This window comes from Arachis hypogaea, chromosome 9, assembly GCF_003086295.3.
Source record: "Arachis hypogaea cultivar Tifrunner chromosome 9, arahy.Tifrunner.gnm2.J5K5, whole genome shotgun sequence".
Classification (NCBI taxonomy): Eukaryota; Viridiplantae; Streptophyta; class Magnoliopsida; order Fabales; family Fabaceae; genus Arachis; species Arachis hypogaea.
In genome coordinates, this window is record NC_092044.1 from 2,261,715 (window position 1) to 2,377,581 (window position 115,867).

Consider the following 115,867-nt stretch of genomic DNA (forward strand, 5'->3'; position numbering starts at 1 on the left):
GAAACTTGATGTTCTAAATCAAAATATCCTATGTTTTATTAATAACTCTGCTTTAATATTTTGCAGCTATGTCAACAACTATTCAAGTGAGCAAAGCGATGACGTGTCGTGAATTGTGGATTGAACAATCACATCCGTGCAAAAAAACAGTGTCAAGAGAACTGCACCAAGAAGTATGGCTCCACATCTTCTTCAGAGTGTAGTTATCCTCATTGTGTATGGAGCTATCCATGTGATCATTAATAATTAAAAATTAATTTTAATGTAATAATGATATAAAATATTTATATATTATATAATTAATTTTTATACTATTTAAAAAGTTACCGCAAAAAAAAAAATTCTATCGATATGATAATCTAATTCAGTGTCTATATATAAAATAAAATAAAATTTATTTATGTTATTAATATATTAGAATTAAGTCAATAATCTATAACTCAAATGATATAATATTTTTATGGTCATCTAGAAGTCGTGAGTTCGAATCTCTCTATCTTTAATAATATATATATATGGATTAAATTTATTAACTAATAAATAAATTACGTGCGATTAGATAACATTGAGTATATTAAAAATTTTTAGAACAAAATTAAAATATTTCAAACATTAGAAATGAAATAAAAATTTGACTCAATTATTGAAAATAATGAAAAAGATGCTCTCTCTGCCTATTTATATTCAATTCCTCTAAATTGTTCCATAGGATCGGAAAAGAGCTATTGAACTGAGTAACTTTTCCATTTTGCTCATCAGAAAGATGGCCATCAAGTTAACTTTAGGGAACATTTTCTCACTTTTCCTTTTGATTTCAGGTTCATCATTCTTCACCTACGCATTATTTCCCCTCCCACTAAAAGAAAAATTATTTTTAATGAGAAATTTTAATGGCAATTACATTATATATAATCATTCTTTTGGTTAGTTCATTCTTTTTTACTTACTATTATTTATTTGCCATTATTATATTTTATAATTACCAGTTATAAAACTTTTGTGATCATTAAAAATGCTTATATTGGTGATTGTTATAATTATCGCTAAAATTTGTTTAACAACAAAATATAAAATGATTATTATACTGTTTAAATATCAATAAATATATTAATAATTATTTTTATTGTTATTAAAAAAAATTTATCTCCCATTTTTATCTTGTGTTCTTACCATCCAACAAACTAATACACAAAAAATATACAAAATTTAATGTTGTGTTATGATATTATTTTTTTGAAAATTTAAACCGATAAGAATAAGCAAATGAACGGTTATATTTTTAACCTGCTCTCTTTTGGAAAGATGTTTATTATCCCTAGTACTCGGATGGTTATTCTAGATAATATGAGGGATGTTCATTTTGTAACTCATATAACCTATTGTACACATTGTATAAATAAGCTATTGTCTCCCTAACGGGACTCGAATGAAAATTTAAGATTTTAGATAAAATAAAGAAAAGAACTTTAGCTTTTATTTGTTTGATTATTTTGCAGGCATGTTGATCACAAATCAAGTGGCTAAAGTAATGGCTACGGCATGCAAAGAATCATGGAGGGATGTGGAAGGTTGCAAAGAAGTTGGTTATCTACCTTGTAAGAGGAATTGTGTTTGGAAGCATGGCTTTGATTCCTATGGTTTTTGCGAAAAATCAAGTTGTATTTGCTACTACACATGTTCTGGTAATTGATTAGTTATGTTGATGCTTAGAACTGCCTATGGGGCATTAAGAAAAAACATATGAAAGATTAGATATAATATATTTGAATAATTCTCTTTCAAAGCATATGTATCGTAGTGAAATTCTATCGGAAGAATAATAAAATCATTATTGTTGTAAATGAGATTTTAGTTATTCTCATTAGTGCCCATTTGACGTATTGAACATGAAATTGGCTTTCGAAATTGGAATTGTGCTCCTTATTAGTTAATTCCGATTTTTATAGATCATGAAATCATTTTTTTTAATTTAAATTAATGAAAAGAGACACATTAATATTATATTTTTAATATGTTCTTTCGAACAAGTTAAAAATTTCTTTTGGAATTGTTTAAATTTTTGCAAAAGACTTTTGTTTTTAATTTATCATATAGTAAATTTTTTTTTTGGAGATTCAACAATGATCGAATTCTAAACTTTTCGGTTATAAAAATTATGAAAACATATTATAAAACTATTTCTTTTAAAAATTTAAACTGATAAGAGAAAACACATAAATGATTATATTTTTAAGGAAGCCACTCTGATAAAAAGTGCCTAAAACATGTTTTTTTTTTAAAGATATTTTTAATAATTAAAATTCAATACATATAATAACTGATTAAATCATGTTATTTTTGTCAAAATTAGATCAGGCAAATTAATTTTGCTAAAAATTGATGAACTAAATCTTGAATCGATTTAAATTAATATATTTTAGTCATTTTCTATAATAGAGTATTTTAGTCATTTTTTATAATAGAGATATTATAGTCATTTTCTATAAAAAAAACATTAATTTAGATCAGCTTAAGATTTAGTTTATCAATTTTTGGCCAAATCAATTTGTCTGATCTAATTATAACAAAAATAACACGGTTTAATTAATTGTATATGTTAAATTTTAATTATTAAAAAATATTTAAAAAAAATATTTTAGGTGTTTTTATTTGAATAATTCTCTATTTCTAATATTATGTTTGGAGTAGTATATGAAATTAGAATTATAATTTTACATACTAATTTCATGGAATTGAAAAATAACTAAAAATATTTACTATTACTATAATCCAAATTATTTTTCTTTATGATATGAATTTAATGCTTTGATAATCTAATAGTAAAAAGACTATACTATATATTTTCAATCAAATTCACCACTGGCTTCTTCAAATGATACGTACCGTACGGAAAAAATTAAAACATGACTTTACATACATTTTAATTTTAATTTTAATTTCTATAAAGCAAATAAAATAATTTCATATATTTATTAATAAAATTATTTCACATACACACATGTATATATAGTATGCTAACCTTTATGTAGAAGTTATTAGCGTCATCCTATAACCTTCATGTATAGTGCTACTTTCAGAGTTTTTAACCAATCTCGTTTTTATTACAAAATTATTCTAATAATATGTAGTGGTATATGAAAATTCTACAAACTAATTATTAGAGGGACAATTGAAGGTGCATACACAAAGGGAATTATTATAGCAATCTCCATAGGCCTTGAAACCATGTTTGTCTATGCATTCCTGGTTGCATTCATAGTTATGAGAGTTGCTTTTGCACTCTACTTGCTTATCGGAAATTGCTTGACACTTGGCTCCAATTAACACTTCACTTGTCAACATAACTACACAACATTAAAACAAATCTAATAGTAATTAAGGAATGTACCTTTCACAGAAATTTGCATGCATAAATTAAAACCTATACTTACTACATATACTCAAAAGTAAACTAATATTATATTATGATGTTTTAAAAACCAATATAACAAAACACACCTCATCAATTGAAGTGTTTTTATATATAATGTCAATAAAAAATAAATAAGTATTTAAATTAATTTTTAAAGAATTTGAAATTGAATATTTTAATTTCAACAACTTTTTATTAGTCTAGAAATCTTCAAGAATTATTTTTACTATGACAAATTGGTCTCTTTATCATTTTTAATCAAATTTTTAAATTGGGTTTTTTTTTTTTTTAATGAAATCGTATCTAGGTTAAAAAGAAAATTCGAATGTTCTTGAGGTTACTATGTGAAGTTAGAATCAAAAGAAAATTCTACTAAATTTGACGAGTTCACTTCATCACATATGGGTAACCTATTCTTAAAAAGCTCATTGTTGTAGCTAATTAAATTATGTTTTTTTTTTTAAATGTTATTCAGCCTTCTATATTTGATCTAGCAAAACATTATATCTCACTGTAGAACATGTAGCATGAATAATGGTGAAAACTCAGTTGCAGTCAACTTCACGTGAAGTTGATAATTGAGAGTCGTTAAATGAATTGACTGATTTGACTAAATTTTCATCTTTTAGTTATTAATTTTACGTGAAGTTGACTGCACCTGAATTTCTACCATACACTCCAAAAAGGACGGTCCAAATTAAATGAGATGAGATATGAAGAAATGGAAAACCTGAAACCGAGATGACAAAGAAGAAAATGCATCCCGAAGTTATCTTAGCCATCTTTTTTAACAAGTTAATTCGATGCGATTGACTATTAATTGTGATAATGTCTCTGTTATTGTGTATGAAATTTCATGAAGTTAAAGGGTATATATAACTATATAAGTGGACATTCATTGTACAATGTCTAAACATTTTTAACTTCATTGATTTTTATTTATTTTATATATTAGCGATGGCCCATATACTATATCATACACACAAGCACGCAAAATTTTAATTTGTATCTTATGAGATTAAGAGGAACAAAGTTTAAATTAGTTCTATAATCATTTACTCTGTTTTTAGTATCAAACTCTTTTACTTGCAGGATTTTGTAAAGTAAATAACAAAAACAAAAAAGTGAAATTATTATTTTTAATATTTTCATATAAAATCCTAAAAAACAAAAAATACTAAAAATAATATTACAAAAAAATATATATTTTCTTAAATGAAATAAATCATGATCACTTAAAAGACTTGTACTACACTTCAGATGTTATAAGTATTTAAAAAATTTAAATTAACAAGAAGAGGTACGTGAGTTATTATATGATTATTATATTCTATTATGTCCTCTTATAAATATATAATATCTCTAATATGTTTATTAAGTGTAAAATTTGTTTTAGATGATAAATGTATTTATATTTTTTATTAGTATTTTAACAACTAAATAGACTAATCTATTTATGTGCATCTATATCTATATTTATGCGCACATTTGTGTTTGTATTTTTATTATTTTCAGATAATAAACAAACACAAATGATAGATATAAAATTCTAATACTATATCATAAAATCATTCATTCTAAATATTTAAACTAATAAAAAGAGATAATATTAATGATTATATCTTTAACAGTCTCAAATAAATATATCTAACTATGATTTTGTACATGGATTAAAAAAATAACTTAAAACATCTTGCTTTTGTTATGAAATTAATTTTTTTAAAATATTTAAGTTGATAAAAGCTCTTCATGCATGAATATATTTCTAACATACTCTTTATGTATGTAAGAGTATTTTCTGAATTTGCGAAAATTTTTTTATACCAACTTTCTTTTTTTTTTATGTTTCTTTTTTTGGGGAAATAATAATAATTAAACTCTAAATTTTCAGTTATACAAATTTTAATACCATAGTATAAAATTATTTTTTTCAAAAACTTAATTTAATAGAAAGAGACGCATAAATAGACAAATTAAATTAATTATACAATCTTATCTCTAATCATTTTCCTTAATATTTATTACTCTCTCACACGCCATTTACTAAGAATAAAATCCTTAAAATTGCCTTTTTTTCCCCTCAAATAAGTACTTTTTGGAATTAAATAAAATGTATGCATGAAACTGACATTCATATAACACTTGATATTTATGAAAGGTTACGAGAGTGTGTGCATGTATATCGTTATGACTTTAGTATTTATGAGAAGTTAACGAAGTTATGTTTAATTAAATTAATAAGAATTTAGCTAACTTATATTTTAAGGACACATGTTAAAATTATTATTAGTGAAAGTTTTAAATTTTTTAATAATTAAATATAAAATAAATGTATTAAAAACTTAAACGTTTTATATTAAATTTTTTTATTTTATAATATTATTAGCATGTATTTTTAGGATACAAATTAACTAAATTCATTTAATAATAACTATAAGTTTAATGAAACCTAGAGAAGTTTTGAAAGGTTATAAATGTATAATAAGGAATAAGATTGGAATAATTGCTTAGCATTTATATGAAAAGTTGATGACTTTAGGCATTGTTATTATTTTTTTTAGTAAATTATCATTTCTAATTATAAAATATATTTTTTTTGACCTTTTAGAACCTTTTGTCTTTATACCTCAGGAGAGGCATCACTATTATGGTTAGGAAAGCTTTATTTATTTCTTATTTATTATAAAATGTCTGTAAGTTATTTTCATTTAAACATTTTTATTAAAAATTATGTCACAAATTAGAGAATAAAACAAAAACTAAATGGTTATCAAAACTTGTATCTTAAAAATTATGTTGTATGATTGCATTCCACTAATTTCTTTTTCTTTCGTGTTTTTTCTCTTTACAGTTTTGTGATTTTGGTCTATCATGGATGAAGCAGTGCACCATACCTTTTATTTTGTCATCAAATTCTTGTGCAGGAACAGTAATGCTTCACAGATTCGAGATCTTATACTGCTGTTGTTAAACCTTAACAAAAATAATGATTATCATTAAATTTAAGCACATTTTCAATAAAATTGGATAGCATTAATTTTGTTGAATATACATTTATTTGTTGCTAGATTCTGACAATTTTATGGTGGGTATATACATTAGTTAAAATTTTAAAAAATAATAGCCATTCAAGGTGTAATTTTTCTTTCAGGATTTGGGAGTTTTCAATTTTACAATACTGTGCAAATATTCTTCTTTAATTTCAACGTCTTAAACAAAGAATTTCTTACAATTATTGGTCTTCATCTGCAACAGCAAACCTGTCCAGTGTCCACAGAGATAAAGCAGTAAATATCAAAGCTCAATGAATATGGTCAAGAAGTTTAAAGAGAGAGAGAATGCGGGACATACTCACATATAAAGTTTTACCAAATTACCAACGTTAAGATTACCCTTGGATTCAATCTTGGCAGAAAAAGTTTTGAGTTGGAGCTTGACTCTGGCATAAGAAACAACCCCAGAACCAGAGTTAGTAGATGGCTCTCCCTCGAAAACATTTCCAGGTTCCATGAACATATAAATCAAACTTTCATCGCTAGTGTTGTGGCAACAAAAAATACTCGTTACTTCTGCGGTCTTTTTCAAACCATGCACCCCCACCGTTTCCACAACCTTCATCTCAGATAAATCATAAATATGCCACATTGGAGCGAAGTCAACAATCAGAAGATAATGACTGCATCCCAAACGAACAAGTTTCCTTGGACATAATCTAGGAACTGGCGGAAAATTACAATCAAGGTATTCCCAATTGTTAGCCTTGACGTCATATGACATGAGCCCTTGATGTTTACCACGAGAAGAATACAATACAATGTGGGTCTTCTTGTGAGGCTTGGTGCTGTCCTCCCACAGAAAGTAAGAGTAAGGGTCCCTCCAATATGGCAAGAGAGCACTTTCGGGCACTTCCCTTGTTTCCCATAGACCTGATTTTAGGCTGTAAATATCAACCCAGCAATCTGCATCTTTAGTACCCCCAAAGATGTACAATTTGCCATCACAGGGGACTACTAAGGGTCTAAATCAGTCGCAGAACATGCTTCCACAAAACTTCCAACTCCAATTAGAACCCTCATACTTGAGGCAACACATCCTTGAGGGGTAATAATCATCCAAATCCAAACACAATTTTGGGTCAACAACACACAGGTTACCACCAGCAAAGAAGAAGCTGTGACCGACAGAACAAAATCCTTGACCATCTGGTAATGGATAATCGACCAATAGACCATCTCTAACAGGCCATTCGGCAGTTACATGACCTCCATCTTCAAGATCAACAGTGCCATTCTTAATAAAGTTGGCCTCAGTTATAGTTAACATCCTGCGCCTGATGGTTGTTATCCCAACATACTCTAAATCAAGATCTGTATTTTCCACAAACAGGTATAAGCTCTGCGTCATGGATAGCTTTGGATCAGAAGAACCAACATCCTGGAATTAGGGAAACAATCATATTATCTACGACAGAATCAAATCACCATAAGTTTACAGCAATTAACTATTAAATAGAAAGCTCTGCAGTGTGTTGATGATAAATTGAATCGTCATACTTATCCAGTTAAGTTTATAAGGATAAGAGGATGCAGAAACCGACCTCAGGATCAGATTCCCCGCACATGGCGTCAGCAGCACCTCCCGAAACAGCACCTTGCAAAACCCCAACAACACTTCCCCACCAGCTGTCAAAATCCGCGTTCAATTCAACAGTGTCCCCCAAATCCCTAATTTGATTGGCAGCCTTAGCCATCAAATTCGTGTCATCTTCAGAAGCCCCTTTGCCGGCGACAAACGCACTGAAACCGTTAGCATTCACAACTAACGATCCAACTTACAGCCCTTCGCGTACCTGTAGATCGAACGGGAGAACATCCGTGCTCCGCGAGAACGGTTGTCAGTTAAGATGAAATCTTGTCCGAGCAATTCGTTCCAAACTTCCGAAGTTGAAGCAACGAGGACGACAAGGTTCTCCTTGGGTAGGGCTTCGGGCACGTAATCCCTGGCATCTACGAGCTCCGTAACGACGTCGATCGACTTGAACAAATCGCAGAGGCACGAAGCTAGGGCTTTTGAGGTTCCGATTTTGGAAACAAATAGAATCTTGCCAGTCGAATTGTTTTTAGGTTGTTCATGATGGAGTCTTATGAGGTTATTTTCGTGGGAGTAGAGGCGCATGAGGCGAGACTTGCAGATTAAGAACAAGGTTGTGGCAGTGGCCGAGACGACGGCCACGGTGGACAAGAGCGAGGGTACAGAAATATCTGCTTCTAACGACGACGAAAACGAAAGTATTGCCATATTTCTTTCCCTCCTCTTTTTTTCCAGTTGCTGAAGAGAGTCGGTGTGTGTTCGTTGATGGCTAAACTACTTTTTTTTTTAATTACATATATATTTTTTATTTTTTAACATCTTTAATTTTATTTGTTTATTTTTTTTAAATATCAGACCATTTAACAATTTATGTTTAATCAAATCTTACGTTGTTAACAAATCAAGCTTAATATTTATTAAATAACCTATAATAAAATACAAACAGGACTAATATATGTATGTGTTTCACACACCGTTATATAGTACCAAAATAAAAAATCGGACTTATTGCATTCTATTTAGGAAAAAAAGTAGTAGTTCTAAGAAAAAAATATTAGCTAAAATTGATACTCTATCTCATGCAAAAATAGTTAATTTTTTATTTTTCTTCTAAAAAATAAAAGAAATTTTTTATATATTTCTAGAATACAAAATTGACCTTTTAGTAATTTTAATAGTGAATTTTAATTAATATATATTTTATATATTTTTTATAATTAAAATTAGGTAAATTTTTTGATGTAGAAGTGTGGATTATTTTTACACATATAAATGTTGGCCGTTGCTACTGTGATGAAACGATTTTTTTTCAGCAGGTGATGAGATGGCGTGGACCAGCTGGATGGGTGACGTGTGGTAGTAGTGTATTCAAATACGCAAACAACATCTGGAAGAGTCCTGATCTTTTCGCAGGAGTTGTCGCAGGTGTTGGAAGTTGTGAAAAAAATTAGATGAGAAATTATGTGTTAATGAAAGTAATTATGATTTTGGGCTTTTTGGTATGAAGGTTACATGGGAGTCACTTGTTTTTTTGGTTGGATAAAAGAGGAAAAAAATAAGGCGATTGTCGTTTTTTGTTAACGGAAGACTATTGTTTGTTAACGGGTCACAGTCAATTCACATAATTTAATTTGCATAGTAAAAAAAAAAAGAGTGGAATTTTGTAAAAATTATAGATGTGCATTTATAAATGGTCTTATGAGTGCTAAAGAATAGAAAAAGAGTTTGGGTTAACTTGAAATTATTTAATAAACCCTTTGAAATAAAGTTATCTTTGCATAAAAAATAGAAAGTCGTTTACTTATTACAATATTAGATTTGACATTTTAAAATATTAGGTTTTGGTATTAAAAATTTAATTTAAAGGATTGTATACAATGAATGTTAAAGTTTTAATATTTTAATTAAAATAGTGATATAAAATATTTTTATTAATATTTAACTGTGTATGATATTAACTAAGATTTAGTGTTAAAAAGTTAGTATTTATTGTTGATACATTAGAAAGTGTGATATATGATTTAGAAGTTATGAATCAGTATTTATGGTTAAGGATTATTTATTTAGTATTTTTTATTTACGTTTGTAATTTTGAGTTTATAGTATAAGATTTGAGTTAGGATATAAGAATTTGGGATTCGGAGTTAAGATTCAGAGTTTATTGTTGACTCTTTAGAGTTTAGGGTTTAGCAGGTAGGGTTCAGAGATTTTCGAACACATTTTTTTAAATAGTTCGTTAACTTTTATTGATTAACTTTACTTATTTTATTTTAGACTCTTATATATATGCTTTTGTGATTTATTTGTTAAGATTACGGCCAGTGCTACGGTGATTAAGAGAAGTTTTTTCTGCCGGTGCTGAAAATGTGTGGCAAGGAGAAGGAAAGGATGCGTGGCACTGATGTCTCCCAAGTGGCGACAATTTCTGCGTTAAAGTTGATAGTGACGTATGCTGAAAATTTGGTTACGAGAAAATAATGTTGTGTTAATGATGTCAAATATGTTATTGGGCCTTTTTTTGTGGATCCAATAAATATTTGATGTCATTGTTTTTGTTATGGTATGGAACAAAAATAAAATAAATATGATAGGTATCACAGTGACAGTTTTTGTTTGATGGTTTGGGCCTTGAAATATGTTTTTTGGACATGAACCCAAAATTGGATCATGAAAATACTATCGTAGTTATAACCAATAAAAATATAAAATCAAAGAAAATAAATAATAATAATAATAATGATAATAATAATAATGATAATAATAAAAGGGAGAAGATAGGTATGAAATTAAGAATTTAGGATACAGAGAGAGAAGATGTTTTTCATTGGTCTATGTGGTTGTAAAGTCGATGTTATTTAGTTCTGAAATTTTTTTCTTTGGAATAAAAAAATTTAATATGTTTATGTATTTGTAAAAAAGAACATTTGTTTAGATATTTATTTCTTTTAGTTTAATTATTTTTAATTTTGAGATTAAATGAATTAAAAAATTTAGTCGTAGTATTTTGAGTTTAAAAGCGTGGGCTTGTCAGCCAAGCTTGCTCCATAGGATAAATAATATACCAAGTTATTATTTTTTAGAAGTGCGTTGAAGTTCTTCCAACGCTGTCTTTTAATCTTTGCCAATCCTTTTTTTCTAAACGCATAAGTGATTTCCAAAAGAGTTTTCATATTTGTTTCATTATCGGTTTTTTTCAAGAGAATTATCATATTTGTTTCAAGTCATTTCAAAAATTTTAATATCTTTGAAATTTTAGTTTTTTTGTATATTTTAGTTGTTTAATTACTTTTGTTATTTTAATTATATTGTAATATGAATTATATTGTAATATGAGCTGTAGATGTTATTATTAAAAACTAATCATACATAACAATGGAATCATAAGTAATAATTAATAATAAATAAAAGAATACTAAGATTACTAATAAAATTATAGAGTATTTTTTTGTTTGCCATTGTAAAATTTATTATTATAAATTGTCTGCATTGTTTATTATTCTAATATGTTATAATATGTATTATTGTTCCCATTGAAAATGATAAATTAAATAAAGAATTAGTTATAACAAATTATAATGAAGACATAATTAGTAAAAAATTAGAATCTAAAATAGTAAAGAAAATAAAATTAGCAAGAGTACTCATCAAAAGCACTCACGACACGACATGGCAGCAGCTATAAGAAGCACATATAGGAAGTAAAGCAATTAGAAGAAGACAGCAAAATTTTAAGGTAGAAAACCCCGTCAATGCGAGATGTCAAAATCACGGGTCGTCCAGACCGATGAAATTGCTCCACTATAATGGAATGAGATACAAGAAAGTCTCAAACAAAGCACAAACATGTGCATATAAGCATCCAAAACATGAAAGCACCAAAGCTCAGGAAGAAGAAGCAAGAACATGAAATATACTCAAAAAAGAAAGATGATGGCGAAGCCAATTTCTCCCTCTACGGATCTCCAATTAAAATCTTCACTGTTCAGAATAAAGAACAAGACATCAAGAATCTAGATCTCAAATTCCACGTGGATCGAACGGTTAAAGAATGAGAAACTGCTGTTCCAAGGTTGTCACTCTGTCTAGAAAATGAGAAACCTAATTTTGATCTTGTGAGGGCAATTTCTGTCCATGAAATTCTCCAATGAACATCTCCACCGACCATAATGAAGACCAAGATGATAGCAACTTCATGTTTAACCTTCGACATGATCCAAGCGTGAGAATTTGAGAAATTGCCGTTTGAAATTTTCTGCTTTGCGCGGAAAGGTAAATTCGATTTCTTGCCTTCTCTGTATCTTTGTTGGCTACTATCTTTTTCTCAGATGTCTCCCAAAATTTGAGTTAGGGTTGTGGCAGAATGAGTGTAAGGAATAACCATCAAAATTATGGGACGTTATGCATATTGTTTAAAACATGGCTAAGAGATTGAAGCGGTAACTCATTTGAATGAGTGTCTATCTGCTAGCTAATCTCGTGCCCGACTTGCGGAAGACATATCTTAGCCCGCACCTACTTCTTGACACCAGGTCGGGGCGTAGAAAGGCTCAATCTTCTGAACTAGGCCTTTGTTTTGGACTTGGGCCTTTATTATTGGGTCAGTATATGAACATAAGTTTTTGTCAAAAATGTGTCATATTTTAACTGGTAATTATGTCAGCTACAGTTGAGTTATTTTGTAATTTATAATTTCGGATGGGTAATTGTATAAATTTTTAAAATGTTTAAATTCTACTACGTTAATTGAAGCACGTTCTGAAGCGATCTCTTTCATCAGTATTTAACGTCTCATCGAATTCGTATGACTTGTATTTTCGTCGTTCTTCGCAGACTAGACAGGGCCGAGTTCATTCCTATTTCTTGTCCTCTTAGTGAATCCCCTTTTTTGGTTATGACAGATGAATCACTCCATACAAACATGAACGTCGTTAGTAGTTAGTTGAGTTGTTAAATTCTTTATTTAAAAATGTGTTTTTATTTAATTACATGATGGAATATATAATCATATGTAAAATGTAATGTAACAAAATAAATGTATTGTAATTGATTAAAAATATATTTAAAACCATGAACATATAAATATAAAATTAAATTTTGTTCTCTAACCAAGTTAACATATTATCTATGATACCAAAATTTTTTTAAAGATACATATATCATTAAATTTAGTAATACCAATTTAAGATAACAACATGTCATGTTTATTACTGTATTTTTAATAATGTTATTATTTTTTAAATTTACAATTCATTACGCAGTTATTATTTAAGTAATAACAAAACAAATTATTTTTACGAAAAATTAAGTTTTGTATCATGTTAGGGAAGAGTCCAATATAATAATTTAAACAATAAGGTTAAAATAAAATTCTAAATAAAATTATTTAATATTAAAATTTTTACATACAAATATAATTTGTATAAATATTTAGAAGATAAATATAAATATATGCATAAAATACATAAAACAGATAAATTCGGAGTATTTATGAGAAATAAATAATAATTTTTGTCTTCTTTAATTTTTCTAAACATATATGTTATATTTGTACTTCAATATGTATACAGTTTATTGTTGTATTTAAAAATTTGAGTATTAAGTCTTTATTATTTAAGTTATCATTTTTATATTAATTTTTAAACTGATTTGTTGGTCTCTTCTTTAGGATTATACAAAAGATGAGTTCTCATGAAATAATTTTTTTTTTCATTAATTAAATAATAAAGTACTTATAAACTGTAAATTAAAAAAATAAAAATAACATAAGAAAAGGTTGAACAAAAGTTAAATTTTGTCATATTAACTTTTTGATAATAATTTAAACAAATTATTTCTCTTTTTTATTATTATTGTTATTATTATTATTGGTGAGACTAAGCCCAAACAGGAATACAGAATTTTTCTTCATCCAAAAATACAGCTTCAAAAAAACACTTTGGGCTTCAAATCAAATTGGCCCAAATACTTAACCATATTAATTAACATAATTTACTACCTTACTTACTAATCACTATCACAACTAAAAGCCTGTTGTCTCTCTGCTTCCGTTACATATGTCTTGTCTTGGGGAACATTAATACACGCGTCCAATAATCCTGCATTCCACCTTCTTTCAGCATGAGAAGAAAATTTCTCATATCATCACCGTAGCACTCCTCATAAATGTTTTGTTGTTCTGAGAGATTGACAGACAAGTATCCATAAAATAGTACGTGATAGAGTGTTATAGTTTCTATTGGAGGTTAACGAGTTAATGGTAATTAAAAATGTAATGATTACGGCCGTAAGGTTAGGCTGAATTTTAAAAAAAAAATAGAAAGTAAAACTAAAAAAAATTAAAAAGTACACATTTGAAGTAGAAAATTTAGATGAAAAAAATACAGAACTTGGACAATGAAAACAAAAAATTAACGATGCTGTTAGGATCATATAGATAAATTGTGTTAGATAATTTTGATAGAAAAATATAATAAAAAGAAGTAATATGATAATACCAGAAAAAAAAAGTAATATGAAAAGAAGAGTAGTTTAATTAGAGATGTGGATGAAAATAAAAGTGAATAAAAGCAAAATGAAAAGAAAAATTATTAAAAGTTACCATAAATAATTGAAAGAAAGAATGGAGCAGGTATGAAATGCCACATTTAGTAACGTTGTGATAGCATTTAAACGAAATAATTTTGATTATTTTAATTTAAACATAGTTATAAATGAAGTTAAGAAAAATGTTATAGTAAATTATAATTTGATATTAAAAATAAAACTGAATACAAATATGAAAATAATAATTAATTAAATATAAGTATAATTGATGATATTTTGATGTAGAAGTAGTAATAATTTTGTCAGAAATTTGTGTTTTAATTATATATAAGTATAATTGTATTTTAGTTTTATGTATGTATATATAATGTGGTGTATTTAAGTGAATTTGTATATAAAAGAGGGGAGTTATTTATTTAATTTTGTATTTTTTTAGTGTGCAGTCTTTCTAAAATTATAGGAGAACAAATTTGTTTAAATAAATTTCAATTGAAATCAGATTAAGAAAAAATCGAATAAAAGATGTGTAATTAGTTAGAAGGTTTTTTTTAGGAGTTTATGAATTTTTTTTTTAAAGTTGAATTTTGTGGTTAGTTAGAAATTTATTTCTATTTTAGTTATTTCTACTATTTTAGTGATTTAACTAGATTTGTAGGCATTGTGCTTATTTTTTCATGTGGACTAGAAAATTAGAAAAGACAAAATGCCTAATAAGCTTGATTTGTAAAGAACATTTCTTTCTCTCCTAAAAAAACGGTATGTCGAACAAGTTATTGAGAATAGAGAAAAGGGGGTACTCCTCAATTGGTGAAGCGGCAAAGTCATGTAAAGCGTTCGTGATAACCACCCGAACAAAGTTTTTGATTCATCCATATGGAACGATCTACCAACAAAAATAATAAAGCACATGTAATTGTTGCTATAAGGATGAAATGGATGACTACATTATCAAAGTCCTTACATTTAATGACAATAGAAAATAGTAGCCTCCTTGTATGTATAAATAGACAACCTTAATGCATGATATGGACACACCAATACAAACATTCTTCACTCTCTCTTTCTTATACTATTCTCCTTCTCTTATATTCTTTACTACAATATTAATATATTAATCATATTGTTATAGTAATTATGGTGAATAGTAATTCTAGAGTTATCTAATTATATTTTATATTTTATCTTTGTTACTTCTTCCTTATCTATTTAGTTATTTTATAACACGTTATCAGCAAGAAACTCTAACGAAATTTTGGGAAGACTTCAGGTAACAAATTTTTATTATGTCGAAACTCTTTCATCTTGAATATAATGCTTTTGATATATTTGAAAACAATTATTTATCATAGATACTATATACCAAAATCCATCTTGATTCAATGGATCTTGGAGATACTATTAAGACTAAAAATAATACATCCCAAAAGGATAAAGCCAAAGCTATGATTCATCATCTTGACGTATGATTGAAAAATGAATATCCCACATTAAAAGATCCTGCAGATCTGTGGAAAGATCTTGAAGAAAGGTACAATCATGTGATACTTCCTCAAGCCCGATATGTTAGAGAAAACTTTTTCGACCTTCCATGCCTCGAATGTGCTCCTGCAGTAGCAATCGAGAAAAATGATTTAAAATTTTTTTGAGCTAATTTCTTGCCTTCTTGTTGTTGAGCGCAACAATGAGTTACTCTTAAAAAAATCATAAAGCGCGCCCAGCTGGCGCCGCCCCATTTCCTGAAGCAAATGCGGCAAATCATAACCCCAGAAGAGGTAAATAGCAAGGCTTTGGTAGCAAGAAAATTTATGGAAGGAAAATGAATTATGTTCACAAGAGAGGATCTCACCAGAAGTGGGATAAAGAAAGAAATATTGGGTAAAATAAATCAACAGAGGATAAGTCTTTCCGTTGTGGTGGAAAGGGCAATTGGTCACATACCTGTCGTACCCCAAGGCACCTAGTTGATTTTTATCAAACATCCTTGAAAAAGGATGACAAAGGAAAGGAAACAAATTTTGTTTCAAATGATGAAAATTTCACCACTCATTATGATGTATTTAATTTCTTTAAGGATTCTGAAGGAAATATTGGCTATTTGATCAATGATGGAATAGTTTGATATGTGTATGTATTTGTTAAGTATTCATGTGAATAATTTTACTATGTATATACTTCTACTCATTTTATTATTATTATCATTTGTTTTGAAGAAAAATGGCAAGGACATATCTTGAAGATATTTGCCTTGCGAATAGTGCAAGTTCGCACACTATTCTTAAAAGTATTATATATTTACCCATCTTGTGCCAAAAGAAGAATATGTTAATACTATTATTGGCTCAGGCAATGTGATAGAAGGCTCCGGAAGAGCTATAATTTTGTTTCCCGAAGGAACAAAATTTGTAATAAATAATGCACTATTATCTACCAAGTCTCTGAGGAACTTGTTGAGTTTCAAAGATATTTGCCGAAATGGATATCATATTGAAACAACGAATGAGGGAAATCATGAGTATTTATGTATCACAACTCATGATTTAAATAAAAAGATTATATTAGAAAAGTTACCATTACTTTCATCTGGGTTATATTATACCAAGATTAGTGCAATTGAATCACATGTCATTGTAAACAAGAAGTTTACTAGCCCAAATGAATTCATAACTTGGCATGATAGATTAGGTCATCCGGGAACAACCATGATGAGGAGAATTATTGAAAACTCTCATGGACATTTACTAAAGAACCAGAAGATTCTTAAAACTAGTGAATTTTGTTGTGCTGCATGTTCTCAGGGAAAGTTAATTTTAAGGCCATCACCAGTAAATATTGGATTTTAGTCCCCTAAATTCCTAGAAAGGATTCAAGGTGATATATGTGGACCTATTCATCCACCATGTGGATCTTTTAGATATTTTATGGTCCTGATAGACGCATCTTTGAGATGGTCACATGTGTGCTTATTATCTTCTCGCAACCTGGCGTTTGCGAGATTACTGGCTTAAATTATCCGATTAAAAGCACAATTTCCAGAAAATCCAATCAAAGCAATTCGTCTTGATAATGCTGGTGAATTTAATTCCCAAGTATTTGATGCTTATTGTATGGCTAATGGAATAAGTGTTGAACATCCAGTAGCTTATGTTCACACACAAAATGGGTTAGCAGAATCACTTATCAAACGCCTCCAATTAATTGCTAGACCCTTACTTATGAGAACAAATCTCCCAACTTCAGTTTGGGGGCATGCTATTTTACATGCCGCAGCACTTATTCGTTTGAGGTCAACGAGTTACCATCAGTTCTCTCCTATGCAATTAGCTTTTGGCCAGCAGCCAAATGTTTCCCATTTAAGAATATTTGGGTGTACAATATATGTTCCCATTGCACCACCTAATCGAACTAAAATGGGACCCCAAAGAAAATTAGGGATATATGTTGGATAAGATTCTCCCTCTATAGTGAGGTATCTTGAGATACAAACTGGAAATGTATTTAAAGCCCGGTTTACGGATTGTCATTTTGATGAATCAAAATTTCCAACATTAGGGGGAGAGAATAAGTTTCCTTAAAAGGAACTTAATTGGAATGCATCATCGTTGATGCATTTAGATCCTCGATCAGGGTAATGTGAACTAGAAGTTCAAAAGATTATACATTTGCAAAGAATAGCAAATAAATTGCCTGATGCATTTTCCGATACAAAGAGGATAACCAAATCCTATATACCAGCGGAAAATGCCCCAATTCAAATTGATGTCCCAGTAGGACAAGTAGCCACTGAAGCAAATTCACGTCAGAAGCGTAGCAAGACAAAAAATGCCCCAATTCGAATTGATGTCCCAGTAGGACAAGTAGCCACCGAAGCAAATACACGCCAGAAGCGTGGCAGGCCTGTCGGTTCCAAAGATAGAAATCCTCGAAAGAGAAAAGAGGTAAATACTATTCCTGTTGAAAAAGACATTGTAATGACACCTGCAGTTGTCCAAAATTCTGATATAACGCCAGAAGACGTTCATGTACCTGAAAATTGTGAAAATGACGAGATCTCGATAAATTAGGTCTTTACAGGAGAGAAATAAGATAATTGTCAATGAAATATTTGCATATAATGTGGCATTAAATATCATGCATGAAAGTAAGGATCTTGAGTCAAGATCAGTCAAAGAATGTCGACAAAGGAATGATTGGCCAAAATGGAAAGAAGCCATGAAGGCTGAGTTAGACTCACTTGCAAAACGTGAAGTCTTTGAACCTGTAATCTGTACACCAGAAGATGTAAAATTTGTTGGATACAGATGGGTATTTGTGAGAAAACAAAATGAGAAAAATGAAGTTGTGCGCTACAAAGCCCGACTTGTAGCACAAGGATTTTCACAAAGGCTCGGTATAGATTATGAAGAAACGTATTCCCCTGTAGTGGATGCGATAACATTGCGTTATTTGGCCAGTTTATCTGCATATCATAAACTGCATATGCATTTAATGGATGTGGTAACAACCTATTTATACGGCTCATTAGATCGGGATATCTATATGAAAGTCCTTGAAGGACTAAAGATATGTAAACCATCCAATGAATATTCGCAAGGGTTATACTCAGTTAAATTGCAAAGATCTTTATATGGTTTGAAACAATCTGGACGAATGTGGTATAATTGTCTTACTGAGTATTTGGCCAAAAATAGATTCAAGAATGATGATATTTGCCCCTGTGTTTTCATAAAGAAAACTGCATCTGGATTCATTATTATTGCTGTGTACGTTGATAATTTAAATATCATTGGGACTCCTGAAGAGATTCCAACAATTATAAAAACTCTAAAAGAAGAGTTTGAGAAGAAAAGATCTTGAAAAGATTTTATATGGATAAGTCACATCCCTTGAGTACCCCAATGATTGTAAGATCTTTGGATGTGAAAAATGATCAATTCCGTTCTAAAGAAGAAAATGAATATATCTTTGGTTCAGAAGTACCATATCTTAGTGCCATTGGAGCACTAATGTATCTTGATAATAATACACGACCCGATATATCATTTGTTGTGAATTTACTAGCAAGATATAGTTCTTCTCCAACCAGAAGACATTGGAGTGGAATCAAACAAATCTTTCGATATCTTCATGGAACAGTTGATATGGGATTGTTTTATCCCTATGGATCCAAGTCACAACTAGTTGGCTATGCAGATGCCAGATACTTGTCTGATCCACATAAAGGGAGATCTCAAACAGGAAACCTGTTCACATATGGTGGTACAGCTATATCTTGAAGGTCCACGAAACAGACGATTGCTACAACATCTTCTAATCATGCCGAAATACTTGCGATTCATGAAGCAAGTCGTGAGTGTTTTTGGCTCAGGAGTTTGATCCAATATATTCTGTCATCATGTGGACTGATTGATCATAAGATAGCTTCAACTGTCCTATTTGAAGATAATACAGCATGCATTGCTTAATTTAAAGGCGGATCTCCCAAATTCTTTTTCACTCATGATCTTCAAAATCAAGGGACAATTGATGTCCAACAGATCCGTTCAAGTGACAATCTGGCAGATTTATTCACAAAGTCACTCCCAAAATCCTCTTTTGAAAGATTGGTACATGAGATTTGGATGCGCCAATTTCGAGACATCAACTGATGTCGACAAGAGGGGGAGACTGTACTCTTTTTTCCTTGGTCAAGTTTTTTTCCCATTGGGTTTTTCTTAACAAGGTTTTTAATGGGGCAGTCTCCATCACAAAGGATATTGTACTCTTTTTCCTTCACTAAAGTTTTTTTCCCATTGGGTTTTCTTTAGTAAGGTTTTAACGAGGCAATAATCCTTAATAGTCATCCAAGGGAGAGTGTTGCGATAAGGATGAAATGGATGACCATGAGCGGATCATCTTTTCCATGCTGAATGGCTACATTATCAAAGTTCTTACATTTAATGATACTGAAAAATAGTAGCCTCCTTGCATGTATAAATAGACAACCTCAGTGCATGATATGGACACGGCAATAAAAACATTCTTCACTCTCTCTTTCTTATACTATTCTCCCTCTCATATTCTTTACTACAATATTAATATATTAATCATATTGTTATAGTAATTATAGTAAATAGTAATCCTAGAGTTATCTAATTATATTTTATATATTATATTGTTACTTTTTTCTTATTTATTTAGTTATTTTATAACAGTAATAATGACCCCCTATTATTTTTTATTACGGATCCATAATTAATATTAATTTACGACACTAAATTACTTTTATTTTCACACCATGTGCATCAATAGTATTAATATTACTGTCGTCTCTGTACTTTTTTTTTCACGCTTCTCAATTTTTGTCTCTCGCTCTTGGATACATGGTACTATATCCATTTGAATACAGCATTTCTATATATATAGAAATAAGATCCACTTCTACACCAGAAACGCCACCTTAAAATTAATAATTAAAATTACTGAAATATTGATAATTTTAGAATACTTAAATTTTTTCTAAAATAAAAAAAAAACTCCATGTATGTGCAAACATTTCTTCTTTATGATGCTGTTGGTGAGTAAGCAACAATTCCTGCTACATTATTTAATTCTTTTCAATTGAAGTTCTATTATTTGCAATTTGTACTAATGTGTTTATTATGATTTGAGTATCTCCTTTTTTAAGAGTCAAATGTGTGTGATACCGCCATTCATTATTCTAAAAAAAATACTGTATACTACTATTTAGTGTATTTTTCTAACTTTTAAACTGATAAATCAACTTAAATATTTTAATTTTTTTAAGTCAAATATTTTAATTATTTTTTTAAAATATAAATCTTTTAAAGTGAAATCCAATATTAGACAACAAAATGGAAAATTATATATTTTACTGCTAGATTGATAAAATAAAAATGAATTTCACTTCTAATTTTTTTTTACCAAAAGATAAAAGTCTTTTGAAATCCTCAATTTTAAAGAATCGTTTTTCTTAATTTTTAACGTTATTAAAAATCTAAAAGGCTAAAAATTAAAACCCTATAAAAATATGCAAACAAATAACAAAAATACACATTATATAAAAAAATATCTTACTAAAACTTTGATTTGTTGACGACTGCTCTCAAAATTTTTTAATAAGTAAAAAATAAATTTTTTTTATTTAAATTAATAAAATATAATATTTATTGAATTGTGTAAACGTCAAATATTTGTCTATATATATTATGTGACACATTTTGGGTATTATGTCTCAAAAGCACTCTAAAATCATAAAACGTATTTTGAATATGTAGCCATCAAGATATAACATATGCATTACAATTAGTTATTACACTTAGGATACCTTACTAATGATATTGAGTCTTAGTATTTAAGATATTTCGTTTTAGTTGATATGTTAGAATATTTTGATTTAATTAGTTAAAAAATATATTAAAATAATGACATATTAGATTAACTTATTTTGATTAATCAGTTTTTTATGTTAGGATAATTGAATTTAAGTAGTTAGAGTATGCTGTTAAATCTAGGGTTGTATTGCTATTTTTTTTTATGGTTTTTGAGGTTGTGTTGGTGCATTTTCTAATAAGGGTTGAGTATCCACACCAATATCCGTGAATTTAAAAGAGTATATTTAGAACAAAGCTTTGAATATGAACTTCTGACTATAGAATTTAGGGTTTAAGTTTATTTCTTTTCGAATTTTTTGATATTTTTCTAAAATTTGTAGGCATTTGTTTTCTTTGAATTTGTATATATTTCATCTTTATATATATATATATATATATATATATATATATATATATATATATATATATATATATATATATATATAAAGCTAAAACAAAATGTGTGTATGTTGCGAACAAAAAAGTATTAAGTTCAATTTTGTTTTTGGGGGTTGAGGGTAATATTATGGTTTAATTACTCTGTAGGTCTTTATAATTTTACCGAATTTTCAATTAGGTCTTTATATTTTTTTTTTTCAATTGGGTCCCTATACATTATTTTTTGTTTCAATTTAGTCCCTGTTAACGTTAAACATAAAAAAAATGTTAGTAAATTATGAAATTACTTGTATATCCTTAGGGACTCAATTGAAAAGAAAAAAAAGTATAGGGACCTAATTGAAAATTTGGTGAAACTATAAATAATCATTGAAAGATATTTATATAATTTCTTTTATTTTGTCACTATTATTTTTTTTTGCTTATTTATATACCAATTGTATTAAAAATCCCTTTTATCTGTTTGCAGCTTCTTTTTATATCATACTGCAGTAGCAGCCAAAATCTTGATCTCACTATAGAACATAGCGGCATGGCCTTATTAGCCATATTAGGAATTTACAGGATCACTTCTCAAATTTCAACACAGTTCAATAACTACAACATTTAATCAATGGATCGGTTTTCACTCAGAATGGCTCAAATTTTTGTTAAACAAATAGATATAACATACTCAATCAACTAAAAAAGAAAAAATTATCACTATATATTTAAATGATGAGTAGAATCTACTACACTATAACAAATTTAAACAACAATGATTCAAAATGGCAGACATGATTTACTTATACAATTCGAACAATTTCAAAATAGAACACTTATACTGATTATTTAGGTAGAATATTTAAAATTGATACTTCATTGACCAAAGGATCCTTGTCAAAAGCATTTGATGTTGGCTCTTTGATCTTTCTTCCAACTGAAAATGCAGGATGATTAGGAATAGGGAAGTGTCATTGTCTCACTTGCTAGCATAACAACCACTGTGAACATTGTTAGCCGATCTATTGCATCTTCTTGTACACACAATAAACCAATATGTAACCTTAGATTTTCAAAGCCAACTAAGCTCTCAATCCACATCTATAATCTAATTATATTACAAACTCTACAAGAACATAAAATTTCCCTTCTTTTCTTCCTAAATCCATCTGAACTATGAAGCATTCATCTTTCATAAAATTTTCCTTCTTTTTCTCCTAAATCCATTGACTCCCAAGGACATCCTCATGCTTATAAGGCTTCTCCATCCCACCTACCAACCTCCCCGGGTTCCCAACCGCGGTAGTACGTGGTGGCAATCACTGCAGTCTCTCCAACCACCAAATTTGGACACAAGCAGAAAACTGGAATATAAATATATATACCAAATTTAAACAATTGGTGATAAAAATGAAAAACTCTGAAATTAAAGTAAAAATGAAGAACAAATTCACAATTTGAGAAATAAACAGAAGTTGCAAACAATTAAGCAAAACTGAAACTAAACTACAAATTCACACAACTTAAGAATTCACAGTTTGAGAGGCAAGAGCTGAAAACAACTAAAAAAAAACTGAAAAAAAAAACACAATACGAATAGAACACCCCTAAAATATTCAGCTTCCTTTTATTTCCAATCTCAGCCAATCAATTCTCCCTCAAATTCAACTCTCTTCATCACAAGTTCAACTCTCTTCATCACATTCTTTTTTACATTTTTCTTGGAGTAAACAAATTTGCCAAAGTTTATTTTGTCACAACAAGCTCATGAATAAGATGGATGTTATAGAAACTAGTGGTTCAAAAGGTTCAATACGTTCAATAATGGTAAGATTAAAATGTTCATATGCAGAAAAAGTTCAAAACTATATATGCATGCAAAATTGACATATAAACTCATTTTGCACAACCTCACAAATTGTCCCCTTTCAAAAACCAAGAGATTAAAATGGGACGCCAAGATGAAGAAATAAGGTTGGAATATCATCATATCTAGAATATCATTAACTATGTTGATCAATTAACTGGTTACACAAAAGATAAGAAAATATAACAAACACCACAAGTAAACAACAATTACAGCTAATTCTTAAATACTTGATATTAGTCCTTTGAAGATCTCACCTGTTCTTTGACCCATCAGCCAAATAAGCTCCATAACTCCCCACTGAACATGAGATTAGAATAGGGTGTTTCTTGAAGATTCTACCATCAGCATCGATACCCGAAGAGCAAAGCAGCAAGGTGAGGTGCGGCCAGGCAAGCCGTGGTGCGGCAACGCGATGCGCGGCGTGGCGATCCACGGCGAGGGAACGCGACGGAAGCGACACACCACTTGCGCGAAGCAGAGCAGAGCAGACGCACGACTAGTCCAGAGCAGTGCAGTGTAGACCAAGGACGACGGATGACGACGACGATGACAGACGCTCACGCCGCCAAGGACGACGACGACAATGACGCAGATGGACGATGACACCAACGAACGGAGGAGAAACGCCACTGACTTCAGAGAACAAGCGCTAGCTAGGGTTCTCACTTTTGGGACAAAATGCTAAGGGTTAATTTTGGTATTTTAAAAATATGGGGTAGATTTAATTAGTAATTCTAATCTAATTAGGAGAATATTCGATTTTTGAACAGAATATTCTGTTATCTCAAACGATTTTGTCACGGCAGGGACTAAATTGAAAAAAAAATTAACGTCTAAGGACTCAATTGAAAAGAAAAAAATATAAGGACCTAATTGAAAATTCAGTGAAATTATAGGGACTTGCAGAGTAATAGACGTCCAAACTATCTTTGGTATTAGTTCTCTTTTTTTTTCAAATGTAGTAATTTATTTATTAAAAATGAGTAATAGATGTCCAAGTTATAGGACATAGTGAAATAAACTGGGGGAGGAGATTTTCTCCCAGTAACACTAAAGGCCTTCGAAACAACTATATAAAATAAAAAAGAATAATAGAAAGAGATAAGAGGAATAGGAAATGAAAGGTAACGTAAGAACAGGTCTTCAATTAGAAATGGTGGGCATCGTTGAGCGCCTTCTCCAATGAGTTTTTCCGAGGCAACAACCACTTCAATTGAAGAGCTTGTTTGATTTTTAAAAATGGCTTTGTTTTTGGTCTTTCATACATTCTAACACTAATAAGCTAGCAGGTCTATTTTCCTCTCTCCACCATGACCACCACGTAAGGATGCCGATGAAGCTTTCCACCATACTCGAATGCTTGAGAATTGGTGAGTAAAAATTGAAGCTCCAAAGTTGCTTTGTTGCCAATATTTCTTCGATTCAAGACATTGAGTGATACCATGATTGATTGTTTCTTCCACAGATTGGCATCTCTGCAGATTAGATGTGTTGTGGAGATCCTTCGATGTAGTTGTGAAATAATATAGAGTCGTTCATGCAAGTACTTCCAAATAAAAATCTGGACCTTGTGAAAAATTTTTTGTTTTCAAGTATCCCTCCACACTAAATTATTCTAGTTCTAGTTTAGGTTCACATCCGGATAGAAATGGTAAAATTGATATGCAATATTATAGTAACCAGAAGAAACATCATATGATTTTGACTTGTTTAAAGTCTATTCTAAGACATCTTCACCCTCACCTGGTTTGATTGTTTCAATTTGGTTTATAAATATTTTTAAAATGTGTCCTTAAGACACAAATTAACTAAATTATTTTTTAATTTAATGTGTTTGATTCATTCAATTGTATTAATTATAACTAATCAATTATGTAACTTTATTTGATTAGGATAAATATTTTATCCTTTAATATTTTATTTGATTCATTAAATTACATTAATTATAACTTCAAATATTTAATTTAATTAGGTAAATATTAAATTATTTTAAATTTTGTTTGATTCATCAAACCAAACTAATTATAACTAATTTATTATTTAATATGATCGAGATAAATATTAAATTATTTAATAAATAATATATAAAGCAATAAGAGAAATGAACTCAATTAATACAAATTATTATCTTATTATTTTATATATCCATTTTTTTCTCTATTTTGTACTTCAGATAAAATATTTGTAGTTTTTTATTTTTATTTTTTATTTTAATTTTACTAATATTTTTCTATGATTTTATTTGATATTAATTTTTTTATTTATTTTGATTAATAATTCTTAAGGGTATTATTATTTTATTTAAAGATAATTCAAATTTTTTGTAATATTTTTATAAAAGTTGATTAATAGGTTCTTTTTTAAAATATTTTTTTTGAAATTTTTTTATAAGATCGTATTTTGATTTTTCTCTTTCATCATTTGTATTAATTAATTATATTAATCTTCTATTGCAATACATTTTTTATCTATTCCACACATGATCTTTTCTATATTCTTTTACTTTTTTTAATTGCTCTTTTTACTTTATTTTTAGTTGTTTATTTTACTTTTACTTCTCATATATAGATTTATTATAATTCATCACAAGTTCTTTTTGAATTTAAGTGATTTTTTAGGTTATATTTTATCATTGATACTTTTATTTTGTTTAGTGTATTTTTTAGTCTGTGTTTAATATAATAATCTGTAAATATCTATTCTATTATGTAAAAATTAAATTTCTGCACTTAATGATAAAACTATCGTAACATGTTTCTGATGGTGTTTTTCGATTTATTTTTTTTAACTCATTAAATTCATTTTATTATAATAAATTAATTATATCAACTTATTGATTTAGTTAATTTTTTAAATATCATACAATTTATTATAATTTCTATCAATCAATTAATTGTAATTCAAATTGAATGATTATTTTATTACGAAATTATTATTTTTTAATCTATTTATGGACAATACATATATTAATTATAATCATAAATTAAGCTATTTTACATTAAATGACTTATATAATAGTAATCTCATTTATTATCATAACTGTTGAATTAAATAAGTCATTATTACTTTTGATTTAGAATTAAATGAAAATAAATCCAGAGATACTATTTTATTTGGTCTTTTGGGTTTAATGGGTGTGACACTCAAATATAAATAGTGACTTCGGATTTTGGTCTCCAATACATGAAAGCCATCTCCGTAACTCTTTTTCCATAAAAGGAATTTCGATTCAACTCTATCAGAGATACAGAAGGTTTTCAAAGAACAAAGGAATGGTCTGAATTTGTACGAATTCTAAATGTTCGAACTTACGACGTTGTTTCAGTTCGTTGTCGTTATGAGAATGACTCTAATCTATACGTGTCTAAGGATTAGAATAGATTAAATATTATTTAAGTAATTTATTTCTAATATTGGTATTTGATTAAATTAGTTTTAGAGAATTTAAATTTTTGACTCAATTTATATATTACGACTATTCTTTTTTAATATATTATTTTTATATTTTTAATATAAAATTTCTTTTTTTTTTTTTTTTGAGTTTATTTTCTTTGTCATTTTATATTTCAGATTAGTAATGTAATTATTAAGAAAAATGTATTAAAAAAAATATTAAAACATCACTATTTAAAAAAAAGAAAGATACGTGAAAAAAGAAAAACAAAAAATTAAAACATCACTATTAAAAAAAACTGTTAATATGCGTATGAATGGAGTCGGAATTGAGGAATATATATAGATATAAAAAATAAAAAATTATTGCACGATTGTAGAATAAAAAATAATCATATATTTAAGACGAAATAATTATAACAAAAAAATAATTAATATATGTGAATTAGATGTTTTTAATAACGGTAACATAGAATTTAACAAAATATAATTCACATATTTTTTTATTGATGCATATGTATAGAATTATTTATGTATATGTATATATATTAAAAAAAACTACCGTAATATATATATATATATATATATATATATATATATATATATATAGAATTATTTAACAAAATTAATATATAAGATTATAGAAAGTCTCATCCAAATTTGACAAGAACAAGACGACTTACTTAGAAATAGTTCTCATGGATGATAAGGTAAGTTGATTATTTTCCATTATTCTTTCAAGTGATGCTATGTCCAATTTATAAATATTTTTAGTTCATATTTTAAGTTTATTTGATGAGTAAACCTTTGCACGCGAACAAATAGGGGTGCACATCACCCGGCCCGGCCCGAAGGTCCGGCCCGGTCCCGAACACTTTAGGGGCTAATTTGGTGTGATTTCATCGGGTTTAGGGCCGGGTAAGGGTCTCAAAAATAGACCCGTTCATTATTTCGGGTCGGGTCCGGGCCATAGTTCGGGTCACTCGAAGTCGGCTCGGTGGCCCGGTCATCATACACAATTAATATTTTGTGTTATTAGTGATGGATCATGACTATTCTTATGTGGAATTTAAGTATTCTAAATCTTAATATTTTATGTTTAGAATGCATAAGACTTTAGACTAATGCATAATATTGTGTTATTTGTATTTATTTAAATATTTGGTATTATTAGACAATATTAGTATTGATTGTGGTTATGCTTTAGTATTGATTGTGGTTATGCTTTAATTTTGAAGAAGGGTTGGTTCTTGTTATAATTTTTTTAAGTGAATTTTACCATGTTAAATAATGGTTGGGGTCTTGGAAATTTGGATATTTTTACATGCTATCTTACAAAAAGGTATCAACGTAACGTATATGTTAACGGCCCGATTTTTATCCGGTATAATTGTGGCCCGAAAGTGTATTGGTTTCATTGGGTTTAGGGCCGGGTTCAGGTCTAATAAATAAACTCGGTGTATATTTCGGGTCGGGTCTGAATCACATCAAACTCGACTTCACCCGGCCCATGTGCACCCCTACGAACAAAGATAGTGCGATTTTATAGATTTATAAGTGCTAATAGCCTTTATATTTAATTTATTTTATAGTGTGATAATAACTAATATATTTATTGGTGGTTTTAACTATTACTATATTATTCATGATCACATTTAGTATATATGTCTGATTTATTGAAAAAGTAGATTATTAAAATCGATTAATAACTATTTTAGAGTTAATCCAATTAACACTAAATTTAAAAAAAATAATACATAACATGTTATTTTTTTATTAATTAAATTATTATAATTTAAATTAATTTTAAAAAAATAATTTCAATATAATTTCAATATTATCACGTGTATAACACGGGTAATTATTTGTGGTACTATATAACAGTGTGCGAAACACATACATATATTAGTCCTGTTTGTAATTTATTATAGGTTATTTAATAAATATTAAGCTTGATTTGTTAACAACTTAAGATTTGATCAAACATAAATTGTTAATGGTCTGATATTTAAAAAAAAATAAACAAATAAAATTAAAGATGTTAAAAAATAAAAAATATATATGTAATTAAAAAAAAAAAGTAGTTTAGCCATCAACGAACACACACCGACTCTCTTCAGCAACTGGAAAAAAGGAGGAGGGAAAAGAAATATGGCAATACTTTCGTTGTTGTCGTCGTTAGAAGCAGATATTTCTGTACCCTCGCTCTTGTCTACCGTGGCCGTCGTCTCGGCCACTGCAACAACCTTGTTCTTAATCTGCAAGTCTCGCCTCATGCGCCTCTACTCCCACGAAAATAACCTCATAAGACTCCATCATGAACAACCTAAAAGCAATTCGACTGGCAAGATTCTATTTGTTTCCAAAATCGGAACCTCAAAAGCCCTAGCTTCGTGCCTCTGCGATTTGTTCAAGTCGATCGACGTCGTTACCGAGCTCGTAGATGCCAGGGATTACGTGCCCGAAGCCCTACCCAAGGAGAACCTTGTCGTCCTCGTTGCTTCAACTTCGGAAGTTTGGAACGAATTTTTCGGACAAGATTTCATCTTAACTGACAACCGTTGTCGCGGAGCACGGATGTTCGCCGGTTCGATCTACAGGTACGCGAAGGGCTATAAGTTTGGATCGTTAGTTGTGAATGCTAACGGTTTCAGTGCGTTTGTCACCGGCAAAGGGGCTTCTGAAGATGACACGAATTTGATGGCTAAGGCTGCCAATCAAATTAGGGATTTGGGGGACACTATTGAATTGAACGCGGATTTTGAGAGCTGGTGGGGAAGTGTTGTTGGGGTTTTGCAAGGTGCTGTTTCGGGAGGTGCTGCTGATGCCATGTGCGGGGAATCTGATCCCGAGGTCTCTGCATCCTCTTATCCTTATAAACTTAACTGGATAAGTATGACGTTTCAATTTATCATCAACACACTGCAAAGCTTTCTATTTAATAAACTTATGGTGATTTGATTCTGTCGTAGATAATATGATTGTTTCCCTAATTCCAGGATGTTGGTTCTTCTGATCCAAAGCTATCCATGACGCAGAGCTTATACCTGTTTGTGGAAAATACAGATCTTGAAAGAGAGCAAGTTGGGATATCAAGCATCAGGCACAGGATGTTAATTATAACTGAGGCCAACTTTATTAAGAATGGCACTGTTGATCTTGAAGATGGAGGTCATGTAACTGCCAAATGGCCTCTTAGAGATGGTCTATTGGTCGATCGTCCATTACCAAATGGTCAAGGATTTTGTTCTGTCGGTCACAGCTTCTTCTTTGCTGGTGGTATCCTGTTTCTTACTGACCCAAAATTGTGTTTGAATTTGGATGATCGTTACCCCTCAAGGATGTGGTGCCTCAAGTATGAGGGTTCTAATTGGAGTTGGAAGTTTTGTGGAAGCTTGTTCTACCAGCGATTTAGACCCTTAGTAGTCCCCTATGATGGCAAATTGTACATCTTTGGGGATACTGGATTGTACGTCTCTAGGGTTACTAGAGATACAAGTTGCTGGGTTGATATTTACAGCCTAAAATCAGGTCTATGGGAAACAAGGGAAGTGCCCGAAAGTGTTCTGGAATATTGCAGGGACCCTGACTCTTACTTTCTGTGGGAGGACAGCACCAAGCCTCACAAGAAGACCCACATTGTATTGTATGCTTCTGGTGGTGATCATGAACATCAAGGGCTCATGTCATATGACGTCAAGGCTAACAATTGGGAATACCTTAATTGGAATTTTCCCCCACCTCTTAGATCATGTCCAAGGAAACTTGTTCGTTTGGGATGCAGTCATTATCTTCTGATTGTTGACTGCGCTCCAATGTGGCATATTTATGATTTATCTAAGATGAATGTTGTGGCAAAGGTGGCGGTGCATGGTTTGAACAAGACCGCAGAAATAATGAATATTTTTTGTTGCCACATAACTAGCGATGAAAGTTTGATTTATATGTTCATGGAACCTGGAAATGCTTTCGAGGGAGAGCCATTTACTAACTATGATTACTATGGTTCTGGGGTTGTTTCTTATGCCAGAGTCAAGCTCGAACTCAAAACTTTCTCTGCCAAGATTGAATCCAAGGGTAATCTTAACGTTGGTGATTATGTAAAACTTTATATGTGAGTATGTCCCGCATTCTCTCTCTCTTTAAACTTCTTGACCATATTCATTGAGCTTTGATATTTACTGCTTTATCTCTGTGGACACTGGACAGGTTTGCTGTTGGAGATGAAGACCAATAATTGTAAGAAATTCTTTGTTTAAGACGTTGAAATTAAAGAAGAATATTTGCACAGTATCGTAAAATTGTAGCACCATGCATAATATACACAAGTTGTATTTGCTACTACATATGTTCTGGTAATTGATTAGTTATGTTGATGCTTAGAACTGCCTATGGGACATTGAGAAAAAATATATGAAAGATTAGATATAATATATTTGAATAATTCTCTTTCAAAGCATATGTAGTGAAATTCTATCGGAAGAATAATAAAATCATTATTGTTGCAAATGAGATTTTAGTTATTCTCATTAGTGCCCATTTGACGTGCGTATTGAACATGAAATTGGCTTTCGAAATTGGAATTGTGCTTCTTATTATTCTAATGATTATATATCATGAAATTATTCCTCACAAAAAATTAAGTTAATAGAAAAAAATATATGAATAATTATATTTTTAAAATATTCTTTTAAATAAGTTTTTTTATTTACTTAAATTTTTGTTTAATTTGTCTTATGAAATTTTTTTTTAGTTATAGAAATTTTGATATTATATCATGAAATTAAATTTTTTTTTAAATTAAGTTAATAAAAAGAGATACACAAATAATGAATATATCTCTAATATAATATTATGTTTAGAGTAGCATGTAAAATTGGAATTATAATTTTACATACTAGTTTCATGGAATTGAAAAATAACTAAACAGATTTATTTACTATAATCCAAATTATTTTTCTTTGATATGAATTTAATTAATGCTTTGATAATCTAATAGTTAAAAAACTACACTATCTTTCAATCAAATTCACTGGCTTCTTTAAATGATACCGTAGGGAAAAATAACATGGCTTTACATTTTAATTTCTATAAAGCAGATAAACTAATTTCATATATTTATTAATAAAATTATTTCCCATACTCACATGTATATTGCTAACCTTCATGTAGAAGTTATTAGCTTTATTTGAAGAAAAACATAGATTCAGGATTCAGCGGTAATTTATGCGGTGCACTTCGCACAATTTGTTGTTGGGAGTTAAAGGTATTTTTTAATAACTAAAATTTTACATATATAATCGATTGAATCATATTATTTTTGTCATAATTAAATCGGACAAACTTATTTGACTAAAAAATTAATAAATTAAATTTTAAATTGATCTAAATTAATATTTTTTTATATAAAATAATTATAATATTCTATTATAAAAAAATGACCAAAATACTCATATTATATATATTAAAAATTCTAAATCTTAATTATATGATAGAACTAAAAAAAAGAAAAATTAAAATTTAAAATTTTTAAAATTAATATATATATATATAATAAAAATATTTTATTATTTTCTATAATAAGAATATTGTAACTATTGCAAAATCCAACGATAACTTTCCCAAAGAGAGATGACAATAAATTTATCAACAATATTAAATATATTTTCTGTAGTGCTACTTTCAGAGTTTTTAAGCCACCCTCGTTATTACAAAATTATTCTAATAATATGTAGTGGTATATGCAAATTCTACAAACTAATAATTAGAGGGACAATTGAAGGTGCATACACAAAGGGAATTATTATAGCAATCTCCATAGGCCTTGAAATCATGTTTGTCTATGCATTCCTGATTGCATTCATAGTTATGGGAGTTGCTTTTGCAGTCTACTTGCTTATCGGAAATTGCGTGACACTTGGCTCCAATTACCACTTCACTTGTCAACATAACTACACAACATTAAAACAAATCTAATAGTAATTAAGGAATATACCTTTGCCAGAAATTTGCATGCATAAATTAAAACCTATACTTACTACATATACTCAAAAGTAAATTATTATGATGTTTTAAAAACCTATATAACAAAACACACCTCATCAACTGAAGTGTTTTTATAATGTCAACAAAAAATAAAATAAATATTTAAATTAATTTTTAAAGAATTTGAAATTGAATATTTTAATTTCAACAACTTTTTATTAATCTAAAAATTTTCAAGAATTACTTTTAGTATGATAGATTGGTCTCTTTATCATTTTCAATAAGATTTTTAAGTTAGTTTTTTTTTTTATATGAAACTGTATCTAGGTTTAAAAGAAAATTTGAATGTTGTTGAGATTATTATGTAAAATTAGAATGAAAAAAAAAAAACTCTACCAAATTTGACGAGTTGACTTCATCACATATCGGTAACCTATTTTTAAAAAGCTTATTGATGTATTCAGGGCAAATCTCGAACACTTTTTAAAAAGGGACTAACATGAAAAATATAACTAAATAAAAAACAAAAAATAAAATTAAGAAGGGACCAAATTATAGAATTAGAGGACTTTATAAGTAAAATTTATTTATTTGGGAGGGGTCATTGTCCCCTTCATGTATACTAAACTTCGCTCCTAATTGTAGCTAATTAAATTATGTTTTTTTTATTTTTAATGTTATTCAGCTTTCTATATTTGATCTAGCAAAACATTATATTTCACTGTAGAACATGTAGCATGAATAATGGTGAAAACTTAAGTGCAGTGCACGTAAAATTGATAGTTGAGAATCGTTAAATGAATTGACTGATTTGACTAAATTTTCATCTAACAACTCTTAATTATTAACTTCACGTAAAGTTGACTGCATCTGAATTTCTACTATACACTCCGAAAAGGACGGTCCAAATTAAATGAGATGAGATATGAAGAAATGGAAAACCTGAAACCGAGATGACAAAGAAGAAAATGCTTGCCCAAGTTATCTTAGCCATCTTTTTTAACAAGTTAATTCGATGCGATTAACTATTAATTGTGATAATGTCTCTGTTGTGTATGTAATTTCAAGAAGTTAATTAAAGGGTATATATAAGTGGACATTCATTTTACAATGTCTAAACATTTTCAACTTCATTGATTTTTATTTATTTTATATATTAGCGATGACCCATATACTATATCATACACACAAGCACGCAAACTTTTAATTTGTATCTTATGAGATTAAGAGGAACAAAGTTTAGATTAGTTCTACAATCATCCTAAAAACAAAAAAACACTAAAAATAATATTACAAGAAAATATTTTCTTAAATGAAATAAATAATCATGATCACTTAAAAGACTCGCACTACACTTCAGATGTTATAAGTATTTAAAAATTTAAATTAATAACAAGAAGAGGTACGTCAGTTATTATATGATTATATTCTATTATCTCCTCTTGTCTATATATAATATCTCTAATATGTTTATTAAGTGTAAAATTTGTTTTTGATGATAAATATATTTATATTTTCTTATTAGTATTTTAACAACTAAATAGACTAATCTATTTATGTGCATGTGTGTCTATATTTAATTATTTATGCGTACATTTGTGTTTGTATTTTTATTATTTTGAGGTAATAAACAAACATAATGACAAACATAAAATTCTGATATTATATCATATAAAATCATTCATTTCAAAAGTTTAAACTAATAGAAAGAGATAATATTAATGGTTATATCTCTATCAGTCTTAAATAAATATATCTAACTATGATTTTGTACATAGATTAAGAAAATAACTTAAAACATCTTGCTTTTGTTATGAAATTACTTTTTTAAAAATTTAAGTTGATAAGAAAAAATACATGAATAATGGATGTATCTCTAATACACCCTTCATGCATGTAAGATTATTTTTTGAATTTGCGTAAATTTTTTTATACTAACTTTTTTTTATGTTAATTTTTTTTTCTTTAGGGAGATCGATAACAATAATCAAACTCTAAATTTTTCAGTTATACAAATTCTAGTACCATAATATGAAATTATTTTTTTTAAAAGCTTAATTTAATAGAAAGAGACATATAAATGATTATATTTTTAACAATTTTAGACAAATTAAATTAATTATACAATCTTATCTCTAATCATTTTCTTAATATTTACTACTCTCTCACACGCCATTTACTAAAAATAAGATCCTTAAAATTTCTCAAATAAGTACTTTTTGGAATTAAATAAAATGTATGAAACTGACATTCATATAACACTTGATATTTATGAAAGGTTACGAGAGTGTGTATGTGCATGTATATCGTGTATGACTAGTATTTATGAGAAGTTAACGAAGTTATGTTTAATTAAATTAATAAGGATTTAGCTAACTTATATCTTAAAGACACATATTAAAATTATTATTAGTGAAAGTTTTATTTTTTTTTAATAATTAAATATAAAATAAATATATTAAAAACTTAAACGTTGTATATTAAATTTTTTTATTTTGTAATTTTATTAACATGTATTTTTAAGACAGAAATTAACTAAATTCATTTGATAATAACTATAAGTTTAATAAAACCTAGAGTAGTTTTGAAAGGTTATAAATGTATAAATAAGGAATAAGATTGGCATAATTGCTTAGCATTTATGAAAAGTTAATGACTTTAGGCATTGTTATTATTTTTTAGTAAATTATCATTTCTAATTATAAAAGAATGAAGGTCTCTGTTTTGAAAAGTAATAAAGTTACTTTTTTTATTTTTAAATTATGAAAAGTCACGGTATTACTATTTGATACAATATTTAAAACTAATTTATAAATTTTTTAAAAGTTGTTTATCATTTTTTCTTTAAAATAAGCACTTTGTGATTAAAAAATCAAATATAAAATAATTTATTTATAAATTACTTTTAATATAAACTCCTACGGTTTAAGTTAATTTTTCAGAAGATCTTAGTTAAGTTATTTATCGAAATTAACTCTTAAAAATGGATGATTTTAACTTTAAGAGATATAAATAATTTTTTTGGCATCTAGACATAAATAATTTAATCTCCATAAAAAATTAGATTAGTTCGATAAAATTAGCAAAAATAAAATTTTTGTTAAACAATTGTTTTAAATAAATTCAATTTTTACTAAGTGTCAAATTAATTTACATTTTTATAGTTACTTTTTCAGATGGGATATTCAACCTATTCTACAATGTGTTAATTAGATGAAGACTGAAATACATAATTTTTGTTTGGCCATAAACCTAATGTCACATTCTCCAAATCAATGTATGTTAATTTGTAATTTGCTTATCTACATTAATTTACAACATCATTTTTTCTCTCATCTAGTAGTTAATATTCTCTCAGGCAATTTTTTCTATTTTAATTAACATTTATTTTCTGTATGTTTTTCTATTTTCTAATAATATATATCACTAAATAATATGTTTCAGGAAAAAAATAGAAAAAAATATTATTAATAGATCGATAATATCATAGTAACATATTATATTAGTAATCAAGATAATAAGTACTTTGATCTCTTACGTTATCCAATAGAGTTTGGTTCAAGTATGAGAATAGAGTAAATATTATAATATATAAAAAATTATTTTAGAGGAAAAATGAATCCTAATAAAGAGAAATTTCCTTTATATATAACTAGTAGAATATTACAATAAGCATATATTTTATCTACTGTATGATAAAGGATAATAATTATAATGAGTTCTTTTTTCTTTTTTTTTTGTCTTGATAATGGGATGTTTGATATTTTTTTATCTTGAATATTACAATACTTTATAATAATCTTTCTCATGATGATTATGGAAATTCTAATCATGATTAACTAATTAATTAGTATTTAGTAGGACATTTGAAGGTGCATACATAAAGGGAGTTTCGGCATTGTACACATATGCCTGTAAACTTAACCCTTTTTGTTTTTGCATTCCATATTACAATTATCGTTAAAAAAAATTTCGCAATTGATGTTTGACCAAATTGCTTGACATTTTACTCTTCTGTCCACTTTTTTTATACTTTTCACAACTACAAAATATTAAAACAAAACTAAATAATCTACATTTTTTATCTAATGATAGAACATTACATTTTAGTATGTAGAATATACAGAACATTATTTAAATAATATATATATATATATACTCCAAATTATGAGATTATGAAGATCGAAAACCGCCTCAAACCAAAAGTATAAGTAAGAAAAGCCAACGATAATTTAGCCATGTTTTTCAAAAAAGTGCAATGTATGTGAATAATTTCTCTTTTCAATATTTTCTTTTGTGTGTGCAACTCCAAGTAAGTGAGAAATTAAAGGTATATATATTAGGGAAAAAAAATTAGTCCGATAATAAATCATACATATATAGATAATAAACATTCATAGGACAGTTTATTAAAAATGGACAAATTTGTCAATATACATTGGATCGGATTTGGTACCACTTTGTTCTGCTATTTTATCACTTCATTATTTAAGGACTGTTTAATAATAAGTACCATATTTAGATAACTCTTAATTTAAAATTTCTCAATAATTTTATACCTAGCCAAACTGAGATAATAAAGAATATAGAGTTTGAAATTTATGAAAGGTTAAGAAAACATGTATCATTTAGTACTTTTGAAAAGTTAAGGAATTTATTATATATTGCTAGGTTAAATAACTATAACATAATGAATATAATCCCATGATTTCCAATCAGATAAGAATATAATTCCATGATTTATATGAAAGTTTATGTTGAAATGATACGATATTTAGAATTGTACGTTTGGTAATTATGAAAATTTGTAGTATTTTCAATTTTTTTGGACATGGTCTGGGTGGCCAGAGCAAATTAGCTCAACCCAAACTGGACCTGGTTGCCCTAAAGCAAACCGAATTTGCGACCCACGTTCTTTAACCTAGAATCAGATTTGAAATTCGATTTTCTTCTGGAGTTTGAGGCTTAATTCAACTGGTTAAACCTTATACTTTTTAATATGCTGCATTCGGATTCAAATATGAACCTTTTAAGTGTTGTGTGGGTGAATGTGTAATGTGGGTGTGTTGTGATACCTAGGATTGAGAGTTGTCCAATCCTCGATCTTCTTCTCTTGTTCAGTTTTTATACTAGCTATGAAAAAAATAATTTTTAGTGACCAATTTTTTGTTTTTATCATAAATAAAAATAGCTGCTAATATTTATCGATAATTAGATATTATTAATCGTTTTTATACTTTGTTGTTAAAAGGTATTTTAGCGATCATTGTCAGTAAAAATATTTTTAATGACTACAAAAAATATATAATTATCATTATAACATATAATAATAATAACAAATATATTATTGCCACAAAAATATAAATTGAATAAGATATATATAATAATCATTTTGTTATATTGTCATTAAAAATAATTTTAGTTATCCGTCGCAATGGGTACCTTCACTAACTACTAAATCTTTATCCCCCTTCAATAGTAGCCTGGCTTCCCCTGCTTATATGATATATATTACATTCCATTAATTATAATTAATTAATGATCATCATTGACACATTTGTACACACATGAACAAAGGGAATTATAATTGCAACGTCCTAAAATGCTCATGAAACCATATTTCTGATCGCATTCTGCAAGACATTTATCATGGTCAGATGTGCCCTTTTCATTGCAAATAGATGGCAACCAAAATTGTGTTCTACACCATTTGCCTTCAGTAACTTGACTTCTCATAGCTACAACTACAAAAATATTTAACAAAAAAAAAAACTAAATAGTCAAAGGTTTTTCTATAAATATGAATATGCGAATATATACTCTAAAAAGAAAAGAAAATTGAGCGAAAATATGAATAGATGATAAACCTGAAACCAAAATGAGAAGGAAGAAATATTTTCCCAAAGATAACTTAACCATCTTTCTAATAATGAGTGCAATGAAAACAATTCTTATTCAATTGATATCTTTTATTTGCCCGTACACCTCCAATAAATGAAAGGGTATATATAAGTGGAGATTCATTTCAATCGATCTAAATCTAACCCTGTTAAGTTACTTATAATCATTTTTAATTTTTCAAAAGCCTAATGATTGGAAGTCATAATTCATTCTCTTAATTACTATTTTATTACTACAAAAAATCATTTTTAGTGATCATTTATTTTATTTTTAGTGCCAATAAAAATAGTTCCTAATATATATACTAACAATTATACATTAATCATCTTATGTTTTATCGCTAAAAGATTTTAGCGGCAATTATACAATTATCGATTAAAAAAAAATTTAATAGCCGCAAAAAATATATAATTATAATTTCAACATATAATAATAACGACAAATAAACATGGCAGAACCTTCTACTTCCATCCCCCAAGCTTAGTAATGATGGCTCGAATTTTCTCTTAATCACACCATCTCTCCTGAAATCTAAACTTCCTTTTCGACCTTTCTATAATTGGAGAAGTGTCTAACAAGAGCGGAGCATAGTCAGAACCATTTTTCGAGAGCCTTAGGATAGTTGCTGCCGGATAAGCATTCAATCATTCTGTATTCGCCAATTCCCTATCAATTCTCTTCTTTATATGTAAGGCCCACATCGGTTGGGGAGAGGAACGAAACATGCCTTGTAAGGGTGTGAATACCTCTCCCTAGCATTACGCGTTTTGACGAGTGAGTGTGGAGGGTTTCGGCTAGCATCCCTATCGTCAAAGGCAAAATCGTGAGGCCTTGTGTGCCAAAGCGGACAATATCATGCTAGCGGGTGGTCTGGGCTGTTACAGATGGTATCAGAGCCGGAACCCAGATCGATGTGCCAGCGAGGGTGCTGGACTCCCTTAGGGGGGTGGATTGTAAGGCCCACATCGGTTGGAGAAGGGAACGAAGCATGCCTTGTAAGGGTGTGGATACCTCTCCCTAACATGACGCGTTTTGACGAGTGAGTGTGGGGGGCTTCGGCTAGCATCCCTATCGTCAAAGGCAAAATCGTGAGGCCTTGTGTGCCAAAGCGGACAATATCATGCTAGCGGGTGGTCTGGGCTATTACAGATGGTATCAGAGCCGAAACCCGGATCGATGTGCCAACGAGGGCGCTGGACTCCCTTAGGGGTGTGGATTGTAAGGCCCACATCGGTTGGGGAGGGGAATGAAGCATGCCTTGTAAGGGTGTGGATACCTCTCCCTAGCATGACGCGTTTTGACGAGTGAATGTGGGGGGCTTCAGCTAGCATCCCTATCGTCAAAGGCAAAACCGTGAGGCCTTGTGTGCCAAAGCGGACAATATCGTGCTAGCGGGTGGTCTGGGCTGTTAAAGATGGTATCAGAGCCCGAACCCGGATCGATGTGCCAGCGAGGGCGCTGGACTCCCTTAGGGGGGTGGATTGTAAGGCCCACATCGGTTGGGGAGGGGAACGGAGCATGCCTTGTAAGGGTGTGGATACATCTCCCTAGCATGACGCATTTTGACGAGTGAGTGTGGGGGGCTTCGGCTAGCATCCCTATCGTCAAAGGCAAAACCGTGAGGCCTTGTGTGCCAAAACGGATAATATCATGCTAGCGGGTGGTCTGGGCTGTTACATTATAAGTTCAGAACCCCTTCTCCTATTTGTCCATGTAAAAGGCCTCCCCAACATACCCATATGAGCATTCCCATCAATGAAATTAGTAAAAGCTGTAATAGAAGAGGGGGACTTATCATATCCACCCTCCATTTTTTGTTGACTTACTATGGCAATAAGATCCCTTATCACCACCACTTCCTCTGGCATTTGATTTATGACAGCAGAAAGTATATTAAATTGCACCAATCGAGTTTGTTCTAAGCTATTGAGGTGCACTCTGATCAACAACCGTTTTTTGTTTGTTGCCGCGTCAGTAATTTTTGCAACTATGAAGAAATCTTATGCTCGAAACACTTTCATGTCTGTTTCATCTTTCTATGCTAGTGTTAAATCTCCTGCAATGTCATTTGGGTTCACCAAAAGTCACTCATTGAAGTCACATGCACTTAACTTCCTATCCACTTGACGAGATTGGTTCTTAATTTCACAAATAAACGCAATCTCGAGGGAGTGAGATATGCAGATCCCTTTTAAGCTCTACGTTATCAGGAGTCTCTCCAAACTTCCGACAATTCTAGCATAGAATTTTTATATCCTTTGAGGTGTCAATTGAAGGCTGACACCCTCCACCATAAAATCCATTGTCTCGTCACCATCCACATATATCTTCAAATTTCCTTCACCTGGCCAGCTTCCTAATTGTTGACAACTTTTCTGAACTCTTATTCTTTCCTCTGATTACTCCTTTTTAGCTTGATTGTTCTCTATTGCAACCATGTTTTCAAACTGGCTTTCTGTCCTTGAATTGGAAGTAGTAAGCCCGACCTCTACATTGTTTATAACAACCTTTTTTTTATACACAGCATCTTGAACTTCACTACTATGTTTACCACCAGCACTTTGTTCTCCCATATTCAATTTTAAAAAGATTTTGAAAATTTTTTGAGTCAAAATAGTCAACGTAACACTGAACGAGTATTAACGACAATGTCAAACTCCATTACAAAAATTCTAGTAGAAATTTTTTTTGCATAATTGTAAGAACCAGACCAAACTGATCGATTCGACTGAAAAATTGGTAAATCGGATCTCTAACCGGTTCTGTTGATGAATATGACCGGATAAGAACAAAACTGTTGAGAACCGATTTAAACCGACCGATTTGAAAGTTTTTTTTAATTCACTTTCCAAAACGACGTCGTTTTGGTTTATTAAAAAAAAAATACTCGAATAACCCCCAAATTCCTAATCCCTGTTCCCCGACCCTAATCCCCTAACCAGTAACAACATGGCTAACTCTCTTCCCCACCTCCTCACCTTGCGATGCCACCTCACTTGGTTACTCACTGCGCCACCGCCGCCCGCCGCCCGCTGTCATCTTCGTCTCCCCTTAGAAGACTTCACCACAACACCCATTTTGAAGTCTCAAGGAACAGAACAGAACCACGGCACTTATTCACCTTCGTCCTTGTCCCTCATATCTGTCTTCACCGTCGTCGTTGCCGTTGTCTTCGTCCTCTGCTCTGTCAAACAGGTTAGTTGAATATGTTGTTCTCCTTTGTTTTGCTCTGTTCTAATAATGCTTGTTGGAAACTTGAAATTATGAAGCTGTTATGAATAATGTTGTTATGTTGTTCTGTTATGAAAATTTGAAATTTCTGGAATGATTAGGTGAAATTTTTATTGTTGCTGCTTGTTAAAATATGTGATGTTGAAGTAATTGTTTAGTATGAAATGATGAATCTGCTTGTTCTGTGAATTTAAGGTTGCTGTCTTGTTGAATAGGGTATAGGAAATAGGGAATTTAGGGTTGCTGTTGTTTTATACCTTTGTTACTCCATATTATTTTAGTCGTGTCTATTTTTGTATTAGTTATTTTCAAATTTTGAAATTTGGTTGTTTTTAAAATATTGATAAAAAATAAAAAATATATATTTTAATTTTTTTTAGTTTATGAGTATTTTTAGTATTTTATATTTTTTATTTACGTAGAATCAATTTTACTAGTTCAACTAATAATTTATCAATTAAACTAGTAAATCAATAAATTAATAATTTGACCGATTTAATTATTGATTCGGTTCTTACAACTATACTTTTTTATTTCTTTATTAATTAATGACATAATAACTTCTATTGTATATGGATTTGGGAAATAATCACATAATTGAGAATCCCATACTCCTTCACACTACATAATAACTAGTATTATATATACTCTCTTCGATTTAAAATAATGATCTCTTTTATTTTTTTAATTTATTAAAAAATTAATATATCTATAACGAAGATAATTATCTCTTTCAATTTTTTAAATTATTAAAAAATTAATATATCTAAACAAATCCTTTATGTAAGGCCCACATCAGTTGAGGAAGGGAACGAAGTATGTCTTATAAGGGTGTGGATACCTCTTCTTAGTATGACACATTTTGACGAGTGAATGTGGGGGGATTCGGCTAACATTCATATCGTCAAAGATAAAACCGTGAGACCCTATATACTAAAGCGGATAATATTGTGCTAGCGGGTGATCTGAATTATTACACTTTATATATAAATACATTAATTTTTTAATGAATCTAAAAGGTGAAGCTAACCGACAGTTATTTTAAAACAAAAATATTAAATTCCAACCTGTATTGTGGTATAGGTCAATTCTCTACCCATTTTTATTAATGTTCATAGGGCTTTTTTTTATAGTGAAAACTCAGGTACAGTCGACTTCACATGAAGAGTTGATATTTGAGAGCCGTTAGATGATTTGATTAATTTGACTAAATTTTTATCTAACGGTTCTCAGATATCAACTTCACGTGAAGTCAACTTCACTTTTTTTTATATATATAAAAAATCATAAACAAAGGTTATATATCAGGACATTCATACAAGCATTCACATTGGGATGGTTTTATTATACAACGTGAAGCATAGGCCATGGAACCATATCTCTCATTGCATTCATTGAAACAACTCTCAGCACTGCCACTGTTACAATCTTCGTTATCCCATTTGTTAAAACACAGGCTCAAATCTGCATCATCATCACCCGCTATACTTTTCATCCACACAACTGCAAAATATTTTAATAATAAAACCAAGCTAATTTAAGATTAATTCCGCTTTATGTACATATTTTATAGTAAACATCAGTTTCATATCAGTATTTTCTTAAAACTTAATACGTATTTTTTTAATTTTTTTAATTAAAGATAATTTAAATATATAATTAATTAATAATTATTATATTTAAATATATAAATATCACGAGTATTTAGTGTATGAGTAATATTGTTGAATAATAATTATATATAGAAATTATACTATAGAACATAAAAATGAAAATATACTCTTTAGTTAAGATGTGTTTGAAACTCCAAAATTATATATGAAATTGAGCTCATTTGAATTGAAATCAAATGAATTGATGAATTATACATAAAAAAAAAAATTATTGGATTAAACGTGTAAAATTAAGATATTTTTCTATTATCATTTGATGTCTCTGATTTTATATTTGACAAAAAAAATTATAACTTAAGAATAAAATTTATCGATTATTATTAGATCAACTATTTTATTAAAACGGAGTATTGAGCGAAAATAAATGAACATAGACATAAATTTAATATGACTGAAATGATATTGTTTTTTTTTTTTTTTTGATGGAGAAGCGGGAGTCAGGGACCCCAAAACAGCAAGTAAAAACTACAAGCCTCTAAGTCTAAAAGAACCATACATGTCAAAATTTAAAGCTAAAATAATATCAGGTGTAGGTGCATCAAAAATGTGGAGACCTATGGGAAGATCATGCCCCTTCTTGGCCATTATATCTGCAACAGCATTGGCCTCTCTTAAGGTGTGATTCCAATCAATATTTTGCACGCGCCTGCTTAGGATCAGGATATCTTGTACAAGAGCTGCACAAGGGTGGGAGCTTGGACTTCCTGTTTTAATAGCTGAAGAGCCATTAGAGAGTCAGACTCCACAATAATATTCTGTAAATCATTAGCAACTGCTATTTGGAGGCCTTTAACAATTCCCCAAAGTTCAACATGCATAATAGTACAATTACCCAATATACAGGAAAAGGCTTTCATAAACCTTCCCATGTGGTCTCTGAAGACCCCCCCGCAGGAGGCACTATCACATTGTAAGAAGTAGGACCCATCAACATTAATCTTGACATAGTGCTCCTGTGGTTGGTGCCAGCTAATGAGATTTCCCAAGCTATTATGGTTCCTCTTTGGAAGGTTAGTCTTCTTCATGGCTTTAATAATATCCCTTGTACGTGCTCTAATGTGGCTTGCAGCAGCCCTTGGGTCGGTGGCCTTGCCTTCAAAGACCAACTTATTACGTAACCACCAAAGAGAGGAGGTACCCACTCCAAAGTAGTAAGTCCACTCTGTTTTCCTATTGAGGTTTGAGGTGAGCCATTCTCTCATACTTCCGGTAAAAAAATTTTCAACCTCTCTCGCGGGAACTAGAAGCTTCCAAACTTGATTAGCAAAATGACAGTCGCGAAGAACATGGACAATGGATTCCTCACCCGATTGACATCGCGGACAGCAGGGGTTCAAAGTCATATGCCTCCTGAACCTTTGAGCATTTGTCAAAATGACATCATTTGCACAAAGCCAAAGAAATGTGTGAATTCTTTCCGGACCCTTCCAGTTCCACGTAAGCTTAAAGATATGGTCCGAGGGGTTCTGGTTGGTGTGAAGGGATTGGTAAGCAGACTTCAGGTTGAACGCCCCATCCGAGGATAAGGCCCAAGTAATCTGATCCTCATTCTTCCAAGGTGATGGCGGAGCCATTGCTAAGACTCGTTGGACAACCTCATCCGGGAGCCATTCTCTTAGCTTCCTATCATCCCAATGCCCTGAAATAGAAAGGAAATTATTTAGAGAATTAGGTGAATAGTTGCTATCTCTTACCTGATTAGCATGCTGGTCTAGAGTTCCAAGTTTTGGAATCCATTGATGCCTCCAAAAATTAATTTTGGATCCATCTCCTATCCTCCATATGGTATTGCTCTCAACATCTTTCCAAGCACGGCAGACTCCTTTCCACAAATTAGAAGCATTATTTATCCTTCTAATATTAGGAAGAATATCAGTCCCACACCGGTATTTAGACCTTAGAACTCTGGCCCAAAGATGATCTCTTTTGTCGACCAACCCCCATCTAATCTTCATCATAAACGCATGGTTAAGGTCTTTGGCATGTCGGATACCAAGACCACCTGCATTTTTGGGTTTACAGACATTATGCCAGCTCAGAAGGTGGACTTTCTTTGTCTGGTTAGTGTTACCCCAGAGAAAATTCCTGCATTTAAAATCAATTATATTACAAGTAGAAATAGGTAAATAAGCTGCTTGCATAGTATAACTAGGTAAAGCAGAGAGGACAGATTTCACCAAGGTATTTTTCCCCGCCAAAGATAATGATGTAGCTTTCCAACTGCTGAGTCTTGTATTTAATTTGCTTATGATTCCGTTGTAAGTGTTCCGCGTCACCCTCGAGTGGAGAAGGGGAACTCCAAGGTATTTTCCAAGATCATTTGTTCTCTGAAAATGTAAGGCTTCACTAATCTCATTTCTTATATGATGCCCCACGTTATTGGAGAAAAAGATCCTAGTCTTCTCAGTATTAACTTTCTGACCGGAACTATCACAAAAGGCACCAAGAACTCTATCAATTATCTGGGCCTGCTCCAAACTGGCTTCTGCAAAGAGAATCAAGTCATCGGCAAAACAGAGGTGAGAGAGCTCAGGACTACTCCTATTAAGTTTGATGGGTTTCCAGTACCCCAGGTTGACCGCTTCTGATATGAGCTAAGAGAGACGTTCCATGTACAGAACAAAAATATAAGGTGAAATAGGATCACCTTGACGAATTCCTCTAGAAGGAGTAAATTCATCTAAAACTTCTCCATTCCAAAGCATTCTCATTCTGGCTGAAAAGATACACGTACATATGAGATTAGAGATGTGAGATGGGATCCCAATATCCTCAAGAGTATTATTAATAAAACTCCATTTCAATCTGTCATAAGCTTTTTCCAAATCTATTTTAATGGCCATCCAGCGTTTATCACCCTTTTTGCTTCGCATGGAGTGGATGACCTCCTGAGTGATGATGATATTATCCGAGCTATGCGTGCCAAGGACAAAACTGCATTGCGTCGGCTGGACAAGCTTCTCCATAATATATCTCAACCGCTTGGCAAGAATTTTTGTGACAACTTTATACGAAACATTGCACAAACTAATCGGCCGCATTTGTTTTAAAGTAGTAGAGGGCTCCATTTTAGGAATCAAAACAATTAGAATTTCATTTATCTCTTTCACCTTGTGGGGATTACTAAAGATATTCTGCACAAGCCTACACAAATCAGCACCAATCTTATCCCAGTTATGTTGGTAAAAAACAGCCTGAATCCCATCCTTACCTGGTGCTTTGAAGCTGCCCATAGTAAAAATAGCATCCTTTATTTCCCACTCAGAGACGTGACCCCAATCAGATTTATATCATCATTGCTTAGGCAAGGAAATCTTTGGTTCAAGACAAAAGAAGAGTCAGGAGTATCATCCAAGTATAACTTAGCATAGAAATAAGTTACCATCATTTCAAGTTCAGCACTCTCTGTAATCCAATTTCCATTATCATCTTGTAATGCCTCAATTCTATTTCTTCTTCTTCTAGCCATAGTAGTGCCATGGAAGTATTTAGTATTGCAGTCACCATATTGTATCCAATTACACCGGGATTTCTGAAACCAGAGTAGCTCTTCATGTGCCAAAGTCTCTTCATACTCTGCCCAAAGTCTTCCTTGCAGATCTTCTAAGAACCAATTATATCCATTATTAAGATTGTTAGTGATGCCCTGTAGCCTTCTCAAAATTTTGGACTTCTTTTTATTAATGTCACCAAACACATTGGAATTCCAGATTCTAAGAGAATTTTGAAAATCATTCATACAGTTATTCCAAGAGTCCTCAAACTTCCAACTTTTTTGAACTAAATTCTTAAAATCAGGATGAGATAACCATCCCGCAAAGAAACGAAACGGCCTCCTTCTTCTGTTGGGAGGGGCAGGATGAGAAAATTATAGAAGAAGAGGAGAATGATCATATTTTAACATAGGAAGATGTTTGATACCAGCATCAGGGAAGCATATCTGCCATTCCATATTGCTGAGACCTCTGTCAAGGCGTTCAAACAAACTCCCACGCTTCCAAGTGTAGGGCCAGCTCGAGTAGCCTAAATCCAGAAGACCGCAGTTAAAAACACAATTTTGAAAGTCTCTACAAGCACTGTTATTCTGAGAAATAGAACCCCCCTTCCTCTCAAAGTCATGCAGATACGCATTAAAATCCCCAATAACGCACCAGGGGAGATTCATAGATTCACTAAGAATTTCAAGATCCTTCCAGAGCTGTTTTCTCAAAGCTCTCTGAGGACTGCCATAAATAGCCGTCAACATCCATGGAGATGAGTTCCTGCCTTGGATTCTCATGTGAACAAATTGGAAGTTATGCCGAAGGATATCCACTTTCCAAATATTCGAATTCCACAAGCACCAAATACCTCCAGAGTGGCCCCTTGCCTCTTCAACAAACATGCCATCAAACCCTATTCTATTCCTGACGGTCTTTCCCCGATCCCCACTAATATGGGTTTCCAACAAAATGACAAAATTCAAATTATAATCTCTCTTAAGGTCTCTAATAAGGTTAGAAAACGTCTTTCCACCCACACCCCGACAGTTCCAGGTAAGAATATTCATGAGAAACTAACAAAAAAAAAGGAAAAAATACCAAGAACCAAAAAGTCAGAAATTAAACACGGTCTGAGGCATCAGCCCCATCCGTTTTGCTAACCCGATTCACGAAGTTTTTCTGATTGCCAGTTGTTCCATTCACCCACGATGGAGTTGCATCAGGTGGTTTTTCCAGAGCCGATCCCACACTCACTGATTTCCCTTTGTCTTCTGGGTCCGGACGATGATCACAGCGATGAATCCCCGAATAGCTTGAATCTTCATTGCTCCCGTGGCTAGTATTTCCATTTCTCGTAGTATTGAAATTTTTTCACTGATGCTTCACCATATCCCTCATGTTTGCCATAATGGTTTGTTCTAGGTCCTCCTTGTACGGGTCCTTTGAAGTGGAAGGCTTGTTTTGTGGCATTACCGCTGCAGAAGAATCAAAGGCCAAAGGAGCCTTTTCAATAATTTTTTGTTTAAGTTTGAAGCCCTTTTTTGGAAGGATTGGGCCAATTCTTGTGGTTGGGCCTTTTATAATGGCTTGGGGATTTTTGCTTGCTCCTTTTTTGAGAAACCTTTCTTTGGCCATAATTGATTTAGTAACAATAGTTTGGGCTTGACTTGTTGGAGGCCCAGATTGCATGGGAACCTTTGGGGGAAGTTTATCATGTTGAGAAATATCTTGCGCAGTATCCGCACCTCCATCAATCAAGACATTAAAGCGAGACCCATCCTCAGAACCTTGATTCATATCCCCCCTATTTTCCTTGTCATTATTATGAGGCCCATTAGTATTAACTTTGCTTTTATTACCAGGATCATATATTTCCTTTTTGTTCTTCCTTAGTGATCGTTTGACCATCATCCAGGGACCAAAATCAGGAGGGGCCTGATAAGCGCAATTAACCCCTTGATTCGCGCACTTGCTTTGGATAGCAAGATTCCCCGTGCTTGATCCCTCCGGCGGACCCTCCTTCTCCTCGACCGGCGTTTCGGCATTCCCAACTTTCGGTGAGCCTTCCACACGTACAGCGACTTCGCTACACTGATCATTACGGTGTCCGTATTTTCCACACTGAAAGCAGATGAGATGCAGTCCTTCATACTCAATATTAAGAGTGCTCCCCAAAACTGAGATTCTCGGAACTAATTTCTTTGTCAAGTCAATCTCAATACAAATTCTGGCAAACCTCCCTCTGGAATGAATGGAAGTAGCTCGATCAATCTTTAGCATGGTTCCAATAGCTGATCTAATGCGCCATAAAAACCGATGATTATACAACTCTATAGGAAGATTCAGAATACGGACCCATGCTGCAATCTTCTTTACCGCACTCTCCGATGTCAGAAAGAAAGGTCTCCACCTTTGAACAATGAGATAATGCCCTGCGATCATCCATGGTCCATCCAAGAGAGCGTGTGAGTAGTTCTCCTCGTCTGAAAAATGAACCAAAAAATAGTCACGATCCATATCAATAACATTTATCTTACCTTTCTTAACCCAATCCCTATTTAGACGTTGTTCCATGAATCCCAGACTGACTCTTTTGCCCAAAACTTTGACAATTAAGGCAGCATGCGATGGCTTGCACCATTCATCGAACTCATCTTTTGATACCGGAATGGTCGGACACGGATCAAAGGCTTTATTTTCCTTTTCCTGTGCCTCCATATCTATGTACCATCGATCCTCAGGGTTAGGTTCCTCCTCTACCACATCCATGATATTCCCCTCCCATGCATCTCCAGGAGAGGAAAGTAATGTTTCTTTATACGATATTTTCTTCAGAGTAGTAGATCTAGCTGAATCATTCACAACCATCTCTATACTATTTTCTTTTTTGTTCAGATCAATCTCCTCCCGATCTTTGACTTTCTTTGTACTACACTGTTTTAGGTCGTGAACTTGTGTTGAAACCCTCACAGAGCTCACATAGTCACTCATCTTTTGCTCTAGCGTAGGCTTCGACTTATTATAAACTTATCTGGAGTACCAATCCTGAAATGATATTGTTAAGATGAATGAGTTGTCAAACTTTATTAAAAAAAAATAACACATGTAATTTAAATATATAGGTAGAAAATCGATATAAAACATTTTGTTAAGGGATAAATTAAATAGAATTTAATTGTGTCATTTAATTCATATAGTCCACCACATTTAATAAATTGTTTGTAAATAATTTTTTTATAACTTTCTAATACTTTCTAATATCAAATAATTTTTCTCTTTTTTCTAATTAATTTCTCTGATCTTTTCTATTCAAAGATTATACTCCAATTATTACTTTCAATCATTCCATTTTCAATGTATGAACGTTATAAATATATGATAATTCATTATATTTCAACATCTAATAAATACAGAGAGATTCTTATTACAAATATATTATTATGACCATAATATAAGCAAAGAAGCTTCTTTATTTATTAATAACTTATGACTAGGGTTTTTTTTTTTAATTTTTAATTTTTTTGATAAACAAAGGATAGAGAAAGAAACTTTAAACTTTAAACTTCAGAAACCATCTCTTTTCAAGTGAGTTTCCAAAGAATTATTTTTTAACAATCATTCATATAAAAATATTTTTTTATGTAAAAATAATAGCTGAGAAATATTTAAAGAAATAATATAATTGATTAAATTACTTAACGTATCACATATCGAAATCTCAGCAATTATTTTCACATAAAAAAATATTTTTACATAAATAACCACCTCATTATTACTTTTAAGTTTTAACATACATACTTGCACTCACACAAGGGTTGAGGTTTTAAGCAAGATCCACTTATGCTACAATAATAACCATATTTTTGTTGACAATTGCTGCGACAATCACTAAAAAAGTTGCCTCTTTTGCAATCTTCATCAGCCCAAATATCTGAGCACGTCTTCCTTGTTCCATATGACCAAATACCTGAGCACTCCTTCCTTTCTTGTGGGGCCACTATACTTGTCATCCACACAACTACAAAACAAATATTAATGGTTAGAAATAAGAGATTGACAAAGAATTTGTATATTATTGAGTGTATTTAAATTGTCTATTTAAATTGTTTGGATTGATATAATATAAAAGGTATTCATAGGTACTAAAAAAATCGTATTAATAAAGACGTAATCTCTTATAATAAATATTCAAATATATTAAATAATACTAATTGATCCTAATTATATTCTAATATTAATTAAAGGAGAATATATACTAATTAAGAGTTAATACTTTTAATGTAAAGATTAGTTACAATTAGTTTAAAACTAACAAAAAAAAAGTGTTGATCATCTTATTTCTCTTAATTAATACACTATATATTGTTTTAAATTGATCTAATTGTCATAAAATTATTCATCTTAAAAATTTAAATTGATAGGAGAAAGTAATATAAATAGTTACATATATAACACTTTTTTTAAATAAAAATCTCTCTTAGGTTTGTTTAATTGTTTGCATAAATATTTTTTTATTTGTCTTATACTATTTTTTTATTTTTGGAGTTCATCAAAAATTAGATATAGAGCTTTAATATTATATTATAAAATTACTCATTTTATGAATAGTATATATAACTATTTATATTATTTTTTTATTAATTTAAACTTTTAAAATAAGTAATTTTATGACACTAATATTATAACTTTATATTTTAATAAGTAGTAGATTGTACTCAATGATTTGCATATGTTTGAAAACTCTAAAATTATATCTTGAATTTAATTTATAATTTAAATTTAAATTAGAATCAAAATCTGCTAGAGTGAGAATGCTGGTAAATAATTAATAAAAAATACTCTAATTGTAAACCCCGGTTAAATTAGTTAATAAATTAGTTTTTAATAAAGAGGATTAAAAATGTGAATATTATATTAAATTAGGATAGAGCTCATCGAAACGAGAATTTTGACACCAATTTCGAAGAAAACGGTCTAAAATTGGACCGAACGGGGCCGAACCGGTTGAACCGGGCCCAAACCGGGCTGTCGGTCCAACCGGACCCACACTTTAAATGAGCCCACGTTCCTTTCTTCTCCATTTTGGCTTCAGCGACATGAAAGCTCCAGGGAGAGAAAGCAACGCCGAAACCCTTGCGGCAAATTTCAATTCGCCGTAACTTCTCCGTCCGAGCTCCGATTGCCGCACCGTTTGCGGCCACGCGTCCACCGCGTCGAGCTCTACATTTCTATCGGAACAATTTCATAGGTAACTTATTTAATCACTCTCAGCTTCATCTTCCCCCAATTTTCGAATTTTAAGTGGGAATATTGAATTTCTTTGATTTCTGATGTTTTAGGATCCAATTAGCTTGAGAGAAACGTTCACTCTTGCTTATGTGAAGCTTGGGTAAGGTGAGGATACGATAATTCTATTTTATTTTCATTAAATTTGAGCTTTGAGTATTAAATTGGGTATATATGTATTATGAATGTGTATTAGGTTGAAAATAAATAATTGGAGCTTGAAATTGTGAATACTGGAACTTGGAGGAAGCGGATTAGTTGAGTTTTGAGGGGCTGTCTTGGTTTTGAATAAATAGCTTTGGTCGTTACGTGAAAATCGGCCAAGGTATGGTTTAGGTTTCTTGCATTTAATATATAATGTTCTGTGAAAACTTAGGCTAGGTGACCATAGGATAAGTTGGAATGCGGGTGTATGTTTAGTGTTTAGTAATTTTTCGATGAATATATTTGGTTGAAGTTTATTGGATAATTAGTTATTAATTTTGGATGGTGAATGTTATTATTGATGAACATGGTTAGTTTGGTGCTTGTTGATTAATTAATAATTTGGTGAATTATTGATTTGAGGTATCTTGTGTTAGAAGCCTAGGATTAGTGAACTATGATCCTTAGTTGAATTTTTGGTTGTTGGATTTGAATATTGTATGAGTATAATTGTTGATCTGAGGTAGATTTATTGTGGTGACTGTTATGATGATGAGGAAGGGTGTGTTGAATTGAAAAGAAAGCAGGTTTGGACCCGAAAAGGGTGGCAAAGTCCGAGTTTTAGAGGAGGTGCTGCCAAAATTTTATAAAAATTAGAGATTTTGTTTATATGATTATCTAAAAAGATTTAGATTCAAAGATTATATGGTTTGAATTAGAGTTATTAAGAAAATAAGTATGTTTTAAGTTTGAAGTTTGATTCTTAGAAAAGAATGAATTATGTTTTGAATTGGAACTATTGATGGACGAAATGAGAGGTGTGATATCGAAGGATAAGGATTGAATATGTTTAACGTATGATGATGAATGAGATGCAATTGAGAATGATGTGGATGTTAATGAATTATAATTGAATTATTTATATGGCTTATGAATTTGAATAATCTGAGATACGAGGTTCCCTGGATAAAGTGCCGTGGCTTGCCACCACGTGTACCAGGTAGAAAACTCGATACTCTGTTGACCCCACGACGTAAGTGTGACCGGGCACTATATAAATTCCCGGGAATGTTACCCCCATTGAGCAATATTGATTATTTGAGATAAAGCTATGCATAGACTCTTGGGGATGCACGTCGGGGGACAGTCTAAGGACAATTCAGACTTGTCGGGTTGGCTGGATAACCGACAGATGAGCCTCTTCAGCCATAGGACAGGCATGCATCATATGCATATTATTTGAACTACTTGCTTGTGTATTAACTGGGTATGCCTAAATGTACTTGCCATGTTAAATGTATATTTGTTATCTGCAGTACTTGTAACCTTCTTGTACTTGCCTTTGTTTGTTTACTTGTCTATGAAAATGCATGATGGAGTTGGAGGTAAGGAGGAATGACAGAATGGGATTTAGATTTAAGGTTAAGTTAAGTTAGGTTTAAATATCCTTAGTAAACCACCTTTTATGGCTTCTACTTAATACTTTAAGCTCTATAATCTGAGTGTCGGTGTTCTAGGATTGCCTCTGGCATTCCCAGGACCTTATATATTATGTGTGTGGCACCTTTACCATACTGAGAACCTCCGGTTCTCATTCCATACTATGTTGTTGTTTTTCAGATGCAGGTCGAGAGGCATCTCGTTAGGCGTCTGGACTCTTAAAGCGGAGTGGTTACTGGGATATTTTGTTATGCTATGATGTATATATATGTACTTAGATTTCTCTCCGCATGACTTATTCTTTTTGATCCTCTTAGAGGTTTATGGAGAGGCAGGAATGTGTATATGTACTTTTGGGTTTGGATACGTATGTATATATGTGTAAATATTCTCCGGCCAGTCTTGACTTCGCAGGCTGAGTTAGGAGCTTGATATTTTGTATCTTTGGCACTCTATTCCCACTTCTGTTAGCTTATGTTTGATAGTTATGGTTTTCTTAGCACGTAAGTTAACTCGTTCCTTGAGCGTTGCGCCTTTATTGTGCGATTTTTATTTTCCCCTTTTCTTCAAGGCTCCTAGCATATTATAATTCTTCTGCTATTATATGTACTAATTTTATTTTAGAGGTCGTAATACCACACCACATTTGTTTTACGACTTAAGCGTAAAGCTTAGTGTGGTAGGGTGTTACATTATGGTATCAGAGCAGTTCGTTCCTATAGAGCCTGAAAGACGGACTGATTGTGCTTCTATGCATGCTCTGTATATGTGTTTATGTGCTATTAGGATATCTGATTGATATATATGGCATAAACGTTTGTGAGTATGCATTTGGAACTTAAAGCATTAGACCTGCGATATTGAGACTGATCAACTTAATATCACTTGTTTGGTGTGTATAGGGACCAGATGTCGACTCGCAGACGCGGTCGCGGGTGAGGTAGAGGTAGGACAGGCACCGTTACTCCTGTTCCCATAGGGACTGATCCAGTAGACTTTATGGCTGTCCTGGGAAATATGGCTGCAGCTATGCAGGCGACAGCCGAGGCACTGGGTAATCAGATAAATCAGGGAAATCATGGGAACAATAATGATGAGGGCGGTCCAATGACACTTGCTACATTTCTGAAAGTTCACCCTCCGACTTTTAGGGGAACCTCAAATCCCACTGACGCAGATAATTGGATTCAGGCTATGGAAAGGGCATTACAGGCACAACAGGTTCCTGAAGAGCAATGGGTTGAATTTGGAACTTATCAGTTGCAAGGTGAAGCTCAGTATTGGTGGCAGGGAACACGACGTATCCTGCAGCCTGATGGTGCTGCGATTCCTTGGGAGGTTTTCCGGACAGAGTTCTATAAGAAATACTTTCCTAATTCAGCCAGAAATGCCAAGGAACTTGAATTAATGCAGTTAAAACAAGGACAGATGACTGTTGCTGAGTATACTAGTAAGTTTGAGGAGTTGTGTCGCTTTTCTCGTATCTGTCAAGGTGCGCCTGAAGATTTTGCTGAATGGAAGTGTATTAAATATGAAGGAGGTCTTCGGAGTGATATTCTGAGCTTCGTTGCCCCAATGGAGATCAGGGTGTTTTCTGAATTGGTGAATAAGAGTAGGGTGGCTGAGGATTGTGTGAGGAAGGCGGCAGCAGAGAAAGGAAGTTTGAGGGTGCCTTTTCAGAGACCTTCAGGAAGGAACTTTGCTCCGAGAGGTAGGAATTTCAAGCGTGGAGGTTCTATTCCGCAGCAGACTCAGGGTCAAGGTAATTATAGAAGGCTGAATACCAATGGTAATCAGGGAAGAAGATTTGGGAAGCAGCCACAGCAGGATTTGAATTGTCAAAGGTGCGGAAAGTATCATCCTGGAGTTCCGTGCAGACTAGGACTTGGAGTATGCTATTCCTGTGGACAGCCTGGGCATATAGCCAGTAATTGCCCAGAGAAGAAGAAGTATGAGACTGGTAGGGTGCAGCAGCCGGGGAGAGTATACACCACTTCTACCGTAGGTGCTGAGGGATCTGAGACACTGATTAGAGGTAATTGTGAAATGGCTGGTAAAATCTTAAATGCTTTATTTGATTCAGGAGCAAGTCATTCATTTATTGCATTTGAAAAGGCCCATGAATTAGGATTGAGAATGGTGGTTTTAAGTTATGATTTGAAAGTATATAATGCTACTCATGAAGCTATGGTGACTAGGATAGAATGTCCACAAGTTTCCTTTCGAGTACAACAGCGTGAATTTGTGCATGATTTGATTTGTTTGCCTATGACTGGTCTTGATCTCATTTTGGGATTGGATTGGTTATCCAAGAATCATGTTTTGCTTGATTGTTCTGAGAAGTCAGTACAGTTTATGCCAGAAGGGTCAGAAGCACCGGTTGTAGTGAATAGTTACTATTTGAATTCTATGATAGTAAACTGTTCTGGAACCGAATGTCAGGGTATTATGTTATTAACTGCGGGAGTATCAGGTGATGATCAGAGTTTATAGCAAATTCCAGTTGTATGTGAATTTCCAGATGTGTTTCCGGATGATATTAATGAATTTCCACCTAATCGAGAGGTTGAATTTGCAATCGAGTTGGTACCTGGATCCGGTCCAATTTCGATTACTCCTTATAGGATGTCGCCTTTAGAAATGGCTGAACTGAAGGCTCAGCTGGAAGATCTGTTGGGTAAGCATTTTATCCGACCAAGTGTTTCTCCGTGGGGAGCGCCAGTGTTACTGGTAAAGAAGAAGGATGGGAGTATGCAGCTGTGTGTCGATTATCGGCAATTGAATAAGATCACTGTGAAGAATAAATATCCGTTGCCTAGAATCGATGATCTAATGGATCAGTTACAGGGTGCCGGTGTGTTTTCTAAGATTGACCTGCGATCAGGGTATCATCAGATAAGGGTTAGAGATGAGGATATTCCGAAAACTGCTTTCAGAACGCGTTATGGTCATTATGAGTATACAGTGATGTCTTTTGGGTTAACTAATGCCCCGGCAGTATTTATGGATTATATGAACAGGATTTTCTGACCGTATCTGGACAAGTTTGTTATTGTCTTCATTGATGACATTCTTGTCTATTCTAAGACTGAAGAGGAACATACTGATCACTTGCGAACTGTGCTGCAAATTCTGAGAGACAGAAAGTTGTATGCTAAGTTATCTAAATGTGAGTTCTGGAAGAGTGAGATGAAGTTTCTCGGCCACGTGGTGAGTAAGCAGGGAATAGCTGTGGATCCTGCTAAGGTAGAAGCAGTGATGAATTGGGAGCGACCAACTTCAGTGACAGAGATAAGGAGTTTCCTAGGTTTGGCGGGGTATTATCGCAAATTCATTAAGGGATTTTCACAGCTCGCCTTACCTTTAACTAAGTTGACTAGGAAGGATACGCCTTTTATCTGGACTCCGGAATGTGAAGGGAGTTTCCAAAAATTGAAGCACAGGTTGACTACTGCACCTGTATTGGTATTACCTGAACCAAGTGAACCGTTTGAAGTGTATTGTGATGCATCTCTGAAAGGTTTGGGGTGCGTCCTGATGCAGCACCAGAATGTTGTAGCATACGCCTCACGGCAATTAAGGCCGCATGAGATGAACTACCCGACACACGATTTAGAACTTGCTGCTGTTGTGTTTGCTTTAAAGATTTGGAGGCACTACCTCTATGGTGTTAAGTTTCTTGTTTTCTCAGACCATAAGAGTTTGAAGTATCTTTTTGAGCAGAAAGAGTTGAATATGCGTCAGAGGAGGTGGATGGAGCTTCTGAAAGATTATGATTTTGAATTGAATTATCATCCAGGAAAAGCGAACGTTGTGGCGGACGCTTTGAGTCGGAAGTCTTTATATGCAGCTTGGATGATGCTACGGGAGGAAGAGTTACTGAAGGCATTCCAAGGTTTGAATTTGGGAGTTAGAGAAGAATCTGGAATCCTGTGTTTGAGTCAGTTGCAGATTTCAAGTGATTTTAAATCAGAACTTCTGAAGGCTCATCAAGACAGTGAAGCATTACGTAAAGTATTACCGGCAGTTGAACAGGGAAAACAATGGAGAGTGTCAGAAGGCCAGGATGGTTTGTGGAGGTTCAAGAACCGGATTATTGTGCCAGATATTGGAGACCTACGACAGAGAATCTTGAAGGAAGCTCATAAGAGCGGGTTTTCAATTCACCCAGGGAGCACTAAAATGTATCAGGATCTGAAAACGATGTTCTGGTGGCCAGGTATGAAGAATGATGTGGCATTGCATGTATCTAAATGTTTAACGTGTCAGAAGGTTAAGATTGAGCATCAGAGACCATCAGGGACCCTTCAGCCTTTGGAGATTCCACAATGGAAATGGGAGAGTATTGCAATGGATTTTGTGATAGGTTTGCCTAAAACCCGATCTGGTTGTGACGCTATTTGGGTGGTTGTGGATCGACTAACAAAATCAGCTCACTTTCTTCCTATCCGAATAAGTTGCACAATGGAGGAATTGGCTCGAATGTATATTAAAGAGATTGTCAGGTTGCATGGCGTGCCTTCTACTATCATATCTGATAGAGATCCTCGTTTCACATCAAGATTCTGGGGAGCTTTTCAGCGTGCATTTGGGACTCAGTTAAGCTTGAGTACTGCGTATCACCCAGACGGATGGTCAGTCAGAAAGAACTATTCAGACCTTGGAGGATATGTTAAGGGCTTGTGTTTTGGACCAGCCTGTGAGCTGGGATCGGTATATGCCATTAATTGAATTTGCTTATAATAATAGCTATCATGCGAGCATCGGAATGGCTCCATATGAGGCTCTGTATGGCAGAAAATGTCAGTCTCCACTATGTTGGTATGAAACTGGAGAAAGGAGTTTATTAGGGCCTGAAATGATAGCTGAAACGACTGAGCAAATAAAGAAGATTCGTAGTCGAATGCTTATAGCCCAAAGCCGCCAGAAGAGCTATGCTGATCAGAGGCGAAAGCCTTTGGAATTTGAAGAAGGAGAACATGTCTTTCTGAAAGTTACACCAACCACTGGCGTGGGAAGAGCTATTAAGACTAAGAAACTAAATCCCCGTTATATTGGACCGTTTGAGATTCTGAAGAGGATTGGGCCAGTGGCTTATAGAATTGCCTTACCGCCATATCTTTCGAATTTGCACGATGTGTTTCATGTGTCTCAGCTTAGGAAGTACACTCCTGACGCAAGTCATATTCTAGAACCAGAACCAATCCAAGTGAGAGAAGATCTAACACTCCTAGTAATTCCGGTGAGGATTGATGACACCAGTGTTAAACGATTACGAGGAAGGGAAGTATCATTGGTAAAAGTAGCTTGGAGTCGAGCTGGTATCGAGGAACATACCTGGGAACTCGAATCAGATATGCGAAAGGACTATCCAAATCTCTTTTCAGGTAACTAGATTTGAATTTTGAGGACAAAATTCTTTATTAGGTGGGTAGGATGTAAACCCCGGTTAAATTAGTTAATAAATTAGTTTTTAATAAAGAGGATTAAAAATGTGAATATTATATTAAATTAGGATAGAGCTCATCGAAACGAGAATTTTGACACCAATTTCGAAGAAAACGGTCCAAAATTGGACCGAACGGGGCCGAACCGGTTGAACCGGGCCCAAACTGGGCTGTCGGTCCAACCGGACCCACACTTTAAATGAGCCCACGTTCCTTTCTTCTCCATTTTGGCTTCAGCGACATGAAAGCTCCAGGGAGAGAAAGCAACGCCGAAACCCTTGCGGCAAATTTCAATTCGCCGTAACTTCTCCGTCCGAGCTCCGATTGCCGTACCGTTTGCGGCCACGCGTCCACCGCGTCGAACTCTACATTTCTATCGGAACAATTTCATAGGTAACTTATTTAATCACTCTCAGCTTCATCTTGCTTATGTGAAGCTTGGGTAAGGTGAGGATACGATAATTCTATTTTATTTTCATTAAATTTGAGCTTTGAGTATTAAATTGGGTATATATGTATTATGAATGTGTATTAGGTTGAAAATAAATAATTGGAGCTTGAAATTGTGAATACTGGAACTTGGAGGAAGCGGATTAGTTGAGTTTTGAGGGGCTGTCTTGGTTTTGAATAAATAGCTTTGGTCGTTACGTGAAAATCGGCCAAGGTATGGTTTAGGTTTCTTGCATTTAATATATAATGTTCTGTGAAAACTTAGGCTAGGTGACCATAGGATAAGTTGGAATGCGGGTGTATGTTTAGTGTTTAGTAATTTTTCGATGAATATATTTGGTTGAAGTTTATTGGATAATTAGTTATTAATTTTGGATGGTGAATGTTATTATTGATGAACATGGTTAGTTTGGTGCTTGTTGATTAATTAATAATTTGGTGAATTATTGATTTGAGGTATCTTGTGTTAGAAGCCTAGGATTAGTGAACTATGATCCTTAGTTGAATTTTTGGTTGTTGGATTTGAATATTGTATGAGTATAATTGTTGATCTGAGGTAGATTTATTGTGGTGACTGTTATGATGATGAGGAAGGGTGTGTTGAATTGAAAAGAAAGCAGGTTTGGACCCGAAAAGGGTGGCAAAGTCCGAGTTTTAGAGGAGGTGCTGCCAAAATTTTATAAAAATTAGAGATTTTGTTTATATGATTATCTAAAAAGATTTAGATTCAAAGATTATATGGTTTGAATTAGAGTTATTAAGAAAATAAGTATGTTTTAAGTTTGAAGTTTGATTCTTAGAAAAGAATGAATTATGTTTTGAATTGGAACTATTGATGGACGAAATGAGAGGTGTGATATCGAAGGATAAGGATTGAATATGTTTAACGTATGATGATGAATGAGATGCAATTGAGAATGATGTGGATGTTAATGAATTATAATTGAATTATTTATATGGCTTATGAATTTGAATAATCTGAGATACGAGGTTCCCTGGATAAAGTGCCGTGGCTTGCCACCACGTGTACCAGGTAGAAAACTCGATACTCTGTTGACCCCACGACGTAAGTGTGACCGGGCACTATATAAATTCCCGGGAATGTTACCCCCATTGAGCAATATTGATTATTTGAGATAAAGCTATGCATAGACTCTTGGGGATGCACGTCGGGGGACAGTCTAAGGACAATTCAGACTTGTCGGGTTGGCTGGATAACCGACAGATGAGCCTCTTCAGCCATAGGACAGGCATGCATCATATGCATATTATTTGAACTACTTGCTTGTGTATTAACTGGGTATGCCTAAATGTACTTGCCATGTTAAATGTATATTTGTTATCTGCAGTACTTGTAACCTTCTTGTACTTGCCTTTGTTTGTTTACTTGTCTATGAAAATGCATGATGGAGTTGGAGGTAAGGAGGAATGACAGAATGGGATTTAGATTTAAGGTTAAGTTAAGTTAGGTTTAAATATCCTTAGTAAACCACCTTTTATGGCTTCTACTTAATACTTTAAGCTCTATAATCTGAGTGTCGGTGTTCTAGGATTGCCTCTGGCATTCCCAGGACCTTATATATTATGTGTGTGGCACCTTTACCATACTGAGAACCTCCGGTTCTCATTCCATACTATGTTGTTGTTTTTCAGATGCAGGTCGAGAGGCATCTCGTTAGGCGTCTGGACTCTTAAAGCGGAGTGGTTACTGGGATATTTTGTTATGCTATGATGTATATATATGTACTTAGATTTCTCTCCGCATGACTTATTCTTTTTGATCCTCTTAGAGGTTTATGGAGAGGCAGGAATGTGTATATGTACTTTTGGGTTTGGATACGTATGTATATATGTGTAAATATTCTCCGGCCAGTCTTGACTTCGCAGGCTGAGTTAGGAGCTTGATATTTTGTATCTTTGGCACTCTATTCCCACTTCTGTTAGCTTATGTTTGATAGTTATGGTTTTCTTAGCACGTAAGTTAACTCGTTCCTTGAGCGTTGCGCCTTTATTGTGCGATTTTTATTTTCCCCTTTTCTTCAAGGCTCCTAGCATATTATAATTCTTCTGCTATTATATGTACTCATTTTATTTTAGAGGTCGTAATACCACACCACATTTGTTTTACGACTTAAGCGTAAAGCTTAGTGTGGTAGGGTGTTACACTAATAATTCTTGAATCAAGATAGTAGAATTTCTAAATAATAAATATTACAAAAAAAACATTAAAAGTTATTAAATTATTACTTTATTATTTTACCAACATCCACATTTTATATTATCTTTTTTTCTTGAAATTAAATGAAAACTAATAAATTATATTATTATACATCAAATAACATGCTTGGAATTAATTTAACGCATAAAATTAATTTAACACACAATAAATATAATCCTATCAAAATTAGAGTTCGTTGAAGCATTGTGGATGACAAAAGACGAAATTCTCATCAAATTGGAAATCAGTTCAATTCTTAAGATGTTAACAAATAGAGGATAAAAATTGGAAAAAGCAATGTGTTTCATTTTAGTTTAGATTCACGAGGTTTTATTAATAAAAATTATTTTTTTAAGGAACACAAAATACATAAAATCCACTTTAATTTGTTTTACTAAGGTTTGGCGAATTACATTTTTGTAATATCTTTTTTAGCTATTTGTTTATAGTTTTCTTTTTTATAATTTTTTTATTGTTACTGATTTATTCATTTTAAATACATCAAGCACTCACAAGTATTGAGCGAAAGAAAAGTTATATACTTTAGCATTTCAAATAAGAAATAATGTACATGAAACCAGAAAAACAAATAAGAAAATGTTTCCCAAAGATAGCTTAGACATCTTTCTAACAAGTTAGTGTGAATAAATATAATTCTTATTCTTGGTTTTCTTTTGTCTATGCAAATCTAAGGAGCGAGCGAGGTATATATATATATATATATATATATATATATATATATATATAATAAGTGGCAGAGAATATTCACTTTAAGTCTAAATTAAGAGAATTTTAAATTAATTATGACATTTTATTTTATAAAAATATTATTTGTATATTAAAAATTAATCACTAAAATCTGTTATTTATTAATATATTTATATATAAATATATATAAAATTTAATTTATTTTTAATATATATTTATATTTTAATATATATTTTATATTAATAGATAATTTTAGTGTATATGTAATATTATAATATAGTCATTATTTTATTATATTTCTTAACGGGGTCCATACACACACACATTTAACGGGCAAGAATTTTTAAATTAAATTATTCAGAAGTTATACATAATCAATTGAAAATGTACATATATAATTTTGTAGAGTAATTAAAACAATTGAATTAATACTTCAGCCTCAAATAAGTGCCTAGCTATAATTACACACATAAATTAAACGCATAATTACAATTTCGGATAAATAATTAAAACTAATTGTACGATATTACCCTTGTGAAATCATCTTTTTATACACTTATTCAAACAACATTTTTCTTTATTTTTGCCTTACTTTTGAACTAACATCATTAATTAATTCTCCTATTTTTTTAGTCTAAAAACTTTCACCCCTAACAGTTCTCTATTAATTTTCCCTTTCAAGTTACACACACTCTCTCCTCTCAGATTCTATACGGATATTGATGGAAATAATTAATATTTTAAAAAAATTCAAAACAGTCCCTGACAATTACCTCAAAAAATAATGAGATTTTTAATAAAAAAAAAATACTTAATTTGACTCCTGAACTTTATTTTTATGAGATTGATTAGTTCCTATACCAAAAAATGTCAATATTATTTTTTTTTTGCATAGGAATTAATCAGCCTAAAAAAAGATTAAAAACTAGATTGAGTATTTTTTTTCTTAAAAACCTCGTTGTCCTTTCGAGATAATTATCAGAGATCGAGTGGGATATTTACTCTTAATATTTTTTAAATTTCTAAAACAACCCTTATTCGAGACCAAAAGTAACAATAACAATATAGCATCTTCCTATTAAAATAATCATCTACTTGAAAAAAAAGTAGATTTGTTTCGGTATATATAGTTGTTTTTAATAATTCGGTTTATATACCAAATTATTTTTAATAATAAATATTTTAAAATAAATATTTTTTAAAAAGGTTAATTTTTACAAAGCTATATATGCTTATGTTACAACTTACCAAAATACACAAGTTAACGTTAAGTTAAATAAATACTCAACTAACAATGAATTCTAGTGTTTATGAAAGGCTATAAAATTTTAAAGGTTTTTAGAGTGCAAGCTTGTGGGAGAAGAACCTAGGCAAGAAAAACGAGGGCAGAGAGTGTAGAATAACTAAAATCAATATTGAATTGCAACACTAGCACATAATAAAAGATATTAAAATTACATACATAATTAAAGAAAAATATATTATTTTGATAGAAAAATTAATTTTGTAAAATGTAAAACAACTAGGTGTAAGTAGAGACAAATTATTAAGAGTAAAATATCGTTTTTGTTCCTAACGTTTGGGGTAAATCCTATTTGTGTCTTTAACGTTTAAATCGTTCTATTTGTATCCCTAATGTTTGTAAAAGTGATTCAATGTTATCCTGCCGTCAATTACACATCATGAACGCTTTAGTTTGAGTTTAAAAATCTCTTTTTGAAGTTAGAATACAAATGTCTGAGATAGAATTGATGATCCACTCCGAAAAATAGCTCATCAAAAGTTGAAACTAATTTCTACAACATTTACATAATTCACTTTTCTAAGGAGATAATTGAATCTAAACACAAATAGTGGGTATAATATTAAAATCTAACACATCCAAGTGAGACCTAATTGAAAATGAATATATCCAAGTGAGAATAATTAAAAAATATAATCTGATTTGTTAGTATAATTGATAGTAGAATAATATTGAATCACTTTTATAAACGTTAGGGATACAAATAGGATGATTTAAACATTAGGAACACAAATAGGACTTACTATAAACGTTGGGGACAAAAACGATACTTTACTCTATCATTAAAGATAAATTTGAAAAAAAAAAAAGCTAATTGCTTAATAATTAGCATTATAATATCAAAAGACAGTTATGTTATTCATGGATGAGGTATCATTTCACATATGGAATATTCCATGAGTATGTTATAAATATACTATAATACAATTCTCTTCATTGTTATTAGTATCACAATTTAGAGCTATGCTAGATTAAACTTATTTATTATTCATCTTTTCTTAAGAGACATTTCTTATATATTTATCTTTAAACAATAATATAATATAAATAAAATAGTAAAATGTCGTTTTTATTTTTAATATTTGAGTCAAATTCTAAAATTATTTTTAATATTTTAAACATGTTATTTAATTTTCTAATATTTTAAAATTGTTACAATGTGACACATTACACATTATACAATTTGGGAAGTGTTAAAGATATAATCATTAATATTGCCTTTTTTCTATCTGTAACACCCTTACTATCAGAATGTTACGCTTCCGGCTGCGCTACTTTGATAGCAAGAAGTATTACGACTAACTTCATATACTTAATATTAAAATAAGAGCCTTTGACTTGATACCGTATCGTTGACTTCATTAAAAACCGGAAATAAATACTTTACAAAAAAAAAACAAACAGGCATAGGTTCATATATAAGACTTCTTACATAATAGCTTATAACATAATATACATCATACAACTCCTATCCCTCTTACAAAATTGTAATAAAAAAGACGAGGAAAGAAAAATTATCTAATTATCACAACATCATATAAACCAATACGCGGTATAACTCTCCATAATGCTCCTTCCTCCGATTCCGGAAAAGGTAAAGCTATAGGGGGTGAGAACCTAACCACACGGTCTCACTACGGAGTTTCAGAATTGTCATAAGAAGATATTTAATAAGAGAACGGTTTTCAAACTCAGTGATTATCATTGCCTTATGAATCCTTTTAAAAAACCAATAGCTAATCGTTCAAAACCTTTTCAAAGAAACAATGTTTAATCTTTCAGAAACCCAAAACCTTTCTTTTCTTATAAGATAATCTTAATCAGAAACCAACCACGCAATCAATCAACACATTCCTCAATTCAACACCAAAGTTCATTCTAAAAAATAGCACACCAGATTAAACACAGGAAAAACATACAAGGAAAGCACATGTTTAGGTAACAGTTACAGCAAATAGTTCATGTAGCAGTTAAGAATAGTTCAACAATTAGGCAAACCAAAACAGAATTCAAACCCAAATAAAGCATACAAATGCATATGATGCATGCCTGTCCTATGGCTAATGAGCTCATCTGTCAGTTGTCCAGCCAACCCGACAATGCAAGTCCAAAAATCTTAGATTGTCCCCCAACGCGCATTCCCATGAATTTATGCATAGCTTTTTCTCATAAGTATATATCAAATAGCTTAATGGGGGTACCATTCCCGGAAATTTATAGTGCCCGGTCACCCTTATGTCGTAGGGTCAATAGAGTATCGAGTTTCAACCTGGAGCAAGTGGTGGCAAGCCACTGCGTCTACCCAGGAAAATTCGTGTCTCAGATAATTCAAATTCATAAGCCATATGAATAATTCATTCATCATTCATCAATATCTAAGCCATTCTCAATATCATCATCATTCGTCAATCCATATCTCATTTCCAAAATTCATTCAAAAATCACATTTTAAAGTCAATCCTTATCATTCTTCTTTCCATTCTATTAAACAGCAATCCCAATCCAAACCATAATTCTTTCCTTTCTAAATAAATTAATCTTAAAACATATAATGTTTAAAAACTAAATCTTTTTAAATAAATACTCCAAACGAAACTTCCAATTTTTTATAAAATTTCGGCAGCATCTCCTCTAAAACTCGAACACTGCCACCCTTTTCGGGTCCTATCCAAACATTTCTGAAACCTTTTCTCAACCATTTCTAAATCTCAATCATTTTCCAAAATTCAACTATTTTCAATATCAAATTATTTTCAAATCGAACCAATTCCAATAATAAAACTCTTTAAAATCAAACCAGCTCAAATATTAAATCATTTATAAAATCAGACTAACTCAAAAATCAAACTGCTTCGAGAATCAATTTATTTTCGTATCTCAAAAAATCGACTCATTTACATTACCAAATAAATTCCAAAACCAAGAAATTCCACTTTTCATAATAATCAAGTAAATAACATTTCAAACCAATTTCTTTTCAACAACCATACACAACTCACGCAATCAAGCAACCAATAATTCAGTCTAACAAACCATCACATCCACAAGACAAATATAATCACAGAAATATATCTTTTTGCATCAATATCTATTTATAACAACTCTATAATATAAAATAGATTTTAAGAAAAACATCTACCTCGATTAGTCGCAAGTTACATAATTAAACCCATTAAATCCTTATTCTCATGTTAATCGGCAGCAATCGCAGAAATTCCCAAGCAACCTCAGGGATCACGGCAACAACCACATATCTGACATAATTTAGAATTAACGTTGAATGGATATTGAGTGATATTAGAACATAATTGATAATAGAGTATTGCGATAAACAAGAACGGAACCGAATAATCTTACCATGATAAATAGAATAGAACAACACAATAACAGCTTCCAAATTGATCGGACAGCAGCTTCGATAGCAGCCGAAAACTCTGATGGTTCAGCAGCAACCTCAATTTTTGACATGCAACCCCATAAAATTAACCTTACAACATCTATACATCAGAATCCTTAACTGCAGATAACTAGAACGATTACAATACGAACTTCAGAGCACAGGCAACTTACTGTGAAAGGAAGAATGACGGAACTGGAGCAGCAGCTCTGACGACAATCTCCTACAGCAACAGCACCATTTTCCGGCAGCGAGAGGCACAGCGGCGCAGCCTCCAGCAGCGACAGTGGCGAACGGCGGCGCTTTTCCTCCTCGGTGCGTCCCTGAGTCGCACGTCTTATCTCCCTTCCCTGGACGGTGACGCATAGCAATGATAGAACCATCGGCGGCGGCGACAAGGCTCAGCGACGGTGGCGCGCACAGCGACGCGGTGGTGACGCAAACAGCTCGCCTCCTTCCTCATGTCACACCGTCTCTGTCTCTCTCAATCTCGGCATCGCTCTCCCTTTCTCCTTCGAACTTGACGGCATCGGACCCATAGCGGCGATGAGGATGAACACGCGCAACCACAGCAGCGGCGGTGCTCCTTTCTCTCCTCTCCTTCTCTCCTTCAGCTCCCCACTCCTCTCCGTCTTCCCTCTTCTCTTTCTTTTTTCTTTTTCCTTTCTTTCTTTCCTCTATCCGTATGTGTTGTGGGTGTGTCTGTGTTAGAGAAAGGGAAAGGGGGAAAATGGCGGCTAATTTAGGAAAAATTAGGATTAGGGTTTTTGTTTTAGCAATTTAGGGTTTAATTTGGATTTTGGTTATTTTTAATCAAATTAGGGTATAGAGTGTTAATTTGAAATCTAATTTAATCTTTAAAATTATTTTAAAATATTATTTGTTGTATTAAAATACTAATTGATTTGAAATCAAATTCTCTAATTGAATTTATAAGATAATAAGATTAATTTTCTTTATTCCTAAAACTTAAAGTATTAAATCATAGAAATATCAATTATTTGAATTAAGTCACATAAATATTCTTGTTATTCCATAACTACTAATTTTTTAATTTAAACATAAAAAATAATTCAATAATTATAAAATTAGGTAAAATTCTAATTAATTATCAAAATCTGATTTAATTTTTGATTTAATTAGCTTTAATAAAATAATTTCTGAAAATAAAATTTCTAATGAATAAATGAATTGAAATTAATTCATAATAAGATTTATTTGAAAATTCTGGGTCTTACACTATCAGTTTAAACTTTGAGATGAGTGGTTTCATAACATGGTATTAGAACTCTATGTCTGAATAGTTAAGAGTTCGATTCTTAGTAAACCCCAAAAGTAAAAACATAGCATAAGACAAATAAAAGAAAAAAATAATATCTAAATAAAAAATCAAGCAAACCTAAAAGAAAGGCTCTTACTTAAGAGAGAATGTTAGAGATATAACCATTTATGTTACCTGCTTCTATCAATTTAAACTTTTAGAATGAGTAATTTCATAACAGTAAGAATAATGCTTTACAACCAAATTAATTACCCAACCAAATCCAACAAAGTTCATATAAACTAACTGACATCCACACACCATTATCTTTAATTGTCTTTTGACGACTTCTTTTTCTGTAGGATTCTTTTTTTTTATATAGATTCTTTTGTCTTCTTTCTCTTTTTTCCACCCCTAATACTGCTGCTTCTTCTTCTTCTCCTCTTCCTTTCTCTTTTTTCTTCATTTTTCTCTTTCATTATTATCATTGTGTAGCACTATCTTTTTTCATTTGAATTTCTTCTATCTCGTCTTTCTTTTTCTTCTTCCTCTCCCATCATCATTATTATCATCATCATTGTTATCGTTATTATCATTATCGTTGTCTTCTTTTTATATGTATAACAGTTTAAATCCAAAATGTACCGAAATTCCATAATGATGATGACACGCAAACAAACTCAATTCAAAATAAATTCAGACCATAATGTATCGAAATTAAATCCAAAATATATTGAAATTATTTAATGATAATCCAAAACTCCTCTTCCTCCTCATCCTCCTTCTCCATTATCATCTTCTTCTTCTTCTCCTCCTTTTCCTCCTCCTCATCTTTTTTCTTATTTTTCTTCTTTGTTATTGTCGTTGTCACCACCACCTCTATCTCTCCCTCCTTCTTTTTTTCTCATTTGAATTTCTTCGATTTCTTTCGTCTTTTTCTTTTTTCTCCTCTTGCTCCTCTATCATTATTATTATTGTATCATTATTATTATTATTGTCTTCTTTTTATATATATAACAGTTTAAATTCACAATGCACCGAAATTTTTTAACATAACGATACACAAATAAAATAGTCCGTACTTATGAACTTTATAAATATAGATAATTCATTACATCTAATAAAATGGAGAGATTCTCATTACGAATATATTACCATAATATACAATATCTAAGTTTCAATTCTTTTGCTTTTTTCAACAGCAAAGATGCTTCTTTATTGATTAATAACTTTATTTATCACTAGGGTTTTTATTTGTTTTTTAATTTTTAATTTTTTTAATAAACAAAGGATAGAGGAAGAAACTTGAAGCTTTAAACTTCAGAAACCCACCCATTACAAGTGGGTTTCCAAAGAATTATTTTTCGACAATTATATATTCATATAATAATATTTTTATGTAAAAATAATAGAAATATTTAAAGAAATAATATAATTGATTAACTTACTTAACAACATAACAAATATCGAAATCTCAGCAATTATTTTTACATAAATAGCCACCTCATTATTACTTTTAATAAATTTTAGGGAAAATTTCACTCCCCTTCCCTCTATTTTATAAATGTACATTCTCCTCCCTTCTAACTTTTAAAAAATCTCCTCTTTAATCCATTTTAAAATTTTTGTGTTAACTTTATCCATTTTCTAAGAAAAAATAAATTATTTTTTGAAAAAATATCCATGAACAAAAATTTTTATTTTTTATCATTAAATTTTACTTACCAAAATACCCTTTAATAAATTATTTTTTATTGATTAAATTGTATTTTTATAAAAATACTTTTAAAAAAATTAATAATTAAATTATTTTTTTCTAAGATATCTATCCTTCAATAATTTTTTAATTATTAAATTTTGATTTTACCAAAATTTTTATGAACAATTATTTTTATATTTTACTATTAATTTTTTGATATCAATATATATTATTTTAACATTAATAAAAAAATTTTACCACTGTTAATATATATAACAATTAATATATATTGATATTGAAAAATAATCTTACTAAAATTTTTTATTTAATATTAAAATAATATATATAGATATCAAAAAATTAATAGTAAAATATAAAAAAATCGTTAACGAAAATTTTGGTAAAATTATAATTTAATAATTAAAAAATTATTGAAGGATATTTTAGAAAAAAAATAATATAATTATTAAATTTTTTAAAAATACAATTTAATCAATAAAAAATAATTTATTAAAAAATATTTTAGTAAAAAAATATAATAATAAAAAATAAAATTTTTGTTAATGGGTATTTTTTAAAAAAATAATTTATTTTTTCTTAAAAAATGGATAAAGTTAACATTAGTTAACACAAAAAGTTTAAAATGGATTAAAGAGAAGGTTTTTTAAAAGTTAAAAGGGAAGAAAATGTACATTTATAAAATAAAAGGGAGGGAAGTGTCATTTTAACATCTCACAGGAGAGGGAAGTGGAATTTTCCCTAAGTTTTAACATATATGCTTGCATGCACAAAAGGATTGATGTTTTAAGCAAGCTCCACCGTAGCTATAAGGACCATATTTTTCTTCACAATTGATGCGACAATTACTAAAAGGGTTGCCTCTCTTGCAATCTTCGTCAACCCAAATCTCTGTGCACGTCTTCACTTCTTCTTGTGCGGCCACTATACTTATCATCCACACAACTACAAAACATATATTAATTAAAGGAGAACAAGGAGTTAATTCTTAATACTTTTAATGTAAAAAAGATTAGTTACAATTAGTTTAAAACTAACAAAAAAAAAAAAGTGTTGACCACCTTATTTTTCTTAATTAATAGATTATATATTGTTTTAAATTGATCTAATTGTTATAAAATTATTTATTTCAAAAACTTAAATTAATAAAAAAAGACAATATAAATAGTTACATATTTAATATTTTTTTTCAAATAAATTTTTTTTTGGATTTGTTGGATTTTTTGTATATATATATATATATATATATATATATATATATATATATATATATATATATATATATATATATATATATATTTGTCTTATATTATTTTTTTATTTTTAGCACTCATCAAAGATTTAAATATAAAATTTTAATATTATGTTATAAAATTACTCATTCAAAAATTTAGATTTATAAAAACCGTAACATAAATAATATATATAATTATTTATATTATCTTTTTTTATCATTTTAAACTTTGAAATGTGTATATAGTTTTATGAAAATAGTAATACAGCTTTATTTTTTAGTAAATAGCAGACGGTACTCAATGATTTGGGTATGTTTAAAACTCCAAAACTATATCTGGAATTGAATTTATAATTTAAATTAGAATCAAAATTTTGTTCATATTTTTTTATTTTTTATTTTTTATCATTGAAGTAAGTGACGCATGGAACGTTACTCCGTTGAAAATTAATCGCAACTTTAAAAGGGGAAGGTATAATCCATGTACACATCAGAGCTTTGTAGGCTCTCTTAAGGCCTTAACATTAGAATTTGTTAAAAGATGATGATAAGGATTTAAATATGTATGCACCGAATGGAGCTTTTAACAAGGTTATATTGATTTTATTTTATTTTTCAATCTAATAAAATTTGATTCAAATGATAAGAATTTATATTATATTAATTAAAATTTATTTTTTATCCATTCTGATTCTAATAATTAGTATTTGGATTGGATCAATTTATTTTGGTTTGAAAAAATTTAATAATTTAAAAATTTTAAATTACAATAATTTTAAAATTTAAAACCTGAATGAAAAAAATTAATATTCAAAATTTGGACAGATATAATGATAAAAATTCAAAGACAAATAAAATATTAGATATATTAGTATAATAAAATAACAAGATAACCTAAATCAGCTTGTAATTTTATTTAAAAAGTACCAATTTTATTCACTTTTTATAAAAATAATATGATAAAAGAATTATATTTTCTAAAATTTGAGAATAAAAAAATTAATTTGTCCTCTTATATTATTTGAAACTGATTTATCTAATTTTATAAAATAACATGAACTATTATGTTAATATTTATTTATCAAGTACTAATTTATTTGAAACAAAATTATTAAAAATTAATTTGGAGTATTATTATTGCATGTTCATCCGTTAGTTAAAAGAAAATAAATTTAGTTAATATTAAATTAATGTTATTTTTATCAATTACTTTTTTAAGTTGTTCAAACTAATTTAACAATGCTTTAATTATTTATTAAAAAGATATATTAAATTTATGTGTGTAATATTCTAGAAATATAATAAATAATATTCTAATAATAATAAACCTAATTTTTTAAATACAATAAAAAATAAATTTTAACATTAAAAGGATTAAAAAATATATAAAAAGTGTATTTAATATCTCTTTCTCTTTTAATACATACCATCTTCAAGAATAAATTTCATTCGTGTTGTTTCATATTTCTCTTTTTTCTTTTTCTTCATAAAAACAACATTTCGTAATTAAAGTGTATTAATAACTATAATTTCACCTTTTCTTTCTTATGTTATCTTACAGATTTACAAACACTTCAGCTACGTGCGTGTTACTTTGCTTGTGAATAAAATAGAATATTTATAAATTTATATTTATACCTTATAATTCACCCACTAAAATTTTTTTTAAGGAACACAAAATACATAGAATCCACTTTAATTTGTTTTACTAAGGTTTGGCGAATTGCATTTTTGTAATATCTTTTTTAGTCATTTGTTTATAGTTTTCTTCTTTATAACTTTCTTATTGTTACTGATTTATTCATTTTGAAAACATCAAGCACTCACAAGTATCGAGCGAAAGAAAACTTATATTATATTTTAGCATTTCAAATAAGAAATAATGTACCTGAAACCAGAAGCACAAATAAGAAAATGTTTCCCAAAGATAGCTTAGACATCTTTCTAACAAGTTAGTGTGAATCAATATAATTCTTATTCTAGGTTTTTTTTTTGTCTATACAAATCTAAGGAGCAAGCTACGTGTATATATATATATATATAAGTGGCAGAGATTATTCACTTTTAAGTCTAAATTAAGAATTAAATTAATTATGATATTTTATTTTATAAAAATATTATTTGTATACTAAAATTAATTACTAAAATTTATCATTCACCAATATATTTATATATAAATATATATGTGTAATTTAATTTATTTTTAATGTATATTTATATTTAATTAATATATATTTTATACTGATAGATAATTTTAGTATATACATAACATAGTCGTTATTTTATTATATTTCTTAACGAGGCGCCCATACACACAACTCACTTAGTGGACAAGAATTTTAAATGAGTTAATAGTCAAATTCGTCCTTAAAAAATTATCTATTTTTTAAATTAGTCCTCAAATAATATTTTTTAGTCATATTAGTCCTTAAAAAATAAAACGTAAGTCAAATTGTTAGTTAGATGATGACATATCACGTTAAGTACCACGTGTCACGTTAAGTACCACGTGTCACTAGATGATTGGCGTGTCAGGTCAGTGACGCTTGGTACGTCACGTGTCACTTGACATGTAAAAAAGTTATTTATAATCAAAATAGTTCTTGAAAGTTTCAGACGTAAGCCATTTTTATTCCTAAAATTTTAAAAATTAATTAAATTAGTCCTTATATATTTTTTATTTTTTTATAATATTAAATTTAAAATATTTTTGATAGTACTAATTTTAATATTATTTTTAGACCTTAATAAACAAATTCTCTTTACATAAAATAATAAAAATAATTAAATTATCATAAAATTATTTTGGCCTTTGTATTTTAAAATTTTACCTTTTCAAATTGTAATTTTTTATAGTGAAATTTTTTTATTTAAACAAATTTATCAAATTATTGTTGATTATATATTTAAAATTTAATATTTTAAATCTCACTAAATAATATAGTAGTTATTTTAAAATTTAATCTTTTAAATTATAATTTTTATTATTGTTTAATTTATATAGTAGAATTCAATAATTAAAAAATCGATTTGTCGAATCACTTGTTGAATCTTAATATTTTAATATAAAATATTTATATGATAGAACTCAAATTATTGTTGAATCTTAATAACTAGTATATAACTAGTATATACTAAAAGTTTTAATATTTTGGATTTCACTAAATAAATATAGTAGTAATTTTAAATATTTTAATCTTTTATCTAACAAGTGATCCACAAATCGATTTTTAAATTATTGGGTTATATCATATAAATTAAACAATAATATAAATTATAATTTTTAAATAATTTAAAAGATTTAAATTTTAAAATAACTACTATATTATTTAGTGAGATTTAAAATAATAAATTTTTAAATATATAATCAACAATAATTTAATAAACTCATTTAAATAAAAAAATTTTACTATAAAAAAATTACAATTTAAAAATGTAAAACTTTAAAATACAAATGACAAAATAATTTTATAACAATTTAATTATTTTTATTATTTTATGTAAAGAGATTTTTGTTTATTATGGTCTAAAAATAATTTTAAAATTAGTACTATCAAAAAATATTTTAAATTTAATATTATGAAAAATCATAAAAAAATTATATAAGAACTAATTTGATTAATTTTTAAAATTTTTTGGATTAAAATGACTTACATTTAGATTTTCAGGGACTATTTTCATTATAAATAACTTTTTTATATGTCAAGTGACACATGGCATGCTAGGTGTCACTGATCTGACACATCAACTAATCATCTGGTGACATATGACACTTAACGTGACACGTCATCATCTAACTAACGAAAGGACTAATTTGACTTGCATTTTATCTTTCAAAAACTAACATGATTAAAAAATTTATTTGAGTACTAATTTAAAAAAAAATGATCTTTTCAACAACAAATGTAACTATTAATCCATTTTTAAATTAAATATTTAGAAGTTATACATAATTGATTGAAAAGTTTACATATATAATTTTGTAGAGTAATTATAACAATTGAATTAATACTTGGGCCTCAAATAAGTGCCTAGTTATAATTACACACATAAATTTATAAACGCTAATTACAATTTCGGATAAATAATTAAAGGGTCCATCTAGTATACAGATGTGTTTTGGTACAGATTTACAGATTTTTGTTTTTTATTGATTTAAAAGTGTATCACTAAAAGTGTTGCTTAAAGAAAAAGTGTTACCCTTAATCGTTAACTTGGCTCTGATATCAATTTTTAATTTCTGGCTTTTCTTTTAATTTCTTTTTCAAAATTTCTATTAATTCTTCATATTTTACTTTGAACAAGTTTATAATTTGTATAGGTGCTTTATTTAAAGGATTTTGATAAAAAGTATTGACCATTTCTACTATTTCTCTTGCAGTTATTACTAGTCTTTGATGTTTTGATTCATAACTTTTCAATCTTGTTTTAATTTATAATATTCTTTTTTGCATGGATTATTGTATATAAAATTTTTTATCTGTTTGTCTTTTTCTTTAATATAATTTCTCAAATCTTCAATAACTTCTTTTATTTCTACACTTTCTCCTGTTTCTAAATATCTGTTTAATTTTTCAATTTCATTCTCCATTTTTTCTTTCAACAGCTTTAATTCTTTTAAGTCATAATATGGTTTTTCAGGCATTTATAAATTTTTTAAGTTTAATTCCAACTTGTTTATATTTATTCTTATTTCTATCCTTTTTATTATAAGATCATCAATTTCAATCTGAAGATTGTTTAATTCTCTTTTATACTCCTTTATTTTACCTTTTAATTTTCTCGTCCTATTTCTTTTTATTTTATTTTCTGATTTTTCAATCTTTTTATGCTTCATTATTTATTTTAAAATTTCTGCAAACTCTATCATTGATTCATCATTATTTTCTAAAGATTCTATTAATTTCTCTAACTCTTCAACTTCTCTTTTCAACTTGTCATAGATTATTTTTAGGGCTTCAAATGCTCTTTGATTTATTTTAGAAAACTGTAAATAATTCAAACGATTTTTTCTTTCAAATAGCTCTTGTTTCTTGTCTTGATAAGTTACATATATTTGTTCTTTATTTATTGTCATAATTTAGTGTTTAGGGTTTTATTTAATTTTTCGACCTTTTTTGTTAGTTCTTTTATTTCAGAATTTTCTTCTTTAATTTTTAACTTAGATAAACTTAAAGGGCTATTAATTTTAGATTCTCTTATTTGAAAATTCGATGAAACTAATTTGCCTGATGGTTCTTTTAATAATAGAACTGGGTTTTCAATAGCTTTATATTTTGGTATTTCTGTTTTTACAATTTTCTGAAATAATTCATCAACATAAATTCTTTCTCTGTTTTTAAATATTATACTATGATGGCTATTTGTTAAAGCATAATTTATTGCATATGTAATTGAAAATGGTTCATCATCTTGTTCCATTAGATTCATTCTGTGAAATTTATAAGCTAAGCTTATAGATCTTCCAAGATTTTCAGTTGATAAAGGTATAGCGTATCCAAGATGGGCGTTGAATTTAACATTTACGTTTGCCAAGTTTCCATGAATAATTCCAATTATTTGATCTATTGGGTCATCAGTAATTCTTTTATCACAGATTGCTAAGCTTATTGGTGAATTAATCCCTTTCATATATGTAGATTTAATTAAGACTTGTATAGTACTAATATGAATCCATCCAATTTTAGATCTTTTTTGTTGATCCTTAATTTTCTCAATCTGTTTACTCAATTCTTCATCATTTATCAAAGCTATTTCAAGTTCTCCATTGGCCGATTTTATCTTTATAGAGGCTTCAAGTTGAATTTTTCCATAGTATATTATATTTTTTCTATTAAAAACTTCTTTTAAAAGATTTTGTTTATTAAAATTTTCATTTGATTTGAGATTTAATTCTGTTTTTAGAACAGCCTTTTTTCATTATCTAATAAGGCAGATAATTTATAATAGTCAGATTCTTCCGTTAATTCTAAACTTTCTAAATAATTCATAACTAAGAGATTAGGATAAATGCGTACCTTTCTGGAGAAGAACTTCCTTTATTTAGAATATTTTACATAAGATGTTTTTATCTCCAAAGGGGAGATTATAGATACTAACTCCAGAGGGGAGTTTAGAATTGGTTTTTCCTAAGGGAATTCTTCTTCAGACTTTAGAATCGCCTCGGCAGCTTCCTCCTTGCTTTCCTAGCATATGAGTACTCTTAGCCTCCTGCTTTCTATTGTCTGATGCCTTCTACAATTGCCTAAGCAGCCTATTTATAATAGTTGGGTCTGATGGATAATTCCCATCCTTACCCTTCTTATGACGTCATTGCTTACGTCATTGTTTATTATCTTGCACCAGCTACATTGTTGGTGCTCTATGACCTAAGTGCTTACGTCACTATGCAATAATGTTGAGAGATGCTTCAGATGTGTTGTCTTCCTCTTTCATCATGTGACCTTCATATGCGTTGTCTTCTTCCTTTATCATGTGGGTTGATTCCGTTTCATTATTGCTTTCTTCAGATAACTCTGAGACACATAGCTGGCACTTGTGGTCTTCTCTGTCTTTTATCAAATAGCAGAGATTCATCTTTATCCCTTCAGGGAGCTTTTCTAAGAGTCCAGATAAGTTGTAGAATGCTGATTCAAATTCCACTAAGAATGAATATTACTTGGTGTGCTGGAACAAGCAAAGTATTTCTGCTTTTATAATTGATTCTTGTGTGAGATTCCCTTGTTATCTTTTGAGTTCTTTCGAAGACCCTTGCTAATGTGCTGGCTAGTCTTCCTTCATGACTGTAGATTGTTAAATCTTGAACTTGATCAATTGGTTGAAAATTTTCTGGGAAGACGGACATGAATATTACTTGGTGTGCTGGAACCAAGCATTCTTCTTCTTCATTAAAAATAGGTTGACTGTTCGTAAATTTTAGGGATATATCCCTTGGATTTACGTTGTCAATCATATTTTTAAATCTCTTTACTGCATCAACGAATCCTGCAGGAAACTCACTAATAATTTTCAAATCATTAAAAATTAAAATTGTATCAATTAATCCATACTGGAAAAACTGATAGGTGTCAGATGGGAAAGCATCTGGAAATATAACCAGCTTTGTTAGCTGTTCTTTGGCAATAGGATAATATCCCAATATTGCCCTTCTTTCTTCAGTCCAATTCAGGACTATGTTAAGGGTTTCTCTGAGATTTGATCTACAGACCCTTTTCTTTTCCTTGATTTCAGCCCTTGTAGGAATGTTTCTTATTATTCCTGTTCTCTGGGTTTGAATTAGAGCTTTATCTGCTCTTTTTAGGGTTTGCTCTGGATGAAGAGCTTCATATTCTCTGAAAGATTCCTTTGCTTCTTCCAATGTTAAAAACCCTCCTTTATGAATTATCCTTGATTGATGTGTGAATGGTGCTGCTTTTTCCCAGGCATCATATACTCCTTTCATGGGGCCATTATAAATTACATAATATTTTTTATCTTGGGTGGATTTTTTGATAATTTCAGCAATTGTTTTATTTTCTGGAATTTTTTTTCACCTGATTTGTCCACCACGCTTAGCTGGCTAAACTCTGATGGTTTTGGTTGTTGTGTTGATTTCATTGCTTCGATGGACTTGTTGAGGGATTGGATCTGTGTCCTTATTTGCTGACAATGCTTGCATTTTTCGAGTTCTTGTTCGTATTTCTGAATTTCTTGATCTAATGCGTTGTAGACGAACTCCATTCTCTTGTTAATGTATCTGCAATAATATTTTTGTCACCCTTAATATATTCAATTTTTATTGGATATTGTAACAAAAATAATTGCCATCTTACCAATCGTCCATGATTATAATCAACTTTTAAATTATATCGTATGAAACCTGTTAGGTAACTTGAATCTGTCCTTAATGTAAATTCTCTGGGTAGTAAATCAATTTTCCATTTCTTAAGAGATTTAATGGCTGCTAGAGTTTCCTTTTCATGAGTGGTATATCTCTGTTCTGTTGGAGTAAAAGTCCCTGAAATATACCTGCAAAGTAATTCCTTTGGGGAATATTTAGAATCTAGTGATTCTTTTTCTTGTTCCAAACTTTTTATAGCTTTCTTAGCTTTTAGACATCCTGACCAAGTTATGTCTGAAGCATCTGTTTCTACTATTAAGTAGTCATTTTCTTCTGGAATATAAAGTTCTGGAAGTTTTTCACATAATTCTTTAATCCTTTGAATTTGCATACTATCTTTTTCATCCCATTTCCATTCTTTTTTAGTACTTATTTTTGGAAATAAGCTTTTAGTGTATTCTGTTATGTTCTTTAAAAATCCTTGATCAGAAATATAATTCATACACCCTAAAAATTTTTGTAATTGTTTTCTATCTTCTATTTTATTAGGAAATAAATTTACCTTTTCTAGGACATTTGACTGTAGTTTTAGCTTTCCTTGAGTGGATAGAATTAACCCAAGAAACTCTATTTCTTGTTTTGCTATTCTTGCTTTCTTTTTGCTAAGAACTAATCCTTTTTCTTTACATCTTTCTAAAACTATTAATAATTTTTGAAGATGATCTTCTTTATCCTGTTTTGTAAAAATTAGTATATCATCAATGTACACTAAAACAAATTCATTTAACTCTTTTAGATTTTCTTCCATAAATCTTTGATAAATACCTGGGGCTTGTTTTAATCCGAATGGTAATACATTCCATTCATAGAGCAACACACTTGTTGATTCTTTTGTTGGGCAAGTAAAAGCAGTTAATTTCTTTGTTTCTTCGTCTAAACGAAGTTGTCAATACCCTGATTTTGCATCAAGAGATGAAAACCAAGTTGCTCCTTTGATTTTTTTTAAAATAGAATCTTTTCTTGGAAGTTTGTGAGTATCACCAATAGTTGCCTCATTCATCTTCTTATAGTTAATAACCATTCTTCGTTTTCCCATTTTAATTTCATTATTATTTTCGACATAAAAGGCTGGAGCCGCATGAGGACTTTTACTTAATCTTATAATTCCTTTTTCCAAAAGATCTCTACATTCTAATGAAAATTCTTCTCTATCTCTTGCGGAATAAGGAATTTTATTTGGAACATTTATCTCTTTTGTAAGATCTTTTAATTTAATACTTACTAATTCGTTATTTGTATTTTTAATATCTAAAGAATTTTCAGCACAAATTTCATCCAAAAGTTCTTCTATCTTTATTTCAAGATTATTTTTTGGGATATTTATCTGAAAGTATAGATTTAAATAACATGTCTCTAATATAGAGAATATTTTAAATTTTAAGATCTTATCTATAGTAGTAGTCGGTATTTTTATTCGTTTTGATTTTTGATTTATTGAAGAATCGTTTGGAGCTTTTAAAACTATATATGTTAATTTTTGAATGAATGGATGATATAACTTTAAAAAGTTATTTCCTATGATAAAATCCATTCCAGAATCTAACATATATATTGATGGAACAATGAACCTATAATTTTGAATAAAAATTTCAACCATCTCTACTTTTTGGTCAATTTTATGTATTGATTTGTCAGCTATTCTAACTTTTAATGGTTTCTTTAATTTTTTCTAATCAAGTTTTATATTTGAACTAGCAAAGCATTGTGTTGCTTTAGAATCTATGAAAGCATTTATAAACTTTTCTGTTATTTTTATAGTAATAAATGTAGCATTATTACTCAGTCTCTGAGTCTGTTTCTGAGACATATTCAAAAATATAGTCTAAGTTGTCATCAGATTCTTCTAATGGTTCTATGAAACAAGACTTAGCAATTTCTGTTTGTTTAGTAAGATCCTTTTTATCCTTCTTTTTCGGGCATTCATTTGCATAGTGTCCTTCTTCTTGGCAATACCAACATTTACAATTTTCTTTTTTATTCGGGCAATAGTTATTTCTTTGTCTTTTATTTTTATTGTTATTTTCCTTTCTAAAATATCTCTTTTTTCTCCAGATTGGATAGTATTTTCTTTTTCTAAATTGATATTTTCTTTTTCTTTGAAAATTTTTATTAAGACCATATTTTTGAGGTATCTCCTCATTATCCTGACAGCAAATTCTAATTATATTTGCAAATCTTTTTTGAGTTGCTTCTTGCATACAACGTTCTTTTATTTCCTCTCTTATTGCAGAGGTTGCTCCACTAAAATTATTTTTAATTGTTCCTCTATTTATTTCTCTTATAAATCTTCCCATTATAAATTCATTAGCAGGATATGGAAGTTTTGTTATATACATACTAAGATAATGATTTTTATCTTCTTCTTTTAATTTGTAATAATGTATTCTATATTCACATATATAAGACTCCACATTACATAAATCATATATCTGAATATTAGTTAAATGATTTTTTGCTTCTTGATATTCTTTATTATAGACTTCTTGTCTATGATCTATAATATTTTTTCCAAAAAATTCTTTATATAGAATCATCATTATATATAATATCTTATCATAAGCTGATGTTTTTGTTTCTAATTCTTCTATTATTTGGTTTTCTATTGATGTCATATAATCTCTTATAGTTCCTTTAGTATGAAACCCTATGTAATTCCAAATGTCTCTTCCAGACAATTCACTAAGCTTTGGATTAGTAAAGGCTTCTAATAAGAAGGAATTCAACCAGTTTTCGAAAATTTCTTTTTCATTCTTTTTACAGTCTAAATCGAGCATTCTATCTCCTTCCATTTCCTGGATTTTAGGGATGTATTTTAATGGTATTTTTGTATATTTTAAATCTTTATTTATAAAACCTTTTTTAAAGGCATAATTATCAAAACCTGTTTCCATTTAAATTGAGATTGATTATCTTTAGATGTTCCAGCTTCATTTTTTACTTGTATTGGAATTGCTGGTTCTTCGTCACTCGAGTAATCTAGGATGCGTTCTTCATTTTCTATATTTTCAGAATTTACTAATTCTTCTTCTATTTGAAATCTTTGTTCCATAACATTATTTTCTTGAGCCATTTTTAATTGTTTAAAAAGCATTGTAACTTCTTCTAATTTTTCTTCAATATTCATAATTTTAGTGGTGGTTTTACTTTTAAATCTGTTATGTTGATTATATTTTGAAATTTTTCTTCTTTGGGATTTTCTTTTTCCTTATTTCTCTGAAATTTTATGGATACTAATATTTCTTCAAGCATGTCTACTATAGAATTTAATTGTGGGTTAAAGGTATGATAAAGATGTGGTGAATCATTTCCATGGTAACATTTTTTAGAAATTCCGTGTGAGAAATAAGTTTTTTCAGGTTTTTGAAGTCCTTCAATAAAACTTATAGTAAAATAAAGATTTTGAGAAAAATCATTTTGTATTGATTTTAAGAATTCGGTGTCATTACAGTTAACATTAGTTAAAATCATTAATTTTTGATCTATTAATTTTGATAACTTAATTATTTCTTCTCTTAAATCTTCTAATTTACTTTTTTCCATTAGGTAACGCTTTTCTTTGTGAAGAGTTACAGTTTTAAATGAAAAATGTGGCTTTAAGATGTGTGGTATGGATTTTGCCACGTAAGCACATCTATAAATTTAGATCTGTACCCTAAAACTTCCTATAATTAAAACGAATTGTACGATATTACCCTTGTGAAATAATCTTTTTATACACTTATTCAAACAGCATTTTTCTTTATTTTTGCCTTACTTTTGAACTAACATCATTAATTAATTCTCCTATTTTTTTAGTCTAAAAACTTTCACCCCTAACATTTCTCTATTAATCTTCCCTTTCAAGTTACAGACACTCTCTCTCCTCGATTCTCTACGGATATTGATGGAAATAATTAATATTATTTAAATTTCTAAAACAACCCTTATTTGAGACCAAAAGTAACAATAACAATATAGCATCTTCCTATTCATCTACTTGGAAAAAAGTAGATTTGTTTCGGTATATATAGTTGTATGTTTTTAATAGTTCGGTATATATACCAAATTATTTTTAATAAAAAATATTTTAAAATAAATATTTTTAAAAAATAAATTCACACAATATGAGTACAAAATTGAATATCTGATTATAGAAACATGAAAATTGAAGTTTTTTAATTAATATATTATTTATTCAGATAAAGCGTTATTTAAATACCAAAAAATGGTAAAAAGTTTTTATTTATGAACTGTTACGAAAAAGTATATACCACTTAGTATTTATGAAAGGTTAATTTTTACGAAGCTATATATGCTTATGTAAAAATTTACCAAAACACACAAGTTAACGTTAAGTTAAATAAATACTCAACTAACAATAAATTATAGTATTTATGAAAGGCTATTAAATTTTAAAGGTTTTTTTAGAGTGCAAGCTTGTGGGAGAAGAACCTATGCAAGAACAAAAACGAGGGCAGAGAGTGTAGAATAACTAAAATCAATATTGAATTGCAACACTGGCACATAATAAAAGATATTAAAATTACATACATAATTAAAGAAAAATATATTATTTTGATAAAAAAACATAATTTTGTAAAATGTAAAACAACTAGGTGTAAGTAGAGAGAAATCATTAAAGTAAAGATAAAATTGAAAGAAAAAAAAAACAGCTAATTGCTTAATAATTAGCATTATAATATCAAAAGACATTTATGTTATTCATGGATGAGGTATCATTTCACATATGGAATTGCCAATCTTTACAATTTCATGAGTATGTTATTAGTATACTATAATACAATTCTCTACAATAATTATTAGTATCACAATTTAGAGCTATGCTAGATTAAACTTATTTATTTATCTTTAATTTTCTTAAGAGTAGAGATTTCTTATTTATTTATTTATCTCTAAAACGTGATTTTTATGGCTAAATGTGATAGAGGAGACTGAGACGAGAATTTTGGTACCAATTTTATAGAATTCGGACCAAGATTGGACCGAACGGGCCAAACCGGGCCAATTGGACCCAAAGTGGGCCCTTGGCCCAACATAACTTAACCAAAACCCTAGTTTTCAGCACTCTCTCTCCTCATTTGTTACACACACAAGCTGAAATTAGAAAGAAAGGGAGGAAGAACACTCTCTCAAGTTCTCTCCCTTGGTTGATCTTCAAACCACCATAACTTTTGATCTAGAGCTCCGATTGCCGCCCCGTTTGCGGCCACGCGTTCACCGCGGAGAGCTCTACAAAACTCATACAACCAATCTTGAGGTAAGCCACACCTTGCTGTTCGAAATCTCAGCCCCTATTTTCGAGTTTTATGGGTGAAATGTTGAGATTTTGGGTTCTTTGATGTTATAGGACCCAACTCTCTTGAAGGAGAAGGTTAATCTTGTCTCCTTGGACCTTGGGTGTGGTAAGATTCTCAACTCTAGTGTATTTTGTTGTTTTATGATGTTTGGGTTTTGAGATGTTGTGTATGGGTATGATGGTTGTGGCTTAGGTTGTGTATGTGTGGATATTGGAGCTTGATTGGTGATTTTGAAAAACTTGGAAAGGGTTTGGTGGTGAAAAATCCGTTCTTGGAGGTGTTGAGGCCTTGAGAGCTTGTGGATAAGTGATTTGGAAGTGCTCCAGTGGAGCTTGGGAAAATCGGCTAAGGTATGGTTTCGGTTTCCCGTATCTAATATGTAATGTGGTAGGAAATACTTAGGCTAGAGGCCCTAAGATAGGCATTGAATGGTTGATGTTGTTGAATGATTGAGATATATGATGTGGTCATATATGTGATGATGATTATTGATGCCTTGGTGGTATGATGTATGAGAAATATGCATGTTGTGATATATGCTTGATGATTGGTTATGGTTGAATTGTGGGTTGAACCATGTTGATGGTGAGTATGATGTTGTTTGTGTACCATAATGATTTATTGGAATTGGTGTTGTTGAGAATTGGCATGAGGAATAGTATATGATATGTCAATATGTTTGAGTTTGAGCCACTTGGGTGAAGTGGGATAAAATGATGATATAGTGATTTTGTATATTGTGGGTTATGTGTCAATGTGTGAGTTGAGGAGGCTTGATGTTGAATTTGATACGTTTGAATTGATTTCAAAGAAAAGGGATGAAATTGGCATGTTTTGGTTGATTTTGGAAAGAGTTGAAAATGGTTTGTTTTGAAAATGGCATATTGTGGTTTTGTATGAAAATATGGTTTTTGGGCATACTTTGACGGGACATAACTTGGACTACGGATCTCCGTTTTGTACCAAATCTGTTTAGAAATGAAATTGGATCCGGGATGTCCATGCCGTTCGAAGAACGGGTGAAAAACGATTTAAAATGAGGAAGTTATGTCCGTTGGAAGATTGGGGTGTAAATCTGTGAAATTCTGCAGCTTTTAACTTAGAAAATGTTTAGCAGAACGACCCCTTGCGCGTGGGCGCACCTGGCGCGTACGCGCCGATCTTCCGAGAAGTGCCATCCACGCGTACGCGTGATGTGCGCGGGCGCGCCGATTGTGCTGCACCCAATGCCCAGCCATTTTCCAGAGAGTTATGCCAGGACTGTGCCGGTGTTGTGCCTGGGGCACGAGAACACCCGCGCGTACGCGTGGTTGACGCGTGCGCGCCGATGGGCAAGTTTGGTATCCACGCGTTAGCGTGCATGACGCTTACGCGTCGATGAGTTTTTAAGGCCATCCACGCGTGCGCGTGGAGTGCGCGTACGCGTGGCCCTGTTTTCATCTCAAAGTTGATTTTTGAGTTTTAAAAGCCAAATTTCATACTTCTAAGCCTCCGAACTCACCACTTATATCTTAAATCAGTATGATATGCCTAGCTATGAGAGAAGGAGCTAGTGGATGTGGTAACTTGCGAGTGAAGCAAGGTAAAATGAATGATCATTGAGGATCATTGATGAATATGTGAGATGTGGAGGATGGTGGTGGAAGTGCTTGTTATGCCATTGGCCGAAGGGCCGTAATTGTTTATGAATGGGCTGGTTCTGGATTGAACCGTGAGCCGGAATAGCTGTGTATGCTATGGATATTGGCTGGTTATAGATTTAACCGTGAGCCGGATGGCTGATATGGATGTTGATCCATGGATGAGAATTCATGCATGTTTATGCTGAATTATTGATATTTGTGATTTGCACTTCCACTCTCGGAGTTACGAGTTTCCCTGGGTAGTAGCAGTGACTAGCCACCACGTGCTCCAGGTTGAGACTTGGTACTCTTCTGACCCTATGTCATAAGTGTGGCCGGGCACTGTGAAAGACCCGGATGAGCTCGCCCCCGTATATATTCACCAGTGAGGGTGATGGATATAGATCATGATTATGATCAAGTTTATGACGAGTATAACTCGAGTTGGGGATGCATGACAGAGGGACAGTCTGATGGTTAGCTACCAGGACTTGTCGGGTTGGCTCTATAACCGACAGATGATATCATCAGCCACTAGGGACAGGCATTCATCATATGCATACTATGTGAATTGTTTGAGATTGCCTATTTGACTGCATATAACTTGCTAATTGTCTAAATGTCTTACTTGCTCCTATTTGTATATTCCTTGTTTGATATAACTGTGTTTGCTATATTATACTCCTGCTGGTGGTTGGGAGGTCTGAAGGAATTGAAAAGGGAAGTATTAGTTAGACTGAAGAATCTTTAGTCAGATGCCCTTATATGGTTTAGCTTGTTTATAAGCTTTGATATTATCTAGAGGAAGCTCTAGGATTGCCTTTGGCTTTCCTCTATTATTATGTATTATATATGTGGAAACTGTTACCTGCTGGGAACCTCTGGTTCTCACCCATGCGGATTTTGTGGTTTTCAGATGCAGGACGTGAGGTGTCCCGCTGATGCATGCTGGAGACTTCTGTTATTGCGAAGATACTTTGTTCTTGGGGCTATGTTTTGGTTTATATGTTTTGTTTAGATACTTTTATCTCCATTTAATAATACAGACTGTGATGACTCCTCCTATGGGAGATTTTGGAGAATAGGTTTTATGTATTTGTGTCCCTTTGGGTTTCCTTTGGGGTTTTCCTTATTTTATCATATGTATATATTGTTATGCTCGGACCGGTTATCTTCGCAGCCGGATCTTGAGTCTTGATATTCCTGTTTTTGACACTCCTTTGTATATATATAATCTCGCGTTGGTTATTCTTGTTCGTTACGTTTTCGATCGGAGTGTTGCGCTTTTGAGTTGCGGTTTTTGTTTACCCCTTTTTCTACAAAGGCTCATAGTTATAATCAATTATTCATACTACTATACGTACTAAATTTTTATTTTAGAGGTCGTAATACCTTGCCATCTCTGGATTATGACTTAAGCATAAGACTCTGTATGGTAGGGTGTTACATGGTGTCTTCTCATCTTAAGTTATCTCACTTGATTTCTCCCCGAAATCTTCCCGGTGGTCGAGAGCTCTCCACGGTTGGCCAACGTTTATATGTATAGTTCAAATCCAGAATGCACCGAAATTACTTAATGATAACTCAAAACTCCTCTTCCTCTTCCTTTTTTTCTCCATCATCATCATCATCTCCTCCTCCTCCTCCTCGTCCTCCTCTTTTTTTTCTTATCTTTCTCCTTTGTTATCGTCGTCATCACCACCACCGTACCACCACCTCGATCTCCTCCTCCTCCTTTTCTCATTTTAATTTCTTCGATCTCCTCCTTTCTTTTCTTTATTCTCCTCCTCCTCCTCCTTCATCATTATTATCATTATCGTTATCATTATTGACATCATCATTGTCTTCTTTTTTTATGTATAATAGTTAATTTAGAATGTACCAAAATTTTTTAATGATGACGATTTCCAAACAAACTCAGTTTAAAATAAGTTCAAACCAGAATGCATTGAACTCAAAATGCTCCATCCTCCTTCTTCTTCTTCATCATTATCATCATCTTCTTCTTCTTTTCTTATTCATCTTGTTTTTCATATTTTATATTCTCATTATTCTTCTGATTTTACTCTCTTAACAAGAATAAAAAAAAATACATTGTAACATCCTACTATACTAAATCTTATGCTTAAGTCATAAGACTAAGATAGTAAGGTATTACGACCTCCAAAAATAGAATTATATATATATATATATATATATATATATATATATATATATATATATATATAATAGGAAAAGAGATACTTAACTAGGAGCCTTGAAAAACGGGTAAAACAAAATCGCAAAATAAAAAGCGTAACGCTCGGGAAATTGAATTACTTGCGTGCTAAGAAACCTAATAGGAACATGATAAAACAATAAACGAAAGGATAAAGAGAAGCCAAGGAACAGCATAACTAGCCCCTGACTCAGCCTGCGAAGCTAAGGCTGGCCGGAGGATACATATATACATATAAACATACATAAGTGTCCCCAAAATATACCAAAATATCAAAGTAAACTCCTATCTCTCCCTCAACCTCTAAGAGGAGCAGCGTACATAAGTTACTTGGAGAGTAAGCTACACATATATATACATATATACAAATAGAAACCAAAATACACCCAAGAACTACTTCGCTTTCCAGGATCTAGACGCCTAGCGAGGAGCCTCTCGACCTGCATCTGAAAAACAACAATACAATATGGAATGAGAACCGGAGGTTCTCAGCATGGTAAAAGTGCCACGCGCATAATAAATAAGGTCTTGAAAATGCCATAGGCAATCCTAGAACTCCGTTATACAATTATCCAACTTAATTACTAATTAGAAGCTATAAATAGGGGTAGGTATTCTAAATCTACCTAACTTACTCAATTTCAATCCTAATATAACACCAAACCATTTCTTTATTTCTTCCATCCCTCCATCATCCACAATGCAATAGAAACAAGCAACCAAACAGTGTCACGCACAAGTAATGAGCAGATAGTACAAATAGCAAGTATAACAGATAGCATGTGATATATATCAATTAGGCAAACCCAGGAAATGCATAGCAATCAAAACAAACAAATGCATATGATGCATGTCTGTCCTATGGCTGATGGGGCCCATCTGTCGGTTATCCAGCCAACCCGACAAGTCCGAAAACCTTAGATTATCCCCCGTCGCGCATCCCCAAGAGTCTATGCATAGAGTTCACATTCAATCATCATATAAATCACTCAATGGGGGTTATCCATACCCGGAAATTTATATGTACCCGGTCACCCTTACGACGTAGGGTTAACAGAGTATCGAGAATCAACCTGGAACACGTGGTGGCGAGCCACGGTTTTTACCTAGAAAAACTCGTATCTCAGATATCATCATTCATAAGCCATTTCATAGTCATAATCATTATTTAATCATTCATCAAGCCATGGCATGTTAACTCCTTTTATTAACAACCTCCCTTTCACATTTTTCATCATCATTCCCTTATAATTCATCTCAATTACACCTTCCGGGTCTTGACCAAACTATTTATCAAACTCTTCTCAACCTTTTTAATATCGAATAATTTTAAAATCAACCTAACTCTAACACTAAATCATTCACATAACACGAAAATTAACCTTTGACTTCTCGGACCCATGACTATCACTAAGACATCCTCGACACTCTATTTTCTTTTCTGTTACTAATATAGCAAATAAACTCGGAATTGCACAAACTTTATGTCCAGGCGTTCATCTAAAATAAGCTTTCTAACAAACTAAAGATCATAATTTTCTGATTTCTCTAGCCTCATGAATAAAGGAAAAACTGTGACTGCTCTGCAGTGCGTAAAATCAGAAAAACAGCAGCAACATGTGATGTTCAAAATTCAATATAAAATCCAAGTTAAATTCAATGACTTTAAAAATTAATGTAGTTCAACTTCACTCATCCAGGTTTCTTTCTCAATTGGTTCTGAGTTAATATCATTTTTAATGAAGAATTTACATTACCTGGAAGTTAAGTAAAAATGAGTCAAAATCTATTTTAGAAACCAACAAGCTTAGTACCTTTCAATTTGAATAAATTTTATTACAAAACTCCAATTAAGCTCAAATTTGGTTTGGGAACTCCTAACTAATGCAGAAACAAGTGTGTCTTAGTTGCAATCCAATTGCTATTCAATTTTAGGAGTTACAAGCATTGGAAGTTGATGCATAGCTTGCTGAAATCTGTTTCTTTTCAGCTTTGACTATCAACATTCAAAAATTCACAACTCCCGATCCTTAACTCTTAAAATTCTGAAGTTTTAAATAAATAAAGAAAGTTAATCAAATTTTATAACAAAATTGGTTTTGCTCCAAAAATCAACTCATAGAAGTCGCAGCAAGACAAACAAGTTGCTGCTCTGTCTGACCTTTTCTGCTGCAGGACAGATTTAACAACCTTACTTTAAAAATTTGGCATAAATTGTATATTTAACAAAAAGGTCCCAAATTTTCCAGTTTAGTTCCTTATATTCCCAAGTTTAGTCCAAACTTAGTCTTATGCAATTCCGATCATTACATAGTTAGTTACAGCATATGTAATACCACCACAACACAACTCTACATCCTTATTAACAAACACCAATCATAATCCATCATAAATAAATATAAGAGCACACCATTAATAACTTTCACACCTCATAATTCCAATATATAAATCCACCAACAAATCTATTCCAACAACATTACAAGGTTAATCATTAAATACAACAAACAATTCAACTTATCCTATGGTTCCTCTAACCTAAGTTTTCACAACACCGTAAATATTAAACGTGCGAAACTTAAACCATACCTTGGCCGATCACTTAATTCACCCAAGGCAGCCTCACAATTCAAAATTACAGCCCTCCAAGCTCAATCAAACAGCCCCAAAACAAGACTTGGTCATCAACAAACTTCCAAGTAATCCCAATTCAATTCCAATGCTTATATACCCACTTAATCTACACCTAATACATATACATGTTTCAATTTCAGTTTTTCCATAATAAATACAAGATTAAGCTAGGGTTAGGGTATCCTTACCATATCCATATACTCAATAGCTTGAACCCATAAGTTCCGGAAGCTAACTTGAACCTAGAACACAAGAATTGAACAATTTTTAACTTAATTATTCATGAATTTTCGAAATTAGGGGAAGTTGGCTGAGAAAAAAATAATGAATTACCTACTAAATTGTTCTATGGGTTTCGTAGAGCTTGTCGCGGTGAACGCGTGGTCGCAAATGGTTCGTCAATCAGAGCTCCGAATCAAAAGTTACATGAATTTGAAATTAAAGTGAGGGTTAGGTTTTTTGCTTGTGTTCTTCTTCCCCCTATGAAATGTTTCCCAGCGTGAATAATGAAGAAGAAGGGAAATAAGAAGCTGTGCTTCTTTAATGGATTGGGTTCAGTTGGGCCTTGAGCCCATTTTGGGTCCGGTTCAATCAGTCTAGCCCATCCGACTCAATTTTGGGCCAAATTTTTTGAAATTGGTATCAAAATTCTCGTTTCGACGAGCTCTATCCTATTTTGATATTAGTTTTGCATTTTTAATTTTTCTATTGAAAATTCGATTTATTGACTAATTATTTACCGATTTTAGCGGGATTTACATACATAATACTACAAAATCACTAGGAAAAGAAGGAAAAAAAGAAAAAGAAAAACGCAGCAACAGCAGGAGTTATGACAGCAAGCTAACTAATGAGCTTAATAAGTCTGGCAAGTCCAAAGCACCAGAAGGGAAGTTGATTATTAGCAAGGGTCATGATAGAGTAAGATGATAGAGTAAAAGTCAGTTAGCTAGCTCAGTTCAGTTAGCTTAGTTAGCTCACACTCACACAGTTAGTTAGCTTAGTTAACCCAGTTAGTTATATTTCTGTTAGTTCAGTCAGTTAAGCACGTGTGGTTCACAATATGTGACAGCTGTGCTATAAGTACTCTTGTTGAACTTATCAGAAATTTAACTTTACCATTCTCACAGTTCCAATTACAAAGAACAGAATTACTCTGCTAGCTCTCTCTCCTTCTTTATTCTTCAACTCTTCTCTCCTTAAACTTCTTCTTTAGGTCTGATATCTTTACAACACCATTAGATGAAATCTCATACTATTAAAAATATCAATAATGACTAATTGATAGCTACAAATCATAAAACTTGTTGGCCCCTACCACTCCTCTTCCAATAAAGTGATATCGCATTTAATTCTAAGATGATATATATCAGTTTCATTTCATCAAATATTAGATATAGAAGAGAGTTAGAGAGTTAGTGAATTTTGTAATTTGTAGCTATTAATTAGTTATCATTAGTGTTTTTAATGGTGTAAAGTTACATGTGCTAATAGTATGAGATTATTGACTTTTCTGTTGTTAGTTAAGTGTTGGCCAAATTATAATAAAAGTGTTAACCCTTAGATTTTTTCTTAAAAAGATGATAACACGTATAAATAATGTGTAAATTATAAAATATCTTTCTTTTATCATAAATCATTTTTCTCTTCTTTCTAATTAATTTCTCTGATCTTTTCTATCCGAAGATTATATTCCAATTACTAATTTCAATAATTCCATTTTCAATGCCGATTCATATTAGCACGTACTTATGAACTTTATAAATATATGATAATTCATTATATTCCAACATCTAATAAAGATAGAGAGATTCTCATTACAAATATATTACGACCATAATATACAATATCTAAGTTTCAATTCTTTTGCTTTTTTCAACAGCAAAGATGCTTCTTTATTGATTATTAATAACTTTATTTATCACTAGGGTTTTTATTTGTTTTTTAATTTTTTTTTTTTATAAACAAAGGATAGAGGAAGAAACTTGAAGCTTTAAACTTCAGAAACCGACCCTTTTCAAGTGATCGAGTTTCCAAAGAATTATTTTTCGACAATTATATAATTTATATAATAATATTTTTATGTAAAAATAATAGTCGAAAAATATTTAAAGAAATAATATAATTGATTAACTTACTTAACATAACACATATCGAAATCTCAGCAATTAGTTTTACATAAAAAGTATTTTTACATAAATAGCCACCTTATTATTACTTTTAAGTTTTAACATATATGCGAGCATACACAAAAAGATTCATATTCTAAGCAACCTGCACCGTAGGTATAAGGACCATATTTTTCTTCACAATTGATGCGACAATTACTAAAAGGGTTGCCTCTTTTGCAATCTTCGTCATCCCAAATCTCTGTGCACGTCTCCACTTTTTCTTTTGCGGCCACTATACTTGTCATCCACACAACTACAAAGCATATATTAATTAAAGAAGAATATATACTAATTAAGTAGGAGAGTTAATACTTTTAAAGTAAAAAAATTAGTTACAATTAGTTTAAAACTAACAAAAATAAAAAAGAAAGTGTTGACCACCTTTTTTTTCTTAATTAATAGATTATATATTGTTTTAAATTGATTTAATTGTTATAAAATTATTTATCTCAAAAATTTAAATTAATAAAAAGAGACAATATAAATAATTATATATTTAATATTTTCTTCAAATAAAATTTTTTCTTGGATTTGTTGGATTTTTTGTTATATATATATATATATATTATTTGTCTTATATTATTTTTTTATTTTTAACACTCATCAAAGATTTAAATATAAAATTTTAATATTATGTTATAAAATTACCCATTTCAAAAATTTAGACTTATAAAAAAAAGTAACATAAATAATATATATAATTATTTATATTACCTTCTTTTATCATTTTAAACTTTAAAATGTGTAGTTTTATGACAATAGTAATACAGCTTTATTTTTTAGTAAATAGCAGACGGTACTCAATGATTTGGGTATGTTTAAAACTCCAAAACTATATCTGGATTTGAATTTATAATTTAAATTAGAATCAAAATTTTGTCCATGTTTTTCTATTTTTTATTTTTTGTCATTAAAGTAACTGACGCGTGAAACGTTACTCCGTTGAAAAAAATTAATCGCAACTTTAAAATAGTAATACAGCTTTATCTCTTAAGGCCTTAACAATAGAATTTGTTAAAAGATGATGATAAGGATTTAAATATGTATGCACCGAATGGAGCTTTTAACAAGGTTAAACTTCATATTTTATAGTTATTTATATATGTTTTAAATTATTTAAAGATTAAAAGATATTTATATTTTTTCCGTATACACTATATAGCATTTTTGGAATGTAATATATATAAATTAATTTTAAAAATAAAATTAATATAATTTATTATAATCTTGATTATATTGATTTTATTTTATGTTTCAATCTAATAAAATTTGATTCAAATGATAAGAATTTACATTATATTAATTTAAATTTATTTTTTTATCCATTCTGATTCTAATAATTATTATTTGGATTGCATCAATTTATTTTGGTTTGAAAAAATTTAATAATTTAAAAATTTTAAATTAAAATAATTTTAAATTTTAAAATTTGGATAAGATGCAACTTAAATTTCAAAAATTTTAAAATTTAAAACCTAAATAAAAAAATTAATATTCAAAATTTGGACAGACATAATAATAAAAATTTAAAGACAAATAAAATATTAGATATATTAGTATAATAAAATAACAAGATAACCTAAATTAGTTTGTAATTTTATTTAAAAAGTACCAATTTTATTCACTTTTTATAAAAATAATATGATAAAAGAATTATATTATCTAAAATTTGAGAAAAAAAAAATTAATTTGTCCTCTTATATTATTTGAAATTGATTTATCTAATTTTATAAAATAGCATGAACTGTTATATTAATATTTATTTATTAAGTACTAATTTATTTGAAATAAATTTATTGAAAATTAATTTAGAGTATTATTATTGCATGTTCATCCGTTAGTTAAAATAAAATAAATTTAGTTAATATTAAATTAATGTTATTTTTGTCAATTACTTTTTTAAGTTGTTCAAACTAATTTAACAATGCTTTAATTATTTTTTAAAAAGATATATTGAATTTATGTGTGTAATTACTTTATTTTAAAAATATAATAAATAATATTTTAATAATAAATCTTATTTTTTAAATACAATAAAAAATAAATTTTAACATTAAAAGGATTAAAAAAGTATGAAAAGTGTATTTAATATCTCTTTCAATTTTATATACATACCATCTTTAAGAATGAATTTCGTGTTACTTTCATATTTTTTTTTCTTTTTCTTCATAAAAACAACATTTCGTAATTAAAGTGTATTAACTATAATTTCACCTTTTCTTTTTTAGGTTATCTTCCGGATTTACAAACACTTAAGCTACGTGCGTGTTATTTGCTTGTGAATAAAATAGAATATTTATAAATTTATATCTATACCTTATAATTCACCCACTAGAAATTTTTTTTAAGGAACACAAAATACATAAAATCCACTTTAATTTGTTTTACTAAGGTTTGGCGAATTGCATTTTTGTAATATCTTTTTTATTCATCTGTTTATAGTTTTCTTTTTTATAACTTTCTTATTGTTACTGATTTATTCATTTTGAATATCAAACACGCACTCACAAGTATCGAGCGAAAGAAAACTTATATATATTTTAGCATTTCAAATAAGAAATAATGTACCTGAAACCAGAAACATAAATAAGAAAATGTTTCCCAAAGATAGCTTAGACATCCTTCTAACAAGTTAGTGTGAATCAATAAAATTCTTATTCTAGGTTTTTTTTTTTTTTGTCTATACAAATCTAAGGAGCGAGCGAGGTATATATATATAAGTGGCAGAGATTATTCACTTTAAGTCTTAATTAAGAGTTAAATTAATTATGATACTTTATTTTATAAAATACTATTTGTACACTAAAATCAATCACTAAAATTTATCATTCATCAATATATTTATATATAAATATATATGTGTAATTTAATTTATTTTTAATATATATTTTATATTTTAATATATATTTTATACTGATAGATAATTTTATTGTATACATAGCATAATCATTATTTTATTATATTTCTTAACTAGGGGCCATACACACAACATATTTAGTGGACAAGAATTTTTAAATTAAATTATTCATAAATTATACATAATCAATTGAAAAATTTACATATATAATTTTGTAGAGTAATTATAACAATTGAATTAATACTTCGGCCTCAAATAAGTGCCTAGTTATAATTACACACATAAATTAAACGCATAATTACAATTTCGGATAAATAATTAAAACTAATTGTACGATATTACCCTTGTGAAATCATCTTTTCATACACTTATGCAAACAACATTTTTCTTTATTTTTACCTTACTTTTGAACTAACATCATTAATTAATTCTCCTATTTTTTTAGTCTAAAAGCTTTCACCCCTAACATTTCTCTATTAATTTTCCCTTTCAAGTTACACACACTCTCTCTCCTCGATTCTATACGAATATTGCTGATGGAAATAATTAATATTATTTAAATTTCTAAAACAACCCTTATTTGAGACCGAAAGTAACAATAACAATATTGCATCTTCCTATTAAAATAACCATCTACTTGAAAAAAGTGGATTTGTTTCGGTATATATAGTTGTTTTTAATAGTTCGGTATATATACCAAATTATTTTTAATAAAAAATATTTTAAAATAAATATTTTTTAAAAATAAATTCACACAATATGAGTACAAAATTAAATATCTGATTATAAAAATATGAAAATTGAAATTTTTAATTAATATATTATTTATTTAGATAAAGCGTTATTTAAATACCAAAAAATGGTAAAAAGTTTTTATTTATGAACTGTTACGGAAAGGTATATACCACTTAGTATTTATGAAAGGTTAATTTTTACAAAGCTATATATGCTTATGTTACAACTTACCAAAACACACAAGTTAACGTTAAGTTAATAAATAAATACTCAACTAACAATGAATTCTAGTATTTATGAAAGGCTATAAAATTTTAAAGGTTTTTGGAGTGCAAGCTTGTGGGAGAAGAACCTATGCAAGAACAAAAACGAGGACAGAGAGTGTAGAATAACTAAAATCAATATTGAATTGCAACACTAGCACATAATAAAAGATATTAAAATTACATACATAATTAAAGAAAAATATATTATTTTGAAAGAACAATTAATTTTGTAAAATGTAAAACAGCTAGGTGTAAGTAGAGAGAAATCATTAAAGATAAAATTGAAAAAAAAAAACAGCTAATTGCTTAATATTTAGCATTATAATATCAAAAGACAGTTATGTTATTCATGGATGAGGTATCATTTCACATATGGAATATTCCATGAGTATGTTATAAATATACTATAATACAATTCTCTACATTGTTATTAGTATCATCACAATTTAGAGCTATGCTAGATTAAACTTATTTATTATTCATCTTTAATTTTCTTAAGAGATTTCTTATTTAGCTTTAAACAATAATATATAGTATAAATAAAAGAGTTTATCGTTTTTATTTCCAACGTTTACGTCAAATTTTAAAATTATTTTTAACATTTTAAACATTTTATTTAAGTTTCTAACATTTTAAAATTATTACAATGTGGCACATTACATAATTTGGTAATATAAGTGTTAGAGATATAATCAATAATATTGTCTTTTTCTATCAACTTAAACTTTTGAAATGAGTAGTTTCATAGCATAATATTAAAGCTCTATTTTCGAATAGTTAAGAGTTCCATCTTTAGTGAACCCTAAAAGTGAATAATAGCGTAAGACAAATAAACGAAAAAAAATAATGTCTATTAATTCTTCTTCTTTTTCTTCTTTCCACCTCTAATACTGCTGCTTTTTCTTTTTCTCCTCCTCTTCTTCTTCTTTTTTTTCCTCATTTTTCTTCATCTTTCTATTTTATTATTATCGTTGTCACCGTCACCATGTCATCACCTCCATCTCCTCTTCCTCTTTCTCTTCCTCCTCTTTCTTTTCTCATTTTAAATTTTTCCATCTCATCTTTCTTTTTCTTCTTCTTCCTCCACCATTATTATTATTATCATCATTGTTATCATTATTATCACTATCGTCGTCTTCTTTTTATATGTATAGTTCAAATCCAGAATGCACCGAAATTTCATAATGATGATAACACACAAACAAACTCAGTTTAAAATAAATTCAGACCATAATGCACCGAAATTACTTAATGATAACTCAAAACTCCTCCTCCTCTTCCTTTTCTTCTCTATCATAATCATCATCATCATCATCATCTCCTCCTCCTCCTCCTCTTTTTATCTTTCTCCTTCGTTATCGTCGCCGTCACCACCACCTCCATCTCCTCCTCCTCCTTTTTTTCTCATTTTAATTTCTTCGATCTCCTCCTTTCTTTTCTTTTTTCTCCTCCTCCTCCTCCATCATCATTATTATCATCATCGTTATCATTATTATTTGTCTTCTTTTTATATGTATAATAGTTCAAATATAGAATGTACCAAAATTTCTCAATGATGACGATTTCCAAACAAACTTAATTTAAAATAAGTTTAAACCAGAATGCACTGAACTTAAAATTCTTCGTCCTCCTTCTTCTTCATATTCATCATTATCATTTTCTTCTTCTTTTCTTATTCATCTTGTTTTTCATATTTTACCATCTCATTATTCTTCTGATTTTACTCTCTTAACAAGAATAAAAATAAAAAAAATAAACAAAGAAGAAGAAACGCATAATACTACAAAATCACTAAGAGGAGGAGGAAAAAAAACGCAACAACTAACAACAACAATAAAAGAATGATTATCAGAAGAAAACATGCAAAGCAAAAGAAGAAGAAACGCATAAAAAAAAGAAAAAGAGAGAAATACAAAAACGCTTACGTAATTAGAGCGTATATTCACGTTCTCACTAATGTGTAACATGATTTATTTGATAAATATAATACAAATTACACATAAATGTACATATAATATTTATTTAATTTAAATAAAAGATCCTATTAAAATCTCTGACGAGATTTTTTTGGGCTAAACTTTTATTAAATTCATCTTTTTTTTTGGTTTAAAAGAAAATTATTATGCCAAACTTGTCTATGCATGGATTTTGGGAAATAATCACATACTCCTACACTTCATAATAACTAGTCTTAGGAAAACTCTCTACTGATCAATATTATTAATTACCACCAGGGATTTTTTTTCATTTTTGATAAACAAATTAAAGGTTAATAGGTTATATATCAGGACACTCAAACATGCATGCACAACGGGATCGTCCTTCTTCACAATGTGCATCATAGGCCATAGAACCATATTTCTCTGCGCATTCTTTGAGACAATTTTCAAACATGCCTTTGTTGCAATCTTCGTCATCCCAATCTATTACACAGAGGCTCAATACTTCTTCTTCATCATCATCATCATCATCGGCCACTGTACTTTTCATCCACACAACTACAAAATATTGAAACAAACCTAATTAAAGTAAATTTCGCTATGTGTATATTTTTTATAATAAAATTTATTTTCATCCGTTTTTATTAAAAATAACCAATAAGTTTTTTTATTAATTAAAAAAAAATTTAAATACGTAATTATTAATTAATATCATATTTTTATACTTATATCAAGAGTGTTTAGTACATATGTACTATTCTGATTAATAATAAAACGTTACATGTATTTTATAAGTAGGAAGCATAAATGACAATGAAAATATACTCTTTAATTTGGATGTGTTTGAACCTCCAAAATTATATATGAAATTAAGTTAATTTGAATTAAAATTAAATAAACCGATGAATTATACATAAAAAGATATCATGCATGTTTATTGGAATTAAACATGTAAAATTCAGAGATTTCTATCATCACACTTGCCGTGTGTGTCATTTTTTTTTTCTTTTGTTTATGAAATCTTTTTTCTTTTTAACTTTCTTGTACTTATTGCTTTCCTTATTTGAAAATTGAAAAAAAAAATATTTTAAGCATTTTAAACTCAGTCAAAAGAGGAGAAAATTACGAGATATGAAAAAATAATAATGAACCTGAAACTAGAAGTACAAGTACGAGAATGTTTCCCAAAGATAACTTGGTCATCTTAGATTTTTAACAAGTTACCGGAATATATATAATTATATATTCTTCTTTATGTTCTTTGTGAATGCAAATCCAATAGAAGTGAGAGAGGTATATATAAGTGGAGATTCATTTGAAGTCTAAACTAAAAGAATTTGAAAGTATATGATATTTTATATTTTAATTTGGGCCCATACATATATATGCAGACTAAATTTTTAAAGTACTCCTTGAAATTTTATATTGTACACCAATTTTATCCCTAAAATTTTAATTCCACTGTATATCAAGAAAAAAACTACAATTGTAAAGATAGTTTTTTTTGACTAAAAAAACAACAGTAGTTAATTTTCCGTCGCTATTTTCTATTTTATTAATAATAAATATTAATGATTGGACATTATAGTGATTTTTCGATTTCTTTCTAACAACAATTTAGCAAAGACAAAAATGTTTGGTAACCAAAGAAAATCAGTCAAAAATAGTCATAACTTATATTATTTAGCATTTATTAATTATTGTGACAATTAATAAAAATTAAATAAGACAAATTCTGACTGTTTTTTTTTGTCTCCCTAACATTTCTCACGAAATAATAAGCGCTCTAATATCACGCTGGACCTTTACTCTTGTGCCTCCATATAGTTGAGCTAGGGGTGCACATGGGTCGGGTGAAGCCGGGTTTGATGGGACCCAGACCCGACCCGAAATATACACCGGGTCTATTTATTAGACCCGAACCCGACCCTAGACCCGATGGAATCAGTACACTTTCGGGCTACAATTATACCGGGTGAAAACCAGGTGAAAACCGGGCCATTAACATTACATTACGTTGATATCTTCTTGTAAGCTAGCATGTAAAAATATCCAAATTTCCAATACTCCAACCATTATTTAACATGGTAAAATTTACTTAGAAAAATATAACAAGAATCAATCCTTCTTTAAAATTAAAGCATAACCACAATCAATACTAAAGCAAAATCACAATCAATACTAATATTGTCTAATAATATCAAATATTTAAATCAATACAAATAACACAATATTATGCATTAGTCTAAAGTCTTATGCATTCTAAACATAAAACATTAACTTATAGTCTTATAATGACTAATAACACAAAATATTAAGGTGTACAATACTTAAATTCTACATAAAAATAGTCATGATCCATCACTAATAACACAAAATATTAATTATGTATGATGACCGGGCCACCGGGCCGACTTCGGGTGACCCGAGCTATGGCCCGGACCCGACCCGAAATAATGACCGGGTCTATTTTTGAGACCCTAACCCGGCCCTAAATCCGATGAAATCACACCAAATTAGCCCCTAAAGTGTTCGGGCCCGGACCGGACCTTCGGGCCGGACCAGGTCTGTGCACCCCTAAGTTGAGCATTTCATATTATTGTCAAATTTTAAAGGACAACGAATTTAAACGAAATTCTTCAAATAATCATTTGAAAATTTACATCATATTACAAATATTTGATTTTTGATAAATTAAATTAATTTTAAGACATTACCCTTATGAAATCATTCTTTTACACTTTTATCTCTTACAGGCACTCTCTCTCTCTTAATTAATACTCTTTAACTTTTCTAAAACAACATTTAATTTATTATATATTTTTTTTACCAAAGATAGAAGACTCGAATTCGCAACTTTTTAATTGAGTATAAAAAAATTATGTCATTTGAGCTATAACTCATTGTCTTAATTTATTATATATTTGAGACCAAACATTAACAATATAATATCTTTATATTTCGCTGTTAATAATAATTGATCACTATTCGTGGTTTTTCGTAGTGAGCTATTCACTTGGATAAATTAAAGTAGTGGATTTGTCTCTGCGTGTTGGATTTGTTAAGGGGTGTTTTGAAAATACTTATTAAAAATGTAAAATAAAATCTTTTAATTGAAAGACTTTTTTTGTGTGTTTATTTAATATCATAATAATATTATCTTTAGTATAAAATTTCAACTAGCTATAAAACCCATTTTAATATATCTCAGTTTATTCAAATAATCAGTTACATATTTAAGAAACAAAAGAGGTAAAAACTTCATATTTATGAAAGGCTAAAAAGTATGTGTCACTTAGTATTTATTAAATTTTAATTGACAAAGCTAGCTATTAATAATAATGATTCTTAGTATTTATGAAAGGTTACAATGATGAAGCTATAGGGGTGTACATGGATAACGTAAAATTGGATTTGATTTAATTTAGATTCAGCTTAAAATATATAACAGTTTTATTTGTTAGATTTTAATTCAATTTTAGATTTTATAAAATCTAAAAATTTTTACATCATAATTATATCGAGTAAAAATTAGACTGTTAATAATAATTTTATATGATAAAATTTATTTAAAAAAATATAACAAAAACTAACTATTCTCTAAAATTAAAACATAACCACAATTAATATTAATATTGTCTAATAACACTAAATATTTAAGTCAATATAAATAACATAAAATATTATACATTAGTCTAAAATCTTATACTTTTTAAACACAAAACATAAACTTATAGTCTTATAATGACTAATAGCACAAAATATTAATGTTTACATATTTAAATTTTACGGAAGAATAGCTATCATCCATTAATTGCCATTAATGTTGTCAACTTGTTCCTTGTGATGTGGATGTATTAGTGAAACTTACAAAACATATAAAATTACTTATTTTTCATATAAAAGATAATTATTTGAAATAAATAAGTCACAAATAATAATAAAGATATCATAAATGTATATTCAACAATCTTTTGACTGCTATCAAATTGATCAAATTCTTGATCTTCTCCTCTTTGTTTAGAAGGGAACAACCAATAACTTTGAGTGCATATCAAAATTTCAGCCATTAACGGTGACAAAGAGTTGCAAAAGATATCAAGCACACGTCCACTGGTGCTAAAGCATGATTCAGAAGCAACAATTGAAATCGAAATACCTAAGATGTCATGGACTATGAGAGAAAAAATCCTACATTTTAATTTGAAGTATTCATTTTCCACCAAGTCAATATATCAAAATTCTCATATTCCACAATATCATTGGCTAGATATCTCTCCACATCTGACTTGCTATCTACATTAGTAGTCTTCTCTCTTTTTTATTTTTTCACATATTCACTCTATTTTCAGACTGAGACTTTAATATTGTCATCTAAAACATTTCTAAATGAATTTCTATCATCATTCCTTCCTTTATCATCTGCAACCTCTTTTCATAAAACTTATATAAGGTATCCAATGTGAGTTTAATAAAATTACTCATGCTAGTAGACACTTTATTGTCATAAACATCCTCTAGACACCAATAGAGATAATCTAATTTGTATCGAAGATCCAATAAAACAGCAACAAGTAACAATGGATTAAATTTGTCAACTGGTCCTCAATATTTATCATATTTATTTTTCATAAAACATACCCACTACTAAAAATTCATATTTTTCGGACGAATTTTGAGACGAAATTGAAATAAATTTCGATCAAATTAGAGACAATTTTTTTTTTCGAAAAAAATTGAAACAATTTTTTTCGTCTCAAAAACCCTTGTTGCTAATTTACATTTTGTCTTAAATTTTATCCGAAATTTTTTTCAGACAATTTTGTGACAGATTTTGAATAGGCATTTATCTGGTAAATTTCTAACTATTATGATGTATTTTAGACGAATTTTAAACAGATTAACCAACATAAAGGCAATGTATTTCAAACAAATTTCAAACAAAAAATATACTTTATTTTAAACAAATTTCTAACAATTTTAGTCAAATATAACATATTTTTTCGAACAAATTTTAGACAAATTAAATATTTCTTTTTGATTAAATTTCAGACAAATTTAATTTAATATAATTTATGTATTTCAAACAAATGTCATACAAAACAAAAAATTATTTTTGCACAAAATTTCTGCAAGTTTAATATAATATTTTAAACAATTTTCTTACAAAATAATTTACTATTCAATATATAAATATTTTAGAAAATAAATTCTATACGATCTATTTTCTATATTAAAACCATTATAAAAAACAAAATTTTCATATTACATCATTTAAATTATAAACGTATAATGATTTCATAAAAAAAGTTAATTACAATAAAAATTTAAAAATAATTATTATTAAAATACTTTTATCCATAAATATAATTAAACTAAAATAAAAAATAATTAAATTAAAACAAAAAAAACCTTTAAAAAAGTCACAAATAATGAATAAATCAAAATGTATTAATTAATTCACCTAAAAAATTTTTAATCTAAATAAAAAAAACATATATTCCAGATATCAATCACTCATGTTATCGTCCTCATCATCACTAAAGTCTGTCCCAAACTCATCTTCTGCAAGAATAAACAAGGTTGAAAGAAGTATGAAAGTCAACTTTTCATATAAAGCATGAAATATCTTTTTAATAGAACTAATTCTTTTCTGTTGAACTTTTAAACTGATGTTCTTAATTTTTTCAATAGAACTAATTTCTTACTACAAAGCATATCCTGCAATTTTTAAAATAAATTAACAAAATAAACATTGATAAAAGAGAACTATATTAAGATAGTGTATGTCTTGAAAAAAAAAGCAAACAAATGCATAAACTGATTATTTAAACATAGTACCTTATGATTAATTATTGCGAAATGTCAAACCACATTAGCAGCACAAAATACAAACTAAAGTTGCAACTTACACGACTATGGAAAACAAGTTTAGAAAGAATACAAGAATTAGTTACCTGAATTAGTTTTCTAACTGCCAAACAGAGTCCAGCTACTAAAGGTAATACTATAAGAGTTAATTTAACAACACCTATATTGCATGAAGAAGCTTATTGTGATTATTAGCTCTCTAAGCATATATTATATTCTTAAACATATTAAAGATATTTAAGGCATTTTTTCTTGAACTATTCAGTTAAGAATCAAGCCATAACCAAAATAACATCTGTTACTAGAGCTAAGATTCATGAGCATTATACTCCTAACGTATTCCAAATTCAGCAAAATTCCTTGAACCATAACAATACATTAAAGAACCCAAACAGTAAAATCAAATTGAGCAATTAGGTAAAAGAAGACAAATACTCAATCGGATTTAAATTGCTTTAAACAACAACTACAAAGTTTGAAATCAAATCCAGCAAGCGGAAACAGCAGCAGCTACACACGAATTTTACTTGAAAAGGCAAAGCTCATTCGATCATGCCATTTTGTTTTTGGCGCTTAGAGTTAAACTATAAAACTCAAGAATCTGACGCAATGTTCAAGAGATCGAAATGTTGGGAATAAGACACAATTCCCCCTTGAGAAAACACCTTTGACAGAGAAATAAAATAGACACAATCACAACACAAGAATTTAACGTGGAAACTCCAATTACCGGAGAAAAAACCACGGCCGTTGTCAAATGACAACCAGAGAATATCACTATGTGAAAATTGTTACAACACATAGACTTCTTTCTCTCACCGGCACCCCAGTACACCCACACTCTTTCAAAGCAAATATCTAACTACACCTCACAACACTCTCTAATCAAAGAGTACAGAGGAAAAGAAAAATCAGATACAAGCTTAAAGTGTTTCTGACTGGTGCAAAAACAAATGGAGAACTTAGCCTCATATTTATAGCCTAGGCCACCCACTCCATTTGCTATCCTAAGCAATGTGGGACTAATTCAACCAAATCCTAACAATCTCCACCTTGATTGAAATAGTCACACATCTTCAGCTTCCATTGTCAACACCGACAATTCTTTGCTGCCATTGTCTATACCGACAATCATAGTTCAGAGAACTATCATACTCCACCATGAAAGTATACTCACTTGGAATTAGACCACTCCAAGCATTTCGCCTTGGTACAGATCGAAACCTTGCTGAAAATTCATGGTGCAACTTCCAAATTGGCTTTTCCTGGAAGTTCTTCAGCCATCGACCTAACTCCGCCACACACCTTGCATCTCAACGCCAACCAATGCCCGTGTGCAATTGTGGACCTGATTGCCACAACTCATCCTTATCCATGGCAGTGCGGTAATACCATGAGGATACTTCTTGTCTTCTAGAGAACATCATCTTCTCTCATAGAGAGAGCAATATTGCAAGTATCAGATTGAGAGTCTTTTTCTGAAACCGCATTACCTGGACAATTTCTCTTTACATGCCCAGACTTTCCACATTTCCAGCATGTTACACTCCTTCCACGATTTCCTTTTCCATAATTGTCACTTCTAGCTACAAGCGCCAAATCTGATGAAGTGCTACCCTCATTTTTCATTCTTCTTTCTTCAGCAATGAGCTTACTGGCAACTTCTTCAAAATTCAGAGTTTCCTTCCCATACATTAAAATAGGTTTGATATACTCATAGGAAGAAGGAAGAGACAATATGAGCCTCAGTGCCTTATCTTCATCATCAATTTTCACTCCAATTGCCTCTAATTCAGAGACAATACCATTGATAGCACTAAGATGGTCGGAGATTTTCACATTGTGATCCATGCGTAGATTATGGAACTGCTCCTTCAATAACAACCGATTTGAGATGCCCTTTGCCTGATACAACCCTTCGAGTTTATCCCAAAGTTCCTTGGCTGTTTTCATTCCTTGCACATTTGCAAGAACATTCTTAGCCAAACACAGGCGAATAGCACTTGCAGCTCTCAAATCTAGTTCCTCCCAATCTTCATCCTTCATACCAGAGATCCTCTCCTTCAACGCCTTGTGCAAACCTGATTGTATCAACACATCCTTGACTTGTACTTGCCACAAGCCAAAATTGATTCTTCCATCAAATTTCTCTATTTCAAGCTTCACAGCACTTGAATATCCAGACATTGTTGCAACCGTATACTGGAATAGTATAACTCAACTGTAGACCGTGCACTAGGAAGGGTCCCCAGGAAAGAGAGGTGGGTCACAATGGACACACTTAAATACCAAGTCTTTCCTTAGCCAGAACCTTTTCCAAACTGCACTCTCACAGTGTCACACTGCCTTCCAGCAACAACAACAGCAACCAAAGATCAACCTCAAGCCACAGGACAAAATTCTTTTCTGATGTGGAAGGTCAGACTAGGCTGCAACCACAGAGCATACTAAGAATAAATCCCACCGAACCGAAGCTCTGATACCACTTGTTGGGAATAAGACACAATTCCCCCTTGAGAAAACACCTTTGACAGAGAAATAAAATAGACACAATCACAACACAAGAATTTAACGTGGAAACTCCAATTACCGGAGAAAAAACCACGGCCGTTGTCAAATGACAACCAGAGAATATCACTATGTGAAAATTGTTACAACACATAGACTTCTTTCTCTCACCGGCACCCCAGTACACCCACACTCTTTCAAAGCAAATATCTAACTACACCTCACAACACTCTCTAATCAAAGAGTACAGAGGAAAAGAAAAATCAGATACAAGCTTAAAGTGTTTCTGACTGGTGCAAAAACAAATGGAGAACTTAGCCTCATATTTATAGCCTAGGCCACCCACTCCATTTGCTATCCTAAGCAATGTGGGACTAATTCAACCAAATCCTAACACGAAATACGATGCATAGAGAGCAAGAACATTCGATGGAGAAATGCAGCGTTTTGTATCTGGAGAGAGAGAGGTGTGGTAGAAGACGAGCTTGAAGAAGAACTTGCTGAGCTCCTTGAGGAGGAGATAGCAGCGAATGATGAAGCCTGAACCACACGAACCTACAAGCGGAAAGCACGAGAGAGGGTGGAGATTGCCTAAGTTGCGAGGTCGGAAGCTGGCTGGAGTGTTATATCTTAACATGGTAATTTTTTGTATTTTTTAAAATTATGGAAGATATATAAATTAGACCCTCTGATTTGTGGTTAAAAAATTTTAAAAATTTGGGATACACAAATCAGACCGTCTGATTTGTGTTTAAAAAATAAAAAAAATTTGGAGTACATAAATCGTATGGTTCGATTTGTGTATTCCAAATTTTTTTTAATATTTTAAACACAAATCAGACGGTCCGATTTATGTACTTCTTAAAAATCGGACGGTCCGATTTGTACTCCGTAAATTAAATCATTCCACATCTTAGAAAAATACCACAATAAAATATAATTTAAAAAAACACTTGTTAACCCAATATTAAAAATAAAAATGTGAAAACTGAAACCAAAAGAACAGTTTTGGAATTGAGTTTGGCTTTTAAAATTTGGTTTTTTGGTACCGAATAAAGATTTGGTTTTGAAACAACTACATATATTAAAATTTAAAAATAAAACTATATCTAGTTTTTATTAATAAATTAAAAAAATAAGATTATAATATTGGTACCTAAAAAATAAGTTCTATAATATTAGTTTCTAAAAGATAAATATTTAATAAAATTAGATCTAAAATTTAATTTTAAATTATTTAAATTAAGTTGTATTTTTAAATTTTTATTATATAATAACTTTAAAAGATATCTCCATAGGATAGACCTCAACAGAAAACTGAAGAGTAACGGCAGCAAGTGATTGAGTTCAGTAGTTCCTCATATAAAATTATTGACTCTAGAGATATAGTAATATGGAGAAGACAAAATTGTTTCAAGCACCGACAGAACCAGAGGCGCCCCTTGTTTCAAAGGGGGGGGGGCGGGTTATTCACATTTCATTTGATGGTCAAAGGCGAATTGAAAGCTAAGCAGTGGTAATTCTAAGGATTGGATTCCCCGGGGGAAAAATAGAGATGTCTCCTACGTTACCCGAACTATGCGTAAGTAGCGACGTAATTTCATAGAGTCATTCGGTCTGAATGCTACATGAAGAACATAAGCCAGATGAAGGAACAGGAAGACCTAGGATGTAGACGATCATAACATGAGTGATTCGGCGGATTTGGATTCCTATATATCCACTCATGCGGTACTTCATTGTGTGATATATATAAGATCCATCTGTATAGATATCATCATCTACATCCAGAAAGCCGTATGCTTTGGAAGAAGCTTGTACAGTTTGGGAAGGGGTTTTGATTGATAAAAAAAAAAAGAAGAATCCACTTCAACCGATATGCCCTTAGGCACGGCCATACATAACATAGAAATCACACTCGGAAATGGTGGACAATTAGCTAGAGCAGCAGGTGCTGTAGCGAAACTGATTGCAAAAGAGGGGAAATCGGCCACATTAAAATTACCTTCTGGGGAGGTCCGTTTGATATCCAAAAACTGCTCAGCAACAGTCGGACAAGTGGGGAATGTTGGGGTAAACCAGAAAACTTTGGGTAGAGCCGGATCTAAATGTTGGCTAGGTAAGCGTCCTGTAGTAAGAGGAGTAGTTATGAACCCTGTAGATCATCCCCATGGGGTGGTGAAGGGAGGGCCCCAATTGGTAGAAAAAAACCCGCAACTCCTTGGGGTTATCCTGCACTTGGAAGAAGAAGTAGAAAAAGGAATAAATATAGTGATAATTTGATTCTTCGTCGCCGTAGTAAATAGTAGAATAGAGAAAATCGAATTTGTTTCTTCGTCTTTACAAAAAATAGGAGGGATTCACTATGACACGTTCACTAAAAAAAATCCTTTTGTAGCCAATCATCTATTAAGAAAAATAAAAAAGCTTAACACAAAAGCGGAAAAAGAAATAATAATAACTTGGTCCAGAACATCTACCATTATCCCCATAATGATTGGCCATACCATTGCTATCCATAATGGAAAAGAACATTTACCTATTTATATAACAGATCGTATGGTAGGCCATAAATTGGGCGAATTTTCACCTACTCTAAACTTCCGAGGACATGCGAAAAATGATAATAGGTCTCGTCGTTAAGGTGAAATTTCATGTTCTTCTAATAATAATAAGATTACTCAAAAATAAAACAATTTCTTTTTTATATTAAAAAATTGAATAAATACTAAAGAAATGAAAAGAAAAATCGATTTGAAAAATAAGAAATGTTTCTTTTTTTAGTAAAAGCATAACCTTACTTATGATAAAGTAGAAACTAGAATCATCTTTAGGTCAAACAAATTCGATCGATTAGAATATTTATATATTAGAAAAATATAAAATAAAAATTATATAAATAGAAATGTCTGTTCACAACACAAAACATGAATAGGAATAAATGAGATTTGTGGATGTGGATAAAGAAATGGTTATGATACTATAATTTACGTTTTATTGAATTGAGTATCTTTTTCCAGTTTTTGCGTTTATTCTGCAGAAGCAAATTAAGTCAAAAGGGGATGCTATATTATGTTTTTAAATAAAAAGCCTAATGGATATAAAAAAACAAAGTGCACAACTAGGGCATATCATTTTATGTAAAGTAGTGGAGAATTATGGGACAAAAAATAAATCCGCTTGGTTTCCGACTTGGTACAACTCAAAGTCATGATTCTCTTTGGTTTGCACAACCAATCAATTATTCAGAGAATCTACAAGAAGATAAAAAATACGAGATTATATCAAGAATTATATAAAAATAAATATAAGAATATCTTCTAGTGTCGAGGGAATAGCAGGGATAAAGATTAAAAAAAGAATTGATTTGATTCAAGTCATAATCTCTATGGGATTTCCAAAGTTATTAATTGAGGGTAAGCCTGGAAGAATAGAAGAGTTACAGATGAATTTACAAAAAAAACTCAATTGTGTGAACCGAAAACTGAACATTGCTATTACAAGAATTGCAAATCCTTATGGGCATCCTAATATTCTTGCAGAATTTATAGCCGGGCAATTAAGGAATAGAGTTTTGTTTCGTAAAGCAATGAAAAAAGCTATTGAATTAACTCAATAGGCGGAGACAAAAGGAATTCAAGTACAAATTACGGGACGTATCGACGGAAAAGAAATTGCACGTGTCGAATGGATCAGAGAGGGTAGAGTTCCTCTACAAACCATTCGAGCTAAAATTGATTATTGTTCCTATACAGTTCAAACTATTTATGGCGTATTAGGGATCAAAGTTTGGATATTTATAAACAAAGAATAATCCAATTCTCCTTTTCTTTTTCTTTAAGGTTCCTTGTTTCGGTAAAACAAAAAAATGATAATTTTCCAAATTTTATAAGATTGAATAAAAAATATCAATTAATTTTTTTATATAAATATAATTGCTATGCTTAGTGTGTGACTCGTTGATTTTTTAGAGTGGTTAGAGTTCGACAATAAAATAAATGACTTATAGGATGAATTCATTAATAACTAAGTACTAACCAACTCATCGCTTCGCATTATCTGGATTTAAAGAATTAATCTAAAAATCGAAATAAAATCAAGATATCATATTTTGGTAGTAGAATTATAACAACTGAGATATTGGATAAAAAAAAGAAAAACGAATCTGATTATAAGTTGTAAAGCAATAAGAATATACAGATAAAAATGAAGGGTGAAAGAAAGAAAAAAGATATATCAATGATATAGAATTCGAATATGTAAAGGTCTTATGGTTATCTCATAAAAAGGGGAAGTGTAATAAAGCATCAACATTAACTAAATCCATATATAGATATATATATTCCCAAAATAAACAAATCAAGAGCACCGAGTCAATAAAAACTGAGAAGGTTGATTCAAGAAAAAAGAACGATTGGCTCTGTATCAATGGAATCTCATCATCCATACATAACGAATTGGTGTGATATATTCAAATCATAACATATGAACAGTAAAAACTAGTATTCTTATTGAGACTAGAACTCATAGGGAAGAAAATCTATTTATGAATGGAATCAAATATGAATGGAATCAAAAATGCAGTATATACAAACAAAGGTATTCGGTTATTGGTGAAAAATCAATATACTTCTAATGTCGAATCGGGATCAACTAGGACAGAAATAAAGCATTGGGTCGAACTCTTCTTTGGTGTCAAGGTAATAGCTATGAATAGTCATCGACTACCGGTAAAGGGTAGAAGAATGCGACCTATTATGGGACATACAATGCATTACAGACGTATGATCATTACGCTTCAACCGGGTTATTCTATTCCACCTCTTAGAAAGAAACATTCTACAACCAGCAATTCGTTGATTTTCAAACCAACCCATTGACTATCTATTATTTGATTTACTAATCCTTTATATTGGAATGGATGAAGGGTTAAATGGTTTGGCAATTCCTCACGTGGGGCTGAATCCAGAGAATTTTGAATCAGAGCTTTCGATTTTTGTTCATCTTTCGCTGTAATAATATCTTGAGGTTTGCAGCGATAACTTGGTATATCTACTATACGACCATTAACTAAAACATGTTTATGGTTAACTAATTGGCGGGCTTGAGGAATAGTCGAAGCCATACCCAATCTAAAAAGTATGTTATCCAAACGCATTTCAAGTAATTGTAGTAAAACCTGACCGGTTGACCCCTTGGCTTTTCCGGCGATACGAATGTATTTAAGCAATTGGCGTTCTGTAAGACCATAATGAAAACGCAATTTTTGTTTTTCTTCTAAACGAATACGATATTGAGATTTTTTACCGGAGCGTGATTGGTTTCTAAATTCGCTTCCGACTGTAGGCTTTTTACTAGTTAGTCCAGGTAAAGTCCCCAGACGGCGTATTTTTTTGAAACGAGGCCCTCTGTAGCGTGACATAAAGACTCCCTTTTTAATTAAAAAATGAAAAATCGAAATTAAAACTAAACTAAATGACAAATATGATATGAGAAATGAAGCGAAATTCACAAAAGCATTGTAGTACAAAGAAGAATTGTATGAATTCTATCAATATCTGAACCTTATTCTATTTATAGAGAAAAAAGGAGGTTTGTTTCTTGAGTTGTTCTACAGAGATCAAACTTCACCAATTTTGGATTCCTAAAAAAAAGACATTATCCATTTTTAAAAAATAAAACAACAACAAAAAGAGAAAAGCCGGCTATCGGAATCGAATCGATGACCATCGCATTACAAATGCGATGCTCTAACCTCTGAGCTAAGCAGGCTCATATAAAAGAAAATGCGCATGCATAGGAATTAAATAAACTAATAGGATCTTAGTTATTAACAGTTTGGAATTTGCTATTCCGAACATAATGAATATGTCATAATTCAATTATTACAAATTTTTTATTTAAATAAAATTAGAAAAAAAATATATATTTCATTTCTTTTATTTATTATCATTTCGAATTTGTAAAAATTCTATTACAGTTACAGTAATTATATTAATAGATTAATATAGTAATATATACTATTAATATAGTAATATATATTATATACTAATATAGATAGTATCTAGAATTTAGAATATTCTTATCCATTAAGATTTAATATGTATAAATCTATCCATAATCTATCTATAAAAGATTGGATTATCAGGATAAATTTAACCATATATTTATATCCTTAAATTAATTGAATTTATATAAGATAAAGAATTCTCAATTTATATACAGAATGAATTCTAAAAAGTAATTATCAATTCGATATCTCTATCGAATTTCTATTTTATTCGAAATAATCAAAAGAATATCCCAATTACTAACTGAAAGAAAGAGAAAGACCCAATCCAGATCATAATGAAAGATTTCCGTGTTTTCCTTCGGAAAGGTAAAAACTAAGACGAAAAAAAATCGACCCTTCGAGTATTACAAATTGTATGAAAAAAGATTATAGAAGTAAGGGGCTTTAAAAAAGATATATATATATGGTATCTATCTATGTATATTGAATTGCGAATATAGAAATAATACAATTATTTCAGATTCGACAAAATCTGGATATCCGATATAGATGAAAGAAAGTAAATAAAATGGGTGGAAACATTTTTCAATAGCGGAATATATTTCTAATAAATTCTACAGTTCCGACATAATTATAAAAAAAAACATCTTAATGCGATTCTAATCGCAAGGAAAAAAAGGGGGTATGGCGAAATTGGTAGACGCTATGGACTTAATTGGATTGAGCCTTGGTATGGAAACTTACCAAGTGATAACTTTCAAATTCAGAGAAACCCTGGAATTAACAATGGGTAATCCTGAGCCAAATCCCGTTTTCGGAAAGGAAATAAACATTAAGAAAGCGAGAATAAAAAAGGGATAGGTGCAGAGACTCAATGGAAGCTGTTCTAACAAATCGAGTTGACGACCTTTCCTTTCGCGTGAGGAAAGGAATCCTTCTGTACAAATGAAATTCTCGAAAGGCTATACAGAAATATGTATATAGACTTGTTTACGTATTTGTACTGAAATACTATTTCAATTGATTAATGAATACACTACTCGAAATCCCTATTTTTGAATCCTTATATCACAAATGGAAAGATGTCTATCACAAATGAAAGATGTGAATCAAATCAATTCCAAGTTAAAGAAATAATTGAATATTCATATTAACTGATCAATTTATTCACTCCATCCTAGTCTGATAGATCCTCTGAAGAACTGATTAATCGGACGAGAATAAAGATAGAGTCCCATTCTACATGTCAATCTCGACAACAATGAAATTTATAGGAAGAGGAAAATCCGTCGACTTAAGAAATCGTGAGGGTTCATGTCCCTCTATCCCCAAAAGACCTGCTTAACTCTCTAATTCTTTTTCCCATATGTTAGTTTTTTTTTTCAATTTTGGAAATTCGTTATGTGTCTTATTTAGTATAGTC

At 30.4% G+C, this 115,867-nt stretch overlaps 4 protein-coding genes, 7 long non-coding RNA genes and 1 other non-coding gene across 17 annotated transcripts; 4 read left to right on the forward strand and 8 right to left on the reverse strand.

Moving 5' to 3' along the window:
* Positions 1-631: 631 nt before the first annotated feature.
* On the forward strand, positions 632-1,841 carry LOC112712842 (uncharacterized). Its single transcript, XR_003157922.3, has 2 exons — positions 632-818; positions 1,497-1,841. It is a non-coding gene; the product is annotated as an uncharacterized lncRNA (long non-coding RNA).
* Positions 1,842-2,951: 1,110 nt separating this feature from the next.
* Positions 2,952-8,713, reverse strand: LOC112709866 (uncharacterized). Of its 2 annotated transcripts, XM_025761852.2 has the most exons (5): positions 8,010-8,713; positions 6,768-7,846; positions 6,643-6,672; positions 6,307-6,385; positions 2,952-3,344 (listed from the first exon to the last, which is right to left on the reverse strand). In XM_025761852.2, the coding sequence occupies exons 1-2, from the start codon at positions 8,160-8,162 to the stop codon at positions 7,436-7,438; spliced, it is 564 nt and encodes a 187-aa protein (XP_025617637.1). In that variant the 5' UTR covers positions 8,163-8,713; the 3' UTR covers positions 2,952-3,344; positions 6,307-6,385; positions 6,643-6,672; positions 6,768-7,435. The 2 variants fall into 2 exon arrangements, 1 of the variants encoding a protein (XP_025617637.1); XR_003156565.3 differs by lacking the exons at positions 6,307-6,385; positions 6,643-6,672; positions 6,768-7,846; positions 8,010-8,713 and adding an exon at positions 4,143-4,590.
* Positions 8,714-29,834: 21,121 nt separating this feature from the next.
* LOC112709868 (uncharacterized) lies at positions 29,835-32,068 on the forward strand. The gene is made up of 2 exons (XM_072201847.1): positions 29,835-31,673; positions 31,769-32,068. The coding sequence occupies exons 1-2, from the start codon at positions 30,589-30,591 to the stop codon at positions 31,794-31,796; spliced, it is 1,113 nt and encodes a 370-aa protein (XP_072057948.1). The 5' UTR covers positions 29,835-30,588; the 3' UTR covers positions 31,797-32,068.
* A 1,133-nt stretch (positions 32,069-33,201) lies between these two features.
* Positions 33,202-34,853, reverse strand: LOC112712843 (uncharacterized). The gene is made up of 2 exons (XR_003157923.3): positions 34,487-34,853; positions 33,202-33,510 (listed from the first exon to the last, which is right to left on the reverse strand). It is a non-coding gene; the product is annotated as an uncharacterized lncRNA (long non-coding RNA).
* Positions 34,854-38,921: 4,068 nt separating this feature from the next.
* Positions 38,922-39,561, reverse strand: LOC112712844 (uncharacterized). The gene is made up of 2 exons (XR_003157924.2): positions 39,412-39,561; positions 38,922-39,288 (listed from the first exon to the last, which is right to left on the reverse strand). It is a non-coding gene; the product is annotated as an uncharacterized lncRNA (long non-coding RNA).
* A 4,351-nt stretch (positions 39,562-43,912) lies between these two features.
* Positions 43,913-50,941, reverse strand: LOC140175256 (uncharacterized). Of its 4 annotated transcripts, none has more exons than XM_072202258.1 (2): positions 48,993-50,941; positions 43,913-44,179 (listed from the first exon to the last, which is right to left on the reverse strand). In XM_072202258.1, exon 1 carries the CDS (start codon positions 50,820-50,822, stop codon positions 49,203-49,205), a length of 1,620 nt encoding a protein of 539 aa, XP_072058359.1. In that variant the 5' UTR covers positions 50,823-50,941; the 3' UTR covers positions 43,913-44,179; positions 48,993-49,202. The 4 variants fall into 4 exon arrangements, with proteins under 4 accessions (XP_072058359.1, XP_072058358.1, XP_072058357.1 ...); XM_072202257.1 differs by lacking the exon at positions 43,913-44,179 and adding an exon at positions 44,711-46,434; XM_072202256.1 differs by lacking the exon at positions 43,913-44,179 and adding an exon at positions 44,711-48,372.
* Positions 50,942-52,910: 1,969 nt separating this feature from the next.
* Positions 52,911-55,176, forward strand: LOC140175258 (uncharacterized). Its single transcript, XR_011865224.1, has 4 exons — positions 52,911-53,079; positions 53,171-53,225; positions 53,314-53,442; positions 54,882-55,176. It is a non-coding gene; the product is annotated as an uncharacterized lncRNA (long non-coding RNA).
* A 411-nt stretch (positions 55,177-55,587) lies between these two features.
* Positions 55,588-62,553, forward strand: LOC140175257 (uncharacterized). Of its 2 annotated transcripts, XR_011865222.1 has the most exons (3): positions 60,569-60,595; positions 60,684-60,812; positions 62,252-62,439. XR_011865222.1 is itself a non-coding variant. In XM_072202259.1 (2 exons), the coding sequence occupies exons 1-2, from the start codon at positions 55,701-55,703 to the stop codon at positions 62,275-62,277; spliced, it is 1,062 nt and encodes a 353-aa protein (XP_072058360.1). In that variant the 5' UTR covers positions 55,588-55,700; the 3' UTR covers positions 62,278-62,553. The 2 variants fall into 2 exon arrangements, 1 of the variants encoding a protein (XP_072058360.1); XM_072202259.1 differs by lacking the exons at positions 60,569-60,595; positions 60,684-60,812 and adding an exon at positions 55,588-56,736 and having other exon boundaries at positions 62,252-62,553.
* A 27,052-nt stretch (positions 62,554-89,605) lies between these two features.
* LOC112712846 (uncharacterized) lies at positions 89,606-92,598 on the reverse strand. The gene is made up of 4 exons (XR_003811855.2): positions 92,417-92,598; positions 92,272-92,325; positions 92,039-92,195; positions 89,606-89,898 (listed from the first exon to the last, which is right to left on the reverse strand). It is a non-coding gene; the product is annotated as an uncharacterized lncRNA (long non-coding RNA).
* Positions 92,599-94,190: 1,592 nt separating this feature from the next.
* Positions 94,191-96,982, reverse strand: LOC112712847 (uncharacterized). Its single transcript, XR_003157926.2, has 2 exons — positions 96,823-96,982; positions 94,191-94,507 (listed from the first exon to the last, which is right to left on the reverse strand). It is a non-coding gene; the product is annotated as an uncharacterized lncRNA (long non-coding RNA).
* Positions 96,983-100,059: 3,077 nt separating this feature from the next.
* LOC140174931 (uncharacterized) lies at positions 100,060-101,433 on the reverse strand. The gene is made up of 2 exons (XR_011865077.1): positions 101,204-101,433; positions 100,060-100,610 (listed from the first exon to the last, which is right to left on the reverse strand). It is a non-coding gene; the product is annotated as an uncharacterized lncRNA (long non-coding RNA).
* Positions 101,434-114,130: 12,697 nt separating this feature from the next.
* On the reverse strand, positions 114,131-114,203 carry TRNAT-UGU (transfer RNA threonine (anticodon UGU)). The gene has a single exon. It is a non-coding gene; the product is annotated as a tRNA-Thr (tRNA).
* Between the last annotated feature and the right edge of the window lie 1,664 nt (positions 114,204-115,867).

Bases quoted from the DNA above. Each gene is read 5' to 3' on its own strand.
- LOC112709866 (XM_025761852.2), bottom strand. From the start codon at position 8,162: ATGGCTAAGGCTGCCAATCAAATTAGGGATTTGGGGGACACTGTTGAA. The intron at 7,847-8,009 runs GTCGGTTTCTGC...CCCTAATTCCAG, and splicing joins GCGGGGAATCTGATCCTGAG to GATGTTGGTTCTTCTGATCC.
- LOC112709868 (XM_072201847.1), top strand. From the start codon at position 30,589: ATGACGCAGAGCTTATACCTGTTTGTGGAAAATACAGATCTTGAAAGA. The intron at 31,674-31,768 runs GTGAGTATGTCC...GACACTGGACAG, and splicing joins GATTATGTAAAACTTTATAT to GTTTGCTGTTGGAGATGAAG.
- LOC140175256 (XM_072202258.1), bottom strand. From the start codon at position 50,822: ATGAGTGACTATGTGAGCTCTGTGAGGGTTTCAACACAAGTTCACGAC.
- LOC140175257 (XM_072202259.1), top strand. From the start codon at position 55,701: ATGGCTGTCCTGGGAAATATGGCTGCAGCTATGCAGGCGACAGCCGAG. The intron at 56,737-62,251 runs GTAATTGTGAAA...GTTGTTTTTCAG, and splicing joins ATCTGAGACACTGATTAGAG to ATGCAGGTCGAGAGGCATCT.